A 132,992-nucleotide genomic window follows, 5' to 3' on the forward strand; every position below is an offset into this window, starting at 1 on the left:
AGCCACCAGCTCTAGGGGATGCTAGGACAGATTTTCTCACCTGGACTTCTCTTGGCTTAGCAGCGGTAGGCGATGGACATACTGCCGCCTCCCGCAGCCAGGGCTGCTCCTGGGGATTTTCTCTTCTCTCTGAGCTCTGTCAATGCTTCCCACTGCTTTCAGCTTGGACCTGCCGCCTCCTGACTCGTGCTCTTTTCACTGAGCAAAACGGGACCGGAGAGGTGTGCAGACAGAGATGCAAGCTCCTTTAGGGATGGGAAAACAAGCAGGCTGTGGTGAGCTGCTGTTGCGTTTTGTTTTCAGCAGACAAGGGAGCATTTCTCTACGTCTCCCCTTTCTGAAGTTCCCAGGGAGATTTAGGAAAGAATAATTGAAAGGCAAAACAAAACACCACCTATCCTGTTCTTCACCAGGTAGGAGCTGTCTCTGAGCTGAGTCTTCCTAGGGATTCCACTCCCTTTCCCAGCCCCTCTCTATGGAGGGGGCTCCAGCAGCTCCCGGTGCTTGGAGGTGGCCGCATCCCGATCCCTCCTGGCAGGGATGGGAATGTCTTCCCTGGGCTCTGCCCTGCTGAAGGTCACTGCCCCAGGTCCCTGCGCTCCTGCCTGCCTTGGGGCAGTGTGGGAGTGGATCCTCCCCCCGGGGAGGTGTGACAAACCTGGAGCGTGTGCCTGGCTACGTGCTGATATTTTTCCCCTTCCCCACTTTCCAACGAGACCTTTCCCTCCTTGCCTGGCGCATCCTTTTACTCCAATGTCGCTTGCTTTTTGCTGCATCTTTCAATAGCCCAATAATCTTGCAAGAGCTGGGATCTTATTTACTTTTTTTATATAGAAATCTATAAAAGAAATGCCCCCTTCCCTCTCCCCCTCCCCTTCTCCCCACCGCCCTCCACCGTGTTGCTGAGGGTTGGGTTTGAGGCTGGGCATTAGGGACAGAGGAGGGCTGAGCATGGCTTTGGAAATGCCCTTCTCTGTGCTTCCTGCTTCAGGTGGTTCCAGCAAGCATCTCGATGCTGTGGGTTTGAGCAAAAAAGTGGCTTTATTTTTAATTTTTTTTCATTATTTTTTTTTTGTAAGGTCCTCCCCAGTGCACTTGGTTTCTTTTTGGGAGGGACAGATGAGAGGAGACGGACTGTCTCCATCCTTGCTCGTTCCTCCTTTGCTCATCCATCCATCCATCCATCTTCTGCTTTCATTCCCACACGGGGTTTGGTCCCCATCTGTTCAGGGCTTGGGCTTCTTTCTCCCTTCTTACAGCTTTCTCCTCCCAGCAGTGAGAGGTTCTGCCCCCAGCCCTGCTGGGAAGCACACAGGCTCAGGCCGTGCTCTCAGGCAGAACCCCTCTTTCAGGATTGTTTCTCATTCATTTTCTTTCTGTATAGATAGCCGCCCAGCGGCGACAAAGGACAAGGCCCTGCCTCATCCATTTCTCCCTCTCACCCTCCCCAGTGTCAAGCATAGGCTGAAACCCCACAGATCCTGAGCTGGTGCAGCACTGGAGCCCTTCTCCTCCTCATAGAGAAGGTCGGAGCTGCTCCCAGAGCGCTGGGGGGGCTCCAGTGCAGCCCATCCATCTCCTTATCTCCCCTCACTCAGCATACGGAGTGAAGGCGGTCATTTTTGTTGTTGTTATTATTGTTTAATTTAAAATGAACCTAAATATGTATCTTCTTTTATTGTTAATTATTATTTTGGAGGAGAAAAAGCAAAGCATATAAAAAAAATGGCGCCCGGATGAATTGTATTATCTATAGAGCTTTCCTTCTTTATTTGGTCTCAACGGTTTTCATTTCTCAGTAGAGCGTTTGCCTTTGTTGTTTTCTGTTCCATCCAGTTCCCAGCTGGCTAAACTCTGAGCGGAGGAAGAGGAGGGAGGGGGGGAGAGGGGGGCACAGTGGGGAGGTGATGGGATCACCCCATCCCCGCTGCCCCCGCACGGAAGCGGTTGGCTCCAGGTTTGGGGTATGGGGATGGGGGGAGGGGGGGGGGGTTGTGCTGATGATTCTTGTATTCTCTTGTACATTTTGTTCTTTCTGCTGCTCTTGAATATTGTATCGATGCCAGAAATGGGGAGTTAAAAAATAATAATAATAATAATTAAAAAAAAAAAAAAAAAAGACACACACAAATAAATAAATAACCCCAATAAATTGTTACATTCCAAAAGCTGCTGTTGTCTTACTGTAAGAAATGTTGAAGGTCACAGCCCCCAAAGCGCTGCATTGGGCTGCAGGCCCTAGAAACAGTCCCGGAAGGGCCACGCGGTGCATCCACAGCTCCCATAGCGGTGGGGTGACGTGCCTTAGTGCCTTGGCTCTATGGGAGCAGCGAGTGCTGCCCGCCCAAACTGAGAGTGGTGGAGGCTCGGTGCTGCTTGCATTGTGCCATTGGGTTTGGCCGTGTCTCCGTGTGCCACGGTGCCAGTGGAGTGGCCAGCAGAGCCATCTTTGGCTCACGCATTAGGGCTGGACATGGGGATAACTCCAGTGAGGTTCTATCTGCATGTGTGGGAACAGTGCCAGTGGGAGGTGATGTAAGCTGTGTTGGTGGGAATAAGGGAATAAAGGAAATAGAGGGATCGAGCACCGTACAGACTGTGGGTCTGCATGTAGGTGGGCTGGGAGCACTGTGTTGGATCATCTCCTGGGTGAATTATGGAATCATATCGTAGAATGGCCTGGGTTGAAAAGGACCTCAAAGATCATCCAGTCTCAACCCCTCTGCTATGTGCAGGGTCACCAACCACCAGAGCCACATCCAGCCTGGCCTTGAATGCCTCCAGGGATGGAGCATCCACAACCTCCTTAGGCAACCTTTTCCATTGCTTCACCGCACTCTGTGTGAAAAACTTCCTCCTAAATCCCCAGCCTGAGGCCCCAACACCTTTTCCCGTCCTACCTTTAGGACACCCCTTTGAGGTGCCTGCCCCATAGAGACACCATTTGGGCGCTGATTGCAGATGGTAAATCTGACTGAACTGATCGCTCCAGGCTGAAGTTGGCATTGCCACTAAGGGCTGTACCCTGTGTGTGTGCCATGGCTCCATGGAGAGGTGGGTTAGGTTAGAATTAGGGTTAGGGTTAGGAGCCTTCCCACTGCAGTGTGTGGTTTGGGGCTGGATGCGATGTAATGGAGCTGATTGCTTCCTCCTCAGTGCTCTTTTAGGATGAGAAGTAATGGCCCCAAGTTGCACCAGAGGAGGTTCAGGTTGGATACTCCTTCTCAGTAAGAGCAGTGCTGCAGTGGCACAGGCTGCCCATGGAGGTGGTGCAGTCACCGTCCCTGCAGGTGTTCCAGAGCCGTGTGGATGTGGCACTGAGTGGTCAGTGGGCACGGTGGGGATGGGCTGGCCGTTGGACCAGGTGATCGTAGAGGTTTTCTCCAGCCTTAACGGTTGGTTCTGTGATTCTCCTTGATGTGCTGTGCTGTGCACTCCGGTACTGAGCAAGGAGCAAGCAGGTGCCCGAGGTACCCCATTCATATGAAGGATGGGAAGAGAGGGCCGGCTGCATGCACCCGCTCCCCGGGCAGCCCCACGGCTCCCTCCTGGAGAGCCGCACGTCGCTCCGGACCGAGGGCAATGCCGGCGCTGCCGCTCCCGTTCCCGGCGGAGCGGTGGGGGCGGCCCGGCGGCGGCGGCGGGGGCGGCGCGTGTGGCTCCGGCTGATATAAGCACGGCGCGGCGGGGCCCGGCGCCGGTGCTGCTGCTGCCGGTAGCGTCTGCCTCTCCGGCTGCTGCCCGTCCCTCCGTCCACCCTTCCATCCACCCTTCCGTCCATCTATCCATCCGTCCAACCATCCATCCTTCCGTCCGTCCCCCCTCCCTCCCTCCGTCCCCGCTTTATTTTCTCGCCGTCCGCGGGCTCGGGCCCCCCACGCCGCTGCCACCCTGAAGTTTCTGGCGGTGCTGCTGGCGGCGGGCATGCTGGCTTTCCTGGGGGCCATCATCTGCATCATCGCCAGCGTCCACCCGGCGGGCACCGCCGCTCCCGCCGCTCCCACCGCCGCCGACAATGACTCGGCCGCCGCCGCGCTGCTCCCCGCCGCCGACAAGGGGCTGGGAGCGCTGCACGGCCCGGCCGAGGCTCTGGCCAGCGCCGGGCCTCGCCTCACGGGCTCGACGCCGCTGTTCAGCCGCTTCGTCTGCACTCCGCTGAGCGCCGAGTGCCCCGCCGCCGCCCCCGGCCCCGCCGCCGCCGCCGCCGGCCCCGAAGAGCTGCTAGCGCTGCGCAGCGCCGCGGCACAGCTGCGCCGCACGGCGCTGGAGCAGAAGGAGCGCATCCGCATGGACCAGGAGACCATCCGCGAGCTGACGGGCAAGCTGAGCCGCTGCGAGGGCGGCCTCCACGCTGCTCCCCCCGCCGCCGGGCTCCGCGCCGCCCCCCGGCCCGGCACCATGGGGCACCCCCCCGCCGAGCCGCCCGCCGTGCGAGAGCTGGAGGAGGCCGTCCGCGCCCTGCAGGAGCGCATCGACCGGATCGAGGTGGGGAGGCCGGGGGGAAGGGGGGTCCCGCAAGCCCGCCCCCCCAAAACCTGCTCTTTCCCCACCCATGTTCCCACCACCCCTGGGAGCTTTGGGAAGGTCTTCGCTGCCCCCCTTCCCGGTGCCACGGTCCTTGCTCAGGGGATGTGCTCGCCCTTTGCCTCCCAATCCATTCCCCCCATAGCAGGTGGCCCCGAGCATCACTTCTTGACCAGCCACAGCCCAATGTGGGAACCGTGGACCGTGTCCAAATGCTGCCCTCCTGCACAGCCCCATCATGGCCATATAATGGGGCCCCTTGCAATAGAAAGTGTGAGCACCCCCCTACCTGGAAGGCTTGGAGAAATGGGAAAGACCCCAACCCACACCTACTCCCCCAAGCATCTCTGCAATGGTGTCAGCCCATCATGGGGACCCATTCCTTGGGGTTGGGGTGGGTTCAGCAGTCAAACAAACCCTGGCAGGAGTCCTTGGTTACCTGGGGGCTGGCAGGGAGAAGTGGCCACACTGGGGGAACGGGTGCAGGGGGCTGAAGCGGGCAAGCTTTGGGCACGTGGGAGCTGCTTTTCTTGGGTTATTTCCCCCAGATGTGCTATCGCTCCAGGGACAATGTGTTGACCCCGAGGTCTGCTGGGGCCACAGCCACCAGCCAGGAGCTTCACATCAACCTCAACACTGTCCCATCTGGTTCCCATTGCCATCCTGTTCCTCTCTGTTAGCACAGTGGCACCTTGAGAGGCAATGCCCCTTGAACTTCATTAACCACAGAGGGTTCAGGCAAGGGGATGGCAGAGGGTCATCAGTGCAGTCTGAGCCTCATAAGACATAATGAGATTGAAATGGAGAGGTGTGGATGGAGGACATCTCCTTGGGGCTCCGGCCTGGGAGTGATGCTCTGGCTGTTGGCAGCAAAGCGATGGGTGTGGGTATGGGCACCCAAACACCGACAGCCCCAAGCGAGACCCAAGGGTGATGGAGATGTGCATCTGGATTGGCTCCTCCAAGGGAAACCCCCGTCCCTTGTGGCACGGTGGTGGGGGCACAGGGAGCTGTGCCAACATGGGACGGGCACACAAGTGGGAGAAGTGCCCAGCGATGGGCCCCACAGTGGGCATCTGTCCCCAGCGCTGCTCTCCCCACTTAGTTGAATGCAGCGGGAGGGGGTTAGCCGTGGGGAGCAGATTTGCCAATGCATTAGTAAATGAAGGCTCTGATCCCCTTACATAAATGAAAGTGCGTTGTGCCCAACAATGAGTCCCGCCCGAGCCCCCCCCCGCAGCCGCTGACATTTCACGCGCTGAGCGCTACCTGGCAGCCTTCAATCTTCTCGTCGGCTCTGGTGGCCAACGTGTGCCATCCACCTCCCCCGCTGCCCACTCCCCGGCTGCCCGCGTCGCGGCAGCAGATGGGAGCCCTCCCCACGTTGGTAAATAACAGCTGCACGGCTATAATTAAGTGTTTTGCAAAGAACTGGGGGAGAAGCGTGCGTGGAGGTGCTTATGGAGATGCAGCGCAGGCTGGGAGCTGGGGGGCTGAAATGGCCCCGTGTCCCCATGTCCCACTGGGGTGGTTGGCCTCAGGAATGGGGTGACCGGAGCTGTGGGTTCCACCTGCACTCTTCCCTCCTGGCGACGCTTTGCTCTTTGCAAGAGCATCCCTGGAGAAAGGTGGATGCTGGAACTGCCCCCCATGCACCCTCACCTTTGGTTTTGCTTTCCTCTTTGGTTTTCTTTGCAAAACCCACGGAGGGTTTTTGCCTTGGCTGTCCCTGCTAGAGGCTCTTCCAGAGCCCAGAGCTTCGCTGGCACTCGGCAGCACCTCATTTCCAGCCTCAGCGTGCTCCCGCCTGGTCCAGGTCCATTTGTGCTCACGCCAACACCATCTCTTCGCTTCCTCTCCCTGCTTACTTCCCCCGCCGTTCCCATCCGTGGCGGCCACATCCTGCCTGCCCAAGCCTGGCTCAACTACAGGGAGGTGCAGACAGGGCATTGCCATCAGCCTTGGGGACTGGAGGTGTCCCCGAGTGCCACTGTTGACCCCATTCCTCTTGGCACACATCCTGGCAGCTGGGGCTTTGCCAGCAGATGGGTGATGCCGGCTTATGTTGACAGAGAGCTACCTGCTGACCTGGCACGTGTGCACGCGCCCACACACATGGGCTGAGCTGGGCTAAGAGGATTGCTCAGCCGTGTCACAACAGCAAGCGAGCAGCAGGGCGACCTGAGCTCCCAAAAGTCATTGAGAACAACCAACGTGGGCCAACCCCGTTTTGTACCAGAGGCTGATGGGACAAAGCCCTTGGGCAAGATCCTGGGTTGTGGTCCCCATAGTGTCATGGGTTGACGTGGTCCCTGGGCTCCACGTGGTGTTGTGGGTTGACATGTCATGATTTAACCTTCCACGCTGACATGATGTTGAATTTCACCCCGCTGCCGAGCACAGCAGGAGCTGCCATCCCGCCCCAATGGCTCAGCACCCACCGCCCCGGCACTCGCCCGCGATGCATTGCACAGCAAGATGGAACAGCTGGAGGAGCAGCTCCTGGCCAAGATCCTCGCCCTGCAGAAGGAGCGGCACGCCGCCAACACCGACCGCAGCCAGCAGCAGCACGACATCGAGAAGGAGCTCAATGCCCTGCAGAACCGAGTGGCAGAGCTGGAGCACGGTGAGTGCTGCACAAGGGGGACCAAGGTGATGTGGGCTGACACTGACCCCAAGGGCAAACCTGGAGGAGCACAGGATGGGTGACAGACTCCTCACCCTCCTCTTCCCTCCTCCCATCTCTGGCATGCAGGATCTCCAGTCTACAGCCCTCCTGATGCCTTCAAGGTGACCATTCCAGTGCAGAACAACTACATGTACGCCCGCATGAAGAAGAGCCTGCCAGAGCTCTATGCCTTCACCATCTGCATGTGGCTGAAGTCCAAGGCCTTGTCGGGGCTTGGCACCCCTTTCTCCTACTCTGTCCCCACCCAAGCCAATGAGATCGTGCTGCTGGAGTGGGGCAGCAATCCCCTGGAGCTTCTCATCAATGACAAGGTCAGCCTACCCTTCCCACGTTCCCTCCATCCCCATCCTTGGAAGTTGATTCCCCATCTCAGGAGGTGCTCAAGGCCAGGTTGGATGAGGCCCTGGGCAGCCTGACCTGGTGGCTGGCAGCCCTGCCCATATAAACCCAGCTTTACCTGGTGGGTTTTGATGGAGAGAAGCGACAGTTCTGAGTCTCTCAGTGGGGGACACTGGGGCCCATTGGCAGCCCCACTGAGTTCCATTCTCTTGCTTTCTACCCACAGGTTGCCCAGCTGCCGCTGAGCCTGAAGGACAAGGCCTGGCACCACGTCTGTGTGGCATGGACCACTCGTGATGGCAAGTGGTCGGCGTACCAGGACGGTGAGCAGCGGGGCTCCGGCGAGAACCTGGCCTCATGGCATGCCATCAAGCCACAGGGCGTCATCATCCTGGGCCAGGAGCAGGTACCTGCTGCAGCATACAGGTTACTATGGGTGTGGGCATTCCCAAATGGAGTTTGGGCAGGGGCAGCCCCAGATGGGGCCTGGGGGTCTTGGGGGCTGTGGGGCTCGGATGTGGAGCCCCCACATCGGATGGGGCTCTGCCTGCTCGGCCTGTACCCAGGTGTGCTTCTTGTTCTCAACATCTTTTCCCTCTCCCGTCCCTCTTCACCTCTACCTCCGCATGAATCCCTCCCTCTCCCCAACTCATCACCTTGTCCCTGCTCTGCTCCCACCCCCAGGACACGCTGGGTGGCCGCTTCGATGCCACGCAGGCCTTCGTGGGGGAGCTGGCCCACTTTGCCGTGTGGGACCACATGTTGGCTCCGGCGGAGATCCTGGCCTTGGCCAACTGTACCTCACACCTGCAAGGCAACGTCATCCAGTGGGACGACCAGGCTGTCGAGGTCTTTGGAGGGGCCAGCAAGGCAGCCTTCACCGCCTGCGACGAGGGGAGGAAGGCATGAACAGCACCTTCAGCTCCAGGCTGCCCTTCCAACCCTCCCGGATCAACGAGACCCCCTCACCACCACCACCAGCCCATGATGGGGCGATGTTCGAGGCCTTCAGGGGAGGTCCCACGGGAGCCCCTCGCCCCTCCTGCCTCTCACCTTGCCCTGTTTTGTTTTGGGCCCTGAGCACTGGGGACATGGAGGGGCTGGGAGTGGGACATCCCCTACACTTCTTTATTTTCATCACCCTGACGTCTGGTTTTGTGAGCCTGCTCCCTCTGAGCCCCTCTTCCCCATCAGCCATTCTCTGGCACCATCCTCTCCCCATAGGATGAAAAGAGCCCTGTGAGGGGGACCTATCTGTTTTATTTGAAGCCTTCCCTGTACCACAGAAGGCAGGAGAAGAGGAGCAGAGACTTGTCCTTGTGCACCCAGCCCTGGTCGGGATGGAGGAAATGAAGCAAAAGTGAGGAAAAAGGGCATGGGGAGAGGTGTGCCCCATGGCCCCTCCCCCCCCAGCCTTTTGGGGCTGAGCTGCTTGCAGGGGTGCTGGCCTCACCTGTGCCTCAGCCCTGCTGTGAGCTGGCTGGGGTTGGGGATGCTGGTGGCCTCGTAGAGTGCCTGAGGATGCAGTGTTTCCGTGCTGGTGTCTCAATATGTCTGTGCTGGGGGTATCTTGGGGGGGTCTCACAGTGTGATGTCCAGCTTCCAGCACTCCTCCAAGCCCACCATGTCCCACTTTGCACCTCCTGCCTGGGGACCCAGGGGGCAGAGGGGACAGCCCACCAGGGTGGGGGGGATGCCGTGAAGATGCAGCGCGGCCCCTGTGCCAACTGGGAAACACTGTGATCTTCATGCCACCCCCCACCCCCAAGTCGCTCGCTTGCGCGTGGCCGTGTCGTGTTGGGACATTTCTTTTGTAACGCTGGCTGTGGGCAATAAACGTGGCGTGTCTGTCGGAGCCTCGTGGGGCTGCAAACCCGGTGGAGGAAGAAGACAAAAATCCCCATGGGTGCTGGGTGTATGCCTGAAGGGAGGCAGCAGACTCTGGGAGCTCAGGGCTGCAGGATGCTCATCCTGTCTTGGCCGTTTCCATCCCAACAAGCAGGGATAGGAGTGATATGTGGGGAAACTGAGGCTGCAGCCTTCCCCAGGTATCCCTATTGAGGGGGGTTGTGGGGATGCCAACCCATACCAAGTAGTTTCCCAGTCACTCTGTGGGTACGTCATATTGGGACACAACAGCAGCTCTCACCTAAGGCTCTCTTCTGGGGGCTTGGAGGCAATCTGGCTGCACGGGGGACATAGGAAGGCTATAATTTACCCAGGCTTTTTAAAGGCTTATGGCAAACTCCTCTGAATAAGGCTCTTAAGGAAATGAAGTCATTATGGAGAGATTAAAAACTAGTTAAGAGGCAGGAAATCAAGAATGGGAATAAATATTTGATCTCCATCCTCAGTGAGGCCTCAGCCCTGACGTTCTGTGGCTGCGTATTCTGTATCTGGGTGGAGAAGAAGAGGAGAAGCAAGGTGTAGGTTTTGGTTACCTGAGCCCTATGAGAAGCAAAAAACCTGCTGCAGGGTTTAGGAGGGTGGCTGGTCAGGGAGATGGCAGGAGGTGAAAAAATCAATGGGGTTGCAAAGAATAATTGCAATGGCTTACAGATGCCTCTGGCTTCTAAATGAAGCAGAGCCACAGAGGAAAAGAGCTGTGTCTCTCTGAGGGCAGCTTGCTGGAAAACAATGCTTTGTGCACGGAGACAAGGGAAAACAAGATGGTTCTTGGGGGGGTTAATGAAGGAGAGGTGTAACAGCTGTGCTGAGAGTGCACCGCGGCCTGGCACCTCTTCCTAAAAGAGGGATTGAAACAAAGACATATGGGATGCTGACACTATTAATTATGAGGGTCTGAAGCCATTCATTACAAGGCGTGAGGAGGAAACGCCATAATTCCCAAGCTGGGAGCCGGGCTGCATGTGTCCCAGTGGGTGCCACCACGATGAGCCCACTTTGCCCTAACGATGGGGGGCTGCTCTAATTGCCTCCACGTCCTCCCGCAGGCAGGAAGGCTCGGCAGGATGCTTCAGCAGGGCTGTGCTGCAGTGACACTATCTATCACTGGCTGTGTCCCCATTTCCTAGCCAATGATGGGCATTGCAATGCAACCTGATGCTGCCGTGCACGGGTGGCACACTGTTGTTTGACCAGCCAAAAGGTGTGAATTCAGGCTTTGCTAAACAGTGCCGGGGTTTCCCATAGGGAACGTTTCCCCCACCTTCCCCACCCCCACCCTCCCTTCCCTGGGCCCACACTGATCAAAACCAAAGCAGAGTTAATTGCAGGCAACATCACGCTCTCATACAACACACAGCCTCAGACAGAGCTCGCTCCGACTCGCTGCTTCCCAGCAAAAGTGGGTGAACTACACAGGGATTAAAGCATTAAAAAAAGCACAGAAAGAATACGGTGCTTGAAAGCGTTGTATCCCCAGAGAGATTAGAGGAGCTGCCTGGAGATAGAGTAATGATGGAAAGATCTTCTTCCCAGAGATTCTGTTCCTAATTATCTCCTTTGCACACACACACGCACACAAAAGGATGATCTCCCAGCTTTTATCTTTCTCTCGATGGTTTTAGTGCCTCATTGCAAGAGGCCTGTGCCTGCAAAGGAGAAAAAGGAGAAGGAATCAGCCTCGACTGCAGGAAGACTGCAGCTGTCATGGAGAGAAGGGACAGCAGGCAGCATTTGATTTCTGTCACCGGCAGCGGTGAAGGCAAAGGGAAGAGAAATGATCACTGCAGCACTGTCCTCCCAGTGCTGTCAGGGGAACAACAGCCCTGGGCTCTGCTTGGATGGATGGGCGTTGGGTGAGTGAGACTGCCTTCACCCTGCAGCTGCTGGGAGGACATTTCACATACACACCAACAGGACACCATGTGAACAGTCTATCCTTGGACCTGTCCTGTGTGACAAGGATGTGCCCTGATGGAGACCCAGGCATCACACTTGGTGTCCTGGGAGTAGAAAGCGTGATCTCAGAGCTGGATTTTTCCTTCACCTGTATTTGTTTTAGACTGAGATTGTGGGCCTAAGAGAACCTAATGAGGCTCCAAATGCAAGGTGTTGTATCTGGGTCGGGGGAATCCCAGATATGAATAGGGACTGAGAGAAGAACTTGCTGAGAGCAGTCCTGCAGAGAAGGACATGGGGGTGCTGGGGGATGAAAAGCTGAATGTGAACCAGCAGTGTGCCCAGGTGGCCAAGAAGGCCAAAGGGATCCTGGCTTGTACCAGCAGTAGTGCAGCCAGCAGGAGCAGGGAGGTGATCGTCCCTCTGTACTCAGCCCAGTGCTGTGTTCAGTTCTGGGCCCCTCACTGCCAGAAAGACATGGAGGCCCTGGAGCGTGTCCAGAGAAGGGCAGCGGAGCTGTGAGGGGTCTGCAGCACAAGTGTGATGGGGAGCGGCTGAGGGAAATGGGGTTGGTCAGGATGGAGAGGAGGAGGCTCAGGGGAGACATTATTGCTCTTTATAATGGCCTGAATGGAAATTGTGCTGAGGTGGGGGTCGGCCTCTGCTCCCAGGTGATAGGATGAGAGGGAATGGCCTCAAATTGCAGTAGGGGAGGCTGAGGAAACATTTCTTCTCAGAAGGAGCGGTGCTGCAGTGGCACAGGCTGCCCATGGAGGTGGTGCAGTCACCGTGCATGGAGGTGTTCCAGAGCCGTGTGGATGTGGCACTGAGGCCGTTGTTGTCTGGTGGCGGTTGGGCAGATTTTCGTCTTTCCGAGCTAAATGATTCTGTGACCGTACCTAAGAATAAAGGCAGATTCCCGGCCCTCCCGTTAACGACGCTCCCAGCGCTTCCCGCCCCCCCCCCTCCATTCGGTGTCACGGCACAGGCACGCCGCGGACACCCCACCGCCTCACGGCCCCAAGCCCCGCCGCCAATAGGGTGAGCCGGGCTGCGCGCTGGCAGCCAATGGGCGATGGGGAGGCGGGGCTTCCGGCGGCGGTTGCTAAGACAGCCGGAGCTCTTCCTTAGCAACCGGTGCGAGCCGTGGCGGCGGTGTAGGTGAGGCCGCGTTCCGCTCCTGGCCCTCTTTTCCTTCCTCCCGGGGCTGCTCTTTGGGCTCTGGAGCCCCACGGCCGGGGCTGTGGCGTGCCTTCCCCTGACACCCCAGTCAGGCCGCCCCGTGGAAGTGCATTGTGCCAGGGTGGCCGTGTGAGGATAACGCCGTGTGACAGCCCTGCTGCCTCTGGGCGGGAGCGGGGCACCTCGCTGCGAGCGAGAGAGCCGGGGTAGGCCGCAGCGGAATGCTCGGAGCGGGCTGGGCTGTCCTACTCAGGCTATGGTCGGCTGATTGGCCTGGAACAGCGGCCTGCTGCTTTCCTATATGGGAATACACAGCTGGCAAGTGCCCGGGGGTGAGAATAGCGAGCGCCCCAAAGCAGACTGGGATGTTCCCGTTGAACATCCTGCCCAGATCCTGTTCCTCAAATACATGTGCACTTTGTGGTGTACCAACGTAATGGTTGATGCTCTCTCGTTGTTTGTGGGAAGCGTTGCCCTGACTTGGCACATCCCTCAAACTGGGCTGGTGCTGCTGGGAAATGCTGCCATGCTGAAGTCTCGCTTATGGAAAATGATGCATTTGTAAAACCTGTTTGCATTAATGTGCTGCGAGAGCTCTCTGAGTGCACGGTGTGTGAAGGAGTTGCTGTGATACAGTGAGCAATTGGAGGTAGGGACAGCGTTCTTGGCATAGTTTTTGCCTTCCGTTTTAATGCAAAGCTTTCTTCTTGTCTCCTATTTGTTGTTTGTTTGTTTCTTTTTAAGCAGTGTCCTCTGGGCCAAGAAGTTTCCCCTTGTGCTGGTCCTCAGAGCTACAGTCTGAGCCATCTGCACCACAGCGCTTTGCTGAGCTCCATCCTGGCCCCCTGCCCCTTCCCGGGGTCACTGGGGAAAGACCATGGCAGACACTGGGGAGGGGAAGAAGGAGGAAGCCGATTATAAAAGACTGCACAGCTTTCCACTGATTAGGGTAAGAAGGAAGATGAGTTATGTGTTTACTGGTGTAACAGATATGCAGTGCTACCTTTGTTCTCCACCACTTTCCAAAACAAGATTTCTCCCACTGACAGCTGCTATGGGAACGTGTACCCTAGCAGTTCCCTATGGGGATCTCAGTCACCACCATTTCTTCTGCCTGTCCGTCAGGCAAGGAAATCAGTCAGCCAGGGGAGTGTGGCACAAAGCAATCATCTATTGCTCCACACGTGCTGCCTTTGAAGCCCTCTGCTCACAGTGCTAGATACAACTTGTTTTTATTCTGTTTAGAGGAGCAGGAATAAATGATCTTAGCCAGCCAGATAGTGGAAAAGACTGTATAATTTAGACTTCTGTTTATGCTAGTTGTAAAGTTTAGAAGAGAACAATTCTGCATGGACTGGGAGAAAGGAAAGAATGGACAGACAGTAAAGTAATAAGCCATTTTCATATCAATCATTCTAATACGTGGTGTTCTGACAAGCCTGTATCACTGATGATGCCCTGCTTTAAGCTGACACTGAATGTCACTTGGAGTAGCTGCCTCATGTCTATGCCAGCAGCTTAGGCTCCATGACAGCATGGGCAACATAAGGTCTGTTTCTTGTTGTCCTCTGTCTAGCCTTTATTTTTCTGTTCAGTTCTCTTTCTTGTTTGCTCTTTGCAGCACACAGACATGCCAGAGGAGATGCGTGTAGAGGCCATGGAGTTGTGTGTCACAGCATGTGAGAAATATGCCACGAACAATGAGGTATGAGCTGAATCCATCAGGCCAACCTTCCGTTGCTGCAGCTCAAGGAATCTGCAGGAGCAGGACTGGAGCTGTAGGGCACAGTCAAATCACATACTGACAGATTATTCAGTTTCCATACTGAGCAAGGGCAGAAAGAGACAGCTTGGCTTGATCTCAGATTTAGTTGCTTTCGTGAGTGAGATCTGTACTAGCTGTTTGCTTTCGTGCAGGAAGCAAAGATGAGTCACAGAGTGAAGCCGCCTCACAAACCTTATCTCCTTCCTTCCCTGTGAGCTTCCTCTCTGTTCATAAAATGTCCTGTCTGTCCTGGGGGCCTGTGTAAGAACTATGTGGAGAGGGGCCTGTCCCAAAATGTGGGTCCGTTTGTCAGTGTTGAGCAAGATCATCTCCATCAGGGCAGGGAGGAGACTCTTATTTTAGAAAGGAGCAAATTAAGCTCTTTGAACCTTTAGGTACAGTCTGTTCAGTCTTCCCTGTCAGCTTTCAGCCTCTCGAATGAAATTGCACGTAGATGGGGTGTGATGGAGGAGTTACAGTCTTTTGAAAAATTGCCCTCATCTTTGAGATATAAAGATGAATGAGAACACACTTGCTCAATGGGCAGAGCACAAATTGCTTCTGCAAGAGGAGCTCTGTGCTGGAACAAGGCAAAGCTTCAGAGCAGAAGATTCCTTCTGTCCCCTCGTTCCTGAGACACCAAGTGTCACTGCAAAATCTCCCATTCTCCTTTTCTAGACCTAACAGGGTGTGATCTTAGAGAAGCAAGCCTTCTAAAAGGCAGCCTAGTTTTATTGTTTAGGTAATTAGCTGAAATATATATATATATAAATGGACTCATGTAAAAATAGCTGCAGCTTAGTGACCTGAATCTCCTATCATGCTCAGTGTGCCCAGGGTAACTCCACCACCATCAAAAACAGAGCTCTTGCTTCTCTCTGGCTGTGTGAATGAGAAAATGCTTGCTAGATGTAGTTGTTTCATTTCTCCTAGCTGCTGTGTTGGAGGTTGCTGCAAACAGTAAGCTGCTTTGCCCTTTGGCACAGCCCTGAGGAGCTTCTGGTTTGCTCAGCACTGCTGCTATACCTGTTGTCTGTGACTTGAGTAGTTTATTAGAGAGGAATAGCAGGGGGATGCTTGCGTGGAAACTTGCTGCTTGCTGTGTCTCACCCTACACTTCCCTTCGTTCTCCAGAGTGCTGCCAAGATGATCAAAGAGATGATGGACAAGAAATTTGGATCCTCCTGGCACGTGGTGATTGGGGAAGGGTTTGGCTTTGAGATCACTCACGAGGTGAAGAATCTGCTGTACATGTTCTTTGGTGGGAGCCTGGCTGTGTGTGTCTGGAAGTGCTCCTGACATCTGGCTGGGTCCCAGACTCGCTGCATACAGGAGATTTCTTCCTTCACAGATTTTGTACAATGTGGAGGTGGGGCTTTATTTTTAATAGTTAAAACGTCAAGATTTCTTTCCATAATGATATAACGGTTCCATGGGATGCATATATCTGGGGTGTGTGTGTGTGTGTGTAACTTGCTAAGCCTGTCCTCGCTCATGGAATTTCTGATGTCTGTGACTCTTTCCTTGGTGTTTGAGCCTAAGCAAGAAGGAGGTGGTTAAATAGGTGATCTCGTGACACACCATGCAGCAGCACTAGGAGGGGGAAGAGGAAGAAAAAAGGTGCTATCTAGTCCTGTGTTTTCTCCTCCCACTTGTTCTACATTGTGTGCTCTCTCCTCTGTCTCCCCAGCTATGTGTGGTATGGTTCTGACCAGTGCATCTTTCCTCCATCTTAACAGCACCACCTTCCTCCAGTCTAAATGACCACACAGAACTGGCTGCGTCAAAGGTGTCCCTTCAGGTTGTGCATGGAGGTGTTAACTGTGGGGAATTAGGCTTGTTTTACCCTTTTCTGCTTAATTTGGGAGGACAGCTGAGCTGCCTGGATGTAGGAGGCTGCTATGCAAGCTTCCCCCTCCTTTCTCACCCACTGCACACTGAGATGGCATTGAAACACAGGCGGCTGTCGATGCCTGGGGAGTGGGTGAGAACTCTTCGTACAGCTTGAATGCCTCTCTGTCAGTTCCTGGGGGTGTTGCGAGTGCTGTGTACTTTCAGCATCTTGTTTGGAGGCTGGTAGGGGAAGGAGGTGCCATGTGAGATACCACTTGGTCATCAGAAACCTAACGTCCTTTGGGACTTGCTTTTTTAGCCCGTTTCTTCTTTTAAAGCTGTCAGTGTTGGAGGATGGAATGAACGCAATTGTATGTTACGTACATGGCTTATTTATATCAATCTGGGGAACTGTGTTTTTTACAATAAAAAAAAAATAGTAAATTGTCCTTTTCCGTGTTTGTTCTAAAGTAAAAACCCAACGAAAGTAGTTCAGGAAACATGGAAGTAAGCAAGGAATGATGTAGCTCAGGCAACAGCTGATGGTGGGTATCCACCCTGCTTCCTTCCTGGGTGACCCCAAGGCAGCAGGGAAGCACTCTTATCCTTTCCATGCGATTCCTTTTGTTGCTGCATGGTGCTGCTGACCCAGGTCCTCTGTGGGAGTAGCATCAAGGGAGTGTACCTGTGTCCTCTGCCCAGCCAGCGTACATCTGCTCTGACCTTTGGCGTCTGCCATTTGTGGTTTCTATGAGTTTTTCAGGCTTCCCTCTGAGAAAGCCACCAGCAGTGCCACTGGCAGCTCATGTTTTAGGAGAGGCTGTACTTGAGTCCATAGTTCCATTCCAAAGGACTTTTCTGCATTGGGGCCTGCAGTGGATCAAATGTTGAGGCTTTTCTGTTTCCCTTGGTTCCTTCTCAGTGTGATGACAGAGATGTCTTTCAGCCATTTCAGCATGTCGGGAACTCTTCTGCAAGGCAGGAATTAAGAGTGATGTTAGACCGCTAGAAATGATTTCAATTTTGCACCATCTGTACTGGCTGGGCCCCACATCCTGTCACGTAATTCTTTACTGATCAAGTGGAAGGGACTTGTAAGGTAGTGGGGAGGACACATGACTGGTACCATGTCTGCCAGGTGCCAGGATCGGGGTGCAGTCTGGAAGACTCTAAACCCTGCGAGCTTCCTGTTGGTGTGATTACTCTGTCTCACTCCAGCTGGCTGCCTTTAAATGAAAATAGCACTATTGACTGGCACTTGCTGCAGCTGGCAGGTGGAAAAGCTGGTTTTCTGTTCCAGGGCTTTCCACCTCCTTTATGTTTTATGTCTGGGATGTACATCCAGAGGAAAAGGTAAAGCCACCATCATTGGAATGCCCTGGAATTACGCTGGAGCATAATGATACCTTCAGCCATACCACGGTCTCCTTAATTGTCCTCCTTTCACACTAATGAATAATTAACTGCTGTGTGCGTGTCCACAGACAGGCTGGTCATGGGCATCTCTGTGGGGTCATGCTGACCTGCAGATGATCGCAGGGAGAGGGAGCTGCTTACCTCAGCGTGCAATCTCTTGGCCTTGCTACCAACCTGTTATCAGTTTGGCCACCAGCTGACCAAAGCTAATGTCTCCATGACCTGCATCTGCAATAGGCAAATGCTGACCGGTCCCCAGCATCCTCAGAGCATGAGCACACAGACAAATCGAGGTGAGCCAGGTGTGAATTTGCAGCAAGTCAGCTCCTACACTGCAACTCCCCCAAGGTAAGCAAGTGCAAGGTGGCTCGCAGGACTGTGCCACGCTATTTTTGTTTCCAAGGGTAACAGCTCACCCACAAGAACTTACCACAAAAAGCCACCCTGTTTTTGAGCGCCTGTTATATGTGAAAGCATAAAACTCAACTTTCCAAAATTCAGCTGTGTGCGTCAGGGCCCCCAAACAAGTATTTGGTAGGATCAGCTTTCCTGCTTGTTGCAAGTTGAGTCATGCCGCACTGGCTCCTGTGTGCTACAAGAAAACTCCCACCCTCCTTTTGCTGTGGAACTAGAGCGCAGTTTGGGGCTTGTGCTATGGAAATAGAGCGCTTTGGGGCACGCCTGTAATTCACATGGCAGTAAGGTTCATGGATTGGAGATGGTCCCTTTGTTGTTCCATGTTATCCTGCAAGTAACCACTCTGCCACTGATGCTTAGGAACCTAAAACCACTCTTGACTCTAAAACTGCCATGTCTTGCTGGAGGTTTTTACCTTACAACTTTTTTTAACAGAAATCTGGGGAGGTTAGCACTGGATGTCTAACTATTGTTTTTCCCTCTCCCTATTGTGTCTTGCCACCCGGGTGTCGCTGCTATTGCCATCAAAGCATCGAAGTGAGTCAGCTGTGGAAAAGGAGATGAAAAGCTCAGGGTGATACATCGGTGCCAGTCAGAATGACCCTTTCTATCCGTCCATCCCAGCAAGGCAGCGTGCAGTGATAGCAGCTCAGAGTGCTGTGCTCATGACTTCATCCCTCCCTGCCGAGGAGAGATGGGGAACATGGTTATCGGCTGTCAGCCTGCGTGGCGGGGAGTCCGCGCTCTGTGCCAGCAATGGAAGTGTCCTTGGGCGTAGGGCTCCTCCTCCATCCCAAAGGTGACCAGGCCCTGCTGCGAAGGGCTGAAGAAGCTGGAAAAATGGAGGAAAGAGGTGCGAATTCAATCGCTTCTCTGTGATGATGTCATGGCAACGAGGTGCCCTGATGTGCTGTCAGGCAATCAGGGCAGGCTTTGAAGCTCCCCAGCTCTTCCCTGTTGCTGTAGGCTCGCTTCTTGCTCGCTGAAAAATCTTTTGGTTAATATTTAATGCCAGCATTGAAGTGCTAAGGGTGGCGAGCACCCCAGCTATTCCCCCTTCCTCTACTTTCCAATTTGATGCTAAATTAGAGTTGGGGAGCGAGGAGCATTATGATATACCATGGCATGGGGACGGATCTCCTGGTCAGAAGGACGGCTTCAAACCAAAGGGGATAGAAAAGGCTGCAGGCGCTGTGCTGGTGTCTCCATGCATGCAGCTGCCCTGAGAGCTCAGCAGGAGGGAGCTACCTACATCACAGACCTGTCCCAGTCTGGCTCTAGGATGTGGGAATGACGCCTTTGTCACCCTACCTCCCCGCAGGCCAAGTTTGGAGCTGATGCTGGGCCACTGGAAGGAGCAGGGGGTCCCCCTCTCCCTTTGCTCTCCCAGAGCTGGCTTTGGAATAAAGGAATCCATGGCCCCTCTCCCGGAGCTGAGCCCAGCTCCTTTGATGCAAGTAGTTAGCACATGTTTTTATTGGCTTTTTGTTCCCCACTAAGCAATGACCTAAGGATCCTGTGTTCCAGCCGCAGCCCCTCCTAGGCGCCTTCTTTCCAAAACGTGCATCCAGACCGGATCCAGCAAACCTCCCAGTGCAAGACGCCGTGTTCCCTTCCCCGGGGAAGCCATCTGCTCCCCTCCGCCTGGCTCCTTCTGCGTGGCTTGCAGCTCGCCAGCCCTGTGGGAAGCTCTGCTCCTGTCGGCCATGCTGTTTGCGCGTGGCAAGGGGAAGGAAATGCGGTGCTGGCTGGAGCTGGGGCTGCCTGCGATGTCAGCTGGAGGCGGTTTCCAAGCAACTGTTGTGCCGTGGGACACGGAGAGCCAGGAACACCACGTGCCCACAGCAAGGGGACAGTGCGGTGTGTGGGATTTCATGTGTCCTCTGCATCCTTTGGGAGATGAAAAAGGGTAAAATTGCTCCAGCTTTTATTTTACCCACTGATGTGCAGTTGCATATAAGCATCCTTGAATAGATGGAGAGGTGTTAACGTTGCCCTGGCTGAGCAGTGGGAGCAAAACTGGATGATGAGTGTATAGATATAAGCACGGTGGGAATCCAGCAGATAGGATGGAACTGGGGAGTGGGGCAGAGGTGCATAAACGAGGTGTGGAAGCAATGTGATCTGGGCAGGAAGAAGCCCAAAGAGATGGAACAGTGCAGGACACCTGTCTGATTGCCAGTGTACGCGTTATCTGTGCCTGTCTCTGTCCCCGACCCACCTGCAGCTATTGATTTGGAACTTGCCCCGTTCATGCTAACCTTGGCATTGCTAGCTCGTCCCTTATAAATCCTGCTGCAGCTCCTACCCCTCTCTCTGTCCCACCACCAGGGTCTTTCCACAGCACTGCTTTTTGCTGCGATGTTTTAGATGCAGGACAGCTCTCCCCGATTTCTGAGCAGAGGAACACCTGGCAGTGGATGCACTGACTCTCTTTGCCCCGTGTGGGTGCCTGCCCCTTGGCAAGGAAGGATGCGGTGCCAGCTGCAGACACTTGTCAAAAGGAAGTTTAAAGTCCTCCTCCTCCTGCTGCTGCTCCTGGTCCTCCTGCTGCACGTAACGATGGACTTGGCTCTCCCTGCAACTTGCAGGCTCTGCAGCTGCGATGCAAAAGCACCAAAAGCCTCGGGTACCCCCGCAGGCAGCCCTTTGCAGGCCAGCCATGAAAAGCTGAGCCTGCGCGTCCTCCAGGACTTCAGTGGCAGCAACGGTTCCTTGGAGAAAAGCTCCCAGCCTCAGGGAGCAGAGCCACGGGGAAAGGATGGGAACATGAGGATCCAGCACCGGCATGGAGACATCAGTCCAGCACGGGACAGGGGATCCAAGCTGGCCGCGCTCTTTGAGCATCCTCTCTATAATGTCCCATTGCCGGAGGTGAAGGACAAAGACAAGCTGTTTGTCGTCAACCCCATGGAAAAGTTCAGGCTACGGAGCAGTGGGAGCGATGAATGGTGAGGAGTGGGCTGGGCTGGGGGGATGTGTGGAAGTGCTTGAGGGACCAAATGGCAGGGAGCAAACAAATTATTTCCTCGCTTGGCTCAGCATCCCACCTGCATGGCCCCAGTGCCTCAGATCTTATCTCAGCCCCGTTTCCAGGCTGCTGCCCTGGGGAGCTGCAGGGAGCCTCCTGCCCGTGTGGCACATGGCGAAGTCCAAGGGGAGGCCTGAATTATTCACACTGTTATGTATGATATCTTGGAGGTCATCTCCTCCTCTCCTTACCCAGCACTGGGCTCTCCCTGTACATTTCTGGGAACTCCTCACGACAGACTTCTGACCAGTTTGATCCCCCTCTCTCACCCACCTCGTGTTGGAAATGCAAAACCCCAGATGTCAGCCGGCTCTCGACACGAGACCACGGCAGTCCTGTGTTTCTCAGGGCACTTTCTGACCTCTTTAGGCTCTGCTGGGTGGTGAGCTCACCACTGCTGGGTGCCTATTTTTGTCCCTGCACTACTAACCTCTAATTAGAAAGGAAGGTATTAATGGAGATACCACGGGTAATATGCAGCAGATCTTTATGGAAAGCACACCTTCCAGAGGTGACAATACTGAGATGAGGGGACTAGATAACCCAAGTTCATCCTGCAGGGAGGCCAGGGGATGCCATGGGCCTGGCCAGGGGGAGCCAGTTGCAAGCTCAGGATGCTGCTGGGAAGCATTCTTTTATGGATGTTTGTTGTCTCCCTTTAACTGTGCATAGCTGACTGCACACCCGGGAGCTGATCCCCTGGGGTGGTGTCAGCTGGAAATGGAGGCCCAGCTGGGAGACCATGGGGACTTTCTGTGAGGGACGCAAGGGTGGCCATCAGCTGACCAGGGGACCTGCGCCAGGGGCTTCCACCACCACCCAGGCCTTGTGCTGGAAGGGCCTGGGAACAAGGCCCCATCCCAACTAAATGTTGTTGTTGGGGTGGTGGTGGCTGTTGGGCTGCAGGGTCAGCAGCAGTAAAGCCGAGATGGTCCTCCCGACAGGGAAGACGGCCTACGACACCTACCCCGCCTGGCTCAAGTTCCACGTCGGCATCAACCGCTATGAGCTGTATCCGCGCAAGGACCCCCTGATGCCCACCCTCCTGCAGGACCTGGCCACCATGAAGATTGTCAGCTCAGGTACTCACCCCTGCCCATGCCCCTATCCCATTGGTCTCCCCACCAGCCCCAGTCATCCTTGTGTGCCCCCTTCCAGTGCAGAAGTCTGGCGGTACCCAGCTGAAGCTCATCATGACATTCCCCAACTACGGGCAGGCCCTCTTCAAACCCATGAAGTGAGTAGAGCTTGACTACAGCCCTAATGCTGGAGGCCCCTTCCCCTACTGCTGGCAGCAGGCTTGGTGCAGCTTGTGATGGGGTAGTGACCTCCAGTGGTGGGAAAGAGAAGATGATCCATGAGGACCACTTCCCAGCCCTCGTCCCGGTGGGATCTGAGGCAGCACCACACAGCAGGGTACACCTGTGCCTGGTCACGTCTCGGGTGGCACCAGGGACGCAGCACAGCGGGTGGTTTGGGAACAAGCAGGAGGTGATCCATTCTTTGGCCACCATCCCTGCCCTCCCCAAATCTTCTCAGGCAGAGCAGGGACCAGGAGACCCCCGCTGACTTCTTCTACTTCTCAGACTTTGAGCGGCACAATGCGGAGATTGCAGCCTTTCACCTGGACAGGTGAGTTCTTGTGTGGCCAGCACCCAAAAAGGGGCCTCAGCCCAGGGGGACTGCCCTGTGCTTGGTGGGAAGCACGGCCAAAAATCGTCCCTCTGGGGCCTGCAGCTTCCCAGCAAACCTCGCATCCAACCCTGGCCAAGAAATGGCTCCTTCAGCCACCTCTTCCTCCTCTATTGCAAGGACTCCTGCATCTCATTATGCTTATAGTAACACAGTGCAAAAAAACAAATGGCTCCGTCGGCAAGAAACTCTGCTTAGTTTTGTGCTTTAGGATCCTGGATTTCCGACGAATCCCACCGGTTTCTGGTCGCTTGGTGAATATAACAAAGGAGATCCGGGACATCACGACTGACAAGAAACTGGCCAAGACTTTCTTCATCTCTCCAGGTGAGCTCTTGCCACCCTTTGGCCGTCACACAAGGGCAGGCACCCATTGGGGGATGACTCCAGCTGCCACCACATCCCCATCCATGGAAGCAGTTCTCAAGAAGAGTCACCATGCTATTGCTTTATGCATGTGGCATGGTGAGTAGCTTCATCTGCTTCTTGTTCAGTCATCAGCCTGTGCTTTGTCCCCCATGCCAGCGGGCAACGTCTGCTTCTACGGGGAGTGCTCCTACTACTGCTCCACCGAGCACGCTCTGTGCGGCAAACCGGACCAGCTGGAGGGCTCCATGGCAGCCCTGCTGCCCGACAAAGCTCTGGCCAAGCGCCGCTCCTGGCGCAGCCCCTGGCGCCGCTCCTACCACAAGAGCAAGAAGGCTGAGTGAGCTGGGACATGGGGGGACACAAGGGGATTTGAGGGGCATGGCAGGGCTGCCCAGGTGGCCCTGTGGTCACTCTTGTCCCACTGTCCATCCAGATGGGAGCTGGACCCCAACTACTGCACCCAGGTGCGCCAGACACCGCCTTATGACAGTGGTCATCGCCTCCTCGACCTCATTGACATGGCAGTGCTTGATTTCCTCATGGGTGAGTGCATCCCTCCAGTTTTTCCTCACTTTCCATGATGGCAGAGGCAATGCCTGCTTGTCCCCATGGCATAGTCCCCACCTGATGGCATGTTTGGGGCTGGAGGACCAGAGGCATGCTGTGTACATCGAGTCATAGAATTGTTGAGTTCGAAAGGACCCTTAAAGGTCATCTAGTCCAACTCTCCTGCAATGAACAGGGACATGAGTGAGGCTGCTTTGCCCTGTACCGTGACGATGTTGGGGTGCTTGTCTCCTGCCAAAACTCAGCGCAGGATGACACTGTGCAGGAGCTGGCATGGGGCCGTGTGGGTATCCATCCCCGCTGTCACCCACTGCTGCCACCCTCTCCTCACCCTTCCAGGCAACATGGACCGGCACCACTATGAGACCTTTGAGAAATTTGGGAACGACACCTTCTTGCTTCACTTGGACAACGGCCGCGGGTAGGGCAGAGGGGAGCACCCAGCCACCCTCAATGGACAGAGCTGGGGCTGAGGGATGCCAAGAGTCAAAATGAGAGCCAGTGCAGGGTGATGCTGCCCTGCTACACCCCCCGAGGCCAACCCTTGGGTTTCTCCCGCAGCTTCGGCACGCACTCTCGTGACGAGATGTCCATCCTGGCCCCGCTCCAGCAGTGCTGCAGGTAAGCAGCTCCCACCATTCACGTTCCCACTGGGGAAAACCCATCTCGATGCCGAGCTCTGTCCTCCGCTTCGGCAGCATCAAGAAGTCCACCTACCTGCGGCTGCGGCTGCTGGCCACCGAGCCCTACCGCCTGAGCGAGCTGCTGCGGGAAGCACTGGCTGCCGACCGCCTGGCACCCGTCCTGGCTGAGCCCCACCTGCAGGCACTGGACCGGCGCCTGGGCAAGGTGCTGGCGGCTGTGGGACGCTGCCTGGCCACGGCAGCACAGCCCCACCAGGTGCTGGTGGATGACATAGGGCCGTGGCTGTGACACGGGGACGGTGACGTGGTATGATGGCAGTTGTCACCCTGGGAAGAGCTCTGAGTGCGTGGTGTTGCATGTTGGCACTTGGATGATGCAAGGGGAGACGGGCGGGTGCGCGCGTTATTTAAATAAATAGGTCGGCCTCGTGGAGAAAACATGATTTGGGATCCCGGCCAGCGGGGCTGTTTTTCCAGTCCCAGGCTCACGTGGCATGCTGGGATGGCCACCCCTCCAAACCCTTTTATAAGGAGAGGAGGAATTTTCATAGCAGCACAGGATGGTTGGTTATGGAGGAGACTTCAAAGCCCATCCAGTCCTACCCCGCTCTATGGGCAGGGCTGCCACCCACTAGCCCAGGCTGCCCAGGGCCCCATCCAACCTGGCCTTGAGCTTCCAGGGATGGGGCACCCACAGCAATCTGGACAGCTGTGCCATCACCTCACCGCTCTCTGAGTAATGTATTTCCACTCAGGACTTAACCTATATCTCCTCTCTTTTAGTTTAAAGCCATTCCCCCTTGTCCTGTGCAAAAGGTCAGTCCCCTTTCCAGCAAAGTCAGTCCCTTTCCATCCTTTCCCCAGCCCGCAGCCAGGCGTTAATGGGGCCATTGGTGAGCTTCCACATGGCTCACCCAACCGGCAATGCTCATCCCTGCCCACGCTCTTCCCACACCCACCCCAAAATCCCAGCGGGCTCCAGGTCCCTCCCGCAGAGGTGGCTCTGGGATCCACACCGGGCCCAGCACCATATATAGCGCCCGGCGCCCGGCTTATCCCCTAATCCTGGCCGGGGTTAATCCGTGGTGGGTTTGCGTCAGCCGGGACAGGTGCTGTACGATGGGGGCTTCGCTCCCCACGGTGGGGATGAGCGTCCCCGGGTTGGCTGTGGGGCACGAGGTGTCCCCGGGACACGGTGCAGGAAGCAGCAAATTGGGCGAGTTGGTCGCTAATGAGCTATGGGGAAGGGGGGGGGGGGGCACAGCGGGCAACGGGGCCTGGGAACGGCAAGTAGAGATTGAGGCTAGAATTAATGGGCTGGAAGGAGAGGAGAAAAGAAACAAAACAAAGAAATGGGACAAAAAACCCAAGAACTTAAAAAAAAGAGAGAAAAAAAGAAGGGGGGGTTAGAATAGCAGACAAAGGCGCGCTGTGCGCGCTGCACACCGGGACAGTGCGGGCGCAGCGCTGAGCCTCGTGGGACCCCCCCGAACCCCCCCCGGAACATTGGGGCGGAGCATTGGGGCGGAGCGGGAGCCGGGGGGGGGAAGGAGGAGGAGGAGGAGCGGGGGGGGGATTGTGTCTTGCAAAACAAAAGGGAGAGGAGCGGCGCGGGCGGAGGGGGGGTGAGCTGTCGCTGCTGCTGCTCCGCGGCTGTCCTCGGCTCTGCGGTGGGTGCTGGGGGAGGAATGGAGGGGTCGGGGGGTGCGTATGGGGGGTTGTGGGAGCGAAGCGGTCTCGGGGCATGGGGGTGCTGGGTGGGCTGGGAGGAGTCCCGCTCGCGTCTCGGTCGCGGGGCTGCGTGGACCCGCGTGGGGGGACGGCATAAAGGGACAGCGCAGCTGTCACTGCCCCGTGAACAGCTGCCCCTGGATGCGCTCGGGTTGGCCCTACGCGTCCCTCAGCACGGGGGGACTTGGGGGTGTCCCCGAGCGTGGCTGTCCCCTCCCCCTCCATGACACTGTACCCCCCTCTGCCCCCCAGGTGAGCCGCGGTCCCCCGCCATGTCGCGCCGCAGCCAGCGCCTGGTCACCTCGCGCCTCTATCCGGAGGATGAGGACGGCACCGGCTCCCTGCTGGGCGGCCCGCAGCTGCCCTTCAAGGAGAGCACCGCCAGGTTCGGGGGTACCGCAGGGACCTGGTGGTGGGGGTGGGGGGGTGTCAGGCTTTGGGTACCCGGCAGCTTTGGGCCCAATGGGCGGGAGGGAGGGAAGCGCTGCGAACGCCGTGCCGGAAAACCGCAGCGGTGCAAGCGGAAGCGGGGCCGGGGGCTCCCCACCTTTCGGGGTGTCGCAAAGCAGCGGTTCCGCCGTGCCCAGCATCCTCCCCGCCCCGCGCCGTGCCTCCGCTGCGGGACGCCCACCGACGGGTTCTCATGGTGCCCTCCGCCCCCGGCAGGACGGCGGCGAGGAGGAAAGCAAGCGGCACCAAGCGGCCCTCGCCCGGCCCCAGCACCCAGACCTCCTACTACAGCGAGTCCTTGGTGAGCGAGTCCTACCTGGGGGGCAGCCGGGGGCTGGCCGCGCTGGATGATGCCCTGGATGGCAGCACTTACTGGGGTGAGCCTGCCCACCTGTGGCATCCCTCACCTCAACCCCTCGGGGCATCACGGTTCTTTTCTGAGCTGTTTCTATGGGGTTTTTTGGGGCGGCTAAGCAGGCAGGGAGCTCTCCACCAGGAGGAGAAGGGATACAGGAGACACGGAGTCCAGCAAAGTCAACGGGCTGCTGGAGAGCCGAACTTATGATACCTACGCCTCCTCCTCTGGGTACTCCTCAGAAGATGACTATGCAGGTAGGAATGCAGGTGGGATGCTGAGGACACCTCCATGGGACCACAGAGTCCCAGCCCCTATATCAAACCCAGGGATGTGGCTTCCATCCCATGTCGCCTCTCACATAGAATCCCAGAATCATTAAGGTTGGGGAACACCCCTAAGATTATCTGGTCAACCAGCAGCCCATCCCCACCATGCCCACTGCCCACTCAGTGCCACATCCACACGGCTCTGGAACACCTCCATGGACGGTGACTGCACCACCTCCCTGGGCAGCCTGTGCCACTGCAGCACCGCTCTTCCTGAGAAGAGTATTTTCCTTATGTCCCACCTGAACCTCCCATGACACAACTCGAAGCTGTTACCTGTTGTCTTTATCTCCCTCCAGGTCAGCTCTATTCTGCCCACAGCAGCTCAGGGTCAGGGCTGAGGACTGCTGCCTCCAGGGTTGGCTCCTTCCTCTGGCAGGTGTTCACTGCACCAGGTGAGTGAGGACCTGAGTAAGAAGGGCTTTCTCTCCTCTGCACACTTCTCCCATGCTCATGTGGAGGCTGTTGTCCTATGGGGCTGCTTTGCTCGCATGCCAGCTCGCTGTTGACCATGTAGCAGTTGGTGTCTTCCACATCTTGCAAATCTAAGGCAGGGAGGGATGGGGATGCTGCATGCGTGGGTTGTCTTCCTCTAGAGAGCAGCCCTGGAGGCAGAGGGGATGTCCTGGGGTCCCTCTGAGCCTGCTTGTCCTCCCCCAGCCCGATTTGTGGGATGGCTCCTGTCCTGTATAGCCACCGCCTGGCACCGTGTCACTGGAAGGGCTCCCCAGCTACAGCGTGTCCCCCTGTCCAGGTGAGTGGAGCCCCAGCCCTATGAGCATCCCACCACTGCGGGACACAGCCCTTAGCCCTCTTTCTTCCCCACTCTGCAGACGCTACCCACGGCTGAAGAAGTCCCTGTGGTTGCTGCTGCTCCTCCTGCTCCTTGCTGCAGTCACCTATGGTGAGCCCACCTACTGCCCCCTCATCCCAGTGTGATACGAGGCTGGCGAGCCATCATCCCCGTGCTGTACCCAGGATGGGATGGCGGTGAGCTCAGTGCTTGTGGCTCCTGTCTCCCATCACTGTTGAACGATTTCATCCCTTGGTGTGCCCAGGAGCGTGGTACCTGTACCCCTACGGCCTGTCAGCACACAGCCTCCCCATCTTCTCGTGGTGGGGAGCGGGACGCCTCTCCTCCTCCCATGTACCCGGGGCACAGGACGTGACTGCACTGGACCAGGTACAAACTGGTTGCCTTTGGGATGGGATGGCTGGGGCCAGGCACTCAAGGGAGCTCAGTGCCAGTGGGTGCAGCCCCTAAAGGTTGGTACATCCCTAAGATGGAGGGAGGGGAAGCAGTAATGGGACACAGCCACCCACGTAGGCCCGCAAGGCCCAGGGGCGGCTGCACGGCATTCTCTTTCCCATCACAGGGGCTGCGGGGAGAGCAGCAGCTCCTGACCCGCTTCCAGGCCCTGGAGAAGCGTTTTGAGGCGCTGGAGGCTGCGGTGTCACGCTGGGAGCTGGGGGTGGCCGGGGGTGAATCCCCACCCACAGGAGACATGTTGGGCCTGCTGGAGGGGCTGCTGGGCCGCCGCCAGGCCAGCATGGAGGAGCGTCTGCGCAGCAACATGGCTGGGCACCTCCAGGTGAGGGGAGCGGGATGGTGCAGACATGGGGATGCGACGGGGTGGGTTCTGATGTCCCCATCTCGTCCTTGCCCTGCAGGGTGAGCTGGATGCCCTGCGGACGCAGCTGCAGGCCGATATGGACAAGCGTCTGGGGAAGATGGCACAGGCCTCACAGGTGAGGGATGTGCGCCCCGTGGGGTCCTTGGGGATGGTGGGCAGCTCTCGTGTTGATTCTTGTGCCTCTGTGCCGGCAGGAGATGGAGGCCCGGCTTCGGGATCTGAATGTGGAGTGGCAGAGGTAATGGTGCTTAGTGTGGGGAGAAACCCCACTGTGGGGCTGGAGCTGAGGGTGGGGTAGGCCTCGGCCTGGCATGTGGGGGCATTTGGTGGTGCTTGGTGGCATTTCTCATTGTGCTGGTGGCACAGGTCGGTGCAGGAGGAGCTGCAGGGCCATTGGCAGCGGGCGATGGGTGAGCTGCAGCAGGAGGTGTCAGCGCTGAGAAGGGAGCTGGCAGGGCTGCACTCAGAGCAGGAGGCCATGAGCAAGCACCTGGAGGCCGTGCTGGAACAGATCAAGGCAACACGGGCTGATGTAAGTGCAGGATGTCCTCCCTTTTAAGGACCCTTACCCCCACCTGGGGCCTCTTTTGAGGCAGAGGCACAGGTCCCTGCCTGACAGCTGAGTCCCGTGCCACACTTCCAGGTGGAAGCACAGATGCCAGCATGGATCAGCCGCTTCCTGGCACAGTCACGGCAGGATGACGGCACGGCCGGACTGCTGCTCCAGCGGGAGGACTTACAGGCAGAGCTGCGCGCCCTGGAGCTCCGGATCCTCACCCAAATGAGGGAGGAACGTGGGCTGGCAGCACGGGACAGCATTGGTGTGGCCTTGCGGCAGGGGGGAGCTGGAGGGGTGACAGAAGAGGTAAGTGGTGGCCGAGCCCTGGGGACATGGGTGGGGATTCCGTGGAGCTTGCAAACAGCCAGAGCCATCTTGTTTGCCCTGTCCCTAGCAGCACTGCTGAGTCATTTGGGGCAAAACGTTGCAGCAGGATGACAGCGGAGGAAAAAATGAGCCTGTTTGCTTTGGAAATGTTTGCTGGCAGTTCCCTGTGGAGGGAGGGAGGGATCGCACAGGACTGGCAGTCCCCTCACCCTGTATGGGCTCTTGTGCATGTGGTGACACTGAGACACTGAGCTTTAGGAGCAGCTCTGGGGGCACCGTGTGGCCTTGGGCTGGTCCTTGTTCCCCCTCCTCATCCATCAGCACTGGGAAGGGTGAGCCCAGCCAGCCCAGGCGCTGCCCCTTCCTTGCACAGCACTTCTTGTCCCGGGTATTTTTAGCAGCCTCTAATGAGGCTTTGCAGCCGAGCGCACGCCTGCTCCTTTTTGCCGCAGTGATTCATCACTGCCTGTCCCGTGAGAAGGGCCCCGACTCCATGGGCTGGAGGTGGAGACAGGACCTCATCGCTGTGACCGGGCCCCTCTTTACCCCCACAGCAAGTGCACCTCATCGTGGACCAAGCACTGAAGCGCTACAGTGAGGATCGTGTCGGGATGGTCGACTACGCCCTGGAGTCAGCAGGTTGGTGGCAGGGGGGTGAGCTGGGGGTAGCCAGGCAGTGCTGGCACACTCCTTTACCCCTGTGCTCCTCTCCCTGTACCAGGGGCCAGCGTCATCAACACCCGCTGCTCTGAAACCTATGAGACAAAGACAGCACTGCTGAGCTTGTTTGGGATCCCTCTGTGGTACCACTCGCAGTCCCCACGCGTCATCCTGCAGGTGGGCACTGAGAGTGGGTTGAGAGCCCTGGGGTGATGCAGAGCTCACACTGAGTGCTGTGGCTGGGAGGAAAAATGGTGCTGATGGTGATAACGTTGCTAAGAGCTGGCATTCCTTCTCTGTGCATGTAGCCAGATGTCAACCCCGGGAACTGCTGGGCCTTCCGTGGATCCCAGGGCTTTGCTGTCATCCGTCTCTCCAGCCTCATCCGGCCCACAGCTGTGACACTGGAGCACGTCCCCAAAGCACTGTCACCCCAGGGAACTATCCCCAGTGCCCCTAAGGACTTCTCTGTCTACGTGAGTAGGGTTGTAGTGGGTTGCTGGAGGGTGGGGTGCACCTTTGTGGCCCCCATTCCTCATCCTGATCATCCCTGTCTCTTCTGTTCCCTGTAGGGTCTGAAAGAGGAGCGAGAGGAGGAGGGCCTTCTCCTGGGGCACTTCACCTACAACCAGGATGGTGACCCCATCCAAACATTCTACTTTGAGGTGAGGCACGGCAGTGTTGTTGGAGCACTTGCCACGGGAAGGAAGTTGGGTGATGGCGTTGGATGTGGGGAGGTTCTCTCTGTTCTCAGGGCATTCAGCCTGTGAAGTGGGGCTGATGTCCACCTTGAGCCTTTCATTGGGAGGCCTTCTTGCCTGCCCATCCCCACATATCTTCTCCACGGAGATCTCCAGCACCCACCTGGGTGTGACCCCAGGTGACCTGCTGGACCCAGAGATCCCTTCCAACCCAACCACACCGTGACAATCTCTCCTGTCCCCAAGGGTGACGACGTGGGCACCTTCCAGCTGGTGGAGCTGCGCGTGCTGAGCAACTGGGGCCACCCAGAGTACACCTGCATCTACCGCTTCCGCGTGCACGGGGAGCCGGCGCTCTGAATCCCCCCTGCTGCCAGACAGGACCGTCCTGGGATGTGGGAGGCTGCACTGCCCTTCGCCTGCGCTGCTGCTGCTTGTGGAGGAGAGGACTTTTTGCCTGCAGAGGGGTGAGGCGAGGACATCCCACCACGCGGGTGGCTCTCGGTGCGTTTTGGACACTTCTGACTTCTGAAGCTCATTTTGTTTTCTATTGGGGCCGCGCCGTCCCCTTTCTGGTGGCACATATAACCTTCCCACTGCTGGGATAGAGGGAACTCCGTGATGCGCTGGGGCACTGCGCTGTGTGGTGCTCCCCTCCCTGTTTCTCAAGATCTTAAGGACCTCAACCCCTTCCATGCTGGGCAGGCAGAGGGGACATAAATAAGACAGTATTAACCGAGTATGGTGAAGGTAAAGGATCAGGGGCAGCAGGAGGGGAGAAATGTGGCAGGTGTGGGCTGCAAAGCTACTCCTGGGCTGGAGTCCGCTCACTTTGGCCCAGCAGCCGTGTTGGGTCCCAGTGCTGCTGGGGTTCCCCATGCCTGGGGCTGCCTGTCCTGCTTGCTAAGCTTGAGGATGCTACGTTCAAACCTCGCCTGCTTCCCCTTTTGGGTTTGCTCTGTTGGTTGTTTTTTTTTTACGGGGTCGGGCTGTTTTCCAATGAGGGTGTCGGGGATTTTTATTTTTTATATTAACAACGGAAATACTTTTTCCGTGCAATTTCTACTTACGTGGAGGCGGGGCTGTGACGTGATACCCCTGGAGCGAGCTGCTTCGCCTGGCAGTGGGGCTAGAGCTTCGCTTGGCACGAGGATGCACACGCTGTAGGATAAGCTGCAATAAGAGGAGCACAGCTGGGCTGGGGGACAGGGCCCGCACCGGGTGCCGGCAGGACATCCTCCAAGCTCACTTTCCCACTGGCACGTGTGTATAGAGGCAGCTGCTGCTGGGGGCTGTTGTCCTGGGTACCATTTCTCCCATCCGGTTTGTGGGGTGGGCCGTGGGGTGGAGGAGGCTCGCTGGGCCCCATAGACCCCCCCCCCCAGCCTTAGTTTACAGCTCAGCTTACGCTCTGGTGTAGTGTTTCTAACCACCACATTTGTCTTGCGTTTAGTTGGCAAATAATAATATAAGCTGCAGGGCCTGCATGTGGCTTTTGTGCCCTGTAGGGTAGGATGCTGGCATCTTCCTCCCAGGCGCTGAGCACCGATCCCTGCCCTGGCAGAGGCAAGGGGCAGAGAGAAGGGCACAGGGCCGTCAGCCCCAGGGGATCGGGGCTATACTGTCCCCATCTCCAATCACTTAAAATGGCTGCACGGGGCTGAGAGGCCATTCTGTTGGAGGAAAGCAGCTCTGCTGCCAGGGCAATGGGGGGAGAGAAATAGATTTGCTCCTATATTGAGCATAGAGCTTCAACTTTTGGCATCCGCAGCCTGAGTTATTTTAAGCTTGGCTGCAGCTGCCTGCGAGCGGTGACGGTGTAGAGCAACCAGACCTGTCCTGTGTTTATCTGAATGAGAAACAGAGTGGAGATGCATCTCTCCTCTGTAGCAGGGCTGTCCATCTGCTGGAGGAAATGCCATAACCGCAGGGCTGGAGATTTGCTCTTTACTGCAGTCCCTTCTGTTCTCCCCCCATTGCTTTCGGTTTGCCCCATTGCAGTGTTACAGACCCGCCCTGCGCCAATGGACTGTTACAGGCAGGAGGATGTACTTAATGCCATAGCCTGCTGCAAATGCTGCACTGTTTTGTTCGTTGTCTTTTTTAATCAACGGATTGTAATTTATGCCTATGCAAAGAAAGAAGAAAGACCAAGACAAATAAATTATATCTAAACTGCTGAGAGGTGGTTGGTTGGCTGGTTGGTTGGTGTGCTGGCAGGTGGGAACGAGATGCAGCGAGGTGAGAGCATCCTTGCTGGAGCTGTTCTTTGTGTATTCTCATACCCAATCCTTACTTTCCAGCTGCCATACTACATAGGGGCAATGCAGGTTTGCTCAACACCCCCCATCTTACAGACCTGAATCCCTTGGGCCACAGAAGCCAAAGCCTGCAGAGTCCTGCTTGCAGCCTTCTAGCAGTGCCCCAGCTCTGTGCTGTGCCCACGACCTGAGGCTGCCCCAGCCTTGGCTCTCCGCTGCAGTTCCCTGTGAGGCTGCTTTGTGTCTGGGGGAAGGCTCTGGCACAAGGACAACATCCCCACAGCCCGGAGCTGGCTGGAGCCTACATTCACCAATTACAGCAGAATTAGTAAGCTTGGCACTTCACCACCACTGAGAAGCACCGGCTCTTACACAAAGCAAATTCTGTAGGGGCTCAGCTACAGCAATCCTCTGGACTTTGCTCCCTGCTGCAAGCACGGCCTCCTCCTGCAGCCAGCAAAGGAAAGCAGTGCCAGGTGAACATTCTTGCGGCAGGCGGTATTCGAGCTGCAAGCACTGCTTTCCCAGCAGAACAAAAAGCCACAAGGCAGCCTTTAACTCGGAACAAACCTTTGTAAAATTTATTTTATAGATCACGCCAGCCCGAGTGATCTTTGAATGCTGGTCACAAAAGAGATCGCGCCACTTCCTTCACCCAAACTGAAGTTAAACCCTCTTCCAGTCTCGGCAGTCTCCTTCATTTGGAGCACAAGGAATGGAGAAAGAGAACACCGCTGCAGCCCTCCGCTCCCCATGGAAGCGGAGGGTGGTGAAATCTGATGCATTTGATGCTGCTACACAGGGCCAGGACGAAGGCAGCAGACCCTCCTGCCCTTCTTAGCCACACTTCACACCCTCACAACGCGGGTGCTATTAGGTGTCGTAGCCGCCCATGGTTCCCCCCTCTCCAGGAGAGCGCTGGTGTTTAGGCACATAGCTGGGAAAGGATGAGCTGACCTCCCCGCTGCCATCCGTGCTCAGGCCGTTACAGTCTCTAAGGCAAAGCACCTCCTCTCCATGGTGTTCCTCAGCTCACCGCTCTGCTTAATGCTTTTGGAGTGCTGATACCCACATCAGAAGATGAGCTTTTCCCTCTCTAGCCCTACTGCTTGCTCTCGCTTGGATGGCGTTTGAGCCTACCTCCAACCTTGGCTTTCCAGCCTACCTGAAACCAAGCAGTGAATGGAACAAGCTCTACACTTCTAGCAAGAAGCAGGAACAGCCCTCTGGAGAGGGACTGCAACCTTAAAGTCTCTCTCCACAAGAAGTCTTCCGCTGGGGAAGAAGGACCTCAAAGAAACTGAAGGTGACCACACACCTGCCAGGGAGAGCAGCGATCTGCTGGTGTCCATCTCCTCCCTCCAGATGGCCCTGCACTCCCACCCACAGGGGGTAACTCCTGGCCTGCAGGCAGCCACCAAGGGGCTGAGTAAGGAGATGAGAACAAACGGGGAACTGATCGCTCACACAGCCTGGGGTTAGAAAACATGATATTGGTAATTCACAGAGCATGCTTGCAGGGCCTTGCTGAAACTCGAATTTACCATTTACAGCTGAATTAATTAAATTAAAGGCAGAAAATTTACCACGCACTTCCAAACCTGAAAGTACTTCTCTAAGTTTGGTCCCTCTCTGGCCAAGAGGGGAAAAGACAAATCATACAATCCCTACCACAGCAAAGTTGGGCCAGTGAGTTCTTGAAAACGCTTAGGAGATCCCGGAGCAACCAAAATGAAGGGGAGGTCATCTTTACCTGGTGTCTGTTCCACCCGTGGGGTCTCTGTCCGTCGAGGTGAGAAGGCTCTTTTCTCTGGCTCAAGGGACGGACTGAGTGCTCCTGCCCAATATTGTTAATACTGTTCATTGAGCTGCCACAGCCAAGTGAGGTGCGTAGGATTCGCTCCAAAATGTGCCAAACAGAAAATAGGAAAAGCAGGGAAGAGGAACAAGCAAACCACTGCCCATTTATCTCTGTCTCTAAAAGAAATCTTAACTGCTGCTACTGCATTTGAGAAGGATATTTAGTATGGGATTCCTCAGCTTAAGATCAACAACTGCTTTCCAGTTTCCTTCCCTTTTAGACCTCCAACTAATGAATTTTTTTCTTACCATCATCTCATTCAAGTCTCTGTCACTACGACCTGAAATTAAAACCACTATCCAAATAGGATGTGATGGGGGAGAACTCGGAAACATATCTGGCGTGTGGCCACAGCAGTGCAGAAGCAGTGCCATTCAGACTCACCCTAAACAACGAGTTTAAACCACTGCAAGTCTGAAATCTCAGGTGTTTGACAGCCCCAGGATTTGAGATAGCATGTGAGAGAGAGCAGAGAGTCCCGCAGCCAGAATGGGGTGAGGGAGGAGGGAGGCAGCTAACTGGCTCTTCTTGGCTCTATCCAGTCTCTCCTCTCATCTTCATGCACACAAAATATAATAAAAACTAATAAGAATAAAAACTAAGCCCATGATGTACAAAAATGTGTCGACAGGGGGAGGAGGAAGGTGTCAGTAACTCAGTTCTGTGTCTTATCACCTTCATTAGCTTATAAGTTAATGTTCCTCTCCATCTTCTCCTTTGAGGAGGAAGGAAGATTCTTCTGCAGCCAGTCAGCTGGGATGGATTTTGGTTTGAGCTGCTCTGGATCTTTTGGATAAGAAATGAAAGGAAGGGGAGGAATTCCTCAGGAGGAGGGGGAGTAAGAAATTTAGCAGCCGCTGGCAGGAGTCACACAGGCTCCTTGAGACTTCACTTTATGGCGCTGACCTCCTCGTCGCCGGCCTCCTCCTCCAACTTTTGACTGTAAAAACAATTAGAGACATCTTAGTATGCAGCGACCTCCACATCGCATCATCAACACAGCAGGAGTCCAAGACACACATCCAGGTACTGGGATGGTGGCTGTGACTGATTGGCTGCTTACTACTGCAGGAAGGAAAAAAGGCAGACACACCGTGACGGAAGGAGCAATGAGACAGACAAACATGCTATGAAGTGTGGGCCTTTGAGACGATTTGAGACCTGATTTCCCAGTGTTCTGGATGCTTAACTCCTAGAGGAGTCAGCAGGAGCCACACGGCTCAGCATTTGGTCAACTGAATCTCGGATTCCCTTGGCTTTGTGGGGAATGGAAGGAGCCCCCCCCCCCTCCCAGCACTCCTGCTAATGTGACTCTGTCCCCAGACTCCAGCCAGCAAACCCACCATTCTCATTCAAAGTAGCCAAATACCTTGTTGCCCTCACGGATGTGGGGCTCTTCATCCAGTGCAGGCTGATGGGAAGCATCAAGGAGAGAGAGACAGGAATCAGCAAGAGCAAAAGCAACACAGACTCTCAGGGGGAGGGACAAAACAAGCGAGGAGCTTTTCCTATAACCACAGTGATTCCACAACAAGGTGACGAGCGATCAATAAGAAGCCACATGCATATACACAGGATAGAACCTCTACCAGAGGACCCTCTTTCAGAAGTCAACCTGGCTCTGAGACTTGATCAATGGCAACTACTACAGTTAAAATTAAAAGGGAGAATGCTGACCAAGACTCTTGACAGCCAGTTTCTGAACCTTTTGCTGCTTACCAGGTAAGTACAGTGAAAGAAGATCTGTGCAATAAAGCTGATAAAATAACTCCTAAAGCTTGCAGTTATGATGGAGTTTCTGTTCCTTTCACAGCTGGGTATCCTTCTTGGAAAAAAAACCAAGCTGACAAGTCCTAACCAACAAGGCAAGTTGGACAAACCTGTCTAGAAAGCAAAAGGCCTTTCCTTAGAATTGTAACATATCCCAAGCTGGAAGGGATCCATAAGGATCACCAAGTACAACTCCTGGCTCCAGAAAGGAGCACCAAAAAACCAGACTGTACCCTTCTCCTTGGATATCTCCATCTTCTTTCCATGAGCTGTGCCCGTTACCACCACTTGTGCTGCAGTTTCCCTAGCATGGGGATGCTCCACCTCTCATTCAGAGATCCATTCTGTGAGTGTTTTTATAGATTCTTTGCTACTTCAGCTACTGGGCATATGCAAGAACTTTTCCATCATGACCACAGTCAAGTAGAGCGATGTTGCAAAGTGGGGTTACACAGCCTTATTCCCAAGATCCAATTTTAATTGTCCCAGGCCCCTACACTTCTTGCTGCTGGAACGTCAGCCATAAAGAGTCATCAGATAATCATCATAAAGAGTCATCAGTCATCAGATAATTCTGATTTTTGCTGTGAGACTATTTATATTTCCGTTTGCTTCTGCCACACGTTGTGTCTCAAGGCGAGTGCAATGAGAGAATAACTAAAGCATCTTTCCTCCAACAGCTGGAAAACAGGCTGCAAAGAGCTAGAAAAGACAAGCTGCTCCTCTCACTTACCGATGGCTGCAGGGCAGTCGGTGTTGGTGGTGCTGCAGCTGTTGAAGGGGGCTCATCCCCCACCAGTGGGCCCCCAGTTGCCATCCCAACTGGAGGAACACCATCCTCTCGTTTTGTAAGAGCTCCCTTCTTTGTTGACTGCATCTTGATCTGCTGTGGCTTGGAGTTCATTGGGGAGTTATTGGTGGTCTGGAGTAACTGCATATCACAAAGGGAGAGGACAAAAGCAACATTAAAATTGCTAGGCCGATCTGTTAAGGTTCAGCGTCATTTTTTAAACAAAATACAAACCAGAAAAAGGAGAATTAATAATCAACATATACTGGGAAAAGAATGCAGACAGCATTCTGTTCAAAGAAATCCTCACCTGCCCTCCAGAATCACTATGGGGCTGAAAGCACCACTCAGATGAGATGCCACTCAGACCTCCACCATACAGATTAAAGGGACCACCTGGAAGCCCTCAGAAAGAGACTAAGCCTTAAGAACCAGAGGTGTTTGGGCCACCCCCTACCTTCTCATCCCCTCATTAGTACCAGCTAAGACCCACCACACAGCAAAGCATACAGATCATCTGCAACCCACGTCAGGACTGACGTCTGTGACTGAAGAATGGCCTCTTCCCTCAATTCTCCAGAGCTATCGGGATTCTCCTGCTGGCTTCTCAGCGACACAAGTAGCTAATGGGCAAAAGAAAAGTCAGGCTCTTTGGCCTTTACCTTAGTGATGGTACCCACAGCTTTGGTACGGCCTTCACGGAAGACCAGGCGCTGGTCTATATGCAGATACTCTGGGGTTTTGATGAAGCGAAAGTGCACTGTAGCTTTGTCCCCTGTCCGCAGGCAGTCCTTGTCCATGCTGAGAATTGTGGCTGTCTGACGGATGCTGCCACAATGCACTGTGAATGTAATGCACGAAAAGCTTTCAACAAATGGTATCATTAGAGGAATAAGCTTCAGAAAGACATCTAAGGCAGCTCTTGCTACTTTAAAATGAATGCTGAGTTTGATATGTGATAATCAACTCTGTACCACAGACTATATGCGTCACACATCTGCCTTTGTTCAGTGCTCAAAGAGAAAACACGTATGAGATAGAACAGTTGCCTTTGGATGGAGACTTAATGAAGCACCCTGAACAGAATCCTACACACCACGCAGCTGGGCTAGAAGGCCAGACCCAAAATGAGCCTATCTGCAGTAGAAGGTTAAGAATCTTTGCACCATGGAGATATAGCTCAGGCAGGCTACAAAAACAGTTGGAATCACAGATCTCCTTTTTACTTATTTATCCCCATTACTCTTCCCTCCTGTCTCTCTAATGGATTGCTGGGACAGTAAGAGCAAAAACTCAGGCTTCTATTAATGTTGACACAGCCATCAGGACTGAAAAGACTAAAGCTGAAGTAAACTACTACCACTGGGAAACACAACTGAGGCCGCACTCTGACACATACCCATGGCCTGATATCGTGGGCTGATGGTGGTGGGGTGATGGAGCACCAGAATCTCTGCTTCAAACTCCCACGATGCTTGCGGATTCAGGCGGGGTGACACCATTACCATTCCTTTCCGGATAGAAGAACGCTTGATCTGAAAAGCAAAAACCCCATAAAATCTTCAGCATGACTCTCTGGAGAAGAAATTTCCTTCTCTGGATGATTTCATCCAGAAGGATCTTGAGGGATTTCACACATATGAACTCCTGCACACAAAAAGGCAAAGCAAGTACAATTTAACATTAGGCAACAATGTTATGCAATGGTTGCAAAAATCAAGTTCAGCAGAAATTTCTGAGGACATCTTACTTAGAGACACTGATGCAGTTGCAGCACAGAGAATTTTCTTGCTTTGTTGCATATCTCCAACACTTCCTCATTGTCTTGGGTCCCACTGCTCTAGCCTGGCACCTGTCAGGTGGAACACGCGACCTACAGGGTTTCTACAGCATTTTACTGTGCCACAAAATGAGGAAGCTGAGATTCGCAGTCCAATAGCAGCTGATCTTCAAGAGCACTCTGAAGTTATGGGGGTAGATCCTATTCTGGGGGTCCTGAGCAGATCATCTCACCTTCTTCAAAGCAAAGGAGGCGGTCTGGCCTCCCCGCACTTCTTTGACAGGCATTCTCTTGCGGTGGATGGATTTGACAGCAATAGGCAGGAAGTTGCCAAGTGGATCCGGCCCCAGCAGCAAGGTGTCATTCAGCTTGATTAGGCCTCTCAGTGTCGTCCCAGACACAACCGTTCCTACACCCTATGCCAGAAAACAAACACCAGTAATGAGGGTTACTCAACCACACTCACAGATGAGCTCTAGAACATCCCTCCCTAGGGATGATACCCGCTTTAACTTAAAACACACAGAGGAAAATTGCTCCAAATGCCAGGTCCCTTACCGGGACAGAGTAAGTATCATCTATCTGAAATTCTGCTGGTTCTTCTTCCCTGTAACTGGTCCGTGGAGACAAGAGATTAAGAAACATCTTCAGCAAATCTAGGTTCTCCCCAGTGACATTCGAAATCTGGAAAATTGGACACATCCTGTAAAGGAAAATCAATGAAAATTGAGTTAGTTTGCCTCCCTGCCTGGGATTCCGCATGTAGGGAGACATCCAAAGTCTTGGATTGTATTCAACACACAGTGATACGAAGGGAGAGACTGGCAAGCAGTCAGATGCACAACACCCCATCTCTGAAACCCTACAACACTGCCTCTGCCTTCTAATGACATTCAGGAAAAGGTGTAAGGTTCTAGGACTGAAGGAAGTTGAGTACCCTACAGATTGTCCAGAAGCAGCCTCTCATTTCTGCCTCAGAGGGGAGCAACAAGCAGGTCAATCTCAGAACACATTCTTAGGGAATCAACACACCACATGGCAAACACAACCTGAACACATCTAGACAGTGGGACTCTCTCTGAACCTTCTCACCCAGTCTCCAGACAGGATTGAAAGAGAAACAACTCTCTTCTACTCCCATTACCTCTCTGAGCTGAAGTTGGAGGCTGTTACAATGACATCATCCTTGCTCTGAACCAGCACGGGAATCTTCCTGCACCCTGGGGACTTCAGCAGTCGCTGTAACAGCTTCAGGGTTTCTTAAAGGGTGAAATGAATATTGTTAGGGCAGCATCTCCCGCCTTTACAAATCACTTTTGCTGGCTTTCCCGAAGGGAGGCTGGCACTCTTGCACAAATAGACAGGAGAAGATGGCCAAAAGTGTGTGAGTGCTACTGTGAGTTTGCTACAGCCAAGATGGGATTTAGGAGCTATTCCATCTTCTATTGCATGCCTGCTGCCAAGCGACAGACAGATATTTGCAGCTACAAGTGCAATGCGGTGAAGTACAAGTTTTATAGCTGTCTATTAAGGAGCTATAAGTAGTTATAAAATACTTCCTCTTCCTAGAAAGGCTTTCTCATACCAGAGAATATGTGAATTAGAAATCAATTTTGACCAAACAAACCTCAAAAGGCTTTGGCTGACAACCGATCTACCACAGAAGATCAGAGAAGCATAAAAGGGTAAAGATTGTCTTTAAAGACTACGACAACGTAGACCCAGACGGAACAGTTTTGAGACAAATCTCCCAGCTTCGAATTCTTCCCTTTTTCATTTATATTCTAAGCCTCCTACCTGTCCTCCAGCAGGGGCAATACCTGATGTACTAGCATTAGTTTCCTGCAAAGTGCCTTCTAACACAAGGGGAAAAAACAAAAGGCTGATAAGGGTTTAAAAGAGTAAACCATTCAATTGTCATCCAATTAAATGGTTTTTGTGAACCAATGATTGCCTATGGGAGGGTAATGTTTTGGATACAAAGACAAATATCTAATCATGCCATCTGCTCCTCACAGATACATTCGAGCCAAACCTTGTGTCTATTTAATTTAAACAGAACATGACACAAGGGAGGCTTCTCCCAAGAGCAGCTCTTCTCTCCTCACTGAGCCAAACATTCCCCTTCCCAGTCATTATATTATTAGTCAGGCCTTGCATTTATTTCACAAACCTATCATAGAAATACTCAAATGTTCTTTTGATCACATGCTTCTGTTGCCCTGAAACACACTCAGGATTTTTACTAAAACAAGTTTGCAGACAGTACTGGGAGCGCCCACTTTCCTGATCCAAAGGACTGCTTAGTAAAAAAACAAAGCATCACTCCAATTAACCACAGCACTGTTCCTGAAGATGTGAGAACACACCAGGGGGATTTCAAAGGTGAGAACTGGCCACACCCTGAAAAAAATGTCATGCAGTTTAAAGGGCCACTGCTGGGGTCCCAAGGAAGTTGTTAGCCCCTGCTGCTCGTTGCCATCCTTCGCCTGTGCCTTTGCCACTCTTGCTACACATATGCGGCTGCCTTGAACTGTGATTTACTGCATGTTGGTTAGTTGGTCAGACAAAGGAAGGAGCTGCTGAAGTGATGCCAGCATATCTGAGAAGTGCCCAGGTAAGCAGGATGCAACAAGCAGCTGCGCCCTTTGCCTAGCAGCTACTAGAGAACAAGACTGACCGTGGCTTAAGATCACATCCAAACTGTGGGCAAGAAGCAGCAAACTTCAAGAGAACTTCCAGACCTTCTCTCCAGGTTTGAATATCCCCAGAGAAAAGAAAAACCACAGCCCTACCTGCACACTTTTCCCCTTAGAGCTCAGTTAAACAAAATCCTATAGCAGTCAATTTGTTTGTTGCCCAGCTGAGCCCCTCCCGTCAGGCTCACTCTGAAAGGTGACTACAAGCAAACCGCCTTGCAAGCGGGCAAGGGAAATAAAAAGTATAGATTTCTTTAAGGTGTTTAAGGTGCAGTTAAAACCAAACAAAGCAGCTTTCCCCTGGCAATGATTCCTCAACCTAAACAGAGGACAGCGGCACGTTCAGAAGGAACATACCTGAAGAGAGAGCGCATAGGACTTACCTTGGAGGATATTGGCTGGGCACATGTCTATCTTGGTCACCACAACAAAGACAGGAACATTGAGTGCAAGTGCCAGGCCCAAGTGCTCCTTGGTCATTCCCACAATCCCAGCGTTACTGCCAACCTACATCAGATACAAGATTAATAGATGTCAGTGCTCCTCCTTCAGTAAGCTGCGTTACAGAGAATGTCTTGCATCACACACACAGTAGGCTGTGACCAGCTTGTAGATGTGGCAGTGGAACCACACGAGGAGACTGCTCACTTCAAATGCTTGCAGCTACTGGTTAAGAAATCATTTCTCCACAGCTCTAACAAGGTGCTCTAGAGTCTAGAAAGCTTTCACTTGCCAAGAGTCATACAATTTGGACCTCTTTGTGACTGACAGTCCTGGGGAACTGTCACAGAATCCTGTCTAGATACCCCTAGCAGCAGTTCCTCTCCACACCAGGGAGATGCTGCCTCCCCCCACAACCCACAGGGACCTTACAGTAGAAGTAGTTGAAGCTGCAAAGCTGCAAACAGCACTTTCTGCAGGTACAACAGATCTTTCTTGCTACCTACCATAAGCATGCAGAAGTCAGGTAAATGGCCGGTCATGCCAAAGACGGTGGTTTTCAGGTATTTTTCGTGACCAGCCAGGTCAATGAAAGTAATGACCTTGGTGGATTTCTCGCAGATCTTTGTCCATTCCAAGCTGCCACCGTGGCTGTCGGGCTTGTTCACCACGTTGCCCTCACTGTCGAAGCCCAGGATGTCATTGCCCACGCTGCTGGTGCGGCCTGACTCAATCTCATGCTTATGGCGGAAAAGCTTTTGCCGAGCAAAGCCTCTTCCGTTGTCGAGCTCACCGTGTGTCAGGACACCCAGCAAGGTGCTCTTTCCTGCATCCACATTGCCAACCACTGCTACCCTGAAAGGGAAAGAGGAGCCTGTCAAAATCCAATACCTGAAGCTACAAAGTCCAAACACCACTGCTCCTGCCAGTAGTTTCTTTTCTCTAACCTGCAAACAGAAATATAAAAACGTTGGACCTCTACAAGCACAGCAGAGACTCTTTCCTAATTCCCAGTTACCAGGGAACATCTCAGGCTCTGGGGTCTGAGAAGTAGAAGACTGATGGAATATGTCGCTGATGTGCAGGGTTTAGAGCGCTGAATCCAGGACTGCTTGGTGCTTATACAGAATATCTCTTCTTCCAACTCCTAGTCTCTGCAGTCAAACACAGGCAGTTCAAAAATCTAAATCTCAGCTTGGGCTAGAATCCCTCTACTATTCTTGTGTTCTTCATGTAGCACAAGGGAGTAGCAAGGGAGAAAAGCGAAATACAAACTGTTGTTCCTGGAAAAGGCAGAACCCAAAGAACAATGTAACTTTCTGGGAGAAGACTCTTCCTTACAGCAATCCCCTTCCAGTTTCTGATAAAGGTGATAATTATGGCCGTTGGCTAATGGTGGAAATCCATTCCATCCAAGGCCGGACAGATTCTGGAGTCAAACTACACAAGCTATTAGATATCCACTAAAAGGCAATCAGAATCATCACAGTCTCTTGGTAGAAGAAAATCCTAATGGAATTCTAGCACAAATATCCCCACACTATCACCCAAACAACAGTTTCCAGCTATATAGAGGTAAATCTCTATAATTTGTGCGCAAAAATATACAGCAATAACAACAAAATTTCATTAGCAAGGAGTGGTCAAGCTTTGCTGGGCAATGACAACACCTAGACTCAAACCAGCGTTGCTGGCTCAGCATCACAGAGTGCTCACAGGGTAAGAATGCAGCAGGGCTGCTGACTAAACCTGTCTCCACCCGGCTCCTTACCTGACCTCCAGGAAGTCGTTGTCACCCACACGTTTCCGAACCAGGTAGTCCTGCACCTTGCCCCCTGCCTCTTGGTGCTCCCGCAGGAGGATCACATCAGCCTCGATCTGTTCAGCCATGCTCTTCAGTGTGGCATAGGATGCTTCCATGTCTGCCTCGCTCAGACCGTATTCGGTTCCATCTGGTGTGAGGTTGAGGAGACAAAGGACAGTCTGTGAGCATCGCTGTGCAACAGCCAGCAGCAGTTTCATCCTGCTTGGCACTTTCATACCCATCAGGACTCACATGCGAACCAGAGTCGTCAACTGTGTCAACAGAATAAACATCCTTTGCCAAAGAGAATAAAGGATTATCTATTTTAAGTCTTAAAATACATTAGAAACACACAATCTTTCACCAAAGAGAGCTTTCCTTGCTATTACCATAAACAATAAACTCCTTCAGTCTGATAGAGAATCTCCAATCACGCTGTAAGAGAGGAAAAAAACATTGAAAAAATGAAAGCTCTGACTGGAATATCATCATGGTTAACCAGTCAATGTGGAAGCAATTTAAGCTATCAGCTTACTTCAGAGAAAAACACACACCAACTCCACTTCTCTGCAAATCTGGCCTGTGCAGTAATTCCTTTGGCCCCCACATGCTCCAGTTAAATCAAGGTTTTTGGCCTTTCTCACTGCCTTCATCCTCGCACTTGGAAGAAATGCTGACAAGTTCACCAGGCAAGGAAAAAAAAGAATGAGGCACTCTTGCTTCTTTCTGTACAGCTCACCCTAGCAAAGGGCTGACTGTCAGAGAAAGCCAGTGGCAACCACTCAGCCACTTGAAAGGCCACCAGAGCTCTCAGCTATTCTCCTGCCCCAGGTACTCAGAAGCCGCACAGATCTCAGGCCAGAATCTCCTCTATGAGGCAAAAAAACAACCAGCCAAAAACACACGCAAAGGTGGAGTGACACATATCACCTGGATGACCAAAACTACTGCTGTGCAGTCATTTATATGCATGGCTGACTCATCTGCTGGTAACTGCGCTTTGCATGGACTAATCAGCATTTCAGTCACTGCACAGCTTTACAACACGCAAAGATGCTGGGCAGTTTTTCGTAAGCAAACTAAGAAGTTGTGGAGATGGTGGGAAAAACAAGAAGCACCATAGTTCAGGTTCTGGGTCATAGAAGGGAATGAGGAGCAGAGGATGGGAGTAAACAGCTATTTACAGGTATTACAGGTATTTGTCAATACTGATAAGGCAGCCTTCCCTGGCCTCTCAGTCATCACACCCACCATATTCAAAATCAGACACTCCAAAGGGAATGAGAAAGTGAAGGGATATCTTCTTTTTCCTTCTTCTATTGGATGCTGTTTCCAATAGCCCCAATCTACAGAAAAGAACCCCACCTCCCTCAGCTATGCAGTATCCTGAAATAAAGTCAGATGTTTTATTTCCCGTTTGAAGCAACAAACACCTATTTTAAGTACAACATTGCAACAATAACCTGTTAACACACCCATAAGTTGATCTTGAAGAGAAAGTATTTACTAGGCTGACTAGCTAGATCTCCCTGTAGTTGTGGTTATCAGGAAGACCAAGGGCTCAGAACATGCTTGGGAAGCTTGTCTGGACAAAAAAAGCATTCCCTTGAAATTGGCTGCATGACCGCTGCCCATTTAATCCTGGCTTCTCTTCTATGTTGGCTGCTTTGTAAGACACGAAGAAAACCTGAAAAGCAAACAGTGCTGAGGTAGCACAATTCCCTCCATTACTGCAGCCAACCCTAACTCTGATTGCCACGGTTTTACATTCTTCCTCAGGCATAGTAACCAGTAGAACATTTGCCTCCAACTAGATATTCAATAGATATTTAGCATACTTTAAGTATGCCTTTAGCCTTATGACAGAGACAGACAACTCATTCTGCATTCACAAATTTGCATTTCAAAACAAGACCACGCACAGTGCTATTTAATCAGCATCAGATGGGAACGTTCCAGTCATGAAGAAGAACACAAAAGGTAGCCCACCCTAAACTGCTAAAACCTGCAAAGGCAAACACGTGCAGTCACAGCTGAGTGAATGTGACACAAAGACCTCACGTTCAGAAAAGGCAAACCTCCCTCTCCGCAGTAGAGGCACAGCACTAACAAAGAATCTGTATGATTTTATGCAAGAAGTACATAAGATGGACTTCTGCTACACTTAAGGAAGGTGTCCGTGTTATTCTGGTGAAGTATCATCTTCAACAGCACTCACAGATGTTATGATTCTTCTGCTTTCTCTTGTTATCCAAAGGAAGCCGTACTGACCTGATCCCTGCCCGATGACATAGATGGTCTCCCCGCATCCCTCATCGATCCTCTCCGACATCTGCCGCAGCAAACTGTCGTACTGCTCTGAGGTCGGGCTCACCATCACCAGCTGGAAAAGAGATTATATACCCAACATGCAGATGTCAAGGTTAAAAACAAAAGTCAAAACCTACTTCCTCTATGAGGACAACGAAACAGCGTGCTTTATTGAAAGATGAAGGTTCTTTTCCAAGGACTGCTTTTTGGCTTTGTATGTATACATGGCTGGTTTTTTAGGACAGCTTTGCTGGCAACTATTTCCTTGTGACACTGTATGAAATGATTAGCCAGAGCTCATAGCTCATTTACATGGGCAGGTTTACTTCAAAGCAAGTGAGAATACCAGGCACCTCATTTTGAAGCAACTAGTGTTTAAAAGCCACATGCAAGTAAACATCCCACTTTGACTTCTGTGTAATACCTGTTTCCACGCAAGGAAAGCACAAAGGAGATGAGGGATTTCCTCCAAACAAACACCACAGGTGGGTATTTCTGCTGTTCCTACAGAACAGGAAGCTCTGCAGACCCACTGAGGACACACATAAGCAGCAAAACCAAGACCTCCATAGGCATGCGCTGCTATGCCACCCTACAGCACTCCATGAAATCCATACCTGTGCCAGCTGCTCTTACATACATGCTCCAAAAGCACAGCCAGAAAGATATATTTCACTCCACTGTGCACCCAGACCTGTGTGAAACTGGTGCTAGATTTCTCTAAAGCATATGGCTTACAGCAGCTCACAGTCTTTACATCTGCAGGCCTGACCTCAAACAGCCTGACTTGCTGGCGCAGCAAACAAAACCCATATTCAGCTTTTGCCACCTGCTGCTACATAGGTGATAAAGTCCTTTGTTAGAAATCTGGACCATAAGGGATCATAACCAACACTTGGGCAGCTGTCAAAACTACAGCAGCGTGCACATCTGGAAAAACAGAGCATGGATAGCAAGTCTATCCTCAGATCTTAACAGTAGCACAGAACACCAGTATTTCTGCAAGGGACAGCGAGCTGAGAGACAACCACCTTCATGTACTTGCGTGCCCTACCTAAGGCTTTGAACTACTTGGCATGGTCTGCAAAGCAGTGCAGGTAGTAAAGTTCTCTGGTGTGCTAGGCCACAGTTTTCCTCTATTGCACTATAAAGCACCGAGTTTTGCATTTATTACTGGTTTGTTCTGGTTTGGTTGGGTTTTGTTTTGTTTTTTTGGAGAAAATCACTGAATGCATTAAGAGGAGAATCAGAATCTGCTGAGAGGTTTGATGAGGACAGGAATGAAGGGCTGTGTGTTGACATGTAGGGTTTGTTTTGTACAGTGAGCACTTTCAGGAACTCCTGACAAACCATCTCACTGCTCAGGCTGGTGAACCAGGACATTCCAGGAACTTGGGAAAATGTATTGAATAGGTGGTTATATCCATTAAAATCAGTAAACAGAGGGGCCATCAGCACATAGGCACGCTAACTTCCATTTCTTCAAGCCTCAACACCAGCTTCGTTCTTGTACAAGTCTGAATGCTTCGGTAGTGTGTTGACTAAAGTACCAGGGGCGCTTCAGCCAAGCAGCTCGCTGCAGCCCTTCTTCACAGTGCTGGGCAGGAGGGCTGTGAGCTCACAGAGCACAGTACTTGTACATGTTCAGATTGCACAGATCAGAACACTGTTCACCATCAGCAGTGGCGATGCTGAAAGATGTTCCATGGGCTACACCGCTGCCTCAAATAGCAGGAGTCCTTCAAAGCCTCCCCCAGGGTGATAAAGCTTGCAGATGATATGATTTAGTGGGATGTCAAGAAAGGAAGGATAGATCGAGTGGTAGCTTTAGTGGATCAGACCTTTCAGTGCTGCTCAGCATTTCTTGTGGCTGCTTCTGCTGCCTGCAGTCACCAGCCAGTTCTCCATTGTTCTAGCTCACTGCAATGCTTCACTTGGTGTTCTGAAGATCCCTTCTTGGTCAAAGAGAGGCTCTCTATGTTTGTTTGTTTTCTTTTCCCACCTTTGAGAAATCCCATCTGTGCTTGTGTTACAAACTCTCTTGTTTTCCAGGTTTTCATCAAGTCAAACATTTTCACTTTTGTTCTTTCAGCTTTGCTGGACATTGAGCAGTCTGCAGAAGTCATGCAGGTCTAGCAATCTCACAATTCCTATAGGGCAAAAAAGCAAAAACCAGTTATTGTTCTATTCTCATGGCAGCACCAAGAAACATAGCTCACAAATTTGAGATGCTATCTCCTAAGTTCCAACCCAGTGTCTGGGGAGAGGTCACGTTTCCCACCTCTCCTCTGACAAGCTCTGGGATTAACACACACTGGAGATGGGCAGCAGCTACAGCTGGATGAGGTGATTCCAAGGGGCAAGCAGACTGTACTCTGCATAGCCCATCAGCAAGAAGGATGCCATAATCAATGAATAGCAATGTAAAACTTCTGTTGAGATCAAGCTAAGGTTATAGTATGAATACTTCACAGGCAGTCCTAAGGAAAGATACATCCCCGACCCACAAGGTGAGCAAACTATAAAGGTTAATGGCAAAACAAATACTAAGCAGCATGCAGTGCTGCTCTACTAGTATGACACAGTCAGATGTTTGGCTGGGAGGCTACCACAAACCACTGAGAAGTCAGGGCAAAGACAACCCAGCCCTGTGACATTTCAATCTCACACCAACACCTTCCATAACATCATATTTTACTTCCTATTTCCTGTGGACAGACATACTTTGAGTGTTACTAATGTTTTGTTGTCAGCGTAGAACTAACGTATATAACTTAAATTCTGCCTCATTAATAGCTTTGTGAGATTTGTTTTTGACCTAAAAGATAATTACTACTGCAGTGTACTAGTCTGGAAGGGAAAAGAAGCACCTACTATGATTAATGTGATAATGGATTTGTGCTGATGAATGGAACTGTTTGCTTGATCAACTGATGAAGTACATGTGCTTGATAAGAAATTCCCCAGCACTGTTCTCTATCAAGAGCAGAACTCACCGCAAAGACACTGGGGAGGGGAATGGGAGAGAAGTGTGTCAGACAGCAAACAGCTGGGTCAGAGTGGGACAGAAAGCCAGCAAACTAGCTGCAGGGGGAATCACTGTTTTAAGCAGGAAGTGGTGAGAAGTAATTCAGCTGGAAAGCAGAGAAATGGGGGGTGGGGAAGAGGCCAAGTCAGCTCCTATGTTCACACCATATGGGAGACTGCTGTTTTGAGAACAGAGAATGGGAGATAGGGCAGAGCTCACAGCCTTAGCACTCATCCAAGACAGAGATCATGCAATCATTTACATTGGGAAAGATCTCTAAGATCAGCCAGTCCAACTGCCAGCCCATCCCCACCATGCCCACTGACCACGTCCCTCAGTGCCACTTCCAACACGGTTCTGGAACACCTCCAGGGACGGTGACTGCACCACCTGCCTGTGCAGCCGGTGCCACTGCAGCACCACTTTGAGAAAACAGGGCAGCAGGTGTATCCTGCTGTGCGGAGAAGACAGTGGTAATAAAGGTCAAAACAATGCTCACCTGTCACTTCCACTTTGCCTGCAGGTGTCTGGGAGTGGACGGCTGGCTGCTGACACCAGTGGAAGCTGTGGGAGAAGAGCTTTCCTCCCTCTTGGTCGGAGCTGTGGGCGGTTCCCAGCTGTCAGGGATGGGTGACAGCCCTCGGAGACCTCCTGCGCGCTCCTCCACGCCGGTTGTATCCAACACAAAGCACACACATATACACAGGTTGGTGCTGGCAGCCGGTATCCACACCTCGCCCAGCTTGCTCAGACACAAACAGGTGGCCCAGCAGTCGCTGAAGTTTCGATTCTCATCCTCGGCTTCCTTACAGGATATCTTCCGAGCATTCAGTGCCGCGCTCAGCCGTTCCCTCACAGCCAAAGGCTCCTACAGCCACACACCGCAGCTCTCCCCGTTCACTCCCGTATAGAGGGGGCCGGGCCCTCGGAGCAGGGGGTTACAGCGATCAGCAGGACGGGACGGAACTCGAGGAGCCCACGTACAGTTCCCGCTATCTCTACCAACCCCTTCCCGCCGGACAGGACCCTCTGACAGAAGGCCCAGCTCCTGCCCACCCTCGGGCCCCGCCGGAGCGCTCGCCGCCGGGCCTACCTTGCTGGTGAGATCGATCTCGGGCTCTCCGTTGAGCGCCTCGCCGTCCTCCGCCTCGAAAGAAGAGCGCAAGGAGCAGGCGGCTGCCGCCAAGCGAGGCCTGCCGCCCGGAGAGCCGGGCTCCGGGGCGAACATGCAGGCCGGCACTGGGGAGCCCCCCGTCGGGGAGCGGCTCCGCTCCGCCGCCGCCATCTTCCCTGCCCCGGCCCTCCGCCCCCGCCCCTCAGCCCCGGGAGGCGCGGAGGCCACGCCCACCGCCCGCCAAGGCGACGCGCGGGACGGCCGGCCAATGGGAGAGCGGGTGGGCGGGTCATTAGCCCGTAGTCAAAGCGACGGAGGGCGGTACCGTGAGCAGGGCCACGCCCCCGCGGAGCGCGCGAAGCCAATGGGAGAAGCACTGCCAGCTCGGCTTGTTTGCTATATATACACACACAACAGAGTCCGCTCGACGTGTCAAGTACTTTTTGCCCAATAAGAGAGCCGCTCCTCTTGACGAGCAGCCCTACTATCCAATGGAACAGGAAGGCTTGAGCGATGGGGCGGGACCGAACGCCACGGCAATTAGCCACGTGGGCGGGCACTCTCTCGGACCGACCAATGAAAAAGAGAAACGGTGTCATGGACAGCTGTATCGACCAATGGCGCTCGCCGAGTGTCTGTGGGGCTCCTGACAGAAAACCCCTCGGCGCAGTAGAGAAGGAAGGAGGGGGGGGCGCATGCGCCGCTGCGGTTGGTGTGAGGAGGCCGTGGCTGGGCAGCGGGGGAGCGGCAGTTCCTCGGGGCTCCGTGCGGGCCCTGCCCGCTCCTAACGGAGGTTTCCCTCGGGCGGAGGTGCGGGGCGGTCCGCTGGGCGCTGCGGAGCCCGGAGCTGTGCTTTATGGCCTAGGAGGAGGCGGCTTCCTTCCTCGAGCCGTTGGCATCCCGGAGCCTGCCCTGCCAGCAGCGATGGAGGAGGGCAGCTGAGGGACCCCGGCCCATTCCGTGCCCCGGGGCGGGCCCGCGCTGTGAGCTCGGTCCTGCGGGGTGCTCCTCCCTGCGGCCTGCGCTGGGTACCGGAGATGGAAGAAAAGGAGCGGTGTGGTAGCGTCCAGCTGGCACCTTGAGACTGACGGGAACCGTATCTTTTGGTTATCTTTCTATTTGGGTTTTTGTTTGTTTTTGGGGGGTGGGTTAGGGGTGTGTGGCGTTTTATGGGGTATGGGAGAAAGGAGGTGGTCATTGAAGCCAACCGTCAGAGGCGATTACTGAATAAACTGAAGCACAAGGGGGGGTTGGCAAGCTGGAAGCGGCCCTTGCCTATAAAGTAAAGGGGCTGCGCGCCGCTGCTGTGACTCTGAGGAAGAGACATCGGCCTGCTGAGTTTCTCACCTCCTGTTGGCCATCCACCCTGTGAGAAGATGAGTTGCGTGCCATGGAAAGGTGACAAGGCCAAATCGGAGTCCCCAGAGCCACCACAACCGCCGCCGCTACATATTTACCACGAGAAGCAGCGCAGGGAGCTGTGTGCCCTCCATGCCCTCAACAATGTCTTCCAGGACAGCAACGCCTTCACTAGGGAAACCCTGCAGGAGATTTTCCAGAGGTATAGCATTCTGCACTGCCAGAAGTGTTTGCTTCCTTTGGTGCTTATAAGGATTTGTGGGTCTTATTTGTGGGGACAAATAGAAGAGTTTGGAGCTGCTTTGAGTTGAATATAGCTCTGTTTTACCCCATTCCTCTCCTGTTTTTCCCTCTTTCTACACAAAATCCTCTCTTGTTTCTAAAACTATTCAACCTGTCTAGGAGCTTTATTGCAGGTGCTGCTACGTGGTTGTGCTTCATCCACCTTAATGCATCTTCTGTCTTCTGCCCCTGCCTCCTATTGGTGTGTTATCTTTGGGTAGTAACAGATCTGGGGAGTGAGGATGGCCAGGATGATAAAGGGATCATCGTATGAGGGTGGGTAGTGATAGGACAAGGGGGAATGGTTTTAAACTGAGGCAGGGGAGGTTTAGGTTAGATATCAGGAGGAAGTTTTTTGCACAGAGGGTGGTGTCGCACTGGCACAGGTTGCCCAAGGAGGCTGTGGATGCCCCATCCCTGCAGGCATTCAAGGCCAGGCTGGATGTGGCTCTGGGCAGCCTGGTCTGGTGGTTGGCGACCCCGCACACAGCAGGGGGTTGAAACTGGATGATTATTGTGGTCCTTTTCAACCCAGGCCATTCTATAACTCTATAAGAACTTCAATTTAGTACAGTAGAACTCAGAAGATGCTGGATGTTAAAGCTTTGTCAACTTATTCAAGCATTTAAATGAAGTTCTTCAAATATTGCAGCCTTTCTTATTTCCTTGCAGTGGGACTCTGCTTACCAAACAGGATTTAATCTCAGTAGCTAGATCCATGTTTTCTGCAGTGTTGGCTGAACACTTCCTGGCGGCTTCACGTAATTAATAAAGGCATTCTCGAGTCTTACACGGGAAACTGTAGTTGATGAATGTGTCCTGCAATATAACTCATTTGGCTAGATGTTTATTTCATGTTGTTTAAGGCTTTGTTGAAATTTTCCTGAGGGTTCCTTTGAAAGTTCTGGTGACTTTAATTGATGAAGCTAAGGAGCGGAGTAGTAAATGGAGCCTCCTTGCAGTATTCCATCTCTGTATCTAATCTTCAGTGAGGCTGTGGTTGAGTACTTGTTACCAGTAGCTGACAGCACATTGTGTTAGTGAGGCATAGGGAACAGCTCTCCATGGCGGCATTTAGGCTGGAGGTGCTGCCAGACAAAGTTCCCTGCTCTGTTGCCACCACCCTAAAAATCAGGTTTATTGAACTGACAAGCTCAGCTTGTCATGTATGTGCCTTCCTTTCCTTAGCCAACAAAATGTGGTAATAGGCAGCTGCAAATATCAGATGGAAGTGCTTTCTACGATGGTACTGTAAATAAAATGCCTATTCATGAAGAGGAGCTGATCAACAGCATTTTAACTTTGTCCGGCATAAAGGCTCTGTGGTTTTGTTGCAGAGCAGCAATTGTCAGAGCTGTAATCACAGATGGATTTCTACTGGCCTGAAGTAACCAGTGTCAGTTCCTGTGGTAGAAGTGGCGTGCTGATCTAATTAGTTGATTTTCATTGGGTTTGATGAGAGAGAACTAGTGTGCAGCATGGAACTTCTCAGAAGGCACTGAGGTGCTCGTCTGGTGAGCCCTCTTGCCCCAAAAGGAAGAATCTCTTGAATTCCAGACAGGTGTTGGCTCATTTTACTATTCAGATGGAGGTTTGCAGGCTGGTTCAACCCCACAGCAGTAGTTGAAACAGTGTTTGGACCGTGCTCTCAAAAATATGGTTTGAATTTGAGGTGGTCCCATGGAGCCAGGAGTTGGACTCTGCGATCCTTGTGGGTTCCTTCCAGCTCACAGTGTTCTAAATGGATGAGCAATGAGGAATGCATAACAATTGCCTCCTCCTTTGCTTCTCTGTGGAGTTACTGCTTGTTTTCTAGCTCTTTGGCTTGACTTTATGTAGTGTGGTCTTAGCCACGTTTTAGACATCATTTTTCCACACGCCTTTCCTGTATCTAGTCGTATACTGGGTTCTGCTGAACATGACAAAAGACTGACGAGTATTTTAATAAGCTACAAAAACATCGCTAGGCATCGTTACTTTATCTTTTGAAGCTTAATGTTGACATGGTAATGAAATCACAAATAAGCTTAAGCTTCCCCTTGCTCTGACCGCATCCCTTGAAAAACTAATGGAAGTGTGTTTCTTAATCATCCATTTCCCTTTTGCTGCATCCCATTGCTCCAGGCCAGCGTAGCGTGATTACTTTCATCATTTCAATTATACGCCAAAGCATGTTCCATGCTCCCCTCTGATTCTGTAGCCCTCCCTCTCTTCTTTCCTTTAATATGAGATCCATCTATTTGATGTTTCTCTGCCTTCTGTTTCAGGAAGTGAGATTGCTTGTTCCCGTTGTTGCGCGGAGATGCCAACAAAACCACTTGAGTCTGTTTCTTGAGATCTGGTTAGAAAAGACAGCTTTGTGTTGGAGTTGGTGAAGGTTTGTGACTCAGAAACTCAGAAGGATTGATGCCTGTAGTTCTGTTCAGCTCTGTCGGTCTAGATAAATAATTGTATTGTTCCTTGTTTAGTCAGAGTCCTTCAGCTGATGCTTGTGTACCCTGTGTAAGTGTTATGTGAGCAGAAGTGTATGGAGGCGGCTTTTGCTGAAGGCTTTCTGGTGGGTAACAGTTCTCTGAGTGTCACCTCTGTTTTTTTATCTCCTTCTGGGCCTCTGTGAGTTACAGGAGAGAACAAAGATAAGTGCATTCTTTCAATCCGCAAATAAGCTTGTCTTTGGAAAACTGTGCCGCGAGAGGGTGCTTGTGCAAACCAAAGGGCTCTTAACTGGGAGGCTTTCATGAGAGATAATAGGTTGAAGGAACTGAGGAATTAGTTGTAGCCCAGTGATCTTGCTTTATGGTGATGCTGGAAGGGCTGTGACAAGCTACAGTAGCATCTCTGATTTGTAAGGTAGAGCAGAGACTTGGAGGCTGGGAACTGCTTTTCTGACAGTGTCACTGCCTTGCTGAGAACTGCTCAGTGGCTGGTATTAATAGGTTTGTGTGGTACCACATTGTTTGAGGCTGTTCTGCTGCAGTTTGCTGCCCTGTAAGAGAAGAGAACTGATGCGGAAGGTTACCTGTCTGTACCTTATCTAGCCTCGCTTGGTCTGTAACATAATACTCAGCTGGTCAGGGGAGTATCAGGGGTCAGAGCTGCTGTGAAGGAAAGGCAAAGGAAACATGTATATCAGGTGCCACCAAACATCTGAACCTTGTGCCAGCAGAGCTAGTGGAGTCCTCGCCAATCAGAAGAGTAACCCATCGCAACTGAATCGAACTAAGGCTTGGCTTTCTCCTGTTTGCCATTGCATGACCTTGCTTTTCTGGGCTCTCAGTTTCTCTCTGTGCCCATCCTCCCAGCTGCTTAAGCCCATTTGTCCTCCTCACATTAACTCGCTGCCTTGTTGTTTTCTCTGCTTACAGTGTTTATCATGAGGGGGGTGGTGGTTGCGTATCTCCATCTTTTATGCCTTGCATCCATTTTCCGTAATAGTAGCCAGTAAAGGCTGTCTTACCTCTTTTGCTTATTACATGATGGGCTCTGATTCTGGATTTTTGGATTCTACAATCATGCAAGTGATGTCTAGGCAAGGTTTTTGAAGGTTTTGTTTTGTTTTTTAATAGCAATGGCAGTGCTTTAGAAACTTTCAAGCCCAAATATCTCCACAGCTTGAAGTATGAACATTCTTCTCATTTACTACTGGGGGAGAACAACCTTTAGCTGCAGGCAGCCCACCCTGTGTCTTGTGACCTCATCTGCTCTTAAAGACCGATGCTGACTGTTCAACACTTGAAGCTATGGTAGCTGTTGTTCTAGATGGCAAACTGGCATTTACTCCAATTCTGAACTAGGAGAAAACATTAAAAGTGGCATTCAGAAATACCAGTTAAATGCAGGTGGAATGTTTGCAGTCTTTCACTTCAAAGCTAGGATCCTTGGAGATTTTGCTCATCAAAGTAATTGTTAATGCATTATTTAGCCCTCTCGGCCTTCTGGCTTAGGGGAGAAGGGGCAGGTGAAGTAGTTCACTTTTAAGCAAGCAAATCCTCTGAAAACAAGCTTCAAGTCATACAGCAATTTTGGAATGCGGGTTTGCCAAGCACCTGCTAGAGCAGTTCTTGTTCTGTTTCCAGGCTGTCTCCCAACACTATGGTGACGCCCCACAAGAAGAGCATGCTGGGGAATGGGAACTATGATGTGAACGTGATCATGGCAGCGCTTCAGACCAAAGGATATGAGGCAGTTTGGTGGGACAAGCGCAGGTATTCAGAAATTGTGTAATTCCAGAGGTAGCTGCCAACTGTAAAACTAAAAACAAAAACCAAGAACCAGATGGCATTCAAGTACCGGAACGTAACCTTGTTGCTGTTTGTTTTCTGCACCCTTTTAGGGATGTTAATGTCATTGCCCTGTCTAATGTGATGGGCTTCATCATGAATCTGCCCTCCAGCCTTTGCTGGGGTCCCTTGAAGCTCCCCCTCAAACGGCAGCACTGGATCTGCGTCCGGGAGGTGGGAGGCACTTACTATAACCTCGACTCCAAACTCAAGATGCCTGAGTGGATTGGAGGTGAAAGTGAGCTCAGGTAAGTCTTCCTCACCCCCTTGTTAGGTCTGTGTGGGTTTGTATCCAGTTATTCCCTGCTGGAAGGGGTGAGTTTGTTCTTAAACACGTAGTAGTGGAAACATTTATGGCTGAATTGTAATACCAAATATTTGCTGGTAATAAGATTCACTTGGATCTATGTGGTGGTTCTGTGCTGATGGGAAGTTCAGCTCCACCACTCCACTCTGTCACTATCCCTCCTCAAAAGAACAGTGGGGAAAACATAAGATAAGGACGGGGTGATCACTTGAAGTTACCATCATGGGCAAAACAGGCTCAGCATATGGAGATTAATATAATTTGTCTACTATTAACAGAGTAGAGCAGTGAGAGCTAAAAGCAAACCAAAAACGCCTCTCCCTCCACCCCCAAACAGGCTTAGAGGAATGGGGGCTGCAGGCAGTCCGTAACACTTCATCTCTGCTGATCTATAGTCACTCTGTCCCTGTGTGTGCATGGGGTCCCTTCCCCAGCATGCCATCCTTCTCTAACTTATCCCGCATGGGCTTCTGATTGGCTACAGCTCTCCAAGCACTGATCAAACATGGCACCATACCAGAGGACCCACCCTTCAGGAATGGCTCTGCATGTTCCCTGTGGGAGGCAGACCCCCTCAGCTTAACTGCCCCACAGACCATAGGTCTGGTCCAGGACTTCTTCTGCTGGGGTTCTCCATGGGATGTGCCTCCTTCAGCCCGCATCCACTGCTGCACTGTGGGCTCCTCCATGGCTGCATGTGGAGATCTCTGCATGGTGGGGACAGTGGAGGGTCGGGGGGACAGCCTGCTCTTCCACGGGCCTCTCCTGGGCTGTGGGAGCAGTACTGAACTGACTGTGGTGCCTGCAGGACTCTTATCTCCCCATTCTTACTCCTGTCTTCCAGTTGTTGTTATGCAGTGGTTTTTTCCTTTCTTAAATCTGTTCTCCCAGAGCACAGCCAGCGTCACTTATGGCTCAGCTCTGGCCAGCAGTGGGTCTCTTATGGAGCAGCTGAAGCTGGCTCTCATTTGATGTGGGGCAGCTGCTGGGTGGCCCTGCCCACTACAAAAAGCTTCTCTGCATAAGCCCAATGTAATCTATACCTTTTTGTGCAAAGCTAGGAAAATACTTTAGCCAGCAGAGGTTTCTGAGAGCTTGATTTCATCTCTTACAAGGCTGGCTCTGTTACTAGTGTCAAACTTGGTCTCTACACTGCCGGTAACTAGATGTGCTGTGCCTCACTGTCTCCTCGAGTGTGAGACCATCATAATACCTTTGTCTCTTCAGCACTGTGTGTTTCCAACAAAATCTCTTCAGATTAGGAGTGCAGCCCTATTCTTGACTGCTTGTCTATGTCAGTGTACGTTGCACACCTGGTTTAACTCCCCTTTGCTCTTCGGTCTCAATACAAGATGGTTGGTGTGATTTGCTTTGACTGTGAAACCTAACCCGTCCTTAGTTGCCATTCCGCTGCCATTATGTCCTGTTCTAAAGTGTACAAATGGCACTGCTGTCTCAACTAGACTTGTTCTAACCTAAGGGAGCACTATTTCCCGCACCTGTTGTGTCATTCCAGTCTTGACAGATTGGGTATAAGCCTTTTGTGAGCTTCCAGGGTAGAACAACACAGTGTTGGATCTACCGTACGGAACTTATTAGAGGAGTTTTTTGTCTATGTAAGTCTTGTGTGTGCTGCTGTTCAGCAATAAATAAGGGCTTCCTACTTGCTGAATGTTGGAAGTTGGGCTGAAAGATAGTGGAGAAAACATTGATTTGACTTTAAAGATTATTGAATTGCATCCAAGTTTGATATGAGAAAAAGCATATGGACAAGAAAGGACTGCAGAGCCACATCAAATGACTGAGCAGTACTCCGCTGTTCTGACCTGTGATGAGGGCATCCCAATGGCGGTGTTCTGATTTGGTTTTTTTCTGCTTGTTTTCCCCACGTGCTGTATTTGTTGAAGTTACTTTCAATTACAGCGTGATTCTCGGTCTCGGAGACCTGAGCAAACTGTGTTTGTTTTTAATCCCCATTTTTGCCACTGTGGAAAACTGGGGCGTGACATCTGTGTAGATCTCTCAACTGAAGTGATCGTGTCTATCTGATTCTGCAATACCTTGCTAGGTAGACGTGTGTTGAATCTGGTGCTTTTGCTCAGTTTTCTGTCAGAAAATAACGAGGTGAGAAGATGTTCCTCCCTATTTCTTGTCATACGTGCATAGCTAGCTGTGTTCAGTTGTAGAAGATGACAAAGTTGTACGTTCAGTTGTGCTTACTCCTGTTTCTCCTCACTGTAGGAAATTTTTGAAACACCAGCTAAGAGGAAAGAACTGTGAACTCCTGCTGGTGGTGCCAGAGGAGGTGGAAGCACATCAGAGCTGGAGAGCTGACGTGTGACCTGGACTGACTCTGTCCTCTCACTACAGCTCTGCCCCTTTCTGGAACTCATGATGTCCTGAAACCTGGATAATGGGTGCCCCAACTCTTCTCTTCTGGAACTTCCTTTGTTAAGCTCTTTCCTTTCCTTCCTTGGTGCAATAGGGTGGTGACGTAGGACACTGGGGGTAGTGGGTGGGGGATACTGAGGGCAGAGTGGAGGAAACTGGAAGCCACTCACTGATTACAGAGGTGATCGAGCTGCATGCCCTTCAGCTAACTAGAAGGTGTTGCTCTCTCTAAAGCTGTGCTTTGGGGCCAGGTTTTCTGGAAGCTTCCAAGACCTCTCTTTCTCTGTGTTGCCCAAGGCCATGTATGGTGGCACAGTGTTGTTTTAGAGCTCACTGGGGAGGAGCAGGGGCCAAGCATGCTGTCGCTCCTTCGCAAGCCTCTCCCTACAAAATAAGTTGTTGTGAAGGTGATTGCGACTTGTAAGGGTCTCTCAGGACACACTCAAAACACTAGGAATTGTATGATGTTCAGCACAACCCTCTGCTTTGTAGGGATGTTTTGTGCCCAGAACTAGAGGGAGGTGGGAGGGCAAAAGAAAAATAAGTCATCTTTCAAGAAATTCTTTGGATAGTGGGAGGACTCTTCCCCAATATCTCAAAGGATTTACATGTGTGACCAAGTGGTTGTTTGCCAACGTGTGGCTAGCTGAGGCAGTGTGAAAACAGCAGGCACAGGCTAATGGGGGAGTATCGGGTTTCTGAACTAGAGGCTGAAGTCTGCCTGGGTTTTGTGCTATGTTGGGCTTTAATTTATTATTTTTAAACATCTGAAGCTATTTTGGTTTTCTGCATGAAGACCCAGTAGTTCAGGGGCTGCTTGGAAAGGAAAATAAAATCAGAAGGGGTTTTAAGAGGAAATAATTCCCTTCTTTTCCTCTTTCCAGAAGTCTAGCCCACAATCACAAATGTCATGTGCAGAATGTCCCAGTAAGAGCTTTCCTGCAAGTGAGCTGGTCACGAAAGGAGACAAAGATATAGATAATAATTGGAGGAGGGAAGTCTTACGATAGTCAACTTTGGCTCTTTATAGTTAGTAGCAGCCAGTGTGGGAGATGCAGAGGGTCCACCAGAATCATCAGGCGTTAGAGTGTGGGGCCTGGTGGTTGAATCAACTTTTCTTTTAGTGTTGGCTGACAAACATTCCATTAATGAGTGAATTGCTTCTTCTTCTCCCTCCTTTCCATGTGGGGGAAAAAAGTGATGAGACATGGAGACTCTAAATGGAATCTTAGTCTGTTGTTTCTCTGTCACCTAAGCCAGCTGTAGCTCAGTTGCTGCTTCCAAGCAGGAGGAAGCACTGAACTGAGGACAGGGCTCCTTGCGTTGAGCTCTTCCTGGCTGAGCTGCCATTTGCTTCTCTCTTTATGCATGCAAGGGCTCAGCTAAATGGTAACTGCTGGAAAGGGATGGAGCTTGAACGATTCTGCTCTGCCAGGTAGGAAGGTTTTGTTCTGGTGGTGTTGGGGCTTTCAGAAGGAGGGCGCTGTGGGCTGAAACTACCTTCTCTCAGTTGTTTTGTCTCTTGAGAGCTCAGCAAAGCATGAGCAGATGTTTGAAGCCAAGCGAGAGACTGCTAACTCACACCTTGTTACCAAGACCAGAGGCAGTGTGACGACAGGATGAGCGCGGTGTTCACCGAGCCCCGGACATCCCACAAGCACCATTTTTGCAGTCTTCTGAGCACAGCCTCCAGAAGTCAAGGGCAAGTGGCTCTTACGTTTTAAATACCCAGCGTTTCTAGAACAAGTCCTGTTTCGTAACACATTCCAATGACCAATACCAGCTGGTGGAGTTTTTAAACACTTTACAAGCAGAATGCAAAGCCTGCGGGCATTCTGCTCGTGACTTGAAGCCATTTCTTCAAGAGAGGAAGGGGGAGGAAAAAAAGAAACACAACAATCTCAACGGCAACGTTTTCTATGCTGCGTAAAACCGCACTTTGGAGAAACAGTTTGCATGGCAACTGCAAGCCAATGGATCAGTGCACAATATGCAAAGATGTTTTCAAACATTTTGGGGCTACTTTCCTCTCCTTGTATGTCAGCACCTCTCCTGGGGGGGGTGGGGGGGGAGGGAGGGAAACAGTGTGATCCAGCTGCTCAGGTAAAGGGAAACTGAATGATCACACCCATGGGGCAAGCAAGGCTGCTGGACAGAGGGGTGGGCAGACCAGTCCAGTCCCACTGCTTGGGAGTGGGGAAAGCCCAAGTTTGTTTTCTTGCTTGTTTGGTTTTCGTTAGATCCTTGTCTTGGGTTTGTTTACAGAGATGTTATTTTGTTTAACCAAATATGAGGAGGAAAAAAAAAGAAAAAAAAGGGAAAAAAAAAAACCCGTTTCCATATAAATGTCTTATCACTTCTGTATGTTCAACCCAATTGTTCTGTAACAAAGTATGTAAAGGAAAAATAAACTTTTTTTTTTCTTTGGTTATGAAAGCGAACAATATAGTATTGAGAACCTTCAGCCTCGGTGGTTCCTGGTGCTTGAGGTAGAACGGTGGACAGAAATTCTTGCACCTCTATGAGAACTCCCTTCTATTACCCCCAAATGTTTCAAGTCCCTTCCCCAGCACAGGCGCTTTGCGTGAACTGGCAGGGCAGAGCTGCTTATAAAAGAAGCATCTTCTTCAAGGAACGTCTATTAAAACCACACTGCTCAGGTTGGATTTATTTAATATTCAATACAAAAAAATATGCAGCCGATTCCTGAAGTTCCACTTTATGACGCAGAGGATCAGCACGGATGTGATTCTCATTAACCCCCTCTGCTACTCACACTCGCACACACACAATGTCGCATCTTCCCAGAGCATTTTTTCCACAAGGTACCGTTACCCTCAACCCTCCTCCTTCCTTTGCTTCATCTGCTGGGAGAGTCGCTTCTTGTTCTGTCACTGATGCTCTCAGGCTTGGAGTTAACCAGGAAAGGGATTTGTGTTTGACTGTTGCCGTCTGAAGCCCAACTAGTGCCCGAAGGTGTTTTTTTTCTGGGAGGCAAGGAGTCCAGAACAGGACCTCCATGATTTCAAGTCTCTGTAAGTGATTACAGCGTAATGATTGAACAAAAGAAAAGACTCGTGACTTCTACAGGGGAAGAATGCAGACAGGAGCCATCATCAGGTCCAGACAGGGGGGCTTCCCCCCCCCCCCCCCCCACCACAGTATGAACAGGTCAATGTCCCAAAATAGAACCAAAAATAAAAACAGAACCAAAAACCGAAATAAATGCCCTGACCCAACAAATCAACAGTTCAATAGATCAGCATCTCAAGGTCTTCCCACATGATACAAATCCAGCGTGGCTTCAGCAAATTAGATTTTTCCAGTAAGCGGAGGCAGGGCCCCTGGCATGCCCCCAGACAGCCCCGTGTTGGGTCCTAAGAGAATCTGGAAGAGAAAGAGAGATTAGAAGCTTTGAGGCTGCACCTCACCGCCCTGCAGTAGGACTGGGAGAGCACAGCCAGGCAGCACCCACCCCTGGGGTCAGACATTCAGCCCTTTCCGCAACAACCACCATGTTCAGAGCTTGACCTTGTCGCCAAATCCAGCCCCGCAGGTTGGATGCAGCTGTGCAGGCCAAGAAGATGCAATCAGAGCACGTTGTGGGATGAGCGAGCCCACGGCATCACACACATCGCCTTTGCTTTTTGCTTCCAGAGCCACAGCGCCAGCTGATCACCGTGGGACTGCGCAGGCAACCAGAGCCGCATCCCAACAGCACTGAGAGTGGGTGGTGGAGCTCCAGCCTCACCTGTCGCTGCTGCAGCTGCTGCTGTTGCTCCATCTGCAGCTTTTCGGTTTCAAACACGACGGGAAGAACTAAAATCATGAAGGAGGTGGTCCCGATCCACAGAGCTGCCCTAGAGAACCTGTGTGCAAGAAAACCTATTAGGAAGGCGAATCTCTCGGCACATTGGAGGAGCAGCACTCGGACCCCCCCCCCCCCGCCTCATCCCCTCTCCCCCTTCACACACCGAAGCCCGGCCAGCACCACCCAGGAGGCCGGAAAGCGGAGCGCTCCGCAGCCCGCGATCCTCCCCGCCCCTTACCTGTACATCTTCTGTGCTATCGCCAGCGACAGGTCGAAGGTGGCTCCGGCCGCCGCGCGCACGCTCTCGGGGAACATCTCGGTCAGCCCCCACAGCCGCTCCGACAGCGTCTCGTCCAGCTGCGGGCGACAGCGCGCCGTCAGGCCTGCGGCGCCCGGCGGGGTCACCCCGCTCGCACGGCCCTCCCGGCCCTCCCGGCCCGCCCCGCCGCCGAGATACCTCCTCGTCGTCGTCGTCCTCCTCCAGCTCGTCCTCCAGCTCCTCGGCCTTGCCCGCGCCGCCCTTGGGCAGCAGCTCCTCCGGGGACAGGGACGCAGCGGCAGCCATCACCACCAGCACCAGGGACGGAGCGGGCAGCGAGCCGGCGGAAACGGAACTGCGGGTAGAGCGGCCCCGGAAGAAAGGCGGAGCGCACGGCGCCCCCTGGCGACCGGGAGGAGTCACTACCCGAAATACGACACGCAGATTTGGGTTCCGACCAACGTTTTTAATGTGAGTTTTAGTGTAAACGATGCCGAACGCTCCAGAGCAAGCAAGGTCAGCGCCCCGCTCGCCAAAGGCCTCGCACAAAGGCAGGCTGTGAATCCAGGCCCAGATCTCTGCTTGCAGGGAGCACCGTGCTGCCAGCTTGCTGCGGAGCGTGCGTACCTGCGGCTAACAGCCACGAGTGCTGAAAGCAGTACAGCGCTCCCAGAACAAACGTGAGCGTTGGGTAACAGTGCACAGTGCGATGTACTGGGATGCAGGGGCACCCTTACGTAGTACCGATGCAATACTGCAAGCATCTTGTCCCGTGGAACTATCTATACGTGGTACCAATACGGCCCCGACACACAAGGCAGATTCTGCCCTCAGGAGCAGAGGAAGCTTCCCAAGAGCTCCTGCTTCCCCCTCCCACAGCCAGCCCTTCTTTCACTTCCTCCTCCGGATGTGACTCTTCAGCTCCTCCAGCTCCTTCTCCATCAGGTGGGACTCGGCGGTGGTCTCAGAGAGCTGCAAGGCACAGAGAGCAACAAGAATGAGCTCCTTCGAGCACTGCTCCAACAGAAGCTTTTCCCATTACACAAACGTGTTTTGTGGCACAATCCTTCTAGAGACCTCACCGAGATTTACAGCCACAGCCAGCTCCAATGCGAGAAAGCATTTGTATTTCAGCGAGAGGGAAGCTGAGCCTTCACACTTCACCAAGACAGCCCAGAGTCAGTGCTTAGTTAGTGCTAAGGGCGGGTGGAAGTTCAGTACTCACCATGTCCAGCAGAATATCCACCTTCAGACGAAGGAGATTGTTTTCCTCCTCCAGCTGCTGGTTGCGTTTGCGCAAGCGCTGCATTTCCCTGCGATCTCCCGTGAAGCTTCCAACTTCTGGAGGAAATAAAGAGACCACACAGACGGCCATCAGCCAACCGTCACCCCCGCAGGCCCGCCGCCACGCACGGCACTACCTGCCACCCACTGGCCGTTCTCAAACTTGAGGCTCTGCCCGGTGAGGTTCATGGTGGGGGTGCCGTATTCCAGGCCCAGCTCGACCTCGCGGGTGGATCTGTCCAGCTGCAGACAGAAGGAACTGCTGAGGTTGGAACAGACCTCTTAAGATCATCTAGTCAGCCTTCAACCCATCACCGTTAAACCACGTCCCTCAGTGCCACATCCACACGGCTCTGGAACACCTCCATGCACGGTGACTGCACCACCTCCATGGGCAGCCTGTGCCACTGCAGCACCGCTCCTACTGAGAAATGTTTCCTAACATCCAACCTGAAACTCCCCATCACAACCCGAGGCCATCTCGTCCTATCACTCGTTCCCTAGTTGTTCACCACCATGCCCACACTTTCTCCCACCCAAACAGACAGCCAACACACTGGGGGTGCCACCAACAAGGACAGGGAGGAGCCGCAGCCCCAACACTCACCAAGTGCAGGTTGGACAGCGAGGCGGCCTTCCGCGGAGGGGTCTTCTTAGGGCTGAAGGTGCTCCCGAAGAGAGGCATCGCTCCCACGGCCGGGACACGTCCCAACAACACGGCAGGGACAACGAGTACCACCCGAAGGGCCCGTTTGCTGGGGAAGAGCAGATGCGGATCTCCCCGCTCCCCTCCCGCCCGGCTCAGCCCCGCCGTGCGGGGGCGGCGGCGTTCCTCTCCGTCGGGATTCGCCTTCGTTCCGGGGGGGCAGCACCGCTCCACCGAGCGGCGCCTGCGCTCCGGCAGCCCCCGCCGCTCTGCGCCGTGGGTCCGCCGCGTGGCCCGGCGGCGGTTTGCGGCCGGCGCGTCGCCATGGCGACATCGGGGCCCCGCCGCTCCGCCTCGCCGCTGCGCCGGGGAACGGGGCCTGGCGGCGGGTTCCGTGCCTCGCGGGGGGCGGGGGTGGGGGCTCATCCAGGGTGCTGCAGGGATTTCCCTTTTTCAGCAGGGAGCGGTGAGAAGGAATTCGTCTGGGAAGACAGAAAACTGAGAGGGGAGGGGGGAGGCCAAGTTAGATTTTACATTCTTACCATAAGAGGCTGCTGTTTGGAGCACAGAGCGCAGGAGATAGGGCAGAGCTCACAGCTCTTAGCACTCATCCAAGAGATCATGAGTGCAATTCCTGACACCTCGGTGTTCTGCGGTTCATTTCGTCCCTTCTTGCAGAATGGTAGATAGCGGTATCGATGTCCCACCCGCGTCTCACTGCCGAAGCAAACACCTCTTTTTGCTGTTTCTTTTTTCACTAGGCTCAGTTCGAGACGCGGGCGGACAGCTGGCCGCTCCGCGTTGCAACCGCTGCCCTCCTGCTTGACGCTCACAGGTTGCACCACCAGGAGGCCCTCGCGGCAGTGCGAAGAGCGAGGCAGAGGAAAGAGCTAGGAAGCGAAATGAGATACACGACTGCATCATCGTAGGAACAGACATAAACCAATAGTTGCTGTCTCTGCATCAAGAAGGTTCCAAGTTTGGGATTTAAAACTGCTGAACTGTGTTTTGCATTCTCCCCTCCCTTCCCCGCATTCCTTCAAGACGATGAGTTGTTGGGAGAAGACTAATAAGCACTGCCTGCAAGAGGGTAGTGTAAAGGAATGCTCACCGATATGACATATGCAAAACAATACTTGAACGCGACTTACATACCACGTGCCTGAATGATTTGAAAGGATCTCATATTTAACATTACCGGGAGGGAAGGGTGTTGTATTTAGAGGCTGGTTCCCAGCTGACACATCGAGGTAATTCGATTCATTTTGGGTATAAAAGCCTGTGAAACTCAATCCGCAAGTTTAAATCTTGTCAGTCCAAGAGAAAGCCAGACTGTTGCCCTCGGTCAGCAGGCAGGCTGTATCCACAATTAGTTCATTCATTACCTGCTGCAGTAATGTGCTCCTTCAGTCCCCAAGTCAAACAACTGGCGGCAGGAACTTGTTGTCAGGAATCGTGCCGAGCCTTGCGCAGGGCATGGGAAAGCTTGTAATCTGAGTTGAGACAGGTGAGCCAGTGTTCAACTGCTTGCCAGGAACAATGGGCCAGACCATAGAGAAAGAAATAAAAGGAGCAGTTTCCAAACCCACTTCCTAATTTGCCATTCAGACACCTAGGCAGGTATCCACGTTCTCAGCAATGCTCCATAATAAGCATTAATCTTGCTGCCGATGTGAGTGCCTGCCACTTAAGGCTTGCCTGCTTAATTACGAGCCTCTGATTTAATTCTGGTTTTGAAATCTTGGGACCTGAATGATGTGTGTGACTGACAAATGCAAGAGCGTTCCTCCTGTTCCTGGACACAGAATAGCAAACTTCTTTAAAATGCCTAATAGAAATGCATAGTCTGCATCAGATGCATTTTTGTTAATGCTCTGGAAGACAGAAAGCTACTTGTCACACAGAGAAGGGGAAAGTTCTAAGCACACTCTTGCTGCTATGGAGTGTTAGAAGACCCTTTACAGGTACTGCTTTGTCGCTGTAGAGCGGCAGGGGGGAAATGTGACTTACTGAGTAACAACGCAGGGAATGGATATTTGGGAAGGACTGATTGCTGGGGCCGCTTTTCTTCCCAGACCTTCATTTGAAGCGTGTCGTGCAATATTAATTACGTTAAAGTAATTTATGGAGCCAGTGAATGTTCAGGGAAGCTATCTCCCAATTTGCTTTTGTTAGAGACAGCTGACTTCAGCAATGGTTGGGTGTTTTATAGAATAACTCAATCAGTATTTGCTGCCTTTTTTTTTTTACTAGATAAAGACATTACCCCGGTATCATAGCTATTTTCCAAGCCTGTAATTGCTTTCTACCACCCTGCAATTTCTCTAGCAATTTCAGCAGGAGAGAACGCTTTTATTCTTCTCACATGACTGCAGTGTGGTGCTGCCAGCACTGGTGGATGCTGTATTTTGCCCTAGAAACAGTCATGTCTCACTTGTGGATGAGCTAGCCTCTTGAAAGAGAACACATGAAAATTAAGGCATTCATCTTGCCATTGTGGGAAATGACTCAAACGTGTTTTCTGCCTTCCTTTCTCTGTTGAAAGAGCTACAGCATGGACAAGCTTCTAGCAAGCACCAGCTTCATCAGACAAGCCAAGTCTTCCAAGTCCAACAAGCAGAATTCAAAACAGTGAATCTTCCACTTATAGAATGAGGAAAAGGTAAAATGTTTATTTTACTAAGACATTGTAGGCTTGTTGCCCTGAATACCTTCACTTTGCTACATCACATCCTCCCCATAATAAGGACGGTGCATCTTACGTATATATATGGATATATTTGTTGGTCCTGGGTAGCTGAGATTCATCAGAGGTGCTAGTAGGTATATCCATTGTGTGTGTCAGATTAGTGCAAATACCTCCTTACCTACTGGATTCACATTGCTGTGCTAGATGGGGGGAATACAGATTGCTAAGATTTGTTTCAAACCTCCCAGCAGTGTCAATATATGCTGAAAACACGATGACTGAAATTGCACCTCATCCTGCAGAGGTGATAATACGGAGAAGGATGGAAGATGTTGCGGTTGGTTGAGTGCATTTTTCATAGCTGATCTTGTTGGCATCCAGATCTACCTTGCAATACACTAGCGATTCCTAAAGGCATTTTCTCACCTACAGGAAGTACTGCAGTGGCCTTGCTTTACACTTTTCAGTGCTGCTTCTTTGTCAGCTTATCCCCACAGATTCAGTCCCTCAGGCAGTAATGTCCCTTCCTTGTTCCCTGCTAGAACCTTCCATCACATTCAGTAGAACAGCTGAGAGTACTTTCGTCCATTCTCTGGATGGGAGTCCTGTAAAAGAGCTTAAATAACTTACGTTGTCTTCAGACTATTGATAGATGCATCTTCTAAACTCTGGTGCTTTGGATGTATATTGCAGCAGTGTCTGGAATTTCCTTCTCCGTCTTTTTTGTATCAAATACACATAATTTCCTTCTGAAGCAACAGACCGGAATATCCCCTGCTCAGGGCAGCTCAGTCTCGTGAACCAATTTGCAGGTGCTTTTCCTTTAGATAAAGTTCCTTCAAGGCCTCTCAGTCATTCCTCACAAATGCCTGGGATGGAGGATTGTTGCTATTCTCATCAGCTTCTTATCTCCACTTTGCTTTTGCTGCATTGGCACTGTGCTGGTGGGAATGTGCTCAGTGGCTGTTCACTTAGAAACACCTTATGGCTACAGTTAAAATACTGAATGCTGTTTTTCCAGTTGAACATCTGAGGATCACCATGTGGTTTGCTACCCATCTCCTTGACCTGAGAGCAGAAGTCATGGGTGAAATTTGTCCTCAGAAGCTTTGGCCCATTCCTCCATGTTGGATTGTCCGGCCATTAGAGCTTGCCTTAATGATCCATTAGGTAAATGACAAGAGGGACAGATAAACAGAAAGACTGCAGAGGGAAGTACTGGAATATATTGAACTCCGTGGGAGCTGTGCACCTGTGCTTGCTCATCATTTATAATCACCAATTCAGCAAAAACACCAGGAGAGAAGAGCTTGAAAGCTTCCTGTGTGATACAGAGGGAATGTTAAAGGACACGCTTCCGGTAAGGCAGGCAAAGAAACTGTGATAATCCAAGGAAGGAGGAGCAAGGGGTTAAACATCAGAATCATTACGTTAATCATTCACTGAAGTTCAAATTGTAAGGCTGAAGCAAATTATTACCTGAACCATTTGCAAGTTAAGGCTTTACGTGTAGCAAAATCAAGGAAACGCTGTATTTTAAGGCTAACTACAACCCTTCTGAGAGTTCTACATGTTATTCTGAAGTAAAAATAACCATGATGAGGCAGTTGATGTCTATCCATGCTTTCAAATTTGTAGAGAAACTGATCGTGATCTCTTCCGGCCACCAGCCTGGCAAACATGGAATACGAATGGAGCAAGATGTATTTGTTTCTGTGGTTTACACACAAACCCACTTGCAGAAGCAGCAGCAAAGCCAAGAGCAGGAAACTGGCCAAAGGAAGAGCACGTCCAGTTCTGCAGGGTGGCTGGTTTAAAAGACAAGGTGTCACAAGCTCAGAAGCTGAGCTAGCAAACATTAACTTTTCCAAACCTGCCAAGTACATGGAAGCACTGTGAAAATTATTGGGTTTTCAAGTTGATGTTCTTCAGTTTGGATTTCTTTCCTTTTTTTTTTCTTAAGAAGAAATGTCTCTAATGCCAGCACTGAACCTCCTCCAAATATGAACTCAAAATGTTTTGCTTGCAAAATGCCATTTATTGATGTGACCAGCGAAGTCTCCTGTAACTTGGAAACTATCTATTTCCTATTAGCTGCACATTAAATACATTCTTGTTTCTGAAGCATGCCAGTGAAAATGCTGCCCTCGGTACAAAACAGAGCAGTGCAGTCAAAGACATTATTCAGCCTACTTGACAACAGAAGCACTCTGCTTCTGTGAGCTGTAATATATTAGAGGAGAAAAAGAAAACATTCAATTAATTATACTTTTTTAGCTGTAACACTGGAAACTGCTCTTTCCGTGTTCTGCGGATAAAGCTGCTCTGCTTGGAGTCTAATTTAGATTAATTTTCAATGCTGATGTGTGAATAAATTAGAGAAGCATTGACTTTTTTGGCCACAGTAGTTAAGACAATATTTGCAGTACTTCCAGCTTGTTTGTACTAGGAGACAGAATGTCTTTGCTATGAAGAATACACACAGTCCTGTGTTCTGTAGCATGGCAGTTCCACCTAGGAGCAGTTTTCTTGTTTTAACTCTTTCTGGGGTCTGGTCTGTTTAAATCAAGTTTTCTCTCCTTTTTTGTTTCTAGAGAACTCATTCTGTTGCTTCTCTCTGTTTAAAGGAAAAATGGGTGTCCACCAAATGACAGAACTGATCCAACATCACACCAAAGCAATTTCTCCTGACTCTCTTCCCCACCCTGCAAGCTGCCTGGTCCCATCTTGACTTTTCTTTTACTGCTCAGATAAGCACCATGGTGAATACAAGGAGGAGAAATGCAGAGCCATTTATATAAGGCAGAGCGTGACAAATGCCCAGCTGGCTCAGAGCGAAGCTGTGTCTGAGGGCTACAGCAGGCCATGATGGGGAGAGCATGCTAGCCTGGCCACACTCTTCCACTCAGGCCCTGATCTTGGATGGTGGTTTCCTGTTTCATCTGAGAGCAGAATATTTAGGCAATTCTGCCTTTTAACTTGAGTGAAATGAAGATAATTCGCCTATAGACTTGAACTGGGTCTGTGACTGACCTTCAGTTCAAAGGCAGGCTTGTCAGTGGCATTGTCACTGACTGTGAAGGCTGATCATAATTTCATGGTACATAAATCAGGATGAAGAAAGAAGCGGTGATTTTTCTCTGACCTTGAAGGTTAATTCAAATGACCAAAGATGTCTGCAAGTGCAACTACACTTCCCACCTAGCTACATACGAAGGCAGTCTTATTCCATAGCCTGTTTTCACTGATTATCTTTCCCATAAGCTTTACAAAGTTGATTACACTAAAGTAGAACAACATGCACTTTCTCCAGAACACAAAGCTCTGTGTGTGGAGTCAGTTAAGAACAGTTATTCTGGAATTTGCTCAAGCTCTTTAGGAAGCTCTCTTAGCGTTAAAAATGCCTGGCTCTCCCAAATTAGTTATCTCATGATTCAGAGTAACATATTTCCCCAACTGCATTTTGTTATAACAATCCTGTGTGTGCATGCAGAATTGTATGTATGTAAAGCTGATAACTTATTATTACTATAATGGAAATCTGAAGAGTATAATGTTTATTGAGTATCGTGCTTGTCCAACCTTGTGAATATATAGGTGGGAGGTGTTCTGTGTTACGTAGGCAGACTGCATGTGTGTTTAATGTATGTACACAGCGAAGAAAATCGAACTGTTGTATTTGGTTGGTGGAAACTTCCTCAGAGCAGCCAGGTCTGAACAAAAAGAAATCTCTCTCCTGAGCGTGTGGGAATTGGCTGACTGCACAGCAAGTAATGAATCTGCTTTACAGACAACATCGTGCACATGTGAAGCCAAGAATGTATTGTTAGTAAAATAGAAATCTTAAAGGTGTAATGCTTCTTGATCCAGATATAACTTACAAAAAGGGAAAGAATAATGATGCAGTGAGAATGCTTCTATAAAAGTGAAACACACACACACGCGCTTCTTGGCTTCTGCTCCTTTTCCCTGTATTTCACTTTCCCTTCCACTACTTCTGTGGGTTGTAAGGTTGGTGGTTTCATTCTGGTGTGTGTGGGAGAACTGCTAAAGAGCTGTCAGTATCTGGAGTCCTTCACTGGGCGGAATATGATGTTCATGTTGGTGGTTTCTTCTTCCTCACTCAAGGATTCACCTGGTGTCATTTTCATGTTTGCTAGCACGCACTTATACCCTTACTCTCTGGTCTGCATCTCCGTGTTACATCTGATTTTGATATGTGTGGTGTGCATGACATATATTAGATACTATTTATTTGTTACCCCTCAAACCAGCTTTGTCCAGCTCCAGACCTGCAGTTCTTTGATTGCTGGTGAGCTCTTTATAGCCATTTACTTTCTTTTGCCAAGCCCGTGTCCTGCCTGTTATCATTGCTTGCCTGTACTCCTCTACACCAAATACATCTTGTGTCCACAGTTCTCAAGGTCTCTGTTATCACACCAGGCCTCTACCGTACATCATTGTGCTAGCTGTAAATCTCTCATTCTACATAATAACAATTTGTTACTGCTATTTTATTTTTTTTTTAATTTATTTTTAATGAGAGGCTGTACAATACAGATAAACGGAAGTAAAACAAAGTAGCCAGAAACACCTGGTATATTCATGTATATAGAAACTGCTATCCCAGCTAACCAAGTAAAACAAGGTTACAGAAGGGTCAAGAGAAGCTCAGAGAAAGCAAGCCTGACAAGCCTCAGCCCCGAGGCCTTGCAAATTCACTGTAATACTGGGAATGGCAATACTGTATTAGAGAACTACACGGTTACAGTGTTGTAGCCCCCAAAGGGGTGAGCAGGTAAGAGCAAGCTGTGCACACTAATGCATCATGATGGGGCAATTATTTTAGAGCTGGCTGCGCTGGCATTTTGTCTCTTTTGTGGTGGAAGACACAAGAATGCAAGAATTAGACACGGTTATTTGACCTTTTAAAACCAGAAGTTAGCTTAAAGTATACTGCATGCTTCTACAAACAGAACTGAGTTACCAAGTGAAAGATGGAGTTCAAGGGTAATGGCAAGGATAGTCAGAAACCAGAACCAGAAATTATCCGGTTCTTTCCCTAAAAAAACCCAACACCCCTCACAACCCTCTAGTAAAATAAAGCCCAGCCTCCCTAGGCAAGCAAACATCCTCCAAGTTCAGTCGATTCAGCTTTGAACTAGATAATCTCTTCTTGCCCCTTTCAGCCCTATCGTTGCCTTTTACTGGTTTGCTTTTCCTATCTTAAAAATATGCATTTTCAAAAGGGAAAGCTTTATCATATATTAAGAATTATCTACTTTACATTAATATTTTGAAATCATTCCAAAGAAAAAGAAGCTTGTGGTGCTTAGGCTGTTATCACCTAAGGTCTTTATATAGTTTATATACTTAAAGATGATTTCTTCTTGACTCAGGAAAGTAGCTGTGCATGTGTTCACTCATCTGCGTTTGTTTGTTTGCTTTAATGAATCAAATGCCTCTGGCATCTTTTCTTCTCCAGTCACATCCATCCTGATGTGGCCCCACATTCACCTGGCATCTCTTTAATATTAATGGCACAGACATGAAATCCATCATTTCCTCAGGAGGCTGAATCTTCCTGGGTTATATTCTGCAAGGCCAAATATCAGGTTATTCTGTCCTTTGTAGGTAAAGACATACTGCAAGCCTGAAAGTTCAGAAAGGGCATTTGATTATATATTAGACTCTATGAATTTGATCTACGTAGACCTAAATAAAACACAGAAGCAAGCAATATAAAAACCACATTATTTCCCTCCTGTAACTGTGGATTAAAATGTTTTGTGAAGATAACAAAGTCAGCAGAATATTTCTTATATATTTTGTGGCAGTGGTTTAACTCCGGCCCGGAGTCAAAGCATGCTTTGTGAAGGGATTCATCTTTAGGCTAAAGGCCTGCCTGCCTAAGTGCTCTTCTGGAACAGCTCTTGTGGAATAATGCCGCTTTCAAAAGCTGTGCCAGCCAGTTCCTCTCTGCAGACAGAGCCTTAGGCACTCAGAATCCACGCACGGACATAAAGTGCTCGATATTTCAATCGCGAGCAGTGCATGCGCTCGGTGTTGTGCCGCGGGGTGTGGGGGGCGGTAAAGAAGCGAGCGCCGCCATTGCCGCCATTCGCTGGGCGGGAAAGGCTGCCTGAGGAGGAGGCGCACAGGGCGGTGCTGGAGCTGTGGTTGTGGTAATTCAGCCGCAGAGTGCCGGTGATCCACGGGGTGGGGGAGCAGGCAGGGCGTTTTATCGCTTTTATTAGAGACCCAACCTCGGCTCCAGTCGAGTGGGCTGCAGTGTTTCTATCAGCTCACGAATCATTTATTAAACCTTGCATGGTGTACTCAGGGCTGTCACACAGCCCACGTCTGCTCAGCGCAGTGCAGCAGGCAGGCCGGCCTTGCTCGTGTACCCAACAAATAGCTCCTAGGCAGTAACTGAGAGCTCAGGGCACCCAAAAACGGTCGTATTTCCCCACAAAGGTCCTTATTTCTTGATGGATTTGCCATGTTTTCACATCTTCAGCCCCATATCTGGTTCATTGCAGGCTGTGACGACTGGAACGCTCTGAGCCTTCGCTGCACCAGCAGCGGGAGGATTTGGTTCATCCATAAAGCTTCAGTTAGTGTGTGGTGTAACTCCTCTGTTGTTCCTCCTGTCTACAGGAAGGCACAGGTCTGCAGCTGCCTGGTTTTTCTGCTGGGAGGTGCCAGTCACCTCAGGGTGAGGAACAAGAGGTAGAACAGAGGGCCTGAACTGTGCTTGGAGTGCAGGATTAGGTGCATTTCAGGAGGGTATTTTAAACAGAGGAGAGGGTTAAGATATGGTTGTAATACCTTTTGCATTACTTGTTTTTCTTCCTTCAGTATTTGAAGCTCAACAGGTTGAAGAATCTCTTCAATTATTTTTAATTTTGTTGTTTTATTGAAATTATTTTTTCTCTTGACACTTCATGAAGTGAAGGCATGATTTCTCATTCCATAATTGTCAGGGTTTTGAAACAAACCCTGAATCACAGAATCATAGAATGTCTTGTGTAGGAAGGGACCCTAAGGATCATCATGTTCCAACCCCCCTGACACAGGTAGGGCTGCCAACTTCCAGATCTGTTACTAGACCAGGTTGCTCAGGGCTCCATCCAACCTGGCCTTGATCACCTCCAGGGTTGAGGCATCCACAGCCTCTGTGGGCAGCCTGTTCCAGAACCTCATCACTCTCTCTGTGCAGAACTTCCCCCTGACATCTCATCTAAACCTTCCCTCCTTGAGCGTGAAACCATTCTCCCTTGTCCTATCACTGTCTACCCAAGTAAGAAGTTGATTCCCTTCCTGTTTATAATCTCTTTTTAAATACTGGAAGGCTGCAATACAAAAAACCCATATCCTGATGCTATTAGAAACAGCTAATTTTATATAACTGTTTCCACTAAATATTAACAGAAGTGATTGCATCATAAATTCACTTCAAAACCCAAATAAGATCATCTTAAAATTATATTTTCTTTCTCACTTTCCCATCTTCTGCATATACAAGATAGGCTGAGAGAGCTGGGGCTGTTCAGCCTTGAGAAGGCTGTGGGGAGATCTGCCTTTCAGTATCTAAAGGGAGGCTGTGAAAGGGGGACGCACTCTTTAGCAGGGTCTGTTGGGATAGGACAAGGAGAAATGGTTTCAAACTAAAGATTTAAACTGATTGTAAGGAAAAAGTGTTTTACAGCAAGGGTCGTGAGGCACTGGAATAAGTTTTCAGAGAGGTGGTAGATGACCCCTCCTAGGAGATATCCAAGGTCAGGCTGGATGGGCTCTGAGCACCCTGATCTACCTGTAGGTGTCCCTGTTCATTGCAGGGGAGTTGGACCAGATGATCTCTTAGGATCCCCTCCAACTGATGATTCTATGAATATATGATTCTGTGATTCTTGTCAACAAATTATGCAGACCTGATGTATCTATTTGAAAGCTGGGGGAAAATAGAACAACAACAAAAAAGCTATTTACAGAAATTTATTCTAACTTATCTCATCCTCTTTCAAATGTAGCTCATCCTGTAGGTTCACAGTAAACATCATATTCTTTTCATGGATTTATTAAGGAGGATGAGTAAGCAAACATATACAATCTTCTGGATGAGACACTTGACAAAACTAGTGCAATGAAGGCAAGCTGGCAGTTAAGATAGAAGCAACCTAACAATTTACAAAATGATAAAACTGGTACAGCAGGTTATGAAATCATATTTGTAAGGTCCTGTTCATTTTTTTCCTGCATTCATGTAACTTAGAGTGGCAATGCTGTCCTTCTTACTTGTCAATGCTACTGCTTACGGAAATAAATTCTACTAATGGTAAATCATTTTAAATGTTCCCACCTCCAAACTCAAGATTCTTACAAGGGATTGAGTTCTGTTTTCTTAACACCAGTTAAGCCTTTTCTAGGCAAATTAGTTCATTGGAGAATAACACTGTAAGTTTTTTCCTTTTGGAGAAAGAGTGGGATACGGAATCAGAGTTTAAATCCATATGTGATGACATACTTAAATTTTGTGCAGTTTGAGGACATTTTAAAAGCCGTTTTCCTGTCATTTGCACATTTATTATGGTCCCAATACTGTCTTTGCTTGCATTTCTCAGTACTGATCGATACTTTATTGCCTGCTCCTTCACAATGAAGGCCATGGAGGATCAAGTAGTCCAAGAAGAATCTGGATACCAGGATGATGAGGTAAATTTATGGCTCTTTGAAAAACAGGTGCAGCAGGAGTCTGAAGGTATTGTTACAGTGTACTGAAGCCCACAGAGAGACAGGAAGTCCCCAGAGACCACCAGGAAGTTCAATTCATTTAACGTTTTTGTTACAGCCTAATAGCAAGAAAATCTCTGAGTCAGAGTCCCTGTACAGTTGTGTTCTTCACATGTTCTTCATTAACCTTTCCTAAGCTATGCACAGTTTCTAATGGAATTATCATTATTGCTTTATGTATTTTACTTCAATATTAAATGCCATAGGATTATCAGTTCATTTTAAGCTTCCAAGGAATGGTCATCAGCCAGAAAATGCTGGAGAACAGCAAACGAAAGAGTCAAGATGTGATCCTAGCACAAGTTTATTAACACAGCAGAGAATTACTTGCCCATGAAGATATATTTGATGAAGAAAGTGGTAGGAAATGTGTAGGCCTTCTTGGCTTACTCTGGGTTTTCTTATTTTGGTAGTTCAACAAGACAAGTGGTATTAGGGAAAACCATTTCAGTGTTTACACATTTGAAACACATAGTGAGATAAATGTAATTTTAAGAAAAATAAAAATCTATTTTTGATTTTTTAATATATATATATATTGTTGTTGTTGTTTTAGGAATCCTTTTTCCAGGACATTGACCTGCTACAAAAGCATGGGATTGTAAGTATTACCAGTGACTTTTCTGCACAGCGCTGTCCATGTAAATTTCTCCTCGCAGGAAATTCTAAATCAGTCCTGTGAAGACAAATTTTGCCTTTGGTGATAAGACAGCTCTTCAAAATATCTCGTTGTTACTGGATTCCTAAATAAAGCGTCAAGATATTCAAAATATTTAGCACCCAGTACTTCTTGAAAAGCCAACTAGATGCTAACTCATGTGAAAACCGTGTGGTAGATCACTCCCTGTTCCTGCCGGTCTATAATTCTACCTGCCTTTTTTGGTTCCCTTGAAGTTACGCTGTGGCAATTGCTGCTAAATTGTTTTTAGAATGCTGTTTAAGGGAGGAGAGTGTAGGGTGAGCAAACTGTTAATAGCTGGAGAAGTAAGTGGAGAGTTTTTTCGTCAAATATGAATTGTTCTCATCGTCAACGTTACTGTCACATGAACATTAGCTTTTTAATTGGATTACTGTTATTATATATTTACCTAGGGGACTGATTCATAGGTCAGACTGTTCAGTGTTAGAAAAGCAGAATAAGAAGTTTGGTTTGCCTGAAGTAATTTCAAATTTAAGGTAAACGACTGTAGATGGATACAGTCAGGGTTGACACAGACACGATGGGACAGTTACTGCACTCAGCATGTCAGCACGGTACTTCTTGTTCACTTTCTCATTGACAGTTCACTGTCAGAGTTTTAAAGAGTTCCGAGGAGGATAATGAGGTAATGAGCTGTAACGATGGCACAGTATAAGAAAAATATACAAATGCTTGTGTTAAAAAATTAAAGTTAGTCCAAAGATGCTGACCTCGTGAGCTGAAAGAGAGCTGTGTAAGCTTGTCAATACTGAATGAGGCACGGTATGCAGAAAAAATGTTGCTAAGATATGGAAAATGTTGAAAATGAGGAGTAGTGACTTAGACTGTTCTCCATCATACTGTTTTTGGAGACAGATCTGGTTTACTGAGTCTCCTCCTCCTTTTCTGTTATGTTTCTTCTCCCATTCAAGTGTTCCTAGGGGAAGATGTTATTCTCATCTGTGCCAGTGAGCATATGATGACTTTACCTTTTAATTTCACTTGCTTAAAGAAGTAATTTTTATGGTTTTAGATTTTTTTCCCCCACAGGCACAGGGAGAGAAGTATTTAGTAGATGTGTCAGCACGGCCACAGTCAGATGCTCAGAACCCAAGCTGGGGTTTGATGTTCAAAAGTGTTTGATAGGAATTAAGTTTCTGTGATCCCAATGCCACTGCTGAGTGTTCCTACCCTTGGGCATGCTATTGCTTCTTCTGGCACATCTGTGGTAGCCACGCTGTGAACTAGATTTGTAAATCAATTCATGCAAAAAGAACAACAACAAAAAATATGATTTGTGTTGTTTGTTTGTTCATTTATATTCTTGCTATGCTCCTGTTTCCATCTCAGAGGCATAGAACTAGGGCAGAGATGCTACATGAAAAGGTTGAGAGGATCAAAATAAGCAGCTGCTGTAAGGGGGCAGGTGTGTCGGTGTGTTCAGCCAGGACAACTGCTGAATGCTTCATGGTATCAACTAGAAGAAGAGAATTCCGGCACTTTGCCTGGTAAAAAAACAATTGGTAAAAGATGTATCTGGGAAGCAGAGAACAAGAACTGCAACCAGATCTACTGCTCAGGGAATTGTGATGTGGAACAGACTTAAGTTTGATGAGATCAGAAAGACAAGGCCACTGAAGAAATGAGGAAGCTGAAGAATAAGTTTTGGCCTAGAAAAACGATCTTTGCAGCAGTGTCTAATATGAAAACACTACATGAACAGCAGCTCAATATTGTTGCGTGTTTTAGGGTATTTTTTTAATTACTATTTTTGGGGATTTTTTTGAGTGGAAGAGTCATTTGTATTTGTGATTTTTTTCCTCACCTATCCCTCTTAATGTAATAGTCAAAAATATCTCGCAGGATGAAAAATAAGCTTCCCAATGACCATGACTAATTCTTTCCATAGCCCCCCTCCCATCTTAAGTCTCATATATGCACACACCAGATAAATAAACGATTCATCCAGCTCATAGTGTGGTTGGTTGGTTTGTTTGTTCTTTCAAATAAATAACTTGGCTAGAGATGGCAAATTGAAGTATTACCCCCAACCTTTCCCATGGTATGTTTCTTGTGAGAAATGTGTTCCTTGCCTTTAAATTTCCAGTGATATCAGATTTGTAAAGTGTGGTGGGAGGAGGCAAAATACGCCTGTAGGGTGCTGAATGAAGTCATGCTATATCCAATGAATTAAGAACTTTAGTAAGCCCAAACCAGATGCAAGTGCCTGTTGGATCTGGCAGGTTAGATGTGTTTTGCTTTGGACTTACTGTCAACACGCAGGAACATCACAGAGGTTAGAGTCAGTATCCTACCACCTATGCAAGTCAGCTCTCAGTTGTGATCGGATTATCTGGTTACACATTACCTGTGCAAAGTGAACAAGGACAAATTGAGTTTGACAGGGCTTTTTAGGTTAGACTCCACAGTACCTGAAAGAATCCATTCTGTTTCTTTACCATTAGCTTGGATCTAGAAGGAGTGGCACTGAGCAAGGACAGGCTGAGTGCAGAACCAGACCCAACATGGTCTGAGCCATGATCCCTCACACTGATGTGACTCAAAGTTTTCTGATATTTGGGTGTCACAAACTACATAAGGAAGAATTTACCTTGAGAAAATGTTTCTTTGTGAAAATATACATGCAGATGAGTGTATAACAAAGTGTTTCAAAAGTTTACTTTGCCAATTGGTTGTTATCTGTCACGAGTACTCATAGAAAGGAGTTTTCTTCACAGAATGTGGCAGATATTAAAAAGCTGAAGTCAGTTGGGATCTGCACTATCAAAGGAATCCAGATGACAACAAGACGAGCACTGTGCAATGTCAAAGGGCTTTCAGAGGCCAAAGTGGACAAGATTAAAGAAGCTGCAAATAAGCTGATTGTAAGCCAATCACTTTCTTAATAATTTAAATTTATGCTGGCCTCTCCAAAATGCTGTGCAACATTTCTCTGTATACAGTTTTTCATCACATCATCAAGATAATTTTGAAAATAATCCTGTTTAATATTCTTTATATACTTTATATTTTGCAGCAACCAGACAAATGTTGTGGTACTTTTCATGCCCAGTGTGTGTAAATGGGGCTGGGGTAGACAGAAGTTATCTGGGTGGGATATTGCACTCTGCCTTCAGCTTAGAGTTCAACAGACTAAATGTCTCATGTTCTCTTTGGTCTTCCTTAGGAGCCAGGCTTCCTAACTGCATTTGAGTACAGTGAAAAACGGAAGATGGTATTTCATATTACTACTGGCAGTCAGGAATTCGAGTAAGCTTACATCTACTTTTATCCTGCCTTAGTACAAACTGTTCTGATTGTATTTATTGTCTTCAATGAGAAACAAAAATATAAAAGAACAAAAGCTCACTTAGGATGTGTAGGTTATTTTGCATTTAAAGTTTGTGCTGGTTGAAAGATGCCTGAATCAGTAAGTAACAAAACCAACTCCTTTCCTGGGGGAAACCAGGCAGTCGTCATAAATAAAGTGTTTGCATCCAAAAATCCTGACCATCAATTGATGATCCTTATCATCATTTTTTTCACCTAATTAAATAAACAACCTGGAGGCCTACAGTCAAAATCATTAAGACTAAAAGACTTCCCTTGAAATACTTTCATGGAGCTTTACCTTTCAGAGATGTTTTCTGTCTTCCAGTAATCGTTTCTGTACATTTTTCTCTTGCATGCAGTAAGGAAGATTGAGTTAATATTTTATCAATCAGTGGTCATTTGGTGCCCTGCTTTAGGACAGATATAACTAGTCTTGAAGGAGAAAAAAAAATCTCCTTTTTCATCTCCTCTTGTGATTCTGTGGCTTTAACTATATCATAATTGTATTCCTTTCTGCAGCAAACTTCTGGGTGGTGGGATTGAAAGCATGGCAATCACTGAGGCCTTTGGAGGTGAGAAAACTACATTAAATGCGTATTATCAAACAGACAAAGAAATAGTTTAGATTTTAAATCAAGCTGGACCACTTCTATGAAACATCACACTGTAGTCAAAGATGGGTACTTGCATGAGTGGAAGAAGAAATAATCCATGTTTTTTTCCCCCTTTTTTCATGTTAAATTGCTTGCAGACTAAGTTTGAGCTGAGTAATTACTAGACATGGGGGACATGCTGATTCAGAATGACATACCATTATTGATACTACTATTAACTATTTCCTATTATAGAAAAGATTTCCCTGATGCAGCCTCTGTTCCTCTTCCGTAATGGCACAACAGATATTCTGTTTATGTACACTTGGGATGCATTGCATTTCATACAAGATTTTGCAATCACAGAGCTATTGTTAGAGTAAATTCCATCAGTCAGTGGTTAGCACTTCAAAACCAAGAAGAGTTTGGGGAAGCACAGTAATTTTCTCCTTAGAGTAGATTAATTGGAGACCTGTATGATACGATGTCGTGAGATTAAAAAACTCTTAAACTTCTTGATCATTTTGCTGAAAATACAGTTGGACCTGATCCTGTTTTTGGGGGTCAGAGTGGACCCAACCGCTCATTTTTCCTCCTTCCTCAGTTACCAATTTTCCACACATGCCTTGTGGTGCTTAACTTCTACAGGAAAGTGGAAATAAACACTGCAGTCAAGCAGGATCAGATCAAAGCATTTCAGATTTTGCTCTTCATGCAAGACATTTCTACTGCACGTAATGTGATTTATGTATCAGGATTGAAATGTACTAAAGTACAAATACAGAAATAGAGGTGAATTTTTGCAGTAACACCTGAATTTGGCAAGCTTGGAAGAAAAGACAAAAAAAAAGAGAAGTGACTTTTATTACTTTTCTTTATTTAACAGAGTTCCGGACAGGCAAAACGCAGCTATCTCATACCCTTTGTGGTAAGTGTGCTACCTTAAAACAGGGAGTGGGTTATTTTTCCTTTACAACAATATCAAAATTCAACCAATAAAAGCAAGTCATAATATTCTATCTCTAGAAATAGAGTGAAAAGAAAACTTGGTGACTTTTACCTCTATTAGTTGTGTTTGAATAGAGAATTCATGTAGATAATTACTTATTAATGCTGCTCACATCAATCTAAGTTTTGCCAGAAGAAGAGAGAAGAGCATAAGCCATCTTAGGGAGCAACACACTACCTGGAAAAGCAGAGCACAAATAGGAGTTATAGGGGGACCAGGAGCATTGCTCAGTAAAGGGCAAAGGCAAGACTCTTTGTCAGCAATGCTTTTAATTTCCTGCCTTTGAGTTTTGATGACAATGACATTCTGAAAGGGCACAGAAAGGATACCACTGGCTGACATGAACTGGTTAAACAAAGACTTTGGCAGTGCCAGAGATAGCAGGACTCTGAGTCTGCAGCTCTATCTCGCAATGTGTAGATAGTAGTCAGTAATGACTATTATAACTATTACACTTCTAGAATATAGCTACAGGATATCGGGTAGACAAACATTCACTTAAATGGACACTGTGGCATAAAGGGAATTGTGGAGCCTTCTGGAAAAATGAAGACTCTTCCATTCAGTACAATCTAAGGTAGTCAGCAGAGTTATATTCTTTCCCCTGAATGATCACAACTGAATGGGCTGAGTATTTTATCTTATTCACTGTAAAGAGGCTAAACTAGTGTTTTCCACATTGATTAAAACTCTGTGATACAGGTAAACAGCCTCACAACTAAATGGATTGAGTATTTTAGCTTATTCACTTTAAAGAGGCTAAACTAGCGATTTCCACATTGATTAAAACAAGTGGCTCTCTGTGATACAGGTAAGCAGCCATCATATTTTATTAAAAATAATACCATGAGAAAATATTTTCCCCAGCTATTCATTTTATTGTGCTTGTTTCCAGTGACAGCTCAGCTGCCAGGGCCCAAGGGCTACAATGGTGGAAAGATTATCTTCATTGATACTGAAAACACTTTGTATCTTTTGGGCTGTTGAAAGCTACAGGTACCTTGAACTGGAAAGACTTCCTTTTGTTTTAAATTCAAGCAAGTAGGAGGCTCCAGATGGTTTCATGCTTAGGAAACAATATGACGGACATAGAAAACTTGGAGAGTAGAGTGTGTAGTGGCCCACAGGGCAGTGGCTTTTTCTCTGTCATTTTATCTAATCCAAGCTGGAAATGTTAGTCAGAACAGATTTTCTTTTAAGTAGTTCTTTGGGATTTAACATGCTTTCTTAGCGGTGACAGATTATAGAAAGCAATAAATAGATATAGACAGACAGATGGTAGATAGATGTAATGATATATGATAGGTGATGTAAGTATTTCTATTTATCTCAAAATAAATTCATGTAAGAACTGATTTATTGTCCGTGATAGATTGTGTATATGTAGGTTTTGCTTGCTGCTAAATTCCCAGAGCATGTATATCCATATGTCAAACCCTAAACACAAAACAGTTCTCATCAAGAGCCCCAAACTGTCCTTAGGGTATATAAGACAGTGCGAAAAGTCAATCTTCTCTAGGATTAGAATACTATGGATGGAATTTTAGTGTTTTCAGAGCATGGTTTGTACAAAGAGAAATCCTTAACTCTGACTGATGTCAGCCGACCAGATCGTCTTCGTGACATTGCTGATCGCTTCAACGTTGACCATGATGCAGTCCTTGACAACGTGCTGTATGCACGTGCATATACTAGTAAGGCCATCACTGCAGCTGCCACGATGTCTACGATTTTTCTCTAAGGCTTCTATTTTAATAGTTTTCAGTTGCTTAAGTGAGATTGCCCACTTGAGGATGGTAAATTACATTTTGTTGCAAGCAAAAGAATTTACAAGCTAACTTCTGTTTTCTTTTTCTGGTGGTGTACTCTAGCAGACTAGCTTAGGGTAAGTATTCCAGCCCAGCTGTACTGCATAAGGTTCTGCAGTCTGCTGCAACAATTCTGCCATGTGTATTATAGCTGTCAGCATACCATCTTAGTAACAGAAGCAACAATTAATGTCTGAATGTAAGCTAATTCTATAAATGCTGTCGATAATTCTCTATAATTTCGTGAATGGACCTTCATAGAAATAGTTTCACGCATTCTGACAGAAGACACTGCATTAAAACTTCAAGTAAATGGGGCTTTTACATGAACATAAATAATTTGGCAATACAATTTCTTTGTGTCATTTAATTCAGAGTTCATTTCAAACAATTCCGTTGGTTTTCAGTTCTCAAAACAAGACTTTTTTTGTGGAGCTCTTCACAAAGTGAAGTGTTGTTGGCTGGGCAAGTGGAAATTGGAGCCTGCAGAAACATAAGCACTATTGGGCATTGGAGAAGTAGCCTGTTAATGGACCCCGGAGTTAAAACTGCTGGTGCAAAATCAGGCTTTTCTTGCTTCAGAGTTCTTTCTGACCCTAATTTCATTTGTCAACTGTACTTCCCATCAGGTGAACATCAGATGGAATTGCTTGACTATGTAGCAGCCAAGTTCCATGAGGAAGCTGGTATCTTCAAGCTACTGGTACAAGACTAATTCTTCTTTTTCAGCCACTTGTTGCTTTCAGAATAGGTTTTGTTGTTGTTTTTCAATGCATTGACTTACCCAGTGCAATTATGATATAGATCATTGACTCCATCATGGCACTCTTCCGTGTGGATTTCAGTGGTCGTGGAGAGCTGGCTGAACGACAACAGAAACTGGCTCAGATGCTGTCCAGGCTCCAGAAGATATCAGAAGGTAAGGAAAGGTTGCAAAACATGGACAACATGGACTGGAGTTATTGAAACAGCAATTGTTGGTAGAATGACCACTAAGTGTTTTATCAAATCAGGCACTGGCCCAGAGATCCTTCCTTACTTTATGCATCTACCAGTTTCCAAAAAGAAACAAAACTACATGATTTCAAGGTGACAGGTAGAGGAGAATTCTTTAGCATTATGTAACATCTAGAGCTCTCCCAGAAATACTGTTAAGAAGTCCTAAATGGGAGGACAGGTTTTGAAACTGGACCAGCCTTCCCCCAGCTTCTACAGCCTAAACACACAAGAAACATGGAGAACAGGATAAAAATGGAGAAGGCACAGAGACAGAAGGCTGTGCCCATCGCCTCATTCTTAATTACTGCGCAGCGCTCTGAGGGACGACGATGGAATGAACAGGATTCTTCCTTTTTTGGAATGGTTCAGAAATGTTGATGAGGAATGAGGAAATGTTTTGATGTACTAAATACCAAAAACAAAAAAAGGGGAACCATCAGAGGGAGGGAGAAGAGGCCTAGGGCATGGAGCCAATGGAGAAGATGGGAATTGGGAAAGACTTGTTCAGCAGAACACTGAAAAGTGCTCATTTTTGGCACGAATATTACAGCTGCCACAAGAGCAAAGTTAGGCTGTCTTCCTGTTAACCCCAGCCAGCAGACGTAAGGAACATTTGCTTCTCTTTCCTTTGAAATATGAAGTGCCTCAGTAGCAACCTCAATCTTACCGTGAACATGAGGGTATTTCTGAAATCTAATTGGATACAGTTCACCTTTCCATTGTTTTCTATTGCAGAATATAACGTGGCTGTGTTTGTGACCAATCAGATGACCGCCGATCCAGGAGCAACTATGACGTACGGATACTCTCACTTTCAAATCTCTTCTCTTTTGGTTACATACTGAACAGAGATGAGAACTGAGATTGAGCAAAAAGCATTGACATGAAGGCGTGCTCCTCATCTTTTAACTATTTCAGGCTGCTCTTCGGTCCTTCTGGTATCATGAGTCAGCCACAGATAACTCCTATGGGTTTCTCTCTATTGTGATAGTTTTGTTAATGATTTCTTTTTCCTGACTGGCATGATGATTTCTTTCGCTATGTCTTGACTGGACAGAACAAAACATGACAGCCACTGAAAAAAACACCACCATCTAATTGTCTTTTGAAGCAGTGTACATACGTTGCGTAGGGCTTGCATTCTTGAGCCTCTTGATGAGAGGACGCTGAGCGTTGTGCGTTTGAGCATCCTATGTTGAGGCAGGTGTGTTTAGCTCCTCTTTTGATTTTCACCTGTTTATCATTCATTACTGACTTCACTGTGCACTGCCTGATGGTTAATCACACTATTAGCCTATGGAAACTGCATGGTGATTTTTTGCCGGTTCAGCTTTCAGGCAGACCCAAAGAAGCCGGTTGGGGGCCACATCCTGGCTCACGCTTCGACTACCCGAATTAGTTTGAGGAAAGGGAGAGGAGAGCTGCGTATTGCAAAGATATACGACAGGTAAATCTCTGTCTCTCCTCAGGAAAGAAGCTGCATTATGAACACAGTAGGGTGTCAAAGTTCACTGCACCGAAACTTAATAGCTTGTGAACTGATTGGTGGTTTCGAATGACCCACGCATCTGGAGGGTACGTGGAGAGAACATCTGAAAGGACAGAGCAATGTGTAGATTTAGATTGGTAGATTCCAAGTTGTCTCGCATATCGTATGTATTACATTATGTAACCTTGCCTCATAAATCCCACTAGATATTAATCTCTTCAAGAAGACTATCAGATCACAGAACCACAGAATGGCCTGGGTTGAAAAGGACCACAACGAACCATCCAGTTTCAACCCCTTTGCTATGTGCAAAGGTCGCCAACCAGCAGACCAGGTTGCCCAGAGCCACGGTTGTCCATTGGCAGGAACATTCCAGAGCTGTTCTATCACTCAGTTTTGCTGACCTCAGTGGGGTATCAGTTTACAGGCTGAGCTGGGGCAGACGCGAGTATTAAAAAGCACATTAGCAGAACTGAGCGGAGAGGCCAGTGCTCCTGGCCACCAGCTGAAACGTGCAAGACAAGTTTACACAGACAGAATCTTCTCTCCCACGCTTCCTCCTTTCCCCTCACTTGAGTTTCTCATCTCCAGAGGGTTGGCCTTCACATTTTCTCTTCTTGATGACATTGCTCACATCGCATAAAGATGTTCACGTATTCCGCATCGCTTTTACTTTAAACCTTTGGCAGACCGTTCCAGAACTCCACTTAACACTTGTGGTTCTCTTTTTCCCCTTCTCCCCTCCCCCTTAGTCCTGAGATGCCCGAAAACGAAGCCACGTTTGCAATAACTCCTGGAGGGATTGGAGATGCCAAAGAATAGGCAGGAAACGTACAGCTGTTATCCCACCAAGTTGGGACGAAGATCTGTGCGAGGTCGCTGCCTCCCCCGGCTGCCTTTTTATCTTCTAGGAACAGTTTGAGAGGCTTTTGGGATAAACTGTGTGCTTCGGTTGTTATTCAGCTGAATGGAAGCTGGTTCATTTGGGGTCTTCTCTTTTTAATTGGCAATAAATGGCTGATGGAAGCAGCAACGGCAGGAGCCCAGGGGCTCTGCGGCATTCCATGTGCAGGAGAATTAAATACCTGGAATACTTTCACGTTGGCCAGATTGTTTATTTACACACTTTTGGGAGAGAATGACCTGAAGTTGTTCATACTAAAGGTAATAATAAAGACCTAAAATGAGAACAGCACTCTGCGTGTGTTTGGGTGCTTCGCATCCAGCTCCACTCTCACTCATCTCCAAGCCAGACGCAACCCAACCTTTCCGAACCCGTTCGGGGTACATCAAGCCATTTTCTCCCGGCCAGGAGAGAGCACACATCATGGCTGCTTCCCCTCTCGCTGCTGCCCGTGCGCTGAGCCCACAGCCCCCTGACGACCTGCCCTGCGAGGGGGCCCCGAGCCCACCTGGCCCGCGCAGCCCACCGCACCCGCAGCTGGGCCGCGCTCCCCTCCGCCGTTATTGTCTCCTCCACGGGAGCAGGCGGCGCCTGGCCGAACGGCCGTATTCTCTAAGCGCCGCTACGCTGCACGACCAGCGTAATCCTCCGACCCTCCGCCAGCCCTTCCTGCACAGCCCGCGGAAGAATTTTACGCAAAACGGTCGAGCTCTTCCTGCTCTACGTCAGCCTGAGTTACGCAAGCTGCGTACGCCGTGCGCTTACGTAACGTACGCCTCGGCCTAGCTTTTCCCTACCCTCTAGAAGGGGTTACGCGATAGGCTCTTTGCGTAGTAGACTTTGAGGAATAAGAAGAGAGATACTCCCCTTACTCCCCGCCTTACGCTGGGGCATCTGAAGTATAGACTGTTACGCAACCTCCATATCTCCCTCTCCGTTCGGAGCAGTGTTTCGCCAAGAGCACGTAGGGCGTAGTTGGCTTCCGAGAATTAACGTAGGCATTTTCGAGAGCCGCAGTTTGCGCAGCGCCGGGGCGCCCGTAACGTAAGTGAAGCGGGTTGGGGCGGCGGCGGCCATTTTGTGCCGGGAGCCCGGAGGAAGAAGACGCGAGCGTCTCCACACTTGACGGGCCCTGGAGCCGACCGAGAGCCCCGCCGTTCCCCCTGCCGACGCTCAGCGGGTCTCTGACCCACTGACCAATTCTTCTTCGTTTGTGTCCCTCCCGAGAGCCGAGGTGGCGCAAAGCGAGTCCTCCGAGACCCAGCCGGCGTTGGCCGGGCCCTCGCCCCGCACCCCCAGCCCTTCGCCGACACCACGGCCGGCCTTCCGATGTCTCTCGCCCACCCCCCCGGGGGCGATGAGGGGCTTCGGGGACCGGGGGCGCGACCGAGACCGCGGCGGGTAAGGGGGCGACGGGGAGGGCCGGGCTGGAGGGCGGGGGGACGTGAAGGGGGGAGGGGAGGCTGAGGTGCGCTCACCTCAGTTGAAGAGGCTGGGGGGACGAGGGGAGGGGTCGGGAGGGGGGGGGGGTTTCTCCTCACACTTTCGTGTTGAGGAGCGTGAGGGGGCACTGGGGGAGAGGACGGACATTTCACCCCCGTTTTTCACGTTGAGGGGATTTGGGGCTGTATTATCACAGCTTTGGCAACAAGGGGTGGCGTTGTTTTTATTTACTCATAGTAATGTGCCTAGCTTGCAATTCTAAGGCCTACCTCTTCCTTTTCTCCCCATATCCTTAATTTATTTTCTCCTTTAACCAACCACCTTCCCCCCCCTACCCCCCCAAACATGAACGGGGATCTCTGTGGCCCTGACGCTGCCCTTCATGCTGTCATTGCTCCTTTGGAGCTCCCTCAGAAGATGGCAGTTGGTGAAGGGCCCTTCTCGTGAGAGGAAATGAGAGTGAAAGCTGCCACCGAGCTGAGTGCAGACTCAGGAGGCCAGTAGCTGTAAACATGGCCTGGGCTGTGCTTAGCAAGCACGACCAAGCTGAGCGTGACCAGTCTTAGCATGACCAAGCTGATGGAGCAATCGAGTGGGAGCTGTCTGGCTGCTGTGGCTTGGGCCTAGTGCTTGGTGCTTTCAGTCTGGCTATTTAAAAGTTAGGAGAGGGTTTTGCAGGTTTGACTCCTAAGGATGGCAGCGATAGGATGACCTTATAATATATAGACGGTTTGCTACTTGGTTTTCTTCCTGAGGGTTAAAAGCAATAAGAATCATCCTAGAGAAACTGAAAACCTATTTAGGGCAGTGACATTTTCTGTCCTTTTAATAGCAAGTAGTTAGGCCTCCTTTCTCAATGATTAACAATAAATGTATTGTATCGGTTTTGTTACATTTTAGATCTAGTCTGCCATATCAATACTGTTTTTCATGGGTTGTTTTGTCTTTTTTTCCTCCTCTTTCTCAATGACAGATTGAGGAAAATTTTCTTTATGCATCAAAAGTCACTTTAACATGTAGTTTCTCTTCGTCTGTGGAGGGAGATAGTCATATTTAGGCTTTATCTTTGTGCCCACATTTCTCACTCTGAACTTAAAGCATCCTTTCACATTTTTTCACAGGGAGGAGGGTTGTGTTTTTCCACCACGAGCTTTCCAGCTGAGCACAACGCAGGGACATCAGTGTAAATGCTCTGGCAATTTGAGATAACTCAGGCCCAGCTGCTTTTGGAGTTGAGGGAACATATCTGAGCGTGTCCATTTATTTAGAGTTAATTAAAGTAACACTGTCCAGAGTATTGTTACAATGCTTAGCATGCATGAAATTTGTGTCGTCATACTCTGCAGGAGGGCTTTGGTTGTAGATTCTTCTGTTGTGGATCAGGGATGTGATGGTACGAAGTAAGGAAGGAGTGCCTTATTTGTCAGGATTTTGGACATCTGCATGGAAAATTGTTTTCTTGGCCTATTACAGCAGAAGATTTACTGTATCAAGATTCAGCCACCGACAAGCATCACAATTCATAAATAATTTCTCTGAGAATGTGGGGCCACCCAGGATGCTGTGTTCAGAAGTTCTTCACCTTCCTAGTGTTGACTCTTCGCTCAGCTAACAAATACAGGCTTCCAGTTTTCTTCCTGTCAGGAATGAGCTGTAGGTGACTGCTTAGGATAGGCAGCTGTACTGTTTTGTTCTGGAATGTAATAAATTCCCTCAGTTGTGTCCCAGAATCTGTGGCATACCAGCATTAGAGAGGAATGTTCTGGGTCAGTCTGAATTTCTCTTTAACTGAAAGGTGAAATCAGGGAAGTAATCCTAGATTTAAGTCAACTTGATTGGAGCTGGAATCGGGTGGTTCCCACCAGGTTAGCAGGGATGGTGTTGCAGGAGGGCAGCAGGGTTGCCTTCCCTCAGGTCAGTGTGCAGCCATATTGCCTGTGGGGACGGAGAACTGGAACTACTGCACTTGTGTCAGAGTGTGTGATTCATAATTACAGAATCATAGAGTGGCCTGGGTTGAAAAGGACCACAACGATCATCCAGTTTCAACCCCCCTGCTGTGTGCGGGGTCGCCAATCACCAGACCAGGCTGCCCAGAGCCACATCCAGCCTGGCCTTGAATGCCTCCAGGGATGGGGCATCCACAGCCTCCTTGGGCAACTTGTTCCAGTGTGTCACCACCCTCTGTGTATGGATTCTTCCCTCTGGATAGCTGTGGAGCACACAGTGTGCTCAGCTGTTTTGGAGTCCAGTCTTGCAGTCAGCTTTTCCTCTCACTCTCCAGTAGAGTCCAATAAGGATATCTGCCTTTTGGTAGAACTGCTTGGTTACTTCAGTAGTTACCATTTGGACTTCAAGTTAGCACGGTCAGCAGCAAATATCTTGAGCGGAGCAGAATGTTTCTGGAAATGATCTGTACTGTAGTTGTTTATCCTTTATCTCAGAAGGAAAGTTACTGCTTAAAAGTTCTTTTTCAAATTGCATTTTATGGTCTTGGCCTATGACAAAAATAGCTGATTATACAGGGTGCTGGTGGGGAACCTGGTGAATGTAGGAGGTGAGAATAAGGGGTATTTGAACAGTGGGGAAGAGATACAATGAAACAGTTGCAGCAAAACAAACATTGGAATTTACATTGCTGGATCCAAGTTAAATTATATCTGCCCTGCATTTTCCAACAGTGTAACTCCTTCCTGTTAATACGTTCAGGTTCTGCTTTTTGGTTTCTTATCCTTTGTCATCTTGTGATTTCCTCTGGGAAGCAGTTCAGAGAGCAAATGCGGCTACTTTCTGAACAGGTAGTCCTTTAATTAAGGTAATGCAAGCAGTATTTCAGATCTAGTTCAGTTTTTACCAGGCACTCCTCTAGTTACCAGCTGATGAAAACTGCTGTGGGATTTCTGTAGCTTTTGATTTGTTTTTTCTGATTTTTCTGGTGAAATGTTAAAGTACATAATAATGTATCCAGTAACTGCTTCATACCACTCGATTTTCAGTTATTATTACAGATTTTTGCCAGAAGTTTGTCTTCTGTTTACTGCATCCCTGAGTCATAGGAGAGTTCTTAACCTTCTGAAGTGTGTGAAATTAACTGAGTAAATAAAACTGCTGTGAGAGAACAGTAACTTGGCGGTGCTTGATACTTATGCATTTTTTTAGCAGTCAGAAATGCTTGAAAAAAGATCCATTCTTTTGTTGTTTGTTTTTTTTTCCTTGTTAGATTTGTTTTGTTTTGTGGTTTTGTTTTGCTGAGACTGGTTTAAAAAGGGAAATGTTACTTATCGCCTTGGTTCTAGTGTTACAGACTACCAAAGTTTGCTGGCCTTGTTTCGTTTTTGTTCTTCCTTGTTTTGTGTTTGAGGCGTATGGCTTGATAAGAAAGGAGAGAAGGCTTAGAAGGGGTGAAGCAAAATAGCAATTGTCTTAATAGAAATTATCCTTGAGGTAGAAGGGGCTTGTGATTAGAGATTTCTCCCACGCTTTTCATCCATCCATCTTTTAAGTGTACTCTCAGCTTCAGTGAAAAATAAGTGCCATGGCTGTACCAGCAGCTTTGTCCCAGGAGAGGGATCCTAGAGACAGAAATTGGCTGGTGGGAGCTTTAAGGCAGTAACCTATAAATGGCTACATTGTGAGGATCCTCAAGGATGGCTTTGGGTTAGAAAGGGCACAGGGCGTGTTTATATTGGTATATGCTATCATAGTGTTGTGGTTTTGGGGGTGGAGAGAGAATGTGAACTGTGAGAATATTTTGCTTGTGTCGAGGGGAAAAAAAAGGAGTGGAAATGCTGAAGAAATGTGCAAATTCCCAACTAACTAAATTCTCCTCTTTGGAATTTATGTTGGCATTTCCAGGTTTGGAGCAAGCCGTGGAGGTCCTCTTCCTCCAAAGAAATTTGGTAACCCAGGGGAACGCTTACGGAAGAAAAAGTGGGACTTAAATGAACTGCCCAAGTTTGAGAAGAATTTTTACGTGGAACATCCGGAAGTGGCCAGGCTTACTCCAGTAAGTTTTCAATGTCTGTCGTTTTACATACGACAGAAAGTGTTACAAGTGGATGCCTTTGTTCTGGGGCCTCTGGAACAGTGTGTAATAAAACTGTGTCCTCATTAATCTTGTTTGGCATGTTTGTCCTCTGCTGCCTTGCGCTTGTAGCTGCTGTCACTGTAACATCAGCAGAGGTGATGCTTCTGTGTTCAGCCATTTTTATACGTGGTAGTTTGTGTTTGGCCACTTACAACTCACAGTCAGAATGCTGCTGTGATCTGCTTACACGAGATTAACAAATGAAAATGTCATCCTTTGTCAGTGTAGATGCAAATTAGAGAACTTCACAGTTGCTCTTCTGAGGAGGCGCTGGAAAAAAACCCAAAACAAAGAGTGGTACAAACACTTGAGAAAGATTAATAGGATTATAGTTTTGTGATAGCAGTTCAGGCTGAAAAAAGGAGCCTCACAGAATGGTTTGGGGTGAAAGGGACCTCAGGGATCATGAATCTCCAACCCCCGAATCTCCAACCCCCCTGCCATAGGCAGGGCCACCAACCTCCAGATTTCATACTAGACCAGACTGCCCAGGGCCCATCCAACCTGGCCTTGAACACCTCCAGGGATGGGGCATCCACAACCTCTCTGGGCAGCCTGTTCCAGCACACTCATAGTAAAGAACTTGCCCCTGACATCCAACATAAATCTGCCCTCCTTCAACTTAAAACCATTTCCCCTGGTCCTGCTGTTATCTACCCTTTTGAAGAGTTGAGTCTCCTCCTGTTTATAGGCTCCCTTTAGGTACTGAAAGGCTGCAATTAGGTCACCACACAGCCTTCTTTTCTCCAGGCTGAACAAGCCCAACTTCCTCAGTGTGTATCTTCGTGGGGGAGGTGCTCCAGCTTTCTGGTCATCTTTGTGGCCCTCCTCTGGACCTCAGGAGATCTCATTTAATGCTCTGCTCGGAGCTCAAGCAGGTTGCTTGGTGCATTGTCTTTCTGAGTTTGAATGTCCACTGGGGTAATCAGAGTATAGGTTCATCTGTGTGGCTGGCCCAGCTCTTAATGTTTCTCGTGGTATTTTTTTCCTCAATAACTAATCAAAGTTTCCAAGGTCTGGCTTATCTTCTCTAAAAACACCAGTCACGTAGCTCAAATCAAAGAACTGATAGTAGCTGTTAGATTCCCTTGTTAGTCCTCTCTCCCAGGCTGAAGAGACCAGGAGCACTGGATTTGTTATTGTAGCCTGTACTTAGCCTCTGCCTTCCCCTATCAGTTAGACATCTCCTTCTAACCAGCATCCTTGCTGTGCTTCAGGTTCAAACCTGGACACTCACTTCCCCTAATCCTAAAATTGTCCTTTTGTGAACACGCATTTCATAAATATTATTTTAAAGTATTAAGGCCTTACTGTGTCATTATGATGTTGCCTGGGCTTCTTAGAAATGGAAAAGAAATTCTTTGGTATGTGTTAATGGAAAGAGAGGGACTGCTGTGCCTTCACTGTGTTTGTAGTATGGCAGGGCCTGTTTAATTTATTGGGTTCTCAGTCCTGTTGTGTAGGACATGCCTAGTCTGTTCCTCTGCTTCTATTCACTTTTGAAAGCTGTTGATAAATTCTGGCCCTGGAAGAAGGAAAAAAGTCTTTAAAACATGGTATTGATACACTTGTAGTTAGCAAGGCTGATTGGAAGAAAACAGATGCTAGTTCTAGGAGCTGTAGAGAAGCCTTACCTCTGCTTGGTGGAGAGCTTATATGGCAGATTGATCTAAGGGTAAAATCCCAAGGAAAGCAGTCATTTTGAGAACTTGTCAATCTGATCTCTGAATGTAAGCTGTTAGGTAGAGGTGTGAAGTAACTTCATAGTTAGAAGCCATGCTACTGAGGATCCTGCTGAAATTTGGCATTTCTTTGTATTTTTTTTTTCCATGTAATAGTATGAAGTTGAAGAACTGAGAAGGAAGAAAGAGATAACAATTCGAGGAATGGAGGGCTGCCCCAAGCCTGTGTTTGCCTTCCACCAGTGTAGCTTTCCACGTAAGTGTTCTACCTTTCTTTAAGAAAATGAGGGTTACTCAAAAACAGTAAGTTCTGTTTTTGAAAGGTTTTCTGAAAAAGTATTTAGCCCCAGTTGTCCTTAAAGAAATTTATTCCTTCCTTAAATGTTTAGAGTATGTGATGGATGCCCTGATGGACCAGAATTTCACAGAACCCACTCCAATTCAGTGCCAAGGCTTTCCACTTGCTCTCAGTGGTCGTGATATGGTGGGCATTGCGCAGACTGGCTCCGGGAAGACACTCGCAGTACGTATTCTTCTCTTTCATCTTCATACTTATTTTCACTGTTGCCTTGTGGAAATTACTCGTGGCTGCTTGTTATTGGTGTTTGGTCTTAGTACTACAGGCAAAAAGTGAGATGGTTGCATGTTTTTCAAGCCTTCTTTATTGTATCATGGGTGAGCCTCAGCTCATCTACCCTGACTCATTCACACAAGTGTTTTTTGCATGGTTCTCTTGACGTTGAAATGCTTCTCTTTTGTCCATGCTTATGGTGTGGATTAAGAAATAGTATGTGCTTTATAGTGAGTCTTCATTAATATATTAATCTTATCTGCACTGGTCAAGAAGATATTTCCTTCATTATGAAAAGCATTGTTCAGAGCCAGCGTGACTCAATTCTGCTAATTTAGGCTCCAAATTTAAATGTGCCTTTTCTTCAGAGGCACTTAGCAGCCAAGTTTTTTGCCTGTGCCAAAAGCAGATGAGGTGGCTATATCCAGCAGCTCTGGAAATCTCATCTTTTGAATGAATACAAGTATGGTTTTGTAAATGTTAAAACAGATGAGATTTATTCCTCTCTCTGAAACGTGTAGTGGCTTTTGAAGGGATGTTAGGTTATGTGGGCTCTTCCCATGGCCCAGTTGTCACAAGTGGTCATTAGCATTGAATATTTAAGTCTTCTGTCTTGACATGAAGTTTTTTTGTTTCAGTACCTGTTGCCTGCAATTGTTCACATCAACCACCAGCCATATTTGGAGAGAGGGGATGGCCCAATTGTAAGTGCTTGTCAAATCTCTTCTTTTATCTGTGTGATGTGGCAACGTTAATGAGATGTGTGCTTTAATTGATATATCAGAATAGCAAGTAGAGCACGTTTACAATCACAGTGTGAACGTCCCACTCATTAGTTGAAATTCTGTGCAATTGCTGACATAATCTAAAGATATTTCCATGTTTTAGCTAATAGAGAGCAGATGGTCTTGCTTTGTTTATGGTATTTGAGTAGAGCCCTTAAGTTAGGGCTGTATCTACAGCCTGGCTAACCTGAATTGATTCCTTCTGCAGTGCCTGGTTCTTGCACCTACCAGGGAGTTGGCCCAGCAAGTGCAGCAAGTGGCTGATGATTATGGCAAATGTTCAAGGCTGAAGAGTACCTGCATTTATGGAGGAGCACCCAAAGGTCCCCAGATCAGAGATCTAGAAAGAGGTAATTTAATTTAGATTTTAAAATGTGTGTTTGCAAATTTCCTGAGTGGTGAATTTGGAAGCGATCTTAAAGGCTGTTTGAAGAGGTATTGGTGGTTGAGTAGCTGTCTCTTCTCCCCCTTGGGATGATAGTGCATGTGGTAATTCTGTTGTATAATGGCTTATTTGGATATTAGACATCCTTTACGATTTATCTTTGGACTTGTGGAGGTCATTGGAACTTGTTCTTAAGGATTAAGCTCACTGCTCATGGCACCTCCATAAAGTTCTGCAATTGCCTTTCCTAACATAGTAAAGGGATGGAGTTAAGAATAAGAAAGTGCCATGTTTCTGCAGCAACAACAGTAGCACTCTGATGATTTAGCCTTGTATCAAGGGCTATCTGCACGTGATTTCAAAGGCAAGAATGTTCTGAGGGTTTAACCTTCTCTAGGCTAAAAAAAAATGGGTATAGTTCTGTGAGAAGATGTAAGATGAAGTTCACATGCGCAGATCTGCTCAAGAAATCACAAATCTTTACTTAGTGCTGTGGTGTGAAAAGTTATTATTGAACACTGCAGTATCAGGATAAAATTGTGTGGTAGAAGGCTGTGGGATAGTTCTGTTCAATAGAACGGCAGTGCACTCCTGCTCAGAAGCAGCATCATCAGTGGGAGAGACAGTGTTAGATGAGAGGACGGTGAAGGGGTCAACTTGGTGAAGTTTTGCATTCTTTTCTGGAGTGCTGTGCAGCAGATGTTCTGCTTGTGAAGAAACCTTGTTTATTAGAGAATGTGAGTAGATAAGAGTGTCTTTGGAGCATTACTTAGTATTTACTGCAGCAAAGATTGTTGAACAGAGTTCATAGAACACACTTTTGACTCAGTTGTGCTTTTCTGGGTATCTGGTGAATTTGCTTTGGAAGAATACATCACTGACAACAGAGTGCAGTTTTTTTTCAGTGTCTTTAGCAAACCTATGACTCCATTAGTAGACTAATTCTTGCATGAGCTTTGTCAGCTTCATCAGCTTCGAGGAGCCCAAGTTGACACAAACAGAAGAATCAGGGCTGCCACAGCTTACTGTTCATCTGAAAGTGAAGCGTCGATGAAAGTCTTGGGTTTTTGTGCTGCTTTCTGTTTGTTTTTGTTCTTTGATTCACTTCTTGGCTAAACTTAACGTTTGTGGGTATTTCTTTGACACCAAGGAACTTGCCTCCGAGGCTGGGAGGTTGTTGGAAAGGGGTCCTTCATTTTAAGGAATATGTAAACATACTTGATGCTTCTTTGTGAATACTTGAATTCTGTTTTGGTGATAACAGTTAAGGGCTTGGTGACTCACAATTATGGCATAATTATTCAGTATTAAAAGCCATGTTTTCCCTTTCTGTGATTTAAAATTAAAAGGACAGAAGTAGAAGCAAAACTGATTTGACTTGTGCAGAAAGGGATACACTTCGATGCTTGTAGAGCAGGTTGAGTTTAGCTGTAGCTCACTATTATTTTTCCTAGAGAGCTCTAGATTGTATAATCATGGATGAAAGGGCATCAGGGTTGCGTAGAAGCTTATTTTGGTTCTGATTTTGAGGCTGCTGGTGTTCTGTGCTTTTAGCTGGTGTTTTCTGACAGTAAGCTTTTAGCTTCTGTACTGCATTTATTGTTCTAATGGCACTGCAACAGTAACTTCAGAATGGGAAAAAAAATGAATTATTAAAAGAAACTAGGGCTTCTACTGAAATGACTCAATCTTGGATGTGGATGAGGGTGGTGCTTTTTTATTTTATTTAAACGGTTTTGCTCTAGAAGGTGATTCATTCTGACTAAAAATACCAATTGACATTCAAATGAAGAGCCTTATTCTTTTTTCCTCCTTCTGTTTCGAAGGTGTGGAGATCTGCATTGCTACACCAGGTCGCTTGATTGACTTCCTTGAGGCAGGAAAGACCAACCTTCGTCGGTGTACATACCTCGTGCTGGACGAGGCAGATAGGATGTTGGACATGGGCTTCGAACCCCAAATTCGCAAAATTGTTGACCAGATCCGGGTGTGTGAGCCTTGTAAAAGAACAGCCTCCTTCAGCTTCCCATCCAAAGTCCACAACCTTAAACCTTTTTCCTTTTCTCTTAGCCTGACAGACAGACTCTGATGTGGAGTGCCACCTGGCCCAAAGAAGTGCGCCAGCTTGCTGAGGACTTCCTGCAGGACTATGTTCAGATCAATGTGGGGAACTTGGAGCTGAGTGCCAACCACAATATCCTGCAGATAGTGGACGTGTGCATGGAGAGTGAGAAAGACCATAAGTATGCTGGTTTTTCCTAGTGTTTATGGGTTGTTTAGGCTATATTTTAAAATCAGCATTGTCAAATAGGAATTCTGAATAATGGATTTACTCTGAGGTGTTGTTTAACCTTTGAATGTTACCAGGCAGGAATAAGTCCTGTATTTATCCAATCTATTGTGTATGTTCTAACCACAGCACTGTACAAAATACCTAAATTTTGTGTAAGTGGTGCTGGCTTTATTGATGTGTATATGTGCTCAGTGCTCTTGTGTCTATTTTAGACTGATACAGCTGATGGAAGAAATCATGGCGGAGAAGGAAAATAAGACCATCATCTTTGTGGAGACAAAGAGGCGATGTGATGATCTCACTCGAAGGATGCGCAGAGATGGGTGATTAACTCCCCTCCCCACCACCCTTTGCTTCTAGTGAGAAACAGAAACCGTAATAAAAAGCAGCAAGGTTTAAACATTTGCCATGCTGTTGTTGGGAACAACCTGTCCATTTAGTTCTTGGCTGAATTCAGTCTGAATTTCCTGGAAGATTCCAGTCCATCAAAGCATTAATGCAAGAGAGAATATTTGTCAACTGTGCAGCTTTCAATATATCAGGATGCTGATGTAATGAACTGGCAGGAACAGCATCAATATAGCAAATGCGATTTGGCTTACATGGCTGCTGTGTAGTTAGTGGGTTTGATATGCAAGAAACATTCTAGGTACTTTTTAATGTGCAAGTAAAGGTTCTGGATAGGTAAAGGCCAGAGGAAGGAGATGAGGAATAAAAATATTTCTCAGATGTTTGATTTTCTGCCTTCTTTCTGAAATGCCAGTAAAGCTTCCTGTTGCCTTTAATATATGTACTTTCTGTCTATACTAATGTACATCTCCGTTTGGCAGTTGGCCAGCTATGTGTATCCATGGAGACAAGAGTCAGCCAGAAAGAGATTGGGTGCTTAATGGTGAGTCCATCACTGAGGTGGGGGGATAACTTGGGCTGCTGTGTTTAACTTATTGAGACATGCTGTTCTTAGGCTTTCTTTTGTCTTTATACCCCGTAGATACATTTCAGAGGATGTTCCTTTGCCTCTACTGTTAATTTCAGTGTTTGTATTTGTCAAAAATTCAGTGGGAAAATTAGCCTGGAATGCTAGATTTTGGAGAAGTAATTTATGTGTTATTTCCTGACTTGTTGGGTGTTCTGAAATTGACATATGTATTACCGAGATTCTGGAAAGTGAGCATTTAATGTAAATCAAGTTCAGATTTTGTTTTGAAAAGTCTTCATAGTGTGCTTTGTTTTACAGAGTTTCGCTCTGGAAAGGCTCCTATCCTCATTGCTACCGACGTTGCATCTCGTGGGCTAGGTTTGTACACATAGACCATTCTTGCCTACTGCTGCATATTTTTCTTCTATGGCCTGAAATATGTTTTCTTTAAAAAAAAAAAAAATTCAAAGCGTGATTTTCCCCCACATGTGAAATACGTTTTTTAACATTAATCTTTTTTTTTTCTTTCATATTCAAAGTCTCTTCCTGCTCCTAATGAACAGGCTTTGGTCTGCAGCAAGGCCTAGGCATGACTAATCGATCGCCAAGAGGGAGAAGAGACGTCCAATTATGCAACCCAACCCTTCCACCACACTCACTTCTTCCCCAAGTCCAGCTTTTGTTGCTGGATTATAGGGATGGATTGCTCTGTTCAGAGCGTGCCAGATAGAGCCCAAGTAGGAAGTTGTGGGAGAGCATTTCAACAGCAAATAGCTAATATTCTCCCTGCGTAGCGCACCACAGATTCAAACATACAAACCCTGACATTTACACATCGTTACCCTGCAGATGTGTTCACATCTGAGAAAGCACTGCTCTATAGATTTTTGATTTTTACATGTAATTTCCCTCCTCTGTGTTCCTTCTAGGCAGGATCACTGAGCTTACATGTGGCCGTTAACAGTGTTGCCCGATCTTGTAACTGAATCAAAATTGCACCACTTGATTCTGGTAGTATGAAAATGATCCGTCTGGATGCTTCAGTTGCACCCCCTTCTTAAATGAGCATACTTGTACTGTGAAACACTGTGCTAGGCACAGGCCTTATGCATCTGCCTGCTCTAAAAGGGGAGGATGACTTCTGAAGTGCTGAGTTTAATAACATGCACTGAATATTCCAACCTCCCTGAGTGGCAGAAGATAACGACTCAGGGTCAGTGTCTTGTAAAAAAAAAAAAATGGTGACTTTTAGACAAAGTTATTGCTTATTGTTGCAGATAACATCAGAAAAGTCTCTGGTTTATTGGAAGTCACCATTATCTGAACTCTTTATTTTTCATATGTTGAAAGGGTGGCTGTGCTGTGCATCTTATGGTCACTTTAACACAGGCAGACCATTATTGGATGTGGCAGCCTTTGTTCACACAACCTGCACCCCTCCTCCCCCTCCCCACTCAAAAAATGTCCAACACTTCCTCAGAGAGATGATTATATGGACTTCAGTCTCTGCCCTCTAGGGTCATGTCTGGACCTGTGCAGTTAGAACTTGGGCCTGTTGGGAGAAGGGACAGAGGCCTGAAACTAGTTTGTATGAAAGAGAGCTGCTTTCTCTAGCAGCATTTTTTAAACAGGCTTGCTATGTGCTGGTAGCTTCTTTGTGCATCTTGCCTAGACATTTAAAACAGCTTCCCCCCCCCTCCCCCTCAAAAACACTCACTGAAACTACTCAATTGGATAACACTTCAGAAAACAGTCTCCCCACTTCCCATCCTCCACTTCACCTGAGCTGTGGGGGAAAGGTACCAGAGTCTGTTTCTTGTTACTGAACAACATCTCTGCTTGTTTTGGGGCCCTGAGTTTGCTGCTTCTTAAAATAAGTCACTTAACTGGCAAACTTCTGGACGACTTCCTCCAAGATCCTGGAAAGTGAAGGCTTCTACCTAAATAACATAAAACAGGGGCGCGCGCCTTTTGGCTGAGTCACCAGGGCTTTCCCTCTTCTTAATGGAACATTGGTTTCAAAAAAGCTTCTGCCAGGTAAGTTCTGAGTCCCATAATGACTTCTTTGTGATAATTCCCTGGAGTGAGGTCCTCTCTCTGCACTGATCATTTTTAATTTAATTTTTTTTTTTTTTGTTCAGTCTATTAAACTAAAAACATTGAATTTGTTTTGTTTTGTTTTCTTTAACAGAAACTTTGATATCAGCTACAGATCATTCTCAGTGCAGGGGTGGGGGGCACATCTACATTGATGGTCAAACCAGCTCTCTGGACTAGCATGTTTGCTAGTTTGTCCCTTCTGATTAATTCCATAATCGGAGACTGTCCGTGCCATAGGGTACTCTGATGGCTTGACAAAGGGCACGTTTCCCTAGTAGCTGTCAAAAAATGATGGGCAGTTTCAATTTGAGTTCCTGCCACGTGATCTTCTGAAAGTGCAGGAAGATTGAGAGTGTGCACAAACACTTGGGAGCATGCTAGACTGGAGAAGCCGAGTCTTGTACTTGCTCGGGTATTTCTTCAGCCGGCTGTGTGCTCTGCCAGGTTCATTTTCTAGTCTGGACAACAGTCTTACGTTTTCCTCTTCCTGCCTTCCCGTTCTTCCCAATCCTCCCCAGTCAAGTCAGTGCTGTCTACATCAATAGCTCCGCTTCCCTGTGCTTTCTGCCAGGAAAGCACATCCTTTATCCGTGTTAATTCACATTTCTTTGCTACTGATGGATGTGCAAAATGGGGCTGACTGAGGATCATGTAGACTGCAGCTTGTCAAACTAGTTGTACCCTGGCTGTGAAGATGCAATCTGTCATGTGAACTCCTCTCTGTTTCGCTTTCCCCTTCTTAAAAAAACCTGTTGCATCAAGGACCCTAGCTGGAGACTCGCGCAGCCCCCTGTGAAACCTGCCTTCTCACTCCCTTTTTTTGGTGTGATTCAGGACTTTGGAGCCAGCAAAGACTGAGGAGCCCCCCCTTTGCTGTAATAAGAAACAGACATAAAGTCCCCCTCTTGCCACTACAACCCCCTTCCATTTTTATTTTTTCCTCCGACCCCTTTGAAATTGACGCAGTCTGGGCAATAGATGCAGTCTGACCCTTTGGATATTATTTTTCGCATCTTCCTTTTTTTTGTTGTTGTTGTTGACAAATGCCCCTAAGAGCCCCCAAATCGGGGACAGAAAGCGTTGGAGGACCTGAAACTTTTACCTGAAGCCAGGTTCTCCGGCGCTTCCCAACCAAATGGGGCTACAGAGAAGCATCTAAGCCAGTTCACAGAGCGAGCGTGTGTGGGGACTTCTCGCTGCCACGGACCCTTGATGCATGCTCCCCGCGCTCCAGTGGTCCCGTGTCAGAGGGCGGAGTTTTCGAAAGGAGGCCGCCAAAAATAAAAGGCAAAGAGACGGGATCGGCTGCAGCGGTTTCCCACAGGAGGAGGGAGTGTGCATCGGTCTGGTAACAAACAGAGAATGTTTCTCTCTTTAAAACGAAAAAAAAAAAAAAAAAAAAAAAACAAAGGAGGAAAGGAAATCACAAAAATCTGTGTTTTATTTTGGATATTTTCAGAATATTCATCTTAAAATGCAGATTTTTATCTTTTTTTTTTTCATGAGCTGTTAGCACGCTTACTGTAAAACAGTGTTTTTTTTTTTAATATTCTATACTGTAGCAAATAGGTGCTTTTGGTACTTCAAACGCTTTCACTGAAGTGTTGCACTAACATTTACGTTGTTTCTGTCCCGTGAGTTTCTGAAGTCTCTCCAAAAGGCGCTCAGCTCCAATCTCTTAGAATCCTTTACCTAGCAGTTTTGATCCCTTCATTTCCTGCTTCTGTCTGATGTGGGAAGTTGGGAACTGTAAACATTAGAATGCAGGATGACCCGAATTACCAAAGCTTGCCAGAAGTGGACAGAACAGCACAGTGAAATGTTAGTGCAATGCCTTCTTGTGATAACTCTGCAGCTAAGTTAAGATACTGTAGGTACGATCTGTGCAGTTTTTAATGAGTTGTCTGAATATTAGTGTGGTTGGAGTGCCTTAAACTTGAGGCTAGGGGAAGTAGCTCACTGTGTTTTTGTTAGGATTGTATAAGGAATATTTGTAAGACTTGCATTTTTGTTTCATGTTACCAAATGGAAGGTAAGTGATCTCATTACTGTTATTACTTGTTAGACTTCTCCCAACAGAGTAAAAGCTTTACAGTGGCAGTCCTTCCCTTCCTCCACCCCAGTTTGCTGTGTCAGGTGGTGTGGTTTGCACCATCAGAGTTGTGCTTTGGAAAAAAAAGAAGTACAGAATTCAGTTAGCTTATTTACCAACACTGATGAATTTAATGCTGGAATACAGAGAAAGCATTCTGGGGAGGATGAATTTGAGAGCAGGCAAAAGCTGCTTGAAATCTACCACTGTTTTTCAAGGCACTGGTCTTTGTTCCCGATGATCTTAAATCCAAGTCTTCTACTCTTTTGGGATGAGTCTGTCTTGTATCTATTCCATGCATTTGCTAACTTTGTGTTGTTTTGTTTTTTTTCTTATTACTGTCACCTGCATTCGTGCTCCCCACCTTCCGTTGGCACGTCCTCTCTTCTTCTCCCCTTTCCTCAACCCCACCCTTTCACTGTGCTTCGCACCCGGGCACTTCTCAAGATGTGGAAGACGTTAAATTTGTGATAAACTACGACTATCCGAACAGCTCTGAAGATTACGTGCACCGTATTGGCCGTACCGCGCGTAGTACCAACAAAGGTACTGCGTACACGTTCTTCACACCAGGGAACCTGAAACAAGCCAGGGAGCTTATCAAAGTGTTGGAAGAAGCCAATCAAGCCATCAATCCAAAGCTGATGCAGCTTGTGGACCACAGAGGAGGAGGAGGTGGTGGTGGAGGTAAAAGCACGTGGGGAAGGGGCTGCATTGGGAGTAGGTTCCCATTTTGAGGGAGGGAAGATGGAAGGAGGGTAAGGAAGTAATAAGCAGAAGTCTAAGACAGAACATCAGCAGTGCATTTGTTTTGTGCCTGAGAGCTCTTTGTGTTCTGTAAATGTTACATTTCTTTTTGACAAGCTAGTAGGCCACTATTATAGCTTAGTCAGATTTTTTTTCTTTCTTTCTCCCAGTAATATCCTCAAAGAGCTAATTCTACTTGAAGTAATTTCTTGTAGCTCCTAACACAGATGCAGGATGTGTGTGCATGCACAAGTGCGATTAAAATCAGGGAATGGTTTTTCCGACTTTACCTTCACGGGCTGAGACTATTTTTTCCTCCTCTCCCTGAAGGAGTAAAGTTTCACTATATCTCTAAGCTAGTCCTATACTTCTTCTGTTTCCTTACCTCCGAGTGCACTCACTAACACTTCCTGAGCTTCATATCTGCACCTTGAACAAAACACAGGGATGTATGCACGCAGCCGTGCAAGTCAGGCAAAAGGCCTTGCTCCTTGTGGGCAATGCCCAGCTTGTATAAGGGGGAGAAAGGGTGGCAATAATTATCACGGTTGTTTAAAACTTGTTCACGGTACTAAATGTTAATGTATCCATCGCCAGGAGGTCGTTCTCGTTACCGAACGAGCAGTTCAGTAAACAACCCTAACCTGATGTACCAGGAAGAGTGTGACAGGAGGCTCCGGGGAGTGAAAGAGGGCCGGAGAGACTCAGGTGGCTTCAGAGACCGTGAGCGTGGTGACAGTTATGCCAACGGAGCCAACAAGACCTATGGCAGTGCCTACGGGAGCCCAAATTCTGCTTTTGGGGCAGCACAAAGCCAGTATGGTTACACTCAAGGGAGCTATGGAGCAGCTGCCTATGGCACGAGTGGCTATGGCACTGCAGAGTACAGTGCTAGTGGCTATGGTGCCAGCACCACAGCTGCCACCGCTGGGAGAACCTCACAGAGCACTACCCAACAGCAGTATGCAGGGATGGTGGGGCGCTCAGGCCAGCAGCCACAGCCGCTCATGTCACAACAGTTTCCTCAGCCCCCTGCCACTAATGTGATGGGCTATATGGGACAGACTGCCACCTACCAGTACCCACCCCCGCCCCCACCCCCCCCACCCTCACGCAAATGAAACCACTCGCCTGCTGGTGACCAGTGTTAGACCTCTTGCATTTAAAGGAACCTTTTCTTTCACTTCTTTCCCATTGTGATGTCTCTCTCATGCAGGCTAGGCTTAGAATTCACCATTCAAATCCTTTGAGCCCATCAAAAATGGCCCCCAGTAATCCACATTACTGACCCTATCCTTTTTTTTTCCTTTTTTTTTTTTTTTTTTTTTTTTTTAAGAGATATATATAGTTGACTGGAAAAATTGATATTATTTTTTGTCTTGCATGTTAAGGAAATTGGAAATTTTATTTTCTCTAAAATAAATGAGTATAAGGCAGATAGGTCCCAGCTCAATCATCTTGGTGTCGAAGGTTTGTGCAAAAACTTGCTCTGAGGGGAGGAAGTTTCTATTCTGTAATACGTTAACTTAATTTCAGGTAGTATCCAGAGAGGTGGGAACCTTTGGGGAGCCAAAAAGCAGTTCATTTAACATGATAAATGCAAGGGAGCAATGCTCACTTTTCCTAATCTTAATATATTTTTTTAAAGTAGCTCATTATTGTTGGTTGTAATCTATCATAGGTAACTCTCTACAGGGAAACTCTGCTCGTTTGTCTCAGTGCAGTGGTGTTCTGAGTAACGCCCCATGTAAATTGTTGGCATTCTCTGCCGCTCTGTTAGCAACGGACCATCTTCTGGTACCTGCAGTAGGGAAGTTGAGATTAAAACCCCTGTGTTGGAGACCAAACTTGACATGGATTCAATACCTGAAATCTAGGTACAGTCACTGTAGGGTTATTATTCCTATAGCATTTAGCCAAATAAGTCCTTTCTCTTACAGTTGTTAAATTGCAGAGTCGTTAATGCCTGAAACCTGGCTACCTTTCAGCTAGTTTCTGCTCTCAAGTTCCTACTGTTGGGTTTATGGAGATAAGTCTTAACTTGGGAACCCAGAAACTGAACAGAACAAAGGCCGTGAATGGCGTATCTCATTTGTCTTTCCTTGGTGAACAAACTCACTTTTTGCCACAGGAAGTGCTCTGAATGCTGCTACACTGAGCAAAATGGGATGGAGTTTTCCACCTTTGTAAGGTTTGAATAGGGTGGGTTGGGGGGAAGGGCGAGGGGAGGGAGGGCGGAGGAGGAGATTGCCTGGAATCTCCTTTTCATGAGGTAAGGAGTGAGCTGGTTAGTGCATCTTAATTCTGAAGCTTTCTTTCTTTTGTACCTTGCTCTGACTATTGCTTTTCCTGGCTTTTGAGTGCATTTCCCCGTTCCATTGGTCCCTTTGAGCTCAGCTCTTGCAGGTAGGTAGCATTTTAGAAAATGTTAGCAAAGAGTGAAATTTTAGTAAATAAAAATAATTAAAAAATGTTTATTTTACAGGCTAAGGTGGGTGTGGGGGGGTTTCCCCTTTAGTAAAGCATGTTGTCGACTTATTTCTAATATGAGACGGTTCAGAGATGGTAGATGATGAGAGAAGTTATCTGATAAGGTGACGAAAGAATGGAATATATCTCCTGGTTTGTGAGGCATAAATTTTGCATTAAGAAAATGCAGATTGTTGGGTTGTTGTTGGTTTGCTGTTTGTTTTTTTTTTCTCTTTGTTTTTTGTTTTGTTTTGTTTTTTGTTGCCCTTCCCTGTTGGCATTCTTGCATACGGATGAGCAAGGCGGCCCGCCCCTTCTGCAGCAGTGTGGAACTTCTTATAGTCCAGGCAAAAAGCTTTGCTTGTACAGGTGTTTGGTTTTCTTTTATATTCCCAGAGTATTAATTCTGTGGGATGGATGCACATTGGTTTGTGCAGTACACAGGTAGGTTGCTGACACAGAGGGAGAAGGGAGCGATTTTTATTTTATTTTTTTTCCCAGAACCTTGCTTCCCTTCAAATTCCATTGCTTGAGCAGGAAATGTCTTTGCTTGTGTTAAGTGAAAGCCAGAAGCATTTCATTTAGCCAGGCATTGACTGATCTGTCTTTGGCCTCCCTCACAAGCAAGCATAGACCTTTTTTATTATTAACTTTTGGGGTTTTTTTATCTTAATTTGTGACTTTGATGCAGAAATGTGTTTGAGGGGTGTAGCAGTAGGGCGTCTTGCTGACTGGCTTTAGAAAGCGTCTCTGGGCCACCAAAGCTGCCTTACAGTTTGCTATCGCTTTCACTTCTTTTTTGGGGGGACTTGTGCACATGTAAAAGTATATATGCCAAGTCTTGCAGTGCTTTCTTGTCACTGAGGTCAGCTGATGTCCAGGGTCTGGGTTCAGTTCAGAGTGTTAACCAGATTGTTGAACGCTTAAACGCACCGTGGCATGTGCTGCCCCTGTCCCACCTGGTGCTGGCTGCTCTGTTCCACATACCAGCTGGAGGGCCCTCGTTGAGAAGCATTAGCCTCTAGTATCGTTTTGCGTTGTTTTCAATCTGTAAAAAGTTCTGTGGGAGTGTCATACGACTTGGGTGTCTCCTCCCCTCCCACTTCCTGAAGCAATTTACTGTTTGGACTTCTCTGAACAAAGGAAGGGTTAGTGGCTTTGTGTGGGATCAGCATCTCGTTTCACACGTTTGCTGGTCTCTGAACACATTCCTGTTGTATTAACGAAGACTTGAATTTGAGAGATTCATAGATCTGTGGTGTTCAGACACAGGATACTAAGAGCTATGTTACTATTCTTAGTTTGTAAATTGTCCTTTTGATACCATCTTGTTTTCTTTTGTAGGTATAAATAAAAACACTGTTGTCAATAAATTGTGAACTTTGTCTTTTTTATTATTTTTGGAGCATAAAAACAACATTTGCTTCTTTTAAGAACTGGGAAGAACAGGAGCAGATCCAAGGGGTTGGGAACATCTGTTGGCGATCCCCCCCTGAACTAGAATTGAAATGTCCCCCACCTTGTAGAATGTGAGGAGCCCACACTGGCAATGAGTGAGTGGGAAGGGTGCTGGAGTACCTGCCGAATGGGAGATTGTTGCTGCATGAAGGTAACGCGGACATGAAGAGATTGGGGTTCAACAGGGTTAATTTTTGGGAGGGCGGTAGTTCACACACTGGTGCCATAACTGATGAATTTTGGGTGGTGCCAGGAGTGGGACTCAGTCCTTGTGGGTTCGTTCCAACTTGGGACACTCTGAAGGCACGTGTGGGCCAGTGACCTTTGTATATTTCATCTTGATACCACACCCTTCTCACTATATAGCATTTGTTGGGGACTGAAGGACGGTGACAGTTCACCTTTTACTTCTTGTGGTGCCTCAGCATAAGGTAGAGGCATGTTACAGAGGTGAGCGCTAGGAAGAACAGGGAGAGAATGCTCTGCATTTCTTAGTATTGGCCAGCACTGCTTACTAGCACCAATTTCAAGTAAGAAGAAACGCAACAAAATGGAGGGAGAGTCTCATCCAGGTGATGAGCGTACCAGCTGTCCCGGCCTCGCTGTCTTCCTGGCGCTGGAGTGAAGCTCAGCTGAGCCGTTCTTCAGTCAACAAGGGCCAGGAAAGGAAAGCTGCGGTCAATAGTTTCATCTTTGGAATTTCTGGTGTTGTCTGGAAGAGGCTTCAAACAGGCATCGGAAGGCTGAGCTTCTTTCCTTTTAGGACTGTGGGAAGAGGCGGTAATGAAGGCATGCTGGGAATACGAACTGATCCATTGTTTCTACAGGCATTGTGAATCTGGTCATTTGGAGCACTAGATAGCAGTTTTGCGCAACACAGGTTTTGGGGAGCTGAGGGCTTCCTTCGTCTTTCAGGTCCCTGCGCTAAACAGAAAGCAGCTCATCTAGTTTTAAAAACAAGATAAAGAGCCCTGGCGTTATATAAAGGTCCCTTTGCAGCCTTTGTTCTAGGCTCGGTAGCCTTATTAAGTAGGTTTCTTTTTATAAAGCATCCTTGCTTTCCTTACTGGAATCGCTGCCCTTTTGTCTGCGTTCTCCTGTGATAGAAATGTTTTGAAAAGACGCTTTTGCTTTTTTGCAGGTGTAAGAGAGATGCAACCTGCTATAACATTTCTGGTTGCCATAAATGACTGCCAAGCATTTGCATATCTCCCGCCACCTTCTCTTTCCCTTGATCCAGAACAGTTGGGTAAAAGAAGGGGATAAAAAAGAAAAGGCAATTCTCTTCCTGCTGTGATGTCCCAGGGACAAATGTTTTCTGTTTCTCCCTCCTGTGTCATCTGAGTTCTGCAGCTTTATGCCGAGTGATGTGAGACCAAAAGCCAGCAGTTGTGAGGGTTGGTTGTTTTTTTTCTTCCCCCCCTTCCCCTTTTGTTCCACCTTCCACAACTGCGAAGGGTACGGATTTCTAACAGAGCGTAAGGACGTGGGAATTGAATGAAGCTAAAATGGGAGCTAGGAGGGGAAAAAAGGGGGATTGACGTAGGGCGCCTTGGTGGTGCTTTTGCAAAGAAATTTTCTAGTGTCAGAGATGTTTCAGTTACAGAAGAAAACCTTAATCCACCAAGACCAGCCCTCTGTCCTGTGCCATCACCTCTCTACCAGCAGGAACAGAGCTGCTTAGAGCCGCCCATCAGAGCCCCCAGCGCAGAATCTGGTGGAATAGTTGGGGAATAGGAAAGAAAATGTCTGTAGAGCTGCGTTTCATTTGAGTTCCTCCCTCCTCAGCAGATGAGCAGTTGAAAACCTACTTCATCCTCAGCACCGTAGCGCGTTCAACCAGATTGTACGCCTGTTAGCGCTGGTTTGCAGCCATCGCTGGCATCTGGTTATGGGAAGCTGTGGACTTTTGTACGTGCAGATGCCTGCCTTCCTAAGAACGAGTCCTTAGGAATGCCGTGTCTTTCACACCGAAAGGAAAAGCAGGCTTAATATCACCTCCATATGTCTGCAGGTGCGCTGCCTGCACGTGCCTATTTCTTTCTCCTCCCCCTCTGAGGTTTTTTTGTGATTCATAATCTGTCACAAAACACATGGAAATGTATATTCCAAAAAAAAACAACCCCACAATGTTAACTTCTCAGGGTGGGCTTAAAGCAGGCTGAGCTCTGGTTTTAATTTCTACGCAGATGAAGAGTGAAGGATCAACACCTGGCAAGTTGCAGGGAGGCCGAATGACCGTGTCTGATGTTTACCAACCTTTTCACCTACCTTTGGTAACGTAGAGATAGAAGAAGTCGCAGTAGAAGATGGTCTGTACCACCCCGGAGACCACAGCGATCTGGTCATAGAACTTCTCGGTGTGGTAGCGCCAGACCCAGTTGGCGATATAGAGGGCGCGATAGAGGCCGAGGAAGAAAAGGTAATGCGTTGTGATGGTCTCGGCTTCCCCTGTCTTGCTGATCATGAAGAGCTGAGGGAGGATGGCGACGGACTCCAGGTAGATGGAGAAGGTCCAGAGTATCTGTGAGGTGCAAATGAAGGTGGCGGTGACTGTTGAACTATCATAGAATCACTGTAGAACTGTGTGAGTTGAAAGGGACCTTCAAAGGCCATCTAGTCCAAATCCAATGACATGGAGAGATCCAAAGCTTTACTCTTGACAGTGTGGGGAGTGAGAGAAGATGGTGCCGAGCTGCTCTACAGATTGCACGCTCTTCATGGATTGCCAGCCTTGCCTCTCCTGCGTGCTTTTAGCATTAACAACCTGAGCTCTTCAACATCCTGCAGTCTGGGTGGTGCCAGGCTTCCCTCCCTTCTCCCCCCCCCATGCTTTCCTTACCTCCAGGGGGGTGAAGCTGTGGTTTTCCAGGAAGGAGAGGCCGGTGACGGGGACCAGGAGGAACTCCAGGCGAAAGGAGTCGTTCTCTCTGTCAAATGTTTTCCTGAATTTCACGTAGATCATGTACACGGTGATGTAGGAACAGAGCAAAAAAATGACCTGCGGGAGGGAAGTACAACTGCAAGATATCTGACCTGCATCTCAAGCTCATTTATCATCACTTATTTAATGCAGTGAGTGAGTTCTGTGGTGGTCAGTGCAGGGCTGGTGACACCAAAGGGAGCACCTTGAGCTGCTCTTCTGTGTGTAACCCACTAGCTTTCGTGACAGGCAAAGAAGATGGAGTTGCTCTTGTCTCCCTTTGGCTGAAAAACTAATGTGGTGAAACCATGGCAAGCTGGGGAGAACGTCTGCTTCCCTGCTGCCCTCCTTACCTTCATCACGGTGTTGTAGATGGAGATGAAGGTTGTGAAAAGGTCCAGGTAGCGGGTTGTGAAGACAAGGGCAAAAAGAATCTGGCTTTTTCCCGAGATACCTGTGTGGCAGGGAGAGGAAAGAAAGGCAAGACGGGAGAGAGGAAAAAAGCCCTTCAGGCTCAGGTTTTGCCCTGTGCTTTTTTTTTCTTTTTGAGATCATTTGTGATGTGTGTTGCTCCAGAATCCAGGATATCACCATCACAAAGACCTTCCTGCCCATCTCACTGTGGTGAATTGCTGTGGGACTGGCCCACAGGTGCTGGTGCTGCTGTCACCACTGGTGGGGTGACAAACATGGGTGAACACAGCTGAACCCTTCCTCCCATCTACCTGCAAGCCTCCAGCTCTGTGGGAAGCAACTGCTCTGCTTTCCTTGCCCAAAGAGGCCCTCTAGCCTGAAGCAGCAATCTCTCTGCATCTTTTCACCAGAGGCCATCACTTTTGGTGCCACTAAACCTTCTCATGCTCACTTTCCACCTCATCACCCTCCTCCCCTCTGCTTCACTGTCACCCAGACACCTGCCCTTTGTCACATCGCATCCTTCCAATGCATCCCTCCTCCTGGTGAGGAAGCCATCCATCAGGCTTTGGAGTCTTCTGCAAAGTACAGCAAAGCCTGGTGATGGGCTTGGGAAAACCAAAAACCACAAGGCGTACCAAAAAGGGATGGGAGAAAATTAGAGAAGCTGGGAGGCAGCACAAAGGAGTAGCCTGATGCCTCTGAAGAGCCCAGGAGTAGGGTCCCCTCCTTGCCCAGAGAGCACTCACCAGCGCAGGACTTGGACCTGTGGATCTTCACCAGCAGGATGATGATGGCCAACAAGTGGGAGACGTCCCCCAGGATGCGGAAGATGTTCATGGCAGCGGTGGGTGAGGGCAGCTGTAAAACCCTGCGGGGAGCTCCGTGCTCAGCCAAGCGTACACTTTCCTATGGCTGAACTTGCCCTTCTCCCGGAGCTCTCTTCTCTACACCTTCCCAAGGCTCCACGTCCTCAGCCTCCCTGGACTTCCTCCCTCCCAGAACTGCGTCCCTATTGCTGCCTTTCCCTGCCGTGCAAGGCCTAAGCAAAGTTGAGTTTTGTCCTCTCAGCAGCCCCGGAGTAGCGCTGGGTGACGTGGCTGCTGGCTGGTCGGGGAGGAGAGAAAGGAGGAGGCGGAGGCGGGAATAACTGCACTATTTTTCCCTTTCCCCTTCTTTTTTTTTACCCCTTCCTCTCTTTGCCCTCACTTGTCTCAAGTTACACGCGGAAGCGTCCTTAAAGGAGAAAAGGCGGAGGGAAAGGGTCATCCGTCCTGTGGGCTGGGATGCTGCTGCAGCGTCCTGTGCCATGTTGGCAGCCCCGTGGCCCCATCATGCAGGGATGTGATATACCGGGCTGCCATCGCTTCATGTCCCAACCCACTGGGACGGTGCATGAAGTACAAGGCTGTGCACAAGGAGTCTAAGTGCTGCCATCCTTATAGGTCTGGGAGAAGGGATCTGAGGGATCGCTACGGAGTTTTGCAGTATTCAGAAACATCAGTGGCCAACCTTGGGGCAACCTTTCTTCTCCAATGGGATCTCAGGGTGCTGAGATGGGATGTGGATGCTACATGTCCCCATCTTCACCCCTGGATGATTCCCTCACACCTCCCTCCCTTGGCTCATCCTTATGGGCTCGCCTAGAGTATCGTCCCTAATGATTAAAGTGTAAAAATATTATTCCCAGTGCTTACTAACAAGTCTATTAGCATCACCAGATTCCTTTTGGAATGTATTTGCATACATTTCCTCCCAGCCCATCGTGCTGGCTGTGTGTTTTCCCTCCCAGCCGCTGTAGCACCTGCTGTGCTGGGCTTTTCCAGCCGTATTTGCAGGTTAAGCTGGAAAACACCCGTGAATCCCTGTAGAATGGAGACTGCCACCCACTACCCATGGGCATGCTGAGGCTGGGGTGGGCACAGCCCTTGTCATAGAGTCACAGAATCGTTGGAATTGGAAGAGACCTTTAAAGGTCTTCTGGTCCAACTCCTCTGCAATGAACAGGGAAACCTGCAGATAGATCAGGGTGCCCAGAGACCTGTCCAGTCATCCCTGGTCCTCTTTGCTTCTTGTCCCAAATGTAGTGGACCCAGCCACCACCATTGGAAGGCCACCAGTAAGACAACTGCATGTGGCAGAGGTTTATCCTCTTCCTCTTATGCCTTCCCAACACCTAAGGAGAGCTGGTGTCCAGTGGTGCTACTGGGAACCGCCAGGCTCCAAGTGGGACTTCAAGGCCACTGGGTTGGTGAAGGGCGTGCAGATTCTTAGAGGAGGAGAATCTGGCACACCAAGTGGGAGTGAGCAAAAATAGACATTCCCTCCTCCTTCCCTGTGCCTTGCCCTGGGTGTCTCCCTGCCTCCTGAAATAATGCTGGGCGCTGCCACCACCCCGCACCATGATGCTCTCTCCATGCCTCCCGTTTCCATGGCGACCATAAGGAATGTCGCCAGGGTGACAGGGAGGAGAGCAAGCTGGGATTTGGCATTAGAAACAGGAATTTGGGGTTGTTGGGTTTCTTCTTATTTCCCCCTCACATCCCTCCTTCATTTCTATTTTTGTGTTCTCTGCCTGAGCCTGTTTGGGATGCTTGATCTTCTGCAAGTCCAGCCTCTATTGAGGACACAACAATCCTGTGACACAAGGCTCACCCTTCTTGCTAAAGCATTTGTTTTCTGTCACTGTACTTCTTGTACTCTTGGTATGGTGGTGGCTCTAGGTTTCATTCCCAGACAGGACAAGGGTCAGGTAGTACCTGCTGACCTTCCCAGGAGCTCCTGCTTCCTCTCCATCCATCCATCCATCCATCCATCCATCCATCCATCCATCCATCCATCCATCCACCCATCCACCCATCCACCCATCCACCCATCCACCCATCCACCTTTCCATTCCTCTATCCACCTCTCCATCCATCTTTTCATTCCTCCTTCCTTCCATATATCTCTATTTATTTTTCCATCTCCATATACATCCTTCCATTCCTCTTTTCTTCCATCTGTCCTTATCATCCTTCCATCCACCTCTCCATTTATCCATCCATCCCTCCATCCACTCCCTCATCTGTCCATTCATCCACCCATTCTTCCTTCCTTCCATCCATCCATCCATCCATCCATCCATCCATCCATCCATCCATCCATCCATCCATCCATCCATCCATCCATCCATCTGTCTTTCCATCCATTTCTTCCCTCCCTCCTTTCTTCCATTCCTCCTTTCTTCCATCCTTCTATCCACCTCTCCTTCCATTCTTCCATCCATCTATCAATTCATCCATCCACCTCTCTGCCTCTCATCCATCCACCAGTCCATCCATCCCTCCACATCTCCATCCAACTTTTCATCCTTCTTCCCTCTTTCCTTCCTTTTTCTGTCTTTCATTCCTCCATCATGTCTCCTTTTCTCATCCATCCATCCATTGAACTCTCTGTCCATCCTTCCCTCCCTCTATTCTTCCATCCCTCCATCCTTCCACCCCTCCATCCCTTCTCCCCATCCTCCCAGCCCTCCATCCATCCGTCTCCTCCATCCCCACAGCAGCACTGGGAAAGGTTGGCGGAGTGGGGCTATTTTTGGGACCGTCTCCCTGGCAACGGCTGCCACCACCGTCTGTGGTGGCTTTTCCATAGGTGCTAAAATATTCCACGCTTCTTATTAAAGACGGTGCCGGTGGAGACGGGCGGGGGTGGCGAGTGTGAGCCACCCCACTGCTGGGGCCATCGAGCCAGGGATGGCTGGGGCATGGCACGAGGACAGCTAGGGGTTGGTGACATCCTTGCTGTGACGTCCCAACGTCTATCCCAATGGCCCAACCAAGCTGGCTGCACAGTGCACGGGGTGCAGCCGTTTGTCCGTGTGGAGGGAACCACCACCAAGGCTGCGTGTTCCTCCCCATCCTCAGCAACATAGAGAGGTTTTGGGGATGGGATGAGGCACTGCAGGGTGGCTTCACCCCTTGGGGTGCGACCACTGTGGTCACACTGGGATGTGTCACATCAACCTTGGGCAAAACTGGGGCTCTCTATGGGATGGAGATGACCTCCAACTTGGTGGCCCTGGGCATGGGGTCTCCTTATGGGATGGGCAGTGACCCCCTAGTCTAGGGACAGGGATAGTAGGGACAGAGGGGTCGGACAGCCCCATCCAGCTGCAGGGAGCAGCAGTGCGGAGCTGTTTGCAGGATGTTGGCTGCTCTCCCTGCTTGCAGCTGCGGACGGATGCTGAGAGGTGCTAAAAATATTCTCTGCTCCTCCTGGTGAGAGTTCTCCAGGAGGTGACCTGGAAGCCCCCGAGATGCCACCAGGGAGCTCCCAGCAGAGACAACCCGAGGGGAGCCGGGTCCTTTCCTGGAGCCAGGTCTCAGCCCATAATGTGGGGTCCTGGTGGGAAAATCCTACAGGTCACGGCCGGGGTACGTGGCCACCCCATTGTCCCCTTCCCACTGCCGATGGATACGTTCCTGTCTCCCCCATGGCAGCTCGGTAGTGCGTATCCATGGCTCTGAGATCACACGCGAGGATGGGCTAAAGTAGCGGAAAGCTGTTGGATCCTACCACAGAGTTACTGACTTCTTAGCTACAGACTGCATAGCAATCAGAGAGGGGGAGAGGGAGCCAGGGAACGGGAGCAGGGAGAGGCGGCGCAGAGATTTTGGGGTGAGAGCAGGGAGGTGCAGGGAGAGGATTGAAGGGCAGAGGGGACGAGGCAGGAGGGGGAGAGCAGAACCGTCGCTGAGAGCTTGTGGGATGGATGGGAGCGAAGCACGCTGAGCGGAGGAGGAGAGGAGCTGGGCACGGTGAGCTGGGGCTCCTCAGGAATCCAACAACCCGGAGCTGCAGAGAACCCACTGGGTGAACCCAGGAGCTTCGGGGCACGATGGAGACACCGACTGCTGACCCCATCCTCTGACTCTGGCTCCCAGGTGGCCCCAGCACGATGCGGTAAGAGATGCCGGGCAGCTCCCGGTGCAGCAACGGGAGGTTTTGCCTGCAAAAATGCTGCCGTGCTAGTGCTGAGGGAGGCTATAAATATAACTTAGATGTGAGTGGCTTCATGTGAGTGTGTCCGTGAATAGCAAAGTTGCTGTGTGCGTGGCAGATGTAAATACCGCTATCAGAGCGTGACGGTGCGGAGGGCACCTCCTCGTCAGCCTCCCCAACTTTCCTCCCTTGCCCTGCAGGTAACTTGTGTGGTTTTTCAGTGCTCCCTCACCCTGGCTTTTGTTTGCTTTTTCCCTATCCATCCCCATGGAGCAGCCCTGCACTGTGGCGTCCATCTGTGTGCGCTGCTCTGGGATGGGTCTCTCAGCACCAGGAAGGTGTTCTCCAAGCACAGTCTGCACCCAAGGTTGAAGTGTCCCCCTCTAAGCTCAGAGATTTTGGGGGTCCAGACTCAACCCTTCCAGCTCACAAGGTCCCAGCTCAGCTCTTGCTTGGGGTGGTCCAATGTCTCCAACAGGCACTGCCAACAGGGGTTACCCTGTGGTGTTGGATGCATGGTGGAGGTGATGGGCATCACCACTGTCAGCTTGCGGTCAGCAGGAGCCTGAAAGGGGATGGGGAGGTGTGCAGGGAGCGCGGGGACATACCTGTATCCATTTGCCATTGGAAGCAATGTCTGAGCACCCCAACACATGGTCACCTCAGTTTGGGGCTGCTGACAATGATAATGATACGAAGGATGGCAGGAATGGACTCAGTGATGGGTTCCTTCCAACTCAGGATATTCTGCGATTCCATGGTAGGAATGTGGGCTTCTAGAAGGGAAACTGGTGGTGAGGAGGAGGAGGGATGGAAATGGAAGGGATGGATGGGAGAGGGTCAATCTTCTGATGCTGCAGCCTTCCTCTCCTTCCACCATTCCTCCTCCCTGGGGCATGCTGCCCAGAGGTGTCCCCCAGACATTTGGCTGCCTGAGCCCATGCTGCTCACCCATCCCTGGTGTGGCACCACCATGGGGCAGTGGGATGGGAAATGCAGTGACGGCCACCGGCGCTTCCATCAGCACCAATGTGGAGCAGGGCACTTAATCGCAATCCGCCTTCAGCAAATTCCCACTTTCCTGGGTCACTGCGTTATGGCATTGGGTTCGTTCAACCCGACGGCGACCGGGGATCGATCGATGGACGTGCTCGTCTTCGCAGTCAATCCCTGCTTACAAACACAACCACCTTTCTGCCAATGGCGCTGGTCGGACACAACTCTCCTGCAAGCAACTGTGTTGGATATAGGACCAACAAATGGATATAGTTCTCCTGGAGCACGGGGGGCTCTGGGGAGGAGGGTTCAACACTGGGAGGCGTGGGAGCAGTGGGGGCTGGGGAGGGGGCTCAGCCCCTGCTCTGGCTGTGTCAACCTTCGCGCGTAGCCCTTTTTTATCTGTTTTCTGCCTTTCTCTCCCTTTCTCTCCTCTCCCCCCCTCCGTCGGTATGTGGGCTGATCACTGCTCAAACTTTTAATTCAGATGGTAATTGGAATAATAATACGGGCAGAATCCTTCTGGCTCTGTTGCTGCAGCTGGCTTCGGGGAGCTATGAATAGCTCTGAGTCACACACTGAGAGGCTTCAACTTCAGATCATTTTGTTTTGTTTTCATATTACCCGTGCCCGGGGCTTCACAGGGGGGAAATATCCCCTCACTCGCTCCACCCTGAAATGCAAACAGGGCAGAGGGACATCTGTGTCACCCAATGGGGGAGCAGGGGTCAGCTCACCATGATTGCGGGCACGCGGGGACTGCTGGCACCCACCCGATCTATTTATAATTATTGAGAGAAAAGGCAGCAGCGTGTCTATATAAATGGCACAGAGCTCCCTCCCCTCACCTGCCCCATGCCATGTGCCTTTTGCTCTCCTGCATGGCTCCAACACCCTCGCTAATGAGATCTAGGGTTAACAAGGTGCACCAAGCCCACATGTTAGCCCACATGCAGGGGCTCAGGGAGGGATGGGGGATGCTGCAGGTGTGCAGCTCTGCCTGAGCTTGGGAGTCCCCATAGCCAAGGCATCCCCATAAAAGGGGTCTCCATAATAAGGGCTTCTCATACCAAGAGGTTCCCATACCAAAGGGATCCCCATACCCAAAACACCCACATACCTAAGAAGTGCCCATACACAAGTGGTCCCCATGCCCAAGGGGTCTCATGCTCATGGGGTTCCTGTACCAAGAGATCCCCATGCCAAGAGGTCCCTGTACTCAAGAGGTCTCCACACCATGGGATCTCCATACTGAGGAGTCCCTACGCCCAAGGGGAGGGAATGAAGGCCCCTTGGAGCCACAGTGACCACAGACAAGAGGGAAGCATTCGCCAGACAGCTCTGGATAAAGCCAAGTGTAAAAATACCATGGGATTTTTCCATCTCCGTCGCTGTTGTTTGCGGTGTACATCCCCAGAGCGCCAGATACGGTTGTTATAAAAAGAGAAGTGGGGGAGTGCTTCGGCATTGAGTTGTCTGTTCTACTTCACAAGGCCGCTCTGCTGCAGATTTGAAACAGGTCCTTGTATCCAGACTAAATGTCTCCTCTTTCAGTTGGAAACCATTTCCTCTTGTCCTGTCCCAATAGACCCTGCTAAAGGGAATGTCCCCTTCTTTCTTATCCCCCCCCTACCCCTCCCCTTTAGACGCTGAAAGGCCCATGTCGCAGGCAGGGCTGTGCTGGGAAGCAGCAGGTGGGTTTATTTCCATCCACCTCCCGGCTGATGCCGCTCCCTCCGAGGCCGCGGCCGCCGGCATGACGAGCGCTGCGCTCTGCCAGCTGGCAGCAGGGGATGGAGCGGGCGGCAGCAGCGCAGCGCGGCCCCGTCTGCGGCCAGCCCGCCCGGGCCGATGCCCTGCCCAGAGTGCTGCCGCGGTGCTGCCGGAGGAGTGGAGGCAGCGAGTGGAGCCTACTGGTCCCCGCCAGCCGGCCGCACACCCATCGCCCAGGTAGGTGCCCCGCGGATGCTCCGAGGGCCGTCTTTAGGGGACAGCTGCAGTGTCCCTTTGCCGACACCATCGCCAGGGTGGACTTTGCGAGGCGTAGATTGGTAGGTGCCGGACAACATTAGCCAGGCGCCCGTCCTTATGGATGCCCTGTCCCTGCTCTCCCCCTGCCCTCCATCCTTTCCCTGCATCAGCCTCTGTCCCCCCGACTGCGGCATTTCTCAACGCGCTCCTGCTCCGCCAGCCCTGTCCCCTTCTCCTTCCCGCTGCCAGCATTGGCAGGAACGCCGGCAGCTTGGTCTTGCTGCCAGGGATGTCTTCATCCCTGCTTATCCCTGTGCTGCTGCCCAGGGCTGATGGTTCCTGTGCAAGGTGAGAGGTCTCTTTTCGCTTTGTGAGCTCCTCTCATCCCACTGGGATCATCCCCAGGGTGGGCTCCAGAGTTCACGTTCTTGCAGGGTTCCTTGCTCCCTGGCCGTGACCTCACAACCAGCATGGTGATGTCACGGAGCAAGGACACGGAGATGCCGGGTTCTCCTTTCGCTACCATCTCTGTTCCATCCCACGCAAAACCCCACTGATCTAAATGGGGAGGCCTTAGTGACATCCTGCTCCCTGCAAGTGTCACTGGGGCTGCAGAAAGCTTTGTTGCTGTCATCCGACCCAGGCTGAGGACGGGTAATATCCTCCTGTTTGCCATTCTGATATCATGCCGCGGCCGCTCAGCATCTCTGAGAGCATGGAGAGGGCCTGCACTGAGCAGCAGAGCCTGGAAGAGGATGATGATGACGACAATGACAATGAGGAGTTCAATTACACCTGTCCCTTGGCACATCCTCCACCTCCGTGCATGAGTTTGGGTGATGGTGATGATCTGGGAGATGTTGAGTTCTCATTTAAGCCCGGGCATCATTGCACAGTGAAAGACGATGGAGAGAAAAACAGAATATATGCCAAAAGGTTGGCCAGGCACGCGTTGGAGCTCAAAGAGAATGCTCAGGAGTTCGAGGAACCATTTTACAATGACACGGAGGTGTCCGGCAGCCCATTCGAGGAGGAGGACAGCAGCAGGAGCAGGACCTACCACCTCCCTGTGCACCAAAGGAAACACACGTCTCGAGCTGCCAACATGTCACCGTGCGGTTCCTATGACACCTACCAGCATGGCACAGGCAAGCACACGGGGAAAGACGCGTTTTCCCTGTGGGCCCAACACAGTGACCCATACGTCTCCAGCCTGGAGCACACCAGTGGAGCAGAGCCCCACAGGTGGCACGAGGAGTCTGTCGGGGACCGGGAGGCCTCCTCGCTGCGTGTATCCTACAGGGAGCTGTGGGAGGAGAACAACAAGCTGCACAGGATGGTGCGGAGCATGCAGGGCTCTCTGGAGAGCCAGGCACACAGCATGAGGAGTCTGGAGCGTCGACTGAAGGCCAATCTGGCCAAGGAGGAGAGAAAGGCCCAGGGGCTGCAGGCCCTCAACCAGCAGACGGAGCGCAGCCTCCAGCTCATGACCCAGAGGGCTCTGGAGGCGGAAAACCACGTGGAAAAGCTGAAGCAGGAGATGCTGCATCTCCAGGGGGAGCTGGAGTCCTCCAAGGTGAAGAACGAAAGCCTGAGAGCGGGGAAGAGCGTGGACTCGGAGGCTGTGAAGAACAATGTGGATTTTGCCTTGAAGAACCTCCAGAAGATAATAGCTGGTGCAAACTGGTCCATCAAGCAGCTGGTCGCTGGGACAGAGTCGCTGAATTATGTCACTGAGATCCTTAAATCCACAGGCAAAATTTCTGATGCTAAAGCAGAGGAAGACCAATGAATCAAATGCTGTGGATGCGTTCAGTCATAGCCTATATAAAACTCTTTGCTCTCACGTTAGACTGTGTGTGTTCAGCTTGGTAACCTTTATTCCTCACAGAGATGCTTTCCTTGTGGCTTATCCTGATGCTGGGAAAAGGGGAGGGTTGGTCAAAACCTGTAGGAAATGTTTATTACTGAGATATTGCAGTGACTTTCCTCTGGTGCCAGTATCAGCACTAAGAATGAGCTTATAGAACCATGGAACCTTTAAAGTTGGACAGGACCTCCAAGGTCACCTGCTCCAGCCATCAGCCCATCCCCACCATGCCCACTGACCACGTCCCTCAGTGCCACATCCACACGGCTCTGGAACACGTCCATGGACGGTGACTGCACCACCTCCATGGGCAGCCTGTGCCACTGCAGCACCGCTCCTTCTCAGAAGAGTTTTCCTCCCACCCAACCTGAACCTGGACCTGGTGCAACCTGAGGCCATTTCCTCTCATCCCATTGCTGTTATATGGGAATAGAGGCCAATCCTCACCTCTCTACATCCTCCTTTCAGGTTGTTGTAGAGGATGATTTTACTCCCCTTTACTTGGCACAACCAGTAGAAAGCACCAGTTGGAGAAGATTCCCTTCCTCTCCTGATGCAGAGAAGCACACCCAAATTGCCCATTTGCCTCCTGCTGAGTAAGGCAGGGAGCCATAGTCCACATTTGCTATGTGATCACTGAAGATGTGTTTTAGTTTTACCCTTTTGGGACTGTATGTGGGCGTCATTCTTCAGCACCAGTTCATCCCCCTACATTTCTGATGAATTTAGGTCACCCTCCTCATTTTCAGCTGCAGTTTATCCAATTGCACACCAGACTTTTCCCTATCTGGCCAAAAAGACCATGATTAAAGACTTTGGTGATGAAGGGTGGTGAGAGGCTGGGTGCTGGCAGAGCTCAGCATCAGTGTTTTTCCCAATGGGGATTTTTGGTAGCTGTTCTCTCCTGCCTCCATATGGTAAGTGGTGAAGGCTGCTGCCTTCTCATGGTCCTCTAGTGTCCCAGCAGCCGTGGCTGGGTCTTCGGCTGCCTTAGCAACCTTGTTGTCTGGAGAAGGGACAGCTGGTTAATCCCTATTGCAGACATGACGGTGGCTTGCCCATCAGAGGTGATGTCTGGAGCTTCATACTTGCAGCCTTCCAACCTGGGCTACTAAGTTGGAAAGGGTGGTGGCCACCCTTAGCCACTTGAAGTCCCACTCTACAATGCTGGTGATGAGACAGGAGTGTTTCTCATCACTTTTCCTATCCTTGACTATAACAGCTATTGTTCCTGTCTCCCACCTTTGCATGACCACTTGCAATGAGTTCCATACCTTGTATTCGACCCAGAAATCCCTGGATTTGTCTGAGATATGGCAACCACCCATTGCTCATTGGTGAGGCTGGGAGGTAATGAAACTAGCTGTGTCTGTGCTGTGTGCTCTACGCTGACTGCTGTAATCCAAAGGTTACAGTGCAGGATTAGCATGGGTGTACAAAGCCCTTCCTAATCTATGAGTCATTACCCCTCACCGCATTTCCCTTCCCAGCAGCTCTGGGTAGGTGGGATAGGTCAGCCCTTGAGTCTTCGGTCTCCCAGTTTTTCAGCTCAGGAAGGACCAGGTTGGGACACAACAGCTCCCAGACATTCTCTCCGGGGCTGTACTGCAGAACTGCTCCTTGGATGCTATGCACGGCACATCGCAAGGTCTGTTTGCTCTAACCGGCTTCTCCTTGGCTACCCCTAAGCTCCTCCTTTGCATTGGTTCTCCATTTTGAATCTATTTCTTTCTTCCCATCTTTGAAATAGGGGGGATATTCTTCACTTCGTGGCAATAAATTCTCTCTAGGTCAGGTTGGGCTGACAGGGATCTCTCGGGTTGCTGTGCGTGTCAGTGCTTTGTTAGTCCTTGTGTGTGAGGTATTTAGTCTGGCTGAGCTCCTGTCCTCCTGTAAGCTATGATATTAATATATTGGCTCAGGGCAGGGACCCTGCAAGCTGCTAAACTCTGGTGCCCTTGGTCCAGAGAGCAGTGACTGCCTGCCAGCACCTCTGCATGGATGAGATGTGTGGGCTGCTGTGTGCACTAGGTGTGTGTCCATCAGCTCTTCAACTCCAGAGCAGGGCTGTGGCGTGTGGTGCCTACCATCACCACCTGATCCCTCTGGGCATCCAGCAGAAGGCTGGGAGATGTACATGGAGGATGGGTGTTTCCAGGGAGGGATTTGATGGGGTTTGGCTTTGTCCTTCTCTATAAGGTACATGCTCAGAAGCAATGGTGATGACAGCATGCACCTCAGCTTGTCGGAGGTGAAAGCTAGAGCTGCCACGTCCCACATGAGCACGGCTGCATGAGATCCCACGCTCGCCCAGCTCCTGTGGCTCCCAACACCTGATGATACAGCAAGCCATGGGCAGCGTCCGCGTCAACCGGTGAGTAGCCTTCATCTCAAGGACTGTTCATAGAATCATTTCAGTTGGAAAAGGTCTCCAAGATCACCTGGTCCTACCTTCAGCCCATCCCCACCATGCCCACTGACTGCCTCCCTCAGTGCCATATCCATACAGTTCAGGAACACCTCCCTGGGCAGGCTGTGACACTGTAGCACCGCTCTTTCTGGGAAGACATTTTCCCTTATATCCAACCTGAACTTTCCCTGCTGCAACTTGAGGCCATTCCTTCTCATCCCATTGCTGTTACCTGTGAGCAGGGGCCAATTCCCACCCACCACAACTTCCTTTCAGGTCATTGTAGAGAGCAGTAAGGTCTCCCTTGAACCTCCTTTTCTTCAGACTGAACAACCCCCAGTTCCTTCATCTGCTCCCCATCAGACTCATGCTCCAGACACTTCAAAGCTCCACTGCCCTTCTCTGGACATGTTCCATGTGCTGCCCTACGTGTTCTGGGCATCTTCTTCTGGTCTCTTCACCCATCCCTCAATATATTCTTCCCAAAATACCTTCCTGGGGCTTTTCCACTCTAAGTTGTGGCTCCTCCATTTCCAAGTCTGAAATGCACTCTATGTGGGGGGAGATCTTGGCTCTCAGCAGGGTTGGCTGATGCAGAGGAGAAGCAAAGTACCAGTGCAGTGCTGGACACCTGCCCTGGCCCAGGGATTGCTGATTTCAGCAGGACTGCAGAAACCCCATGTCCTGTTTCCAAAGAGATGAGGACAGCAGATGGATTTGGAGCTATATGGCTGCCCTAAAGAAACGACCCTATTTAAACAAGGAGCAGTCAGCGCCAGGGTGAAGGAGCCCATGCTGGAGGACTCCAACAGCCATGTCAGTGTGATGGAGTGGGAGGGAGGCACTGCCAGCCTCAGGAGTCATTAGCGGCTTCGTGGCAATGAGGGTCTTGGTGGGTCTATGCACTCAGGGGGAGGCTACTGGATATCCTCACTGATCAGAGCATCTTCTGCCATAACCTCTTTAAGTGAGAATCTGTGATTTGAGACCCAGCAGTGTATGTGCACTTGGAAGCTGCCTTCTCCTGGCAATGGTGAGAGGGGCAACAGTGCCATCCGCTGTGGAGGGAATCAGTGGGGAATGGTTCCCCAAAGAGGGGAGTCTCTCCCAGAAACAAAAACTGCCAGTGATCTGACTGTTGATCTCCAAATTACACCTTTGGCTTTGGATTCAGGATGCTGGGAGTCATGCTTGTTGCTGTGGCAACAGAATTGTCCTGAGCACAGAAAGTGTATAAACATTGTCACCAATGTACAATGGCATCAGGGTGGAGAGCAGAGGAGAAAATAGAAACTTCCAGCCTCACACCATGCCTGGGCCAAGATTTTGTTCTTCACATATTTCTGTCTGTTCCTTCTCTTCCAGGTACAGCATTGTCTCCACCGAGGAGGATGGACACAAGGTCTCTGCGCTGGGCAGTATGAACGGGCACAGCCGGAACGGGAAGGGCCACACACCCCGACGGAAGCACCGCAACCGCTTTGTGAAGAAGAACGGCCAATGCAACGTCTACTTTGCCAACCTGAGCAACAAGTCTCAGCGCTACATGGCTGACATCTTCACCACCTGTGTGGACACGCGCTGGCGGTACATGCTTATGATCTTCTCCGCCGCCTTCCTGGTCTCTTGGCTCTTCTTTGGTTTCCTCTTCTGGTGCATTGCTTTCTTCCATGGTGACCTCAACGCACCGGTGGTGGGGGGTAGTCCCTCCCTCCTCAAGCCCTGCATCATGCACGTGAACAGCTTCCTAGGGGCTTTCCTCTTCTCAGTGGAGACACAGACAACCATTGGGTATGGCTTCCGCTGTGTGACTGAGGAGTGTCCGCTGGCCATTATGGCTGTTGTGGTCCAGTCCATTGTGGGCTGTGTTATTGACTCCTTCATGATTGGCACCATCATGGCCAAGATGGCGAGGCCCAAGAAGCGGGCCCAGACCCTCCTCTTCAGTCACCACGCGGTCATCTCGGTGCGGGATGGCAAACTGTGCCTCATGTGGCGAGTGGGCAACCTGAGGAGGAGCCACATCGTGGAGGCCCACGTTCGTGCCCAGCTCATCAAACCCTACATGACAGAGGAAGGGGAGTACCTCCCCCTGGACCAGCGGGACCTCAATGTAGGCTACGATGTGGGTCTCGATCGTATATTTTTGGTCTCACCCATTATTATTGTTCATGAGATTGATGAGGAGAGCCCGCTCTACGGGATTGGCAAGGAGGAGCTGGAGACAGAGAACTTTGAGATCGTTGTTATCCTGGAAGGGATGGTAGAAGCCACGGCCATGACCACACAGGCACGGAGCTCTTACCTTGCCAGTGAAATCCTCTGGGGTCACCGTTTTGAACCAGTAGTATTTGAGGAGAAGAACCACTACAAAGTGGACTATTCACGCTTTCACAAGACCTACGAGGTAGCTGGCACACCCTGCTGCTCAGCTCGGGAGCTGCAAGAAAGCAAGATGACTATCCTACCTTCTCCCCCACCTCCCAGTGCCTTCTGCTACGAGAACGAGCTGGCTCTTGTCAGTCAAGATGAAGATGAAGATGATGACGAAGTGGGTGTAGCGTTAGGTGGCAGCACCAAGGAAGAGGGAGGCGTCATCCAGATGATGGATTTTGGAAGCCACCTGGACCTGGAGCGGCTCCAGGCCACTTTGCCCTTGGATACCATCTCATACCGCAGGGAGTCAGCCATCTAATCCCTCCAGCCTCCCCGTTCTACATCCATGACCCACCTCCTCCTCTTCCTCTGATCTGCACCCATACATAGCTGGATAAGTCCCTTGCCCACCAAAAAACGCCTCCTGTGACCACCTGTCAGCACCTGAGTACACTGAGGCCTGGATACACTCCAATTTATTCCCTTTCCCATGAGTTTATGCCCCCTGGATGAGGAGTGAGAATACACCATTCTTCCAGACAGCACAGCTTGCTCAAGGACCTGCCCAGGGACAGGAGAGCAGCATGGTTGGATTCCCATCTCTGCAGAGGTGACAAGAGCCTGTGCCCTCAATGGAGAGACTGTACCTGCTCAAGTGTTTCTGCAGCTAAGACAGCAGCACCTTCTGCCTCTCTCATGTGTAGGCCCATGGCTATCGATAGCCACAGCTCTCACAAGGGGAAGAATGATGCATAAGTCCTGACCCAATGAGAAGGGACATGGGAGTTTAGGACTCCTAGAGGGAGTGGGAGAGTCTCTGGAGATAGGGGTGTGCTTGCATGTTTATTGCTTGTTGCACTTGACTTTCTTTGTACATAAAACAGATCGAGAACTGAAATCCAAATTCTTCCACTGTAAATGCCAAGCTGGGAGAGAAGGACACTGCACGCAGCCCGCTCTGCACTCTCCTTGTGGCACCCGTCACCTCCAGCAGCAGCTCAGCCCCCACAGACTCAGCCCTGATTCCCCCACTCCTCCCCAGACCCAGACCACGTTCTGCTTCTTCCCTGGACTGCCTGGCAGCAGGCAGGGCCCTGTGCTCACACACCCGGCCACAGTGCCAGGGCCGGCAGGCAGTGACCTGATGGGACAGCAGGCCCCTCACTTGCTCCTTCCACCTCCTCCAGTCTTCTCCCTGCTGCCATCAGCTGTAAAACGGAATTTGTATCTATTTATTTTTAATAAAGTCTAATATCCCAGGGGGAGGTTTGGAAACAAAGGAGACCCCGAGGCTGCAGCCTGGTACAGAGACTGATGAGTGTTATTAGTGCTGCTGTTTGCTGTTTGTATGGGTTTGATGCCTGGAGGCTTCACCTTTGGTTACTTCAGAGTCAGAGCTTGACTTAACACCACTTCTCTGTTGCTCCACAGAAGACAGCATAAACTCGGTGAGTCTTTCTCTATAAGAGCATTAGAATCACTCACTCAAAACTAGATGACACAAGGGTGGGGAAATAATTGGGTAGCTCAAAAGGCTGCTCTGCACACCTGGCAGACGTGCTGATGGGGAAATGGTTGAAGAAACAATGTTCCGTCTAATCCCTGATCTACAGAGTGGAAAGCCAACATCTTGACAACAGCTTGGGCTTAGTACAAGGAGCAATAGGAACTGGGGGAAGAAGCAAAAGAGGAGGGAAAGAGACAGAAGGAGTGAGGGAGGAGCAGGAACCACAGGCAGGGAGAAAGGGAAGGGAAGGGAAGGGAAGGGAAGGGAAGGGAAGGGAAGGGAAGGGAAGGGAAGGGAAGGGAAGGGAAGGGAAGGGAAGGGAAGGGAAGGGAAGGGAAGGGAAGGGAAGGGAAGGGGAGAACGATGAATACTGTGGTAATGTGGAAGACAATTTGGAAGGGGATAGGGATAGTGTAACAAGGTAGGTACGGACAGAGACATGGCCACCTCAAGTGGTGCACCTCCTGGCCAGCTCTTGGCTTTTCTCACCTATGACTTGATATGCAGCCATGGTTTTCTACATGTGCCTGCATCCCACCTCCTGTCACTGATTAGGAATGTCCCTGCCTCCTCCCTCCCGTTATTATTTATTTATTTTCCCCCAGAGGGAATAAACAGAGGCCAGTATTGACCTGGCTTTCAATATAGCTTTCAGAGCTGGGTGCCTGTCGCTGGTCATGGCAGTGGAAACAAACTAATGGACCGAGAGAGAAGGACTCTGCTTGTGAGGACATGAGCACTCAGCATGCAGACTGAGGTGGTGGCCCCAAAGATGGGAGTGTGGCTGGGCACCCCTCATCAAGGTGCATCATCCTTTGGAGGTGAGTGAGGATGATGCCCCATAGCCTACCATTTCCTGGGAGTCTGGTCTGTGAGGAGATGCACTCCATGAGGACATCTATGGGAGATTTCTCCCACTTTGCCAATATGTGTATCTTTCAGTACATGTGCTTCAGCAGCTGTGTGCTCCAATCACAAAGTATTCATGCCTGAATATCCACTGAATGTACCCACATACATACGTCATATGTGCAGGCATAACCCTTCCTCCAGCACTCAATAAACCATAAACACTCGATGTTTATGCACAGGCTGCCCAGGGAGGTGGTGCAGTCACTGTCCCTGGAGGTGTTCCAGAGCCATGTGGATGTGGCACTGAGGGACGTGGTCAGTGGGCATGGTGGGGATGGGCTGCTGGTTGGACCAGGTGATCTTAAAGGTCTTTTTCAACCTTAATAATGCTAAGAATCCACTGTGGCGAGCTGTCATGAAGAAGACTGGACATTGCTAGGTGGGTCTGCAAATCAGCTCTGCAAGCCAGAAATACAGATGGGATTTTGGTCAGGGTGCAGCTGCGTATGATCACATCACCTTCCAGGCAGGCGATGCATCTGGTCCAGAGAAGACACCCCCATGTGTTCCCTCCCTTCTGCAGGACCTGATGGACAGAATGCATCTCCAGCACTTGTTGAGATTTGGCTTCTGTTGAATAATGTTCCAATATCAGAAAGCTAACAGGGAGAGAACTTTTTGCCCTATGAATAGGATCCAGGCACTGGCTCAGATCCGGCACCCCATGACAGCTAACTATACTGCTTTCGCTCCTGCCAGCTTCCAACTGAACATTGTCGTTGTTTTTGATGACACTTGAGAGACTTGTTTCATGTTTTATTTTTGGTGACACTTTCAGCCAACCCTTTTGAAAGGAGACCATCGTTGGCACCTTTCAGCTCACCCAAAATTTGCTCAGCAAAACGTTTTGATACACGCCACGGCTAAAAATACGCTCGAGGAACATGATAATAAGGGAGAAAATGGCTTTGGATTTCTGTGATCAGGAATTCATGTCGATAACATTTGTGCTTCCAAACAAAAGTGCTTTTTTGCAACCAGCTCGGCTTTGGTGTTGTCCCAGAATGAAGAAGAGCCGGCTGCACACAAGCGTGTGACCTCTGCTCAGCACAGTGCCTCTCCTGCTTCTTCCCAGGCCATTAAGGGCTTGCTCCTGCCCCTGCTAAGTCGATGGGAATTTTGCCATTGCCTGGGGTGAATTGCAGAGCTGGGCTCTAATGGAGCGCCGCTATTGGAAAAGCCCTGCAGCCCCAGCCCTCTGCTGAAGCTGGGACAGATGATGTGGGCTGTGCAGGAGGGAGAGAGGTGGAAAAAGGCAGCGTGTGGGGCTGGGGGAAGCTGAGCACATTGCTTGGGGGGCACCGGGCAGGCTGGGGAGAAGCAGCAGGGTGGGCAGGAGTCACGTGGATCTCTCCCAGAGCGAGGATGCCCAGGCTGGGGGCTAAAAACCAGAGGGGCTGGGGTGGGAACGAGCTGCTGGAAGAGCTGTGTCCAGCCCTGGAGATCCGGCTGGGGGCTGCCGCCCCACCGATGGGCCGGGCACCGGTGCTCCGCGGGACCCAGCGCCCGGGAAGCCACGGCGCACACATCCCGGGGAGCCCGGTCCTTGCCTGTCCTCAGAGCACCACCTAGGGATGGCAGCGAGCCTCGCAGCACTGCCTGAGCTCCCCGAGCTGCTGGCGCAGCAGGGCTGGGGATAGGGTGCAGGGATGGGGCGCAGGGACGGCTGCAAGACCCAGCTGGATGTCGGGATGGAAATATTTCCCTTCCTGTCCTGAAAACAATGCCAGCTCTGGAGGGATAGGCACCGATGTGCCCATGTTTTCCCAGCCCGGATCTTCAGCCCACAGTAAAGTTCAGGGTGGCTGACTGAGGGGTCAGGGATTTTTATGCCATGCTATCAACTATCAGCTCTGTAAAACCTCAGCAGCTTTCACAGAGCGGCCACTGGCTTTGAAAGCAGTTCAGATATACACTGACACTTTGATTTCTTCTCTGCGCAAAGCTGTGGCAATCTGGGAAGTTGCACAGGGAATACTTGAGCTCAGAGACAGGTCATTTGGCTACTGCCCTGCTGCTTGCCTGTCCCTTCAGTTGTCACCTCTGCAACCTGGCTGGTGCAGACGCTCAACACAGGAGATTTTTCTCCACTTTTCTACCCTACAGCCCCTTAGTGTGGCAAACACAAGCTACGCTGTAGTAGGGTTGTGCTGCTGTAGCAGCTGCCTTTTCCCTGCCCCAGGTAGTCGTGAAGTTGTGTGGAAGTGGAGAAATGTCCCACCAGGACGTGTCCTGGCCAATATGAAGCACAGCTTGAAGGCAAAGGGTTTGCAATGCCCTGAGAGTTCTTCCAGCAACCGACCTCTCCATATCCCCTTGGGACATAAGGTAATGACAGCCTGGCTTGCAAACCATACGGAGTCTGTGCTCCTGTGTTTATCTCATTTTCTGGGAAAAAGCAATGAGAGCAGAGCAGTCAATGGGCCATTCACTCGTTCCTTAGTTCTGAACATGTCCCCTCCAGGAGGGAGCATCCACTGTGGGCAGTCCCTTCACTCTCCGGGCAGCTGTGGCTCTAGGCATACAGTTCTGCAGCTGCCCGAAAGCAGGCAGCGTGGGAAGAGGAAATGAGTACTGCTAAGTGAAGTGATGTGATTTCATTGCCCCGGTGCCTTCGAAGAAATGTGGGATGGACACAAACACCACCCTGAAATAGACCGTGAGACATTGGATATTTGAGCTTTCAAAGTATTTTTTGGCCTCTGAAATTAGCAGGATTATTTTGGTGCTGGCCCCTGATTTGAAATAGCATGTCTTGAGACTTGGGAGATGGTAATATTTGGGAATCCCAGTGGCAGCACATGGATAGAGTTGTTTGGATGTCCCAGCACTGCAGTCACTGAAGTTGTCAGCTGGAGGATATGGTGCAGTTGCAACTGAGAGGGCAAGGAGCTTGAAATTGCCACTGGCAGGTGACAAGCTGCTCATCCAGCAGCAGGCTCTCCAGGTCTCTGTGGGTTTAACCTACCACCTCTGCGCAGCTGGGGAGATTGGGAGCCATAAATCAGAAACAGTTTCTAGAAGAGCCTGAAGCTGCAGTGAAGACTTAGTCAGGATGTTGTACCTCCATGGACACGTGTATAACTCCCATCTCATTCATACTGCTGCCTGCAGCAGCTCTGGAGGATCAAGCACGGTGCCTGTTCCCAGCAGAGACACCCCGGTCTCCAGATCTCCACCAAAACACCCTACCTGGAGGTTCGCAGACAGAAACCAGCATGTTCAGAGCACACCCAGGTGCATCAGCCCCCCAAGAGCAATATTACAGTGCAAGGTGAACTCTATGCTGGCACTGGGGCTGTCGATATTCGGGATGCTCCTTCTGGTGATCACGCTTGAATCACACTGGGCTGGAAGCAAGCAATAAAATGCTTATCCTCGGCCCAGCTGGCCGCATGGGACATGTGGTGAGATGGCCTTTTGTTAGTCGGTGCCCCGTGCCTGGCGCTTGGATGGCAAGGACAGGCTGTCCCTTCCAGAGAAACCCCTTGCATAAGAATCACAGAGGAGCCGGGCTGAGATGCTGAACTAATCCAGCAGGGCATGCCGGGAAGCTGCATTTTAAGCCATCCTCCTTGCCCTCCCATCTCCCGGCGCATTGTTTATCTCTCCCATCCCTCCCACAGCAGTACATGAATTACTCTGACTGGGCAAGCTGGTTTCATAACCGCCCGCACCGCCCCCCCAAAGCGCATGGGACTCACTCACACACCGTCGGCTCCTCATTCGCCACCAGTTTGCGTTGCCGTGAATCACAGGCTGGCGTCAGCGCTGCACTCTCCCCCAGCACGGGGGAGATCTTCGC

At 49.6% G+C, this 132,992-nt stretch overlaps 13 protein-coding genes across 20 annotated transcripts; 9 read left to right on the forward strand and 4 right to left on the reverse strand.

Moving 5' to 3' along the window:
- Positions 1–3,669: 3,669 nt before the first annotated feature.
- On the forward strand, positions 3,670–9,407 carry NPTXR (neuronal pentraxin receptor). The gene is made up of 5 exons (XM_072346716.1): positions 3,670–4,485; positions 6,928–7,150; positions 7,280–7,524; positions 7,779–7,958; positions 8,237–9,407. Exons 1-5 carry the CDS (start codon positions 3,925–3,927, stop codon positions 8,459–8,461), a joined length of 1,434 nt encoding a protein of 477 aa, XP_072202817.1. The 5' UTR covers positions 3,670–3,924; the 3' UTR covers positions 8,462–9,407.
- A 3,026-nt stretch (positions 9,408–12,433) lies between these two features.
- DNAL4 (dynein axonemal light chain 4) lies at positions 12,434–16,585 on the forward strand. Of its 4 annotated transcripts, none has more exons than XM_072344961.1 (4): positions 12,434–12,517; positions 13,286–13,487; positions 14,160–14,243; positions 15,438–16,585. In XM_072344961.1, the coding sequence occupies exons 2-4, from the start codon at positions 13,416–13,418 to the stop codon at positions 15,600–15,602; spliced, it is 321 nt and encodes a 106-aa protein (XP_072201062.1). In that variant the 5' UTR covers positions 12,434–12,517; positions 13,286–13,415; the 3' UTR covers positions 15,603–16,585. The 4 variants fall into 4 exon arrangements, with proteins under 4 accessions (XP_072201062.1, XP_072201074.1, XP_072201067.1 ...); XM_072344973.1 differs by having other exon boundaries at positions 13,283–13,487; positions 15,438–16,579; XM_072344966.1 differs by having other exon boundaries at positions 12,489–12,744; positions 15,438–16,579.
- A 3,119-nt stretch (positions 16,586–19,704) lies between these two features.
- On the forward strand, positions 19,705–24,669 carry LOC140257129 (extracellular serine/threonine protein kinase FAM20C-like). The gene is made up of 10 exons (XM_072346167.1): positions 19,705–20,920; positions 21,907–22,082; positions 22,159–22,237; positions 22,540–22,632; positions 22,904–23,019; positions 23,218–23,398; positions 23,495–23,604; positions 23,968–24,049; positions 24,190–24,249; positions 24,327–24,669. Exons 1-10 carry the CDS (start codon positions 20,340–20,342, stop codon positions 24,559–24,561), a joined length of 1,713 nt encoding a protein of 570 aa, XP_072202268.1. The 5' UTR covers positions 19,705–20,339; the 3' UTR covers positions 24,562–24,669.
- A 1,147-nt stretch (positions 24,670–25,816) lies between these two features.
- On the forward strand, positions 25,817–33,198 carry SUN2 (Sad1 and UNC84 domain containing 2). Its single transcript, XM_072326695.1, has 18 exons — positions 25,817–25,942; positions 26,256–26,388; positions 26,670–26,830; positions 26,931–27,065; positions 27,437–27,532; positions 27,798–27,891; positions 27,971–28,041; positions 28,196–28,320; positions 28,514–28,729; positions 28,809–28,886; positions 28,966–29,009; positions 29,138–29,303; positions 29,415–29,636; positions 30,212–30,296; positions 30,379–30,494; positions 30,626–30,793; positions 30,890–30,982; positions 31,265–33,198. Exons 2-18 carry the CDS (start codon positions 26,276–26,278, stop codon positions 31,376–31,378), a joined length of 2,097 nt encoding a protein of 698 aa, XP_072182796.1. The 5' UTR covers positions 25,817–25,942; positions 26,256–26,275; the 3' UTR covers positions 31,379–33,198.
- A 640-nt stretch (positions 33,199–33,838) lies between these two features.
- GTPBP1 (GTP binding protein 1) lies at positions 33,839–51,077 on the reverse strand. Of its 3 annotated transcripts, none has more exons than XM_072326708.1 (13): positions 50,856–51,077; positions 46,696–46,807; positions 44,392–44,572; positions 43,127–43,475; positions 42,563–42,686; positions 40,625–40,739; positions 40,039–40,183; positions 39,714–39,896; positions 39,100–39,235; positions 38,363–38,541; positions 37,644–37,841; positions 36,510–36,551; positions 33,839–36,080 (listed from the first exon to the last, which is right to left on the reverse strand). In XM_072326708.1, the coding sequence occupies exons 1-13, from the start codon at positions 51,045–51,047 to the stop codon at positions 35,988–35,990; spliced, it is 2,049 nt and encodes a 682-aa protein (XP_072182809.1). In that variant the 5' UTR covers positions 51,048–51,077; the 3' UTR covers positions 33,839–35,987. The 3 variants fall into 3 exon arrangements, with proteins under 3 accessions (XP_072182809.1, XP_072182824.1, XP_072182817.1); XM_072326723.1 differs by having other exon boundaries at positions 46,696–48,884; positions 50,262–51,052; XM_072326716.1 differs by lacking the exon at positions 36,510–36,551.
- Positions 51,078–51,542: 465 nt separating this feature from the next.
- Positions 51,543–61,957, forward strand: JOSD1 (Josephin domain containing 1). The gene is made up of 4 exons (XM_072360848.1): positions 51,543–52,437; positions 56,594–56,722; positions 56,851–57,045; positions 59,346–61,957. Exons 1-4 carry the CDS (start codon positions 52,253–52,255, stop codon positions 59,443–59,445), a joined length of 609 nt encoding a protein of 202 aa, XP_072216949.1. The 5' UTR covers positions 51,543–52,252; the 3' UTR covers positions 59,446–61,957.
- A 175-nt stretch (positions 61,958–62,132) lies between these two features.
- TOMM22 (translocase of outer mitochondrial membrane 22) lies at positions 62,133–63,924 on the reverse strand. Its single transcript, XM_072337322.1, has 4 exons — positions 63,764–63,924; positions 63,545–63,663; positions 63,247–63,364; positions 62,133–62,882 (listed from the first exon to the last, which is right to left on the reverse strand). Exons 1-4 carry the CDS (start codon positions 63,869–63,871, stop codon positions 62,808–62,810), a joined length of 420 nt encoding a protein of 139 aa, XP_072193423.1. The 5' UTR covers positions 63,872–63,924; the 3' UTR covers positions 62,133–62,807.
- Positions 63,925–64,013: 89 nt separating this feature from the next.
- On the reverse strand, positions 64,014–65,785 carry CBY1 (chibby 1, beta catenin antagonist). Its single transcript, XM_072337337.1, has 4 exons — positions 65,457–65,785; positions 64,987–65,092; positions 64,791–64,906; positions 64,014–64,537 (listed from the first exon to the last, which is right to left on the reverse strand). The coding sequence occupies exons 1-4, from the start codon at positions 65,532–65,534 to the stop codon at positions 64,457–64,459; spliced, it is 381 nt and encodes a 126-aa protein (XP_072193438.1). The 5' UTR covers positions 65,535–65,785; the 3' UTR covers positions 64,014–64,456.
- A 10,630-nt stretch (positions 65,786–76,415) lies between these two features.
- DMC1 (DNA meiotic recombinase 1) lies at positions 76,416–87,709 on the forward strand. Its single transcript, XM_072348975.1, has 14 exons — positions 76,416–76,522; positions 76,809–76,899; positions 77,534–77,578; positions 80,395–80,541; positions 80,844–80,926; positions 81,509–81,561; positions 82,469–82,510; positions 83,487–83,559; positions 84,194–84,285; positions 85,029–85,102; positions 85,204–85,318; positions 86,134–86,194; positions 86,729–86,845; positions 87,640–87,709. Exons 2-14 carry the CDS (start codon positions 76,843–76,845, stop codon positions 87,707–87,709), a joined length of 1,029 nt encoding a protein of 342 aa, XP_072205076.1. The 5' UTR covers positions 76,416–76,522; positions 76,809–76,842.
- A 938-nt stretch (positions 87,710–88,647) lies between these two features.
- On the forward strand, positions 88,648–108,737 carry DDX17 (DEAD-box helicase 17). 2 transcript variants are annotated; one of them, XM_072327154.1, is made up of 13 exons: positions 88,648–89,192; positions 93,090–93,240; positions 95,160–95,259; positions 95,393–95,526; positions 96,213–96,278; positions 96,568–96,709; positions 98,571–98,731; positions 98,815–98,987; positions 99,250–99,360; positions 99,868–99,929; positions 100,275–100,334; positions 104,596–104,835; positions 105,493–108,737. In XM_072327154.1, the coding sequence occupies exons 1-13, from the start codon at positions 89,149–89,151 to the stop codon at positions 106,014–106,016; spliced, it is 1,968 nt and encodes a 655-aa protein (XP_072183255.1). In that variant the 5' UTR covers positions 88,648–89,148; the 3' UTR covers positions 106,017–108,737. The 2 variants fall into 2 exon arrangements, with proteins under 2 accessions (XP_072183255.1, XP_072183256.1); XM_072327155.1 differs by having other exon boundaries at positions 105,496–106,164.
- Positions 108,738–108,766: 29 nt separating this feature from the next.
- Positions 108,767–113,257, reverse strand: KDELR3 (KDEL endoplasmic reticulum protein retention receptor 3). Its single transcript, XM_072327156.1, has 5 exons — positions 112,909–113,257; positions 112,099–112,199; positions 111,665–111,823; positions 111,094–111,346; positions 108,767–109,587 (listed from the first exon to the last, which is right to left on the reverse strand). The coding sequence occupies exons 1-5, from the start codon at positions 112,997–112,999 to the stop codon at positions 109,547–109,549; spliced, it is 645 nt and encodes a 214-aa protein (XP_072183257.1). The 5' UTR covers positions 113,000–113,257; the 3' UTR covers positions 108,767–109,546.
- A 3,463-nt stretch (positions 113,258–116,720) lies between these two features.
- On the forward strand, positions 116,721–130,002 carry KCNJ4 (potassium inwardly rectifying channel subfamily J member 4). Of its 2 annotated transcripts, XR_011905162.1 has the most exons (4): positions 116,721–117,106; positions 124,182–124,356; positions 125,758–128,216; positions 128,924–130,002. XR_011905162.1 is itself a non-coding variant. In XM_072347873.1 (3 exons), exons 2-3 carry the CDS (start codon positions 124,319–124,321, stop codon positions 127,085–127,087), a joined length of 1,368 nt encoding a protein of 455 aa, XP_072203974.1. In that variant the 5' UTR covers positions 116,721–117,106; positions 124,182–124,318; the 3' UTR covers positions 127,088–128,487. The 2 variants fall into 2 exon arrangements, 1 of the variants encoding a protein (XP_072203974.1); XM_072347873.1 differs by lacking the exon at positions 128,924–130,002 and having other exon boundaries at positions 125,758–128,487.
- On the forward strand, positions 118,892–123,184 carry LOC140258016 (endosome-associated-trafficking regulator 1-like). Its single transcript, XM_072347886.1, has one exon. It carries the CDS (start codon positions 120,798–120,800, stop codon positions 121,902–121,904), a length of 1,107 nt encoding a protein of 368 aa, XP_072203987.1. The 5' UTR covers positions 118,892–120,797; the 3' UTR covers positions 121,905–123,184.
- Positions 130,003–132,992: the final 2,990 nt, after the last annotated feature.

Source organism: Excalfactoria chinensis, chromosome 1 (genome assembly GCF_039878825.1).
Source record: "Excalfactoria chinensis isolate bCotChi1 chromosome 1, bCotChi1.hap2, whole genome shotgun sequence".
Taxonomy (NCBI): domain Eukaryota; kingdom Metazoa; phylum Chordata; class Aves; order Galliformes; family Phasianidae; genus Excalfactoria; species Excalfactoria chinensis.

Bases quoted from the DNA above. Each gene is read 5' to 3' on its own strand.
- DMC1 (XM_072348975.1), top strand. From the start codon at position 76,843: ATGAAGGCCATGGAGGATCAAGTAGTCCAAGAAGAATCTGGATACCAG. The intron at 80,542-80,843 runs GTAAGCCAATCA...GGTCTTCCTTAG, and splicing joins AAGCTGCAAATAAGCTGATT to GAGCCAGGCTTCCTAACTGC. The intron at 86,846-87,639 runs GTAAATCTCTGT...CCTCCCCCTTAG, and splicing joins ATTGCAAAGATATACGACAG to TCCTGAGATGCCCGAAAACG.
- NPTXR (XM_072346716.1), top strand. From the start codon at position 3,925: ATGCTGGCTTTCCTGGGGGCCATCATCTGCATCATCGCCAGCGTCCAC. The intron at 4,486-6,927 runs GTGGGGAGGCCG...TGCCGAGCACAG, and splicing joins AGCGCATCGACCGGATCGAG to CAGGAGCTGCCATCCCGCCC. The intron at 7,959-8,236 runs GTACCTGCTGCA...TCCCACCCCCAG, and splicing joins TCATCCTGGGCCAGGAGCAG to GACACGCTGGGTGGCCGCTT.
- JOSD1 (XM_072360848.1), top strand. From the start codon at position 52,253: ATGAGTTGCGTGCCATGGAAAGGTGACAAGGCCAAATCGGAGTCCCCA. The intron at 52,438-56,593 runs GTATAGCATTCT...TTCTGTTTCCAG, and splicing joins CTGCAGGAGATTTTCCAGAG to GCTGTCTCCCAACACTATGG. The intron at 56,723-56,850 runs GTATTCAGAAAT...GCACCCTTTTAG, and splicing joins GTTTGGTGGGACAAGCGCAG to GGATGTTAATGTCATTGCCC.
- LOC140258016 (XM_072347886.1), top strand. From the start codon at position 120,798: ATGCCGCGGCCGCTCAGCATCTCTGAGAGCATGGAGAGGGCCTGCACT.
- LOC140257129 (XM_072346167.1), top strand. From the start codon at position 20,340: ATGCAGGACAGCTCTCCCCGATTTCTGAGCAGAGGAACACCTGGCAGT. The intron at 22,238-22,539 runs GTGAGTAGAGCT...AAATCTTCTCAG, and splicing joins GCCCTCTTCAAACCCATGAA to GCAGAGCAGGGACCAGGAGA. The intron at 22,633-22,903 runs GTGAGTTCTTGT...TTTGTGCTTTAG, and splicing joins GCAGCCTTTCACCTGGACAG to GATCCTGGATTTCCGACGAA.
- CBY1 (XM_072337337.1), bottom strand. From the start codon at position 65,534: ATGCCTCTCTTCGGGAGCACCTTCAGCCCTAAGAAGACCCCTCCGCGG. The intron at 65,093-65,456 runs GTGAGTGTTGGG...TTCTGTCTGCAG, and splicing joins CGCTGTCCAACCTGCACTTG to CTGGACAGATCCACCCGCGA. The intron at 64,538-64,790 runs GTGAGTACTGAA...TGTGCCTTGCAG, and splicing joins TGGATATTCTGCTGGACATG to CTCTCTGAGACCACCGCCGA.
- KDELR3 (XM_072327156.1), bottom strand. From the start codon at position 112,999: ATGAACATCTTCCGCATCCTGGGGGACGTCTCCCACTTGTTGGCCATC. The intron at 112,200-112,908 runs GTGAGTGCTCTC...CCTGCCACACAG, and splicing joins CAGGTCCAAGTCCTGCGCTG to GTATCTCGGGAAAAAGCCAG. The intron at 111,347-111,664 runs GTAAGGAAAGCA...TGCACCTCACAG, and splicing joins ACAGCTTCACCCCCCTGGAG to ATACTCTGGACCTTCTCCAT.
- KCNJ4 (XM_072347873.1), top strand. From the start codon at position 124,319: ATGATACAGCAAGCCATGGGCAGCGTCCGCGTCAACCG. The intron at 124,357-125,757 runs GTGAGTAGCCTT...CTTCTCTTCCAG, and splicing joins GGCAGCGTCCGCGTCAACCG to GTACAGCATTGTCTCCACCG.
- SUN2 (XM_072326695.1), top strand. From the start codon at position 26,276: ATGTCGCGCCGCAGCCAGCGCCTGGTCACCTCGCGCCTCTATCCGGAG. The intron at 27,066-27,436 runs GTAGGAATGCAG...ATCTCCCTCCAG, and splicing joins CTCAGAAGATGACTATGCAG to GTCAGCTCTATTCTGCCCAC. The intron at 28,042-28,195 runs GTGAGCCCACCT...TGGTGTGCCCAG, and splicing joins CCTTGCTGCAGTCACCTATG to GAGCGTGGTACCTGTACCCC.
- DNAL4 (XM_072344961.1), top strand. From the start codon at position 13,416: ATGGCAGACACTGGGGAGGGGAAGAAGGAGGAAGCCGATTATAAAAGA. The intron at 13,488-14,159 runs GTAAGAAGGAAG...TGCTCTTTGCAG, and splicing joins ACAGCTTTCCACTGATTAGG to CACACAGACATGCCAGAGGA. The intron at 14,244-15,437 runs GTATGAGCTGAA...TTCGTTCTCCAG, and splicing joins AATATGCCACGAACAATGAG to AGTGCTGCCAAGATGATCAA.
- TOMM22 (XM_072337322.1), bottom strand. From the start codon at position 63,871: ATGGCTGCCGCTGCGTCCCTGTCCCCGGAGGAGCTGCTGCCCAAGGGC. The intron at 63,664-63,763 runs GTATCTCGGCGG...TGTCGCCCGCAG, and splicing joins AGGACGACGACGACGAGGAG to CTGGACGAGACGCTGTCGGA. The intron at 62,883-63,246 runs GTGAGGCTGGAG...TTTCTCTTCCAG, and splicing joins AGCAGCTGCAGCAGCGACAG to ATTCTCTTAGGACCCAACAC.
- DDX17 (XM_072327154.1), top strand. From the start codon at position 89,149: ATGAGGGGCTTCGGGGACCGGGGGCGCGACCGAGACCGCGGCGG. The intron at 95,527-96,212 runs GTACGTATTCTT...TTTTTGTTTCAG, and splicing joins GCTCCGGGAAGACACTCGCA to TACCTGTTGCCTGCAATTGT. The intron at 104,836-105,492 runs GTAAAAGCACGT...ATCCATCGCCAG, and splicing joins AGGAGGAGGTGGTGGTGGAG to GAGGTCGTTCTCGTTACCGA.
- GTPBP1 (XM_072326708.1), bottom strand. From the start codon at position 51,047: ATGGCGGCGGCGGAGCGGAGCCGCTCCCCGACGGGGGGCTCCCCAGTG. The intron at 46,808-50,855 runs GTAGGCCCGGCG...TCTCTTTTCCAG, and splicing joins AGATCGATCTCACCAGCAAG to CTGGTGATGGTGAGCCCGAC. The intron at 38,542-39,099 runs GTATGTGTCAGA...TTACATTCACAG, and splicing joins CCCACGATATCAGGCCATGG to TGCATTGTGGCAGCATCCGT.